This window comes from Epinephelus lanceolatus, chromosome 6 (genome assembly GCF_041903045.1).
Source record: "Epinephelus lanceolatus isolate andai-2023 chromosome 6, ASM4190304v1, whole genome shotgun sequence".
In the NCBI taxonomy this organism is placed as follows: Eukaryota; Metazoa; Chordata; class Actinopteri; order Perciformes; family Serranidae; genus Epinephelus; species Epinephelus lanceolatus.
The window spans coordinates 36220021-36364199 of NC_135739.1; the positions used below are offsets into that span (position 1 = coordinate 36220021).

The 144179-nt window shown below is 40.4% G+C and overlaps 2 protein-coding genes across 3 annotated transcripts; both read left to right on the forward strand.

Moving 5' to 3' along the window:
• Positions 1–23389: 23389 nt before the first annotated feature.
• LOC117254495 (BMP/retinoic acid-inducible neural-specific protein 3-like) lies at positions 23390–94619 on the forward strand. Of its 2 annotated transcripts, none has more exons than XM_033622843.2 (8): positions 23390–23983; positions 24293–24603; positions 50182–50372; positions 55924–56108; positions 76750–76855; positions 77292–77528; positions 84038–84260; positions 92668–94619. In XM_033622843.2, the coding sequence occupies exons 2-8, from the start codon at positions 24350–24352 to the stop codon at positions 93782–93784; spliced, it is 2313 nt and encodes a 770-aa protein (XP_033478734.1). In that variant the 5' UTR covers positions 23390–23983; positions 24293–24349; the 3' UTR covers positions 93785–94619. The 2 variants fall into 2 exon arrangements, with proteins under 2 accessions (XP_033478734.1, XP_033478735.1); XM_033622844.2 differs by having other exon boundaries at positions 23391–23983; positions 24296–24603.
• A 31337-nt stretch (positions 94620–125956) lies between these two features.
• On the forward strand, positions 125957–127742 carry LOC144463753 (zinc finger BED domain-containing protein 4-like). The gene is made up of 2 exons (XM_078169152.1): positions 125957–126533; positions 126937–127742. The coding sequence occupies exons 1-2, from the start codon at positions 126430–126432 to the stop codon at positions 127475–127477; spliced, it is 645 nt and encodes a 214-aa protein (XP_078025278.1). The 5' UTR covers positions 125957–126429; the 3' UTR covers positions 127478–127742.
• The last annotated feature ends 16437 nt before the right edge of the window (positions 127743–144179 follow it).

Sequence of the window (144179 nt, forward strand, 5' to 3'; positions counted from 1 at the left end):
CATTGCTGTATTTCCAGTGGGGATTGTGCCACCATAACTGGGTATTTTAATCCCAAACATCAATTTTCTTATCATAAGCACGTTATTTTCTGTACCTTAGCCTAACCACACATTAATCACAGCGTTGTTGAAATGTAAAGCTTCAACATATCAGCTACATAAAAAGAGTATAAATGGAATGTACCCAGGGTTTGTGGTGACATATAATGCCTATATTTTGTATACCGATTGGATTGGTAACGTCACTTTGTCACATTACGTGAAGTACATCATGAGAAGACACCTAACCATGGTTCTTTTCCTTCGTTATCAAACAAACTGTTGTATGGGGTTATGTTGACTGTACTGACAATGCACGGGTTTGATGCAGGACGCTCCAGCAATAATGCAGGGTCATCCAGCCATTCATATATTTTCAATTAATGGTGGAATATTTTGTACATAAACAGTGTAATATATTTCACCTTGCAGTTACAGAGACACGGGGTAAAATGCTCTCTGGACAGTTAAAGGTATATACCTTACCTTTAGGCAGGTATTGTCAGTTACTGTTTGTAAACAGTATCACCAGTGAAAGCTAATCCCAGATTTGCTCTGCTAAGCATTTTGCCTTGCTATATTCATGTTTTTCTGTGTTGGTTCTGAGATTTTTGTTGCTTCCTCTTAGATGTATACTGCTTATGGTCGGGCACCTGGTCGCTACCTTTTTAGTGATGACTGACCTCACTTGCACACTGTGCCCATGACTAAATTCCGCAAAATAAGAAGAAAATGACAAAATTACAGGCAGATGCACCACCGCACAGTTGTAGTGGGTTGTAAGTAATAATTAAGAAGGATTGCAGTGTATGAGTTTATACTTTGTTCGATTGTTTTGTGGTTTTGTTTTGTTTTGTTTTTAGGAAAATCCTGCAAAGTATAGCTATGTTTTGGAAAAATAATAAGCCTATTTCTAACAGTGCCTTGAGCTTTTGCTTTGTGAGTGAATGGAACAGCAACTAACCTTAACTCTAATGGCTGGAACATGCCTCTCTGGACTGGACCTAAGCAAACATTCACGCAGCTTATTTGTAAAGGTTTGCAAGGCTGATTCTTTTATACTTGTATAGATTTTGAGTTTGACATTTCCCTTTCTTTTTCATTTCAAACCCACCCCACAACAGGAGCTGGATGAACACAACATGTTGTTGAGATTTGAGAAGTGCGCGTGTATGTAAGCCCCTCTGCGTGCCTCTGTGACCTACAGTTACCTATAACATCCTCACACACCCACATGCGGACCTGCAGAGACCTGCATCTTCGCAAAACCATAAGTCCAGCCGGAAAAGAAGCAAGTAGCTTGTGAAGTTAAGATATCAGCCTGACTGTGAGCATCAACCTTGCCTGACACAACAGTTTCAAACTGGCACTGTGCTCCCCAGACACCATAGACAGTTTTGTCAGATATTGCTTTCACTATTGTATGACAGAAACCTGTGGCCACATTTGCTTGATGTCATACTTGTCAGAAACAAAAGGAAAACTAGTTATGTTTTTGTTATTAAAGAGATGTTCAGCCTCAATAGATGTAATATTAACATATTAAGTGACTCTGTTTGGGATGGATGGGAACAAATGTGATGCTTTTTTTTCTGTTATTCAGCATTTACAAGCAGTAAAAAACATACAAGCCCCTGGCATGACCCAAAGGCATCAGTCTTGGTAATAAAAGTTGTTATAGTGTCATGGTGGAGCCCTGGAGAGACAAATCAAGCTGGTACATAGCTGATCTTCATGCATTTACAATCAAACAATCCTCAAAATACTTATTTTTAAGGGACTCCTGATTTAAAACAGAAGTTCAGAGAGTTTCAGACTGCAGCAGCCACAAACAGACCTTGAAGGGAAGACATCAGTGCTGAGCTGTTTCCTGCTTCTTTAGGGAGGAGAGCGTAATGCCGGGAGACAGGCTGAGAGTCAGAGATGCACTGAAGGGTGTCAATATAGTACAAAATTGAATTAAAGTGTAATTAGGGAAATCATTACCTGACACTTCTGCAGTTGGGGATTTGGTTAATTTACTGAACAATCCTTCAGCGAATGGACTGTGTCTTAGAAGATTTTTATGTCAAGGGTGACTGAGTGCCTCTGAGTGGTAGAGGATGAATTCATAATGCACTCCTTAATAATGGAACACAGATTCAATCAAATCTGCTTTAAAAGTGTTTATGCAGTGTAAAAGATGGCAAAGTTGGTGCTGACGGAAGCATATCTTATCCTGCGCTTAAGTGTAAACAAAAACTGTGAGAAGCAATGCCTCGCTCTGTATCCTTTAAAACAGCAGTCTAAGTCTCCCAATTCATACTACATTATATTCAAACTTCCTGAGATCTGCTGTAATGGCCCTGAATGACACAACTTATAGTGCATTCACTTTCTGCCTCTAGTTTTTTTTTTTTTTCTATTTTTTTATTTAAGCATATTAAAGTCTCAGTGAGATTAATGAGATTATGAAGTCCTTTCTTAAGAGAGACCTTGCCAAGAGGATAGCATTTAAACACTGTTACAACAAAATACATAAACAGGCTAAAACATTGGACATCTGTAGGAGAAAGCACTGGCCATATTGGTTTTGATTTATACAAATATGTACATCATGTATGACACAGCCCAAGGAAAAATTCATATGTAAAAGTCAACCAATAGGAACAACTGCACATATACAGTAATGCCCAGTGAGCAATAGCATACAAGGTACAGTGGTGTGCAAGACAACCAAGTCCTGTAATAAAATGCAGCACAATGGTATACTGGAGCTAACATGTTTAGACACTTGGCAGGTGTATTCATAAAGAGATCATCCAACAAAGGTGAAAATAAATTCAGTGTTTTTAGTAATAATAATACCTGAATAGTAATAATTTGAGACCATTTCAATTCCAACTTCTTGAGCAGTTGATAGCCTGGAAAGGGTCGGCATGATCTTACTCCCAGGTCCTCATTTACCTACGCTTTGTCAGGCCCCTCAGCGTCCGTATAGGGGCTAGGGATGTAACGATTATGATATTACGGTAAATTTCGGTTAACTTTTACACGGTAAGAATTACCGTTTATGTTTAAATTAATTGCATTATCGCGGTGGATTATCAGGATATGTAATAAAAGCCTCATTCAAGTCTTGCGATGCAGGCGCTGCGTGAATGCGTAGCATGTGTAAACACAAAATGAAAACATGGCGGAAGGTGGTGATAGCGGCACTCAGGACATTTTCCCCCCAACTAAACGCACAAAGTCTGAGGTCTGGGCGTACTTTGGGTTTCTGAAGAATGCCGAGGGACAGCTGGTGGAGGACAACTATCCTGTGTGCAGAACATGCAGAAAGAAAGTTGCTGCGAAGGGTAGCAACACTTCAAATCTGCTGGCTCATCTCCGTGACCATCATCCACAGCTTTACAGCCAATGCAAGTTATGCTATGCAAACGTCGTTATTGTGTGAGGGACTTCGTTTTTACTAAGATTGTCATAATGTGTAACTCTCAACGTATACGGGACATTTGAGCCGTATCTGTCCTCCTAAACGGCGACTAGGTTTTCCGTTTTCGTTTAAGACACTTAGGAGCTAATACTAGCTGAGTAGCTAATAGCCGTATTAGCAGCTATGTTGCTAACGTTAAGTGTTTCAAAACGAATCGGAGCTGAAAACACTGAGCGGAGCCGACAGAATATAAACCGACGTAACGTAATGCTAATTGAGATCAACTATGATTGAATCACTGTGATTATGGTTATTGTATGGCGAGCTAGAATCGATATAGACGGCCAGTTATGCTTTCTTGACATAAGCTCAAGGAAACAACATAAAACGCTGCCATGTTAACCTTTGACTGAGAGCATGCACTCCTTTTCTCATACAGGTAATCCTCTGACTCACATGCACACTTCTAATGTGTGAATTATTCTGTGTAATGATGACCATTGCCCTTAGGGTTTCTATGGTTTCTCCTGCACATTTGTGATATATATTCTATATATTGTCTTTTGTTCTACTCTTGCATTGTTTTGTTTTATATATATTTTTCCTCTCGTGCTAATAAATAATTAATATATAAATTGTTTACATATTTTGCTGACTGTTAAAATGCACCAGACAAATAAGCTTTGTTCCTGTAATGTGTTTACGTATTTTGTTAATTTTGTGCCAATCCCTTGCCCCTTTAATGTGAAAGTTTCATTTTAATATAAGATTTTGGCTGTTAACATTTTGGTATGATAAGGAAGTTACAAGATTTAGTGAAGTTATTTCAATGTATCTATTTTTTTGACATTTTACAGCGTTTTAAAAAATATCGCAATATTATCGTTTACCGTGATAATTTGGTCACTATAATCGAGATATCAAATTTTCCATATCGTTACATCCCTAGTTGGGGCTAGTGGATGGGTCAAACAAAGACAAGACTTTCACCCAGGAGACTGCTGTTCCTGTCCAGTGTAAAACCTTTAGTCAGAGTTGAGTTACTTTAACATTACGTAAGTCACATCTATACATCATGTCACATTACATCTTGCCCTACACCCAGAACAAACGTACTAACTTAAACCCAAACCATGATCCTTTTTCTTAATCTCACAACTTAGTTTTGTTGTCTAAATGTAACCACAACTGTTTCACGTAGGAAACAGCTGTGTGTCTCATACAGATGCTAAAGAGTGCCTTGCATGTCAATATCAGCTGTCAGGGTGTGTGACAAAGCATCGATATTGGACGACCTTGCAATGTGGACAGGTTGGAAGGCTAGCTGGTAACTTTGTAAATGTGTCTGCAACACCAACTTAATTGTGGTTAAAAAAGAGCTGATCTGAAAGGAATATGATAGGCAGACTGCAGGAAATCAAGCGTTGGTAAAGAGCAATAGATAACCGTATCATGAGCATACAAATAGTACAATGCATTTGGTTATCACAATGATTATCTAGAAAATAATAATGGTTGTAGTATAGAACCCTGAGGCATGCCCTCAAGGAGTACGGTCACACATGAGCGAAATTAACACTGGCGAATATATGCCTCCCATTTATTTTGGTTCAGTGTGAGCAGAGATATGAATAAAACATTCACTTCCAATGGCAAAGCAAATTTGCATGATTGCATTACATCGAGCTTTGGTGAACTTTTAAGGGTGAAGTCGCAGCCTTGACCAATAGCAAAGGGGTACGTGTATAGATAACATTAATTGTTGGCCTATCTAACCACTCAATATTGTGTGATTTTGGCCATGAAAAATACAAAGTGTCCCACATGAGAGATACAGAAGGCATGTAACATAAGAAAGTGAAAAATGTGCCAATAACATCATATTTTGCTGTATTTATTTGCAAGCCAGGTAACATTATCACCTCGGCAGGCAATAGTTACCCGCCTGCATCGGCTCATATGTGACCATACCCTAATACAGGGAGAAAGGAAGAGGAAGACTAAACAAACTGACTGAGTTTTAGCTGGCAGAGCATTAGTAAACCAGTTTACAGCTTACCTAGATAAGCCAACACTATGAAGTCTATTAGCCCAGGTGATGTACTCAACAGTATCAATAGCCTTGGCCCTAAACTTGCTTGTAGGTTTTAAAGTAGTAGATGCCTTTGGATATAAATCTGGGAGTGATGACATTGCTGCACATTACACACTGATCATTTTCAGGCTAAACAACGTAGCTACACACAAGTTACATGACCGCAATTAGCTACAGTGGGTCCCTGTGGGGGAGAGATTTATGAGCAGGTGCATGTGTTTGTGTATATTTGTATGCATGCGTGTTTGCGCGTGTGATCTTGAAATTGCTGCACTGGGGCAAAGCAGTGTGGTGTGTGTGTGATGCTATTATTTTCACAGAGGAGCTTCATTTGTTGCTCCTTCTCAAGTAATTAATTTATTCATGCCAGTTAAAAATAAAACCAGGAGAGGACCCTTGTGAGAATATTAAGGCAGGGGAAGGAGCTGGAAGGGTGTCAAAACATCTGCTGGTCGCTCTGCAGAGCCGCATCCACTAACAATCAAAAAAACCCAGGAAATGTTACTTTATGGGCTCTTAGTGGTAGTGATGCATTTTGTACTGTTTATCAGTTTATTTGGCAGCACTATGGCCAAAACATTTTTCATCCTCAGGGAGAATAAATGAGATCTTAAATTCTGAATCTTGATGCTTGCCTGGATTGCTCTTTTGGATTATTACTGTGGATGAAACATGCAGGATTTTCATGTCCAGCTTTTCAGACATTCCCATGAAAGCCAAAGTGAAAAAATGTTTTCAAAATAGTAATAAAAGAGAGATATGGGCACTTAGTAAATAACACCTAATGCTGGGAAGGTGAGTGCGGTTAAAAACAAACTGTTCGAAGTGCACATTTTTATGCATTTTTAAACACGTCTAATCACCCAGTGTAAGGATACAGCCAGTGTGTGCCCTGTGGGTAATGATGCAGCATCAAATAAAAAGGTGGACAAAAAGTGACCTTCAGTCAGTGAATATTATGAGGTAAACAATCTCCAGTAAGAAAAAAAAAATCAATTCTACTTTTAGAGAAGTGTTTGCTTCTCCTCCTAAAATACCCTTTGCAATTATATACATCAACATGATACAATTTGCAATGATGGATAATTTAAATTAACCCTCAAAATTAGATTCTATTGCACAAAATCCCTTAAGATGCAATCACATCACAGTATGTGTAGTCCTGCAAATAGGTTGTTTTAGGTATTAGGCTGTGGCTCAGGAAGTAGAGCAGGTCATCCACTAATCACAAGGTTGGCAGTTTGATCCCTGGCTCCTCCTGTCAAAGTGTCCATGAGCAGGACACCAAACCCCAGGTTGCTCCCAATGAAGCAGGCCAGCACCTTATATGACAGCTCTGCTACCATCTGTGTTTGAATGAGGCAAAATAGTAAAGGGCTTTGTCAGTTAAGGCAGAAAAGCGCTGCATAAATCCAGACCATTTATCTTCTCACACTTCTTATGATTTTCTTTCTCTTTTCTTTTTTTTTTTTACGTCTCCCTGGCTTGAGTTGTGACAGCTCAGGTCTCTGCAGCCTCATCTGGTGTCAGTCATTTTCCAGCAACACCCTCAAATCACCACATTCCATTTATTCGGTAAGTGTTTGTGATCACATGTAATTTGGTTTTCTCTGCACTGTCCCAGTGTTGATGGTAGCTGATGAGGTCTTAGAGAGCCAAGCCTTTTATTCTCCTGAGAGCATGTCCCAAAACAGCATCTGGCCATGCCTCACAGCCAAACACACACACACACACACACACACATACACACACACATACAGACACACAGTCTGTCACACAAACTGCCACACACGCGCTGAATATACTATATTTAACCAGTTCCGTTCGTCTCACTGCTGCATTAGCTCTAACCATTCGTCCATCTGCAGTCATTCCATTAAATCTCACTGCAGTCTGTTGTCTGCTGCTTAAATCTCACTGCTGTGTAATTTCAGTATTGTGGGGACATATGGTCTTTAGTAAAATGATGATATTATGTTGATCCATATGAGAAGCGCAATCAAAATCAATTCATAAACGGTGGAGGAAGGAACTTCTCTTTCTTAACTGATGCATGCGACACGAAAACAACAAAATATGCAAATCTATGAATGATGAGCATTGTATGAGACAAATTGAAGCAGGACACATGAGACGTGATGACATTTTTGCAATATCCACAGCTTAGGATGTAGCAGCATAAGAAAAACTCAATAATTTCATGTCTCCATTCTATTACGATTCTGATACATTTCCAACCTCAGCCACCATATTATCTCAAATATAGCCTGCAGCAAATGACTGAGCAATACCCACAATTTGTTAAGGTAATAGTCTCAGGAATTTTAAAATTATTATTTCATTTATCTGGTATGACTACAGTATGGAATTAGTGAGAGAAGAGAAGAGAAGAGAAGAGAAGAGAAGAGAAGAGAAGAGAAGAGAAGGTTAAACCCAGTGCTATCAAGGACAGCTATTAGTTTACCCAACAATGAAAATTTCCTCTCCACAGATGAAGTTTGCATGTCATTATAACTTAACGAGTTAGCTGCTCCAGCTTCTCCCCCAAAACAGTGGTGACCCATAACGAGGTCATTTCAGATCTAATGTGAGCAAACACTGACCATAAAATTACTGCAAACATCTTGTGCAGCACAATCAGAGTATTCAAAAGTCCAATATTTACCTCATTATCTCCTAGATTCTTCCCACTCACAATGCTCTCATGGCCCTGCTGCACACGTAAGAGTGTTGGTGCTGTCTTCATGCCCACTTTATAAGTGCCATCTTCCAGATTTTAAAGCTATAAATATGACATGCAGTACTTATTAGTCAGATATTATATAATCCTGAGACGAAAGTAGCTGCTTTGGCATTTGTTTTGGTGGCTAGAAAGTAGGGGAAGGCTGCTGCATTGGTAGGATTCAGAGGAAGTGGAAAAATCAGCATTAGTTAATTAATTAGATTTATTTTTGAGGTTAGCATAAATGAATGAATGCAAGCCCAACATTCACTCTCCTTTTAAAGCTATCCTCATACAACAGTTCATATGATATCCTATGAAAATATACCCACAACCACTGGTAATGATATCCTCGCAATTAGTGCCTCACAAATGATGTTACATACTTAACGTAAGGTTAGGTAATTAACGTAATGTTACAGAGGTTAGGTTTAGGCAAGTAAAGTTATATCTAGAAAAATAAACGTGGTGAGGTCATACCTTAAAATCACTTAAAGTTAACACGTTTCCGAACATAGTTCTCCTGGTGGAAAGTCCTCGGGGTAACCCATCATTTGACCCATCCACCACCCCAACCTCCATCCTAACTGGGCCGGTCGGGACTGCTTCCTTCTTTACTTGCATCAGCACATTGGTCAAGTGATCACAGCCTTCTAAAATATGTAGGTTTTGCACATATTACTGGCTCATCTTATGTAAGATATGGAAGAATTCTGGTGCATTCCTTTTTGAAGGAAAATGTAAAAACATTGTATGAGTACAGTCTGTCTTTTTAGCTCTCTTTTGGTTTCCACCACCCACAGGAAAAAATATGTATACTTGGGTCCTTAGCTGCCATGTTCCTCTCTCTTCACAAGCTAGCTTCCTGCTGCAGATGGAAATGAGGATGGTGAGAGCTGTGAGACTTAACCAAAACATTAGCCCGTTTTACACTGCCAGATTTTTGGCGAATGTTGGGCCGTTTTGCCGGCCAGCTGCGAGTGTTTATAGACACAGAGGTGGACTGGCGAGTTGATCCGGCGCCCAGTTTTCCGCCTTGTAGGGTAGACATATTGGTGGAACCCTTTTAGTTTAAACAGACCGAGGCGGCCTTCCACAACGGAGGGGGCTGTTGAAGACTTGTGAGAGGAGCTGTTGATGACGCCGCACATGCGAGCCACTGGCGGTAGATAAACAGGAAACAGCTGATAGCAGGAATTAGCGAGCAGCTAGTAGCAAGAGGGAAACGCAAACCTGACAGACACTGTAAAGATGAGCAACTGGGGAGACAAGGCATTGCGCGCCCTTCTTGCCCTCGCAAACAAAGAGGCCATTAACCGTGAGATGACGGGTATGGTGAAGAAGAGAGAATCTGCACCCCACTATCGCCACCTGACTAGCCGCAGCTTCCCTCCCACATCACTGTTTACGTCACATGCTGAGCCACACATTTTGTTACTTGCTCACGCCCCCCCATTGCCCCCAAAAAGGCGCATTCTGTATAAACAAAAGTAGGTAGGTGGCATTTTGCCGCACTCCCCCATTTTGTTTTTATACTGCCAATGCTGAAAAAAGACTGATTGGGCTTTCCTGCAAATTTGCAAAATTCCTATCTAAAAAGGGCTGCTGAAACTGAGAGATGTACAACAAAAAATAGGCTAGGGTGACCATATTTTGATTTCCAAAAAAGAGGACACTTGGCCGGCCACGATATAGCCTACTTAAATGATACTCGCAGTTTACTCAAAGATGCCTTATCATTTTAATATATTTAAAATGTATATGTATGAATAGAAAATTCAGTTATATTACAAAATAATATCTCTCAAAGACAGAAATTCAGATAGGCCCCAATAGGGGACACATACACACACTAGAGTGTGGCGATCCGAGCCCGACGGTACCTGATGGGTCGGGCTGGGTTTGGTCAAAAATGTAGCTATAAATTGTATTCGAGCTCGGGTTGGATTCGGTCAGCTTTCAGTGAAAATGTAGTGTAAAAATAAATAAAATCCTATTGTCTGTCCTGTTTATTGCTTGGGCACTGTTATTTACGTGACAACACCTGAACATAACACACACAGACACACATTGGCTGTTTGTTTCTACCTCTCCCCTCTCTGGAAGTCTCGGACCTCCAGCCGCCCGCCTCCGCCTTGATTAAACGCTGAAAATAAAAGAGGGAGACAGGTTTTTCCTATTTTATCTTATTTTGTTTTATTTCTCCCTCTCCTCTCCCTGGAAGCATCGGACCTCCCGCCTCCCGCTCCCGTCTCAAACACGGAGGTCTCCCTCTCCGCTGAGCACGCCCCGCCTGTTAAATACCCTGTAACCGTAACAACTGTGTGACACAAACTCAATGCTTTGGTCATTAAATAATGTCGGGCTCGGTTCAGGTTCGGACAGAAATATGCGGCCCGTGCCACACTCTAACACACACACACAAACACACGGAAAATCTTCAGTTTATAAAAACCCCCTGGACGCCCCGGACGGGACGTGAAAAGTGGACATGTCCGGAAAAAAGAGGACGTTTGGTCAGCCTAAAATAGGCTAAAGAGCAGAGCTAAAGGGAAGAGTTGGTGATCATTTTCTCTGGATTCATCAAGATCCCTTATACTGTGTGTAGTCCTTTGATCCATTGTTAACAAAAATATTATAGTGCAGCTTTGATATTTTTTATTGCGTTATTGTAGCACTGAAATGATTTACTGACAGAAAGTTTTTTGACAAAAACGTTGATATCCAATTGTTAATTTAAGTCATTTAGAGGAATGCTTCACCCAAACAATGGCCATTTATATATCAGTCACTCAATTTGTGTTACATTGAAATTGTAAAGAAAACTTTTATTTATTCAATTATTTTTCCACATGCCTCCAGGCTGAACAAAGAATCTGACAATAGAGAAAATTCTTCATGTTGGAGTAAAAGGGACCACTTTTAACAACAGCTAAACTAACATATCATAACGTCTGTTTATAAACTCTCACACAACTCATGCAGAATAATCCTAAATCTCATTTATCCAGTCATATGCTCACTACTTTCCAAACATGAGCATTTTCACTAAAACATTATGATTTAAAATTGCATAAACAATCTCATGCATGGACGAGTAGCACGCCTGGGCAAGTCAAAGAAACGCATGAGCAATGTTCTTTATGCATGTGTTTGGGTAGTACTGAGCACACAACTGGATAAATGTAGTTTGTAAATGGATGTTTTGATATTGTTTTGCTGTGGTTGAACCTCCTTACTTCAGGTCATCGAAAATGTCTGCTGTTTTTGGATTTTTCGTTCACCATGGAGGCATTTGAGATAAACAGTTTCTTCACAAATTCCAGGTAACACAGTCTCAGACACAGACACTGATATACAGATGGTCACTTTGTGGGTGACATTTTCTGTTAACAAGCAAAATTGCACTTGTGTTTCCCAACAGACTCTGGTCTCAGCCTCTGAAATTGAAGAATAGCTTCTTTTATGAGTTTAATTGACTCTGTAGGTTTTTTTTTTTTTTTACAAAGCAGCACCTTGGAGAATTGTGATATTGACATTTTACTATTTTCTGAAATTTGGAGACTAAACAACTTATTGATTCGTATAACAAATCAGATGTATCAATAACACAATACTAGTTAGTTGCAGCTTTATTTCAATGGCAAACAGCTGCAAAATATGAATCATGCAGTGGTGAAAATATAGAAAATAATGAAATAAATAGTAAACTTTTAACACCCAAAGCCCCATTGTTTGGATTAACAGAACTTTGTGTATGCTGTAGGAGTATTAGTAATTACCAGAAAATGACTCTAATTATATGGAGATACAACATTATTCAGTGTTCACACGAACATAAATCTGATTAAAAAGTAGATTTGTCTTTTTGGCGTGTACTCCCTCAACAAAAAAGAAAGGGAACAAAGCGTGTCTTACATGCAGTGTCGACTGTCACAGGAGTGCATAACAGACTGAATGTACTAAGCCATTTTGGGCCATTTGCATACTCTGATGACAGTTACACTCACAATGGGTGAGCAATTGCAATCCAATCAGGCTTGTATACAATATGTGCGCCGCATGGAGAGGATTGGAGCAGAGCTCTTGGGCATTTCAGCTGGACACTGCACAAGACTGGAGGCTGTTGGCTGAGGTCATTTATCAGCAGCCAGCCGCCACAGGCAGAGGCTGGGCACATTCTATCCCTGACCTATGTTCTCTATAAACCCAGACAATGTCCTACTAAGACTGGGTTTTTTTTCTGGGAAAAGTCTCTCTATCACCGGTGAATTGTTTGCTTTTCTTTCCCTAGGGGGAATGAATCGTCCTTGGCCCCCACTGCAAATGCAGACCAGCATCAAGAGGGAATAACTCTGAAAAGGTAAAAACAGAGGAGGGAGGAAAACATAACACTAACAAGGTTTATACAATGGGTAGTGCCAGCAAAGCATTCTGCTTGGTCAGATAAGCATTCTTACCATGTTTTATGAGACCCTTAACAACATTCAGCCGGGCTGGACAAAAATGAAAATGGCTGCTAAGCTAAAAAAAAGTGAGCTATTGTATTACTCGGGGAGATAAGTAGCCATTTGTGTTGTTCTCTTTTATTTACCTATATACACACCACATTAAATGAATCATTCAGCCAATAACCATATACACAATCGTGAATCAGGATTAAATCAGGTGAGCAAATTGGATAAGTCGACATTATCTTGATGATTTTTGAACCATTATGCGCTTATATAAGCTTTATTCAAACATGTATGTCATAAGCTTTCTTTTTTGTTTTATTTCTGAATGATGATCATTTGAATTCCCAAATTAAATGATCACCAAATTAAATGTCTGTTAAAATCCTCCACAATCAGTCACCAGCAGGACTATGTCATGATAAAATCCAGAGCTCCATCATGTGCAAATGTTGTTAAAAGCACAGCTGCACCTCACACTTTGAAAATCAAACATAACAATTTGATACAGGGGAATTAACAGCCAACACATTACATAACACAGCCTTATGAGTCAGCGTACAGAACTCATTGCTAACTAATGCTGCAGTCCATGGCAGGAGAAAGACTGTGTACAAGAGAGATGTCAGACTTTTCGACATCCCTGCAAAGCTGCATTAGCAATCAGATACACGTCTTACTTCTCTGTGGGGTTTTATGTAATATGTTTTCCCTGACTCATTCTATTAGGTGATGCTTGTTGGTGTTTTACTTTATGTATTTTATATGTTTTTGCTTATAATTTACCATGGTTATAATGCCCATGTTCTGTTTATGCACATTGTGGAGAAGCAGAGAGAAACACCTCTGGAAAGCCAGACATGGCAGAGTTTGCTGTCTGTGTGTTAGTCCCCAGTTTTTCCACTCAATAAAAATACAATAATGTTTACTCTTTACTATGCAACATGGTATATATTTCAATCTCTGAAGTTAATGGTTTTTCAACTGGAGTGGCTACATTTGCAGATAAACAATTTTGCTCCTGCAAATGAACTAAACTCCCTGATGAGGTGAAAAGTCTACCAGCCTTAACAGCGGGGAATGATTTCGCACGGCCTGCTTATCATATCATGTACACAGACGCATGCAGGCAGGCACGCATGCACGAGCGCGCACAAACACACCGGCTGTCAGTGCACTCTTGACTGAATATGCGAATGTCAGAATCATTCAATAAGAGAGGCAACAACAGGGAGAGGCTGAGCATCTGGGGAGGCTGTAAGGAGAGGTATGAGCCTCTTCCTCTGTGGGTAGACTGACACATTTTATTATTCCTCTCTCTCACTCTTTCTTTCTCTCTCACATGCTCTCTCGCTTCCAGTACACGCAATTTGCATGAATGGGTAATGGCAACTGTGATGCAAGCATATGATATAAAACAACATGTAAATGAGAACAACAATGAAGGATAAGGAATCTATGGAGCATAAATGAAATTCGTACATGGCAGAAATAGGTCCATGTGAAAATCTATCATACATAAAACTTTAAATGCAAAGGTTGTAATATACATACATACAAACACATGTATGTACTGTACAGAGGCAGATTATTCTTACATGCTTTATATATTTCACAGGGCTAACATTAAATGGCAAATGAACTTCACTTGTATAGCGCTATACTTGTTTTTCAACCACTCAAAGCATTACCTGTCACATTCATCCATTCACACACACAGTCACTCACTACTGGACGAGGCTACCATACATGGTGCCACCTGCTACTCAGTAACCATTCACACGCACTCACACACCAATGGAACAGCCATTGGGAGCAATTTGGGGTTCAGTGTCTTACCCATGGATACTGCTGGGGTTTTTTTTATCCGCCAATCTTCCAATTATTGGACGACCTGCTGTACCTCTGAGCCACAGCTGCCCAATGCTATGTCTGAAATTGGATATTTTAGTTAGCACTCTTATATGTGGTACACTGCATACACTTGTTAGGCTACTTATTTGCTTAGCTTGCTAATTTTAACAGGTTAATGTCTTAAATCAAACATGTCTGTCGCTTGCTTACATGGAAATGACAACCGCAGCATTGCCAGCCTGCAATCAAACATTCATAAACACCAAACATAACTTACACTACAACACATGTAATGTCAATGCCTGATGATAAAATGTGCTGTTGTTAGCTAGCTAGCCAGCTAGCAAGGTAACTTTAGTATTCTTGTTATTGTTCGTGGAACCAAATTATTACAGAATTAATCCAATAAACAAACACATACATGTGCATTAACTTACATTTTTACATTTCTTCAGTGTTAACCGTGGTAGTCTCCTCCTCAGCTGCCATTTCTCTAGCTTTAAAGGTCCCACCTCTTCTGCTACGTAGGCAACATGGCGACTAGTAAGGGTGACAAGTGTTGTTCCACACTCAACTGTCTGACTGTTTTAAGTGCGCCATGCAGGTAAAAACTGTCAGTGTTGGGCTCATAATCCCCAGAAAAATGTAATGACTAATTTCTCATTTCTCTTTTTTTAAAGTAATATCATTAGCCTACTTGTTACTCCCTGCCAGCAGTACATTGTCATACTACTCATTACTTTTCCGTTACACCCCAAAAATTTGGTTACTGTGTCCTTTCTCAAAATTCAGACTTTGCTTGTGCACCTCTGTGTGAATGTCAGGGTAGTCAGTTGGCTGTAAGTGCAGCTAAGGCTAGATAGATTCACATTCAGTGAATGCAGAGTCTGTAGGCAAACACCGGAGATCTTGCCTCCGGAAGAAAAGCGGAAGAGCCCTGGTTTCCGGGTGTAGGCTGTTTATAGTCCGCGTGATATTAGCCCATCATGTTTGAGCCGGCTGCAGTTGTTGCCAGGTTAAACGCTCCGTGCAGTGAACTAACGAGGCGGAACATAATTGGCGTCACTGCAAACTCTGAATCCATCGCAATGTTTCAGCATATTTACTTATATATAAACGGAAGTCGGAAACGGAAATTCGCCTCCTCCGCCCAAATCAAACCGGAATGCCAAAAAATCGGGGGTCTGCCCCCAGAGGCTGTATCGCCGTCTGCCGGAAGTCAGACGCCGAATACAGCCGATGGGTTCCGAGAATGGATTTTTTTTAAACCTGGGGTTCTTCTGTTGCCTGTGACCGGTATTTAGGTATTTTCCCAAGAATCAGTTTGAAAGAGTCAATCATGGAGACAGGCAATGTTTCATCGTCCACACATCCAGCCACAAGCTTTATAAGTTACTTGTTCTTGTAGCCTGCAGTTGTCTATGATTTAAATCCAGTTTTGGCTGTTTAACCATAGTTAGGCTACAGCTGACTTCTACAACCGCAGAAGGGTGTATTTCCAAAAGCCTTATGTTTTTGTGCTGTCGGTTGTAGTAGGTGTTCCAGAGTCCTAGTACCACTACCTGGAGCATCTTTCCTCCCAACAAATTCAAAATAATGGGGATATTTCCAGCTTCTAAAGGTAAGTGCTTCCATCTTCTGAGCTAGCTTGCTGCTTTATGCCTTGCATGCGAAACATTACTAAAATGAATCCCAGGATGTGATTGATTATGTGATTTCAATCAGTAGAGGGGTGACAACAAAGATAAGGTTGTAATGAGTTATTTGTTTCGGGGGTAATTGTAATATTAATAACCAAATTAAATTAGTTATTCATTACACTACTTGTTTCTGGGAAAAGTGATACACAACACAGCTAATTCTTATTTTGCCATACTTGTCAATGTGAACACACTGATGCACTCAAAATATCATGTATAAGTACATCGGTATCAGATTTGAGACACAGCAATGTTTTGTCTCTGAGCAACTCTGTCTCCTGCATGCAGCTAAGTTACATTAGAAATTATCTTTTGTACAAGTAACACTGCCTGAAAGATAAAAGCAAACATTATCTAGACGGCAATTACTCTTTCTCCAAAGTATATTAGGTATTTTGTCGGAGACAGGGCTGAAAACAAGTTTGACAATGTGAAACAATACCATAAATTTAAAAAAAAAACAAAAAAAACAACAACAACAAGTTAACTAGCCTAATTATAACAATACAAAACAACAGAGATTCAATCTTACTGCAGCATGCTGGATCACACTAGATGCCAGAAGATAGCATATTGTGAATACAGTCACGTTCACACATATTGTATATATTTATACACTGTATAATGGGTTTACAGGGCCTCATCAAACATCTGTTTTCTCTCTGAGCTGATGGCAGGTGAGAATGGAATCTGCAGATATTTCCGTTATGTATTTTCACACAGCAGACTTTCTCCTTGCAACACAACTCACAGATCTAAAGAATAAATAATTAGTGGAGAAGGTGCATACACTAACCTGACTGTATTGTGTGTACAGACAGGGAGAATACACTTCTGAATATAATAAAAGTAGAAAAATGATCGTTTAAAGGTCAAAGTCAAATAAAAATGATCACAGAATTTGGCGCTGATAACACTAAATCTTTAACCACTCCAGAAAACAAAAGGGCATGAATGATATGAAAGAGAAAAATCATGCACTGAGGCCATGACCATCTACTGTTAAGCCCTGAAGCAGCCTTGCAGCACTGATCTCTTTCTTATTGACTCTCCTCTATGTGTGCTATACAAAGATGTGTCTCACACGGAGAACAACACAAGACGTCGCAGTGAACCAGACAGTTAATTAGCAACAGGATATTTGTTGTGCAAAAAAAAAAAAAAAACCTTGAATACTTGTGCAGTCCTGCTCGAGAATTAAAGAAGCTCAGCGTTTTCTTTAGTTGATTAATGGCGACTCTGGTGACCCAGATGAGCTATAAGTAAAGCAGATTCTGATTAAAGCGTTGTCAGGCTATTGGCTCTTTTAATCACCACATTATGTATGCTTTTGACCATGCTGAGATATGTACTGTGGACAACATTAACTGAGGATGATTTTTATTTCACAATTGACTGGTAGCAATTTATCATTTACAGAGACACAGAAGCAGTTACCAGGCATCCTGCGCCACTTAGCGCTACTTATACAAACAAAGAAGACGCAGAGTCTTATCCCTCGAAGCTCACAGGCGGAGATAACTTTGAAGATTTATTTTTGAGCATAAAGACATCTGCATTGAGTACAGTGCAGTAAGTGAGGCCCGCATTTCATCTAGCATCTAGAAATGTCAAGTAAACACATGATTCTTTTTTCTTCGTCCCGTAGCTCACGAGGAGAAAACAAGTAAAGACAACACTACTGTGACAAAGCACTGACAAAGGCTGTCAGGTTTTCAGGCTAATTAAAACCTCAGCTTCACTCTGTTCCCTGATCACTCCTCACAAAGACCCTTGAGTGGCATCAATGAGCACGCTCAGGCTTAAGTGAATGTTTACCTCCCCTAATGACTATCTGTCTCGGTGCTGAGTAAATGCAACTGCCTGGGTCCTCTCCGCCACTCGTTAAGGTTACACACATTCACGCAGAGAGGAGACCTCAGCCCGAGGTCTGCGCACCAGCTGTTTGTCGACACAAGACCATTTGCAGCTTGTTATTATTTTGCTGTGCGTGATGATTGCTGGACAGCACGGTGGCTCAGTGGTGCACAGTGTTGCTTAACACTAAGGAGTTTGATTCCACGGCTCTGCTCTGCATACTTGGAGCTGCATGCCAGGTCTTTCTGCTTCTTTGAAAAATGAAAGTCAGGTGGCTGGAAGAATGAGAACTGTTGGCAAGTGTGAATATGAATGTGAATGTCTCTTTATATGTGCTCCCCCTGTGATGGAATAATGACCTGCTCATAGTTTTACGTTGCTTGCTGCCCCTGTGCATGCTGGGATGGGCTATACAGACCCAAACATTGCGAGCTTTTGTTAATGAATATAGATAAAGCAAATTTGGTAGGTGGATGAACTCCAGGTTTGATGTTATGTTGTATTGTATTCTATGTGAAGACATATTCCCTTACTTTTAACTAAAAGTAGCAATGCTACAGTTAAAAAAATTACAAGAAAACAACAACTTGCAATTAAAAGTCCTGCAGACAAAATTATAGTTATACAGAAGATAAAGATCACTTAATACTGTAGCTGTTCAAGCTAATATCTATTATATACAATGTAATTTAAGTAAAAACAATGCATTATATTTTATATGCTGTTATAATTTTGTACGTAAAACCATAATTTGCAGTGTAATAGGACCTCAACATGACAGTGAAGATTAAATGTGGTGTAGTAAAAGATATATTTCCGTCTGAAAGTAAATGTAAAGTAGATAAAAATGGAAAACCTCCAATACCTCCAAATTAAAGGTCTTGTGTGCACCATTCAGAGCAGAGAATGGTATCACGCTACTGTGTGTGTCGTAATCAGAAACTGTATCAAATAATGGATGTAGCTGTCTCCCACTGGTTTGTGGTCTCCTTTTGGAGTCAGCAGTGACTTTATTTGGATGGAAGGGTGGATACGTAGACGCAGCCAGTCACTGAAGCGGCCCTGCTCTTAATTTTGCATAACTTTAAATCTTGACAAAAAGTCAGTTATATAAAAATGTACCCTCCATACAGTTGTCATGAATGTTGTAAATGCTGTAAACATGTATATTTCTACTGAAAAGTTGTTCATTTCAGCATGGGGGACTATGGGGATTGACTCGCCTCTAGAGCCGGCCCCAAGTGGCCATTCAAGGAAGTACAGTGTTTGGCACTTCCATGTTGGCTTAATTTTCAGCCATGAAGGTTGCCGCTTGGTTGTAACCCGTGCTTTTCTGCGGTCCATGTTAGTGTGTGTGTGTCTCACTGGCTACCGCATCACACAGCGGTCGTACACCAGTTACTGCAGATATTGGGATGGCATCATTACAGAGGAATAGCGCCTACCCCCCAGTCCACCCTTGGTCAACACTGTTAGCTCTGTCAGCACTGTTGCTGCTGTTTAGTGCTGTTTATGGAGTTAGCACCATTAACAGCTAACTGTCGCCACAGCCACCTTCATGTTGAGAACTGTGTCCAGACAACTCATACACTCAGAATTTGACACTGAGCCCCTTTAAACCTGGATTTTCTTTCTTGTTTGGCAACTTTGGAGCAGTGTAACAAGCTGTAATAAACAACACTGACATATTACTATTTTAAGTATATGTTATGACAGTGTTAGTAAGTGGTTGCCTATTTAAATATCCAGCACACACATGAACATTTGGAACATTTGGAATTCAGTTTCAGGTCACCTGGCAAACATAACTCCAGTATTCACTTTACTTGTATCTTTGTTTTTGGTCTCCACCAACTCCTGAGGGAAACATCTGGCTCTTTAGCTGCTAAATGCTCCACTATGTTCACCAGCTAAGTTTGTCTATCAGCCTATAGTGCTGAGAGTAAAGTTGCAGGACAATTGAGCCAAAAAACGTACAAAAAAAAAGCTCAATAGAGAGGACGGAGAGTGCAAAAATGGGTAACAATTGTGCAGTGGTTATTCTTGGTGCTGTATAACCACTATGGTGGCTGAGAAGAAATACGTCTGACTCAACACATCCAAAAAATCCAATGTCCATGAAAACACTTTGAAAAAAATGAATCTGTGTTTATTAAAAACAAAAAATAATAATACAACGCATAGAAAGTGTAAATTTAAGTCTGAATAAGGATTTTAAAAATAAACAAAGCATCCACAGCCACTAGATGGAGTCAACTCAGAAAACAGAAATGGGTTAGAGTTTGCAACCAATAATTTTGGCTCCCACAAATTGTCTGTGAGTTTGTCACAACAAGTGACCCCTCTCACATTACACACAGTCATTTGATGTGTCGTTCATGTGAAAATAGGCCTATCCATTAGTGCATCTTTAAGTAAAGTACTTGTGCAAATATAGTGCCAAAGGAATGTAAGTGGCAGGTTGCAGCACATATTTGATACAATCACATTACCTGTTGAAGGTATTCTAGTATGCTTTATGTAATTTATGGCTTAAAGTGGCTATAATCATTATTTTTATATAACAATGTGACAAGGTGTGGCTGCTAGTGATAAAACTACAGACAATTAAAACCAGAATCTACAGCTCCCCTCGGGCTCACAGAGCTTTTTAGTGAGGTTCAACTCATTATTTAGCTCTCCGGCCCACAACATATTGTTTTATTTTTTCATTGTTCAGGCTGCTGTTTTCAGCAAAAAAAAAAAAAGCTCTTAAAAACCCTCTATACATTATCTGCTCAGTGCTAAACAGCAGACGGATCAAGTTAGTAAGTAGCTGGTGACTATGGTGGAGTGTTTCGTAGCCAAAGAGCCAGATATTTCCCTCAGGATTGGATAATGAAGAGTACTGGACTTATATTCAACTTGGTGATGATATTGTCACCAAAGGTTCTATCAGACAATTTTCTAAATTGAGTTGTTCAGGTACTCATACTTTTTCTTAAGTTGTATGCATTTTTAGACTTTTTTATTTGGAAACAAAAGGTTGATATCACTTTTGCTATTTGGAACACAAAACTTTGAAGCTCAATATCTCTAAACCATTTAGAACGCAGATAGAACCTTATAATTTGAAAGTGGTGATATATCAGTAATGTTCATGACTTGTTTCTGCTGCCCCCAAGTGGCCAAAAAAAAGGTTATTGAAGGTTTAAGTTTGTGTGCATTTTATGTATTTTATGTGCACTATTTCTGGCTGCAAAACAAAACAAAACAAAAAAAAAAATCTTTTTGCGGAAAATACAGTTAAAACTGAATTAAAAATAAATCCTGGATATGATAGGAGCAATCATGAATAGGAGCAAAATGATAAGAATGAACACATGCTGCATTCCTGGATAGTACAAGTAGCAACACTGCAGAATTCCACCTAACATTTCTTCAAGGTTTACAAATTTCAGAGCCTCTGTTGAATGTGGTTGCCAAGGTTCCGCTTCTATAATCTTTGGTTACTGCGGCCTCAAAGAGCACACGGGTGACTCCTTGTTATAGGTCACCGCTCAGCCACTGTGACCTACACATTTCCTGTACCTTTCTGGAGCCATAATGAGCCCTTTGCTGTGACATTCTCTTTGATTTTTATTCTCTGTGCTGTGTCGGTTTACATCTGGTTTTGCATGGACATCCTTATGTTCCAATTGGCAATCAATACTGTTGCCTTGACTGGCTTTCCTAAAAAGAAATAAACAAGCACACTTGCTTGTGAGCACATCACAGTACACATGTAAACATCTTTCATCTGGTACACACAAATGCACAGGAATGGATGAATGATTTATTTTGAATTGTAACTATGAGCTGCAGGGACTTGTTTCCACTCTGCTCGTGTGAGTTTGGGGGCTCTGAAACCTGAAAACAGTGCTCTAAAAACTGCCTCAAATGCAATGTGAATCCATGAAAGTAATGAGCCGTGACACGCTCTCCACCAAGAATCATCTTTTATTCAAAACTTCGAGAAAAAACTTGAACCTGTGCTTGCAGACAAACTTTAAATGGTCAGCTTCAGTGCAACTTAAAAGCAGGCAAGTAGAAAAATCCTTATCCAGAAACAACACTAGAGACCAAAGACTGTCTGTTCCTATTAGGTAGTTGTCCTTCACAAGTCATCATGGCTGCGAGGCAGGGTCACAAAAAAAGTCACCCAATCCCGGGACATGATGATGAAACCGTGACAAATCAACTCATTCTTTCACTCCAGAATCTGCAAGTCGCTATGCCACGGGATTTTCACTTTCTCTTTGAGTTTGGGAGCCAGTGAATCTCGCGACTCAATGGTGTTCATTTCTCTAATCCAATCCCTGTATAAAACCTCCCTTTGAACGTCTGCTGAAAAAGCTGAAAGGCAGCACATATATCCCTCCCCTCGTTCGGCTGCTCTCTGCCTCTCTGATCCACGCTCAGTGTCCGACGCACAGGCGCTCGCATGGAGCGGGGATAGAGAGGCAGATCTAATTAAGTTTGCTGATGGTGAAAGTGATGATTATTCTGCAGGAAGAAAGGAGAAGGAGGAAGAGGGCAAAGAAGATAACGAGAATAACTGCAGGGGGCTGAATACACCCTTCCCTCCTCCTCATGATCGTCATCATCATCACCACCACTGCCATCATTAAAGTCATTATTCAAATGATTCAAACTTTTGTTAAGAGTAATTTACACTAAGATAATATCCATTTTAACAATCTACAATTATTAAACTGGAATAGCTCCGCGCAGTAGACTCTTTGAATATTAATGTATGAAATTCAAATTCTGCTGATGACTGTTTCTCTGGTTCTTTGAATAATTCAACTTTATCCAAATATATTTTGTTAATTTTCTTGATAATGATTGTTTATTTTGCCTTATTTTGTTATTAGAAAATTGATCGTGCCATTTTAATTCTATTAGCAAAATTAAAGAAAAATAAAACTAAATATTAAGGCGGCAGACTTGTTAAAGTTAATGTGTGCTGCTCTTTAATTCTGTTTTCCTACTGTTTCCTCTTCTCTCTCCATCCTGCTTTTAATCTCTGCCAATCCCAACAGCAGGCAACTTCTGTCGAGTCTCTAGAATGAGGCTGATCTGACTCAAGCACATCGGCATCCTCTGACCATCGCCTCATCCAACCTGCACCCCTCCCCTGAACACCTCCTACTCTCACTTCCTCCAGTTACGTCTCAGCCAACCGGGAGTGTGCTCGCTGCTGGAATAAATTAAATTGCGGCGGTACGGTAAAGGGGGAGGGAGAGAGAGAGCGCCGCGAACGCCATTCACACATTCAGTGCGCTGGGAGTCCAGGCACCGTCAGCAGCATCGGCGGCTCTCCGTGCGCCCTGCATGCGCCCCGAGCGCGTCTCTCCAATAAAGAGCAGAAATGAGTTAGAGGGCAGCAGCTACAGCGACGCTTCCCACACGCAGGTGGTCATTTGGTCCAGAACCCAGAAAATATTGGTGTGTTGAAATAATTAGTCTACCCTGGAAGGTTTGACCCCTGTGCGCTCTAGAGGCATCGTGTCCGCTGCGACTCATTCCGTTGGATTGGACCTACTGCGCATCGTCTGAAGGCTCTCCGCTGGAAATATGCCACTGTGAAAAGGAGGAGAAGAGCGCGCTCTGAGGAGGTTGGATGTCATCTTCTGTTTCACTCAAGTTCCGCTGCCCCTAATTGTGCGTCTGTTTGTATTTGTGGCGATAATCCACCCCGTAAAAAGTCCTTTGCCAATGTCGCCGCGTCTGTGCGCCCAGCCGAACCCAACTTCACGGTCCTATCAGGGGATTTTGCGGAGACTAATTCCGACCAGTCACGGACCAGAATACTTCCAGAATAAGGTAAAAATCATCATAATAAATAATAACAGAGTTTATGCATTGGGGCTTTTCTAACATTCAATTTAAATTTAATATATATTTTTAAAAAATTATTTGCTATATTATGTATATTAAACCTAATGTAGATACTCTAACCTCTAAAATTAGTGACCCTTTGTCACCATTTCTGACCCAGCAATACTGGAGAAATGCAGCTCTCTTAGTTCATCTCTATCACACTCACGCCCAAACCACACTTACAATCTTACTGTTCTCTGTGTGTGAACTGCTTCAATTCCTCACTCTCTTCCTCTCCTTCCTCACCCCCAGCAGGACTCATCCAGAGTGCAGGGAGAATGAGGAGTCACCGGGGCCGGGGGAAGCAGCATGAGTGGCCCGTGCATCTCAATTAGACTGACGGCCCTCATGTTTCTATGGAAGTGGTTAACACTAAGCCTGCTCCAGAGCTGGGTGTCAGTAGGGGCCGGGGCGGCGGACCCTGCCGGGGCTGGCTTCAGCGGCTCCAGCGGGCCACTGGGCTGGCTCCTGTCGGACAAGGGTCCTTTTCACCACTCCCAGGAGTTTGTTGATTTCACAGAACGCTACCAGCAAGGATTCACCACCAAGTACAAGATATACAGGTGAGAGAACGCGGACGGCAGCAGGGTCAGGGATGACTGCCTGCACAGTCTGCAAAGCTGATGCCTGCGAGGGAGGTTGTTTGTGAAATGAACCAAATGCTGGGGTGTTGTGTAATTACTTAAAGCCTTCCTGTGGCCTTGCTTAGAAGAAAAGAGGCATATTTTTTGCAGGATCTTTAGAAAAGTATAGGCAAGAGACCACATACTTTTCTTTAGACTACAAAAGATGCAGATTTAGTAGGTGGCAAACTGTGGGATGAAGCACTGAGACGATTACTTAGTGGAGTTTTGCATACAAATGAAAGCTCTGCATGTGTTCTGCACAGATGCAAGCCTCTTTGGGGTGTGACTGGCTGCTTCCTCTCTTTTTTTGTGGGCAGCAGAGGCATATGGTTCGAGTACGATACAAACCCCCTGAATGCTGCATATCAGTGGAAACTCAAAGTGGAGATACCGCAGGAGGGTTTGGGCAAAGCAGCGGGACGTAACAGATATCTGACTGAGCCAGTTGATGTGTGACAGTGGGTAGACAGGATGGCTTCAGAAGTGTGTGATGTGAAGTATAGTGGGTGTGTGCTTAGAAGCAGCAGGGTATCGTTTGAAAGCTTGTGACAAGGACATTTTTGCAGTTGTTTTTTTTTTTTTTTTTTGAGACAACAGGGTGGAATCATGGGATTACAGGACAGAATTCCATGATGCAAACTCCCACGTATGAGATCACAGGATACTAGGTAGCTGTCTAGTTTGTTGTCAATCAGATATAAGACATGAGAAAGTGTGTATGCAGTTTTAAAAGCAGTGTTTTTCTAATAAAATTTAAGATGCAGCTCTGAATCTTGCATCTCAAAAGACAGAATGACGATTGTCAGTTTACACATTCCACCAAAGTTCACCAGTCATGTCAAGTGAATGATTTAAGCTACGCACGCTAGTAAACCAGAGTGTAACAGCTGTAAACCTCAACTGTATACCCAGCGGGCTTTCTTCATTTGTAAGTCATCTGTGTGTATGCAAGCGTGGGTGTGTATTTGTGCTGGTATTTCCCCCTGAGTTTTATTCTCTTCAGGATAGAAACGCCTCTGAAGCATTTAAAACTCTACATCGACACTCAGACTGATACTGAACCACCGCCTAAAAGAATTTTATCAGTCTGAGGCAGCATGACCCACACATGGTGTATAACTGTAGGGGTAACATTGTGTGTGGGTGTTTATGTAATGGATATATGATAGTATTTATACATGTTTATTTTAAAAATTGCCATAATAAGTGGATTTTGCATACTGTTTTGACTTCAGGGTGTCACGGTCCTCTAGAGGTGAAGAAATTTCATGGATTATAAAATCATCTCAAAATGCATTTTTCATCCAGAGTCGCCAAAAAAACAATGTTAGTTTTCTAATTTCATGAAACCTTGACGTGCTGTTTTCAGCCGACAACAACAATAAGCTGACCGTGAGTGGGCGTGCATACTCAAGTGTCTGTGTTTGTGGCTGCGTGTCGTGCCAGGTAAGTGTTGTGATACCCCGCTGATGAGAGCGATGCTGGCGGAGCATCCACAGCCGTGAAGTGGAGGGGCTGATGCCAGCTGAACAGAGGTTTGACTGACACTGGCATTTAGCAGCTGACAGGGGTGACAATGCCAGGCAAAGATAGAGAATGTAGCGCTGTTGGCTTTCTCACATCCATCACTTCCTCCCTTGCCGCCTCTCTGCTGGCCTCTTCTTTCTGTCTCCCAGGATGTCTCTATACCTCCCTTTCTTCCTTCTTGTGTTTTTGTCTTCCTACCCCACCCATGGCATGAATATCCAACAGATATTTGCATACATAAAAACCACAGTATTACTAAAACTCCCACGGACAATCTTCTGACCACTTTTCGTTTCCAAAACTAAACACTCTTTAGCATTCTCTAACCTACAGAATGACTCCACTTGACCTCTATCAGCAAATATCCAGAAATGCAAACTTGACAAGTCTATAACCCTCCTTTCCCCTTGAGCTACAGTGGCCTTTTCGGTTTCCTCCAAAGAGAACGAAGCTGACTAATTAGAGCAAAAATCCAATAGAAACCCAATGAAGAGGAAGAATAGCACCATGTTAAAAAGTGGAATAATGTTTCTGCGTTGTCATTTGCTTTCCTTGCCTTTAAAAACAAGTCTTTTTAGGCTTTAAATATCTTGCACCCGAAGCACCGACCGTCATCCATCGCCGAGCAGTCGAGGATGCCAGTTAACTGAGAACTGAAGAGATCACAAGTGCCTTCAAAATGCAACGGGCTCTGCCATTTTATTTGTTCCAAAACAGACTCATGACTTTTGAAAGCCAGAAAATCCTAGGCACAGTAATCCTTGAGTCATTCGTATTGATCAGCAACACAGCTCTGCTTCTTGTAGACACATTATGGCCATTTATGGGTTTGTAAAAGTCTTGTTATTGGCTCTTGAATTGTCACCGGGACATGTTGTAATCCAAAACCCAAACTGGCCTCTTGTGGAACTGAGGAACAGCCAAAATGTCCTCAGTTTGGACAGTCATCCTCAGTGCGTATGCAGATTTTTGGTCCTTGTAGCTGTAGAAAAGGCTCATTATAACTGCGTGTGTGCAACCACACATGAATACTGAGATGAAGACTGAGAAATTGTAATGAGTAATTACTTTCGGTTAACCACTGGGTTAAAAGACGTTTAAATAAAAAAAAAATAATAATAATGAAAAGCAGCCTCTGTTTCTGCCTTTATCTCCATGTCTATCTCGATTTTCTCCTTTTTTTCTCTCCCTCCCTCTCGCCATCCCCCATTCTCCCTCCCTTGTCGAATGATCTCAAACCAATTGCTCTCCCTCGCTCATAAATATTCTCCAGAGCTCGGTTGGCCTTTCCCGTCAGGGGGCAGGGGAGAGGGAGTCGGGATGAGGGGGAGGACTGGAGGAGTATCGCTACAGAAGAGGGGACGTGAGAGGAACCGGAGCTTTATCCCCCCCTGCTGGCTGGTCACTGCACCGGAACAGCTTGTAGCCATTTCTAATTATAATTAAAAAAAAATGGAAATTTTAATGGAGTATCATTCAGTGTAGAAGTTAGTGTTAGTGTGAGTGTTTAATTTTTTACACTAACAACCTTTCATCTTCCGTCTGGTCCACATTAAAAGGACAGATTTAAAAGCTCAGAGAATTACAGCTTTCTGTCACAGCAGTGTAATATGAAGCTTTGTAAAAAAAAAAAAAAAAAGTGATTTTCAAACTGCAAACCCTCTAAGTGAAAGAGGTTTTCTCTTCTCAAGGTCTGATCAAATGCAATAATTCAAGCAATGAATTAATGGATTCAGCGGGTTCAAAAGAAAGCGAGAAACAGGCACTTTACAATATTACTCCTACTGTGACTGCAGAAAAATGCACCTGTAATGCCAGTCATAATGGCAGGTTTTAAAACATCCATTCATTCCATCATTTTTTGTCTTCTTCTGTTAAGGGTCGCAAATTTCCTAAAAGCTTTTTGGCATTATTTCACACTGACAGCAGTTGCATGCCTCCTCGTCCACCAGATATACTTGGGTGTGTTCACAAAAGACAAGCAGTTAACAGCATTTCAGTATTGACTGCTCCTCTTGTTCACGCTGATAGCATGAGTTCACATTAGAGATATTTCTGTGACGCTCCTGCTGTTAGGCGCGCATCACAGGTGGAAATGGGTGTAAAATGAACAAAAGCATGTTTCATTTAATAATTTAGAAGCTTGTGGTGTTGTGAAATCACTCCTGCGAACGCGAGTAGCTCTCGCTCCATGATTTCTGTAGTCGAGCTGTAGCCACAGACAGTAGCATATTAGTCAAAATGTCAGCTCCTCCTTTCTTCTTCTTCATGGGCCATAACTTTTATATCACGCCTCATCTCCCATGTTTTCTCCTCTCCTTTGTCCCGTCAGCCCACTGGCTATTGCGTTGACTCCATGTGATGTAAGGAGTCATCTCTTGTAATTATGGAGTGATTAGTGTTTCATGATTATGCAAACATGTTTGTAGAAAGAATAGGATGCAGAGGCATGGTGTTGAAATGCCTGTGCTGCACCGTGGAATCATGTCATTTAGATCCGGTGGAAGTATTGTAATTCATCTGTCTTGTGTATATGATTTTGTTGTTGTCTTTTAAATGCGTTAGCTGAGATAGCACATTTAAAAGAGATTCTAAATTCTATGGAATAAAGGGGTATACAACAGCATGGAGTACATGAAGCAATGATGAGAAGAAAAAAGATTAGAAAATAGCATTAAAGAATATAATACCAGAATGTGCTGCGGCGAAACACAATACTGCAGTAAGCCATATCATAGATTAGAGTAGGTGTACAGGGAATGAATATTTAATACTGAAATACAAAACTCTTAAAGTCTTAAAGGATAAACATCTGGCGTTTTTAATATGAATGTGTAATTCATGAAATCAAAGGGACCTTTCGATGTCTTTGACGAATTTTTCTAGAGCGGGGTGACTTCATGGATACACTTTGATATCTCTGCATTCAGTGCAAATGGTTTGCTGTCAGTGGCGGTAGCAATGTAAACATGATTGTAGGCAATGCAGGATTCAAACATATTCCAAAATAGTGCCTATCTGTTGCTATTTACTTAAAGTGTTAGACTGTGCTCTGCTCCAGTTAGCAATCAAGAGGCTTCCCTTTACCAAAAGAAATCACTGGTTGCTTGTTCAAATGCCAAAATGTTGCCTTTGGTTCCATGTGAATAATGACTTTTGTCTCTCAGATGAAGGGCTTGATTCTGTTATAGCAACATAAGTCCTCTCATTAAGGATGTCAGGGAGGAGTCGGCAAAGTGGGTGACTTTTACATGCTCAGACTGTTCACTTTCCTTTATCCTTAAGTTAACATTGTTTCCTTGCACCATCACAATAATCCTCCCCTAACCTAAATTAATTAAGGTCTGTGCCTAGACAAAGCAATTTCATATCAGTCATTTTGTAATGGTTTTAGAATGCACTGACAAAGTCCTAGGGATGCTGGATCAATATAACACTTTGAGAGCCAATGATAAACCTGTTAATTTGTTTAGGACTTGTTGGGAGGATTGCCTGAATGGTTTGTGATGTGAGGGAAAGAGACATAAACTATGGTCTCTGGGTTCAACGTCATAAAATTTTACACAAAACCATCCAGAATGTCTTCTTAAAAGATTGAAGGGTGGTATAACAACACTGCACCACTTCCACCTTCTTTAAATTTGTGTTAATTTATGCCAATATATGCTCTTACGTCTGTTTTACAAATCCAGGGCTTGGAGCCAAAGAGGCGTCATATCAGATTAAACAGAGGAGCCAAAGCAAATTTTGATCAAACTTGAATCAGCTGCTATTGCCATACACGGAATACAGTGTTTGTTCTTTTTGTGTTATCAGATTGAGCATCGTTTTAAAAACAATATTGTTTCAGTTTAAGTTGAAAAATGGGGGCATGTCAGTAAATCACATTAATTTCAGTTAAATTGTATCAATACTAGACATTCTCCTCCCAATTTATCACACTTTGTCAGTGGCCTTTCTACATATTACATGCTAGATGTCCTCCTGCATCTGCTGTTGACGTTCTGGGACCACCACCAATACCTGGATGTAAACAAAAGCACTTGGTTGCGTTAAAGCAACAAAAGCCCATAGTTAGGGAAATCTTACGGGAAACGAACTCCAGGCTTGCAAGTGAAAGTGCAGGGTTTGTTGGACCCATCCACAAACAATCCGGCCCACCCTGCAGGGGCTTTGCAACTCTTTATGTTGCGTCGTTACCGGCATTGTTTCAACCTGTTGCCGTCTAGTGGCATATCATACCACCTTGACAGGAGCCGTACAGCTGCATAAAATGGCACTACCCAGCGGTGTATCGTACATCGCAAAAGGTGCTTTTTGCGTCAGGTGTCTGACGTGGAAATTACTGACAAAGCAGCTGTATTTGACTTCAAAATGAGAAGGGGCTGAGCAGCTACACTTTATGTTTTCAATACATGGTCAATGATTAAGTCTTTTTGACTGATTAAATCTCCCATTTTTAACCCTGGGGAATTTTCATCGCATTTGTAGCGATATGAAGCACAGTTTTTATCCAGACAGACATTAAACGTGGCAACATAACTTTGGCCTTAACTTCTCTGTCTTTTTGCTTAGTTTTTTTCAGTTCTCAGTAACTCTTTTCCTCTTCAATTTACCCTCTGGCTCTAAGTCGATATCGAGACCATCTATTTCATCTGGTTCATCTTCCATCAAATTCATTAAAATCTCCTCTGCTGTGGTGAGCTTACACCCTTTTGGCACTGAACAAAGCTCTACCCATTGTGCTTTGTTCAGTGCCAAAAGGGTGTAAGCTCACTTGTGCCCTTTTGGCACAGACCAAAACCTCACTTTTCTAGTTATGCCTTTAAGTTTTCTTTTAATGACAACCTATCAGCCATCATTTCAGCTGTGTCCATTTGGCACTGAAAAGATCTCATTTAGATCTTTCATTTATTGCTTGCACTTTTTGTGATTTGTGATGGCATATGGCCACAACTCTGCTACCTGGCTGGTTGAGGTTTTCAAACATAAACAGATGATCACCGGCTGCAATCCTGATCACATGGACATCTTTGCGTCCATCTCTGCATCCATATCTACATCAGTGGAGGCACTGTGGCAAGCATGGAGGAATTAAACACTGACTGCAATCCTGACCGCATGGATCATCTCTGCCAAGCACACTGCTAGCCACTGTACAGGCGTTGGACAATAAACTGAACAACCTTTGACCCTGTGTCAGTTTCCAATGGGATATTAGGAAGTGTGATGTCCTTTTTTTCACCAAAACTTGCTAAATCTGCTAAATCCTGGAATACCAGACAGCATTCAATTAGGTGACTCTAGTTTTCTATGAGCATCTGGAAGAACAGAGGACTCTGGCAAGAAAAAAGGAAGAGGCATGTGATTTATGAGGAATGAGGATTGGTGTGACAGTAAGAATATTGAAATGGTGTCCCATTGCTGCTCGCCCTGCACCACAAGGGGAATAGACACTCTGGATCTCTGTTTCTCTGATTCAGAGGTGGCTGTAGTGCGATTTGTTGAGTTGTTGCCCACGTCTGGTATGATCATGCGAGCATCTTGCTGAGGTCAAGATATATTAAAATAACCATTGTGCGTTCCAACACCCATACTACCATACTACTATATAGTATGCCAAAGCAATATTTAGTATGTCCCAATACATAGTATGTCAAATGCAGTATGCCAGAAATACCAGGGTGTTCTACAACACACGGCCTAATTTTGCAGTACGCAAGCCAGCATGCTCTTCTGGCTATTCTGACCCACAGTCCTCTGAGCAGCAGACAATATGTCACATTGACTGAGCCACAAACAGATGACAGCTTGACAGCTCATTGACAGCTGTTTGACAGTAATGTTATGAGAAAGTAGTATGTCCTGATTGTGTGCATACTGCGTGCAATAGTTTATATTTTTTAAGGGCAGCTGCAGTACCTAGTGAAAGTGAAAAAGAAAAAGTACTCGGAACGCACCCCCAGTGATGCCTGAGGTGACAAAATGGTCAGACCAATCAGAGGCCACTGTACAGTCTGCACTACATATCGCAGTCTGGAACACATTCCAGTACATCAGTGAATTTAAGGAGTAAAATGAGAATCATTTATACCTAAACGACAGTCAAATAATTTCTTAACGAGAGACCATGAATTACCATAAACATGCACTGCAGCCTTTAATTTAAGGCTGACAATACACTGACAATTAGGAAGCAGCAGCCTATAATTTAAGAATAGAAAAGGAAACAGGGTTTACAATGCAATGCATAAGTTGAAGGAAATGATAGGATTGTAAGGACTGTAAGATGTTCCTCGTCATGAAATCACAAACAGGTAGTTTTAGGCAATTTGAGGATAATGAGATACTGTATCTGGACGAGGAAAAAAGGTCAATAAAATAAAACTCTTTGACTATTCTGCCTCGGTAAAGTTACAATAAACAGCCGATGGATGCAGTTGGTTCATTTCACACTTCATTTAGTGTTGGTGCTATGTTTCTTTAAATGCAAAACACATTCCAGCACTTCCCCTCTGCTCCTCCACTTTCCTGGCCTACGTAACCAAATCAAATCTGACCTTGCACACAATGCAGGATGCTGTTGCAGTGGAGGCTGTTGATCCTCGGTGCAATAGTCTTGTTTGTTTACAATCAATATATTAGTGTCTGGAAGTTATTATGGTAAAGATTTTTTTGTAAACACACAACGCAGAACAGACCCCGACAGAGCTACGGAGATACTGTTTTCATCGAACTGCAGTTTTCTCTCACGCATGAATGCTTTGTTCAATGACAGAGTTGTGGTTGAGACAAGTCTATTGTCCTTCACTCTGAGGTTGAATGTTTCTCCAGGACAGAAGCAGAGCAGCCTCCTCCTCTTGATCACCAGCAGTGATGGCAGTGACGAGGACTTCATCCAGCACAGAGCTTATGGTTTCTGACAAGTGTGTGATGGGGGAGTTATCAGGGCCAGAGGTCCACGGAAGCAGCTTTTATGAAAGAGACTCTACTTCAGTGTTTGATAGGAATGTCACGATTCTCCAAATCCACAATACGATTAGATTTTCATTTTTTTCAGGTCACGATTGAATTCAGTTTTTGAATTTTGATTTGTGGAGATGATAGGCAGTGTATAAAGATGGACTGCATGACAGGAGTGCAGCCAAGAAATCTTAAGTGCCTCTGGGTGGCTGGATGCAATATAGGTCATGAACCCTGCCCCCTCTGTGTTAGCGGATGGAGCATTGGCAAATAAAAACATCAGAGCACACAGCAAATCATTGCTTCCTAAAGATTTTTGTCATTTTGTTTGGACTAAGACAAGTTCAGTTTTAATTTGACTAGTTATTAAATGCTATAAAAAAGGGGTTGTAACATCATGATTGACAGCTCTTTGTTAATAGGTGACCTTGCCATCAATGGCTCTGCTTGCAGTTGGGTCGGACAGGTGAATGGGCAGGAACTGAATACCATGGCTCCCCTTCGCAATTGCTACTGCGCAGACTCTGGCTCCAAATGACTTCACCAGTACAAGATGGCTTTGCCTGGATCCAGGACATATTAGCTTCTTTTTTGTATGGTGGGAGGGTGTGGAGATGTGTTGTCCATCTTAATTTACAGTCAAAGATCAACAGATCATGGGTTTTCTGCCCTGAAAATCTCAGAGCCCACTGGCTATTGGTCTGACAATGATGAGCATCTGGCAACGGCCAATATTTTGGTGGTTCCAGTGTAGCAGGCAGACATCCAGGCCAAGACTGCCTCTTCTGTGTGCCATTGTGTCATTGTATGTGTCATTTTGGTTAATCTCAATGAACAGATATCTGCATGTGAATGCAGATAAATTAAAAATACAGCTAATAAAAACCTATAAATTAGATTGAATTTTGATTTAGAATCAAAATTGTGACAGCCCCAGTTTGACTATATTTTATATGGATGTCCTGATCTATGGTTACTGGGGTAGGCTGTGCATGCTAGCTTCAGTAGATTGTTTTGTCCCCTAAGGTTCAATATTTTTTTCCCAAAAATGCATCTGCAATATCATCTTTCATTGTAGACTGAGCCTGAAACAGAAAAACATGCCGCCCACTCCCAAATGACAAGGAGAATTCTCAAGTGTAAACCAGGTGTTAGGAGTGGTAGATGGCAGAAAAACTCCTCGGTGCACAGGAAGTCGTGAATCAATAATGTAAGACTGAATTATCACTAGTTACAGCTCTTCACAGTATGTCTTCACACAGGTATGAAGATGGAGACATGTCATGATGTCTTGGCAGTAAAGTCCTATAAACCTTCAAGAATTCACACAATGATTTACTATCACTGTTTTGAGCCACTGCAGTGGGAAGTTGTCTTGTGTAGTGTCAAAGGAATTTGAAGCAGTTGTAATGATTCTGTCCATCCCCTCTGTGTGTTAAGATTACATTTTACAATTTTCTACAATTTTAAAGATCATAAATACTATGGCTGTAACTGACTCAGAATTCTATCAGTTGATTCAGATTTGGCAGTCCAATATGAATATTCAAAAATGTGTTTTTTTTATTCGATATAAAGTGTTGAAGTTTGAACAGGGTTCAGCGGGACTTTCAGTGTGACACCAGCATTCATATAGTGAACAAGCTAACTGCGCTCACAACAGATCAGAAGTATGCAACAATGCTTTTGGCTGGCACTAGATATCAAACAAAAGCCGCAGACTGTATTGTATTAAGTTACTGAGTGCCCACAGCCTTTTGTTCCAAGGTGTAGAGTGAAAGCTAAGAGCGCTCACTCTGCAGCAAAAAAAAAGACCGCTCAACTTGAAGCAGTCTCAGTCGACTTAGGAGTCTCCCACTGATGATTTGAGTGTCCACCTGTCCACTGTACTCATGTCACTAAATACAGAGATGTTGGTTACATGGCTTATCAGTAACAACACTGCAAAATGTGATCATAACTGAGAGGAATGAAGACCTCAAAAAATCCATATCAGAGCATACAACCGTTAAAGTGTTAAACAACAAAGTGTGTAATAAAAAATGGAGCTGATGCACGTATGTGGTGACACAGCATGCAGCTATAGTGATTAAAATTTAAAAAGCCCACGCAGGCATGTCATTGACAGAAAGCCACTGTGTCATGAGGTGCAGGCTTTAGCGTAGCTGGTGGCTCTTCTATCTTCTGTTCCATTTGTTTGTGTGCGTGAGTGTGTGTTTGAGGTTGGGGTGTGTGTGCACAGCGTGTATTAACAGTATGTGCATGCCTCATTATGTACACAATGTGATTCCAGGCATTCCTTGTTTTCTGTGTGAAGAGGAGTCTCTTGTCAACAGTGTTATGACAAATAGCAATACAAAAGGGATCAGCAGTCTTCATGTCAGCAAACCCTCCTGCAAATCAAGCTCTCTCACTCTCTGACTTGCCCTTGCTTTGTGTTACCAGGGGTGTAGTGATATTCAGGGGAGCTACAAATCAATAACGCAATTGCCTTTTAACAAAACTCACCCCCCTGCAACATTTTAGCTGTCTTTTATTCACACTGCGCTGTATTTGAGTTCAGATCCACAAAACTGGCCTGAGTTTGAATTGCCGCAGTAAACCATGGTAAAATGGTGAAAATGCATGTTTGCTGTTTTCTCTTTATTCTAAGAAAAATACAGAAAAAGCTTTGCTAAAATAACTAAACGTCAAAAACCTTGCTAACCTTTCTGGTTTGGAGATGTAAGCTGGTAACCAGTTCAGTCGGACACATTTACGTCAAGGAAGTGACCATTTATAGCAAATATTTGTTCCATTTGGCAGAAAAGGCTCTGCTTGTTTAGGGAGTTCTCAAAGAATCAGGGCACCAAGGATGACTTCTCTCAACACACACACACACACACACACACACACACACACACTGAGACATTATATTAGTAAAGTCAACAATACCAAAAGCATATTCTATACAGAAGAGGCTGAGGTGGTGGAGGGGGCTGCAGCAGGGAACAGATTTAGCATGAGTGTATCAGCAGAGTAATTAGTTAGAAGTGTCAGGTTATTAAGGCCACTGAGTACCCCTTGTACAGATATGATTGGATGCTACTAGTCATCTGGTAGCTAGGCAGCTGATGAATGAGCCACTGATGATAAATGAAGCAGCTGATGCCAATCAAGGCATGGCAAGTCCCACCATTACCCACTTTTGACTGAAAAATGCTTCCACAACATAAAATTAGAAAACACATGACATGATGTTGCCGGAGGTTTTTATCTAAATGTGCATGTTCATTTCCATTGTTATTGGTCTCAAAACACATCATGGCTCTGTCCAGCTGCTGCATATTTCTCAACTCAAGCCCCTGTTTGGTAAAAAAGCTAAGACATAATAAGTTACCAAACTGGGGAGGTCCAATCTATTATCAGATAACACACATAAGTAATAACAATAAATTAGGGTAAAAAGGCTGTAACATTTGGTATCATTCACCACCACCACAGATACCTGACTGGAAAATTAAGAAAGAGGATTATTTCTTACCATAGATTTCTTACCATCTGCCCCATGGCTCCACTCACCTCTCCACACCACTGTGACAGCTGTATCCACAAAACCCAGAAGATCGCAGAGCTGGAGCAGCGCATTTCAAACCTCTACTGGATTAGGGATGAAGAGGCGCGGCTTGACTCCGTTGTCGCTCCAGGTCCTGGTCCCCCTGGCAATCCTGCGGATCTGGACTCAACCATCCCAGAATTTGGTCCCGGCTTCATGGATACAGCAGATCCCAACCCCACTGGCTTGGCCCCAGCTGAGCGGTCAGCCTCGGCTCCTCAGCTCCGAGCTGATGATCCAGCCGCCACAGTGACATCCAGGCCGGCCTCCTCAGCTGCAGCCCCACATCCTCCGGCGGAGGACCCGTGGCTGCTAACTTCATTAGACCGCCTCCAGCCGGTCCAGAATGCTGCCGCCAGGCTTCTGTCCAGATCTCATAAGTTCACTCACATCACTCTAGTCCTGGCATCCTTGCACTGGCTCCCTGTTAATTTCAGGATCCAGCACAAGATTCTAACCATCACTTACAGAGCCCTCCATGGTCAAGCACCTGCATACTTGACAGATCTGGTGTCCTTTCACTGTCCTGTCAGGTCACTGCGGTCCGCTGAAGGCCACCTACTTACTGTCCCTCACACAAGATTAAAGACAAAAGGTGATAGAGCCTTTAAGGCTGTTGCACCGAAATGGTGGAATGCACTACCTCATGAGCTGAGAGCGGCCTCCTCCGTGGACATTTTTAAAACACATCTGTTTAGGCATGCGTTCCATTAATTGTCCATTGTATCATCTCTGTATTTCGCTGCACTTTACTTTTTATTTGTTTTTGTGTATTTTGCATTGTTTCTGTTATTGTATTTTTTGTATTTTATCTTGTGAAGCACTTTGTGAGTCCTCTCTGTGAGAAGTGCTATATAAATAAATTTACTTACTACTTACTTACTTATTGTTTGAAATATTACATGTAGCTACTGTGATGTCACCAATTGGTTTGTCGACTGCCGTTTTAAAGCCTTGAGTTCGGCATTTTTTTATTTGGACCAGAGGGTGGAACTGTGGAGGTGCAAGGGGTGGAGCCTACTCCTAGACAGTGCTGCTGCCTCACACACAGCCTGTCATTCAAAGTGGCCACATCTGTAATTGCGCGTAACTTTAAGCCTTAATAAAATGTGGTGAGTTAGGCCTGCATTAAAATTCACCCCTAACAGATGTCATGAATCAGGACAGGAGATTAGCTATAGAGACCAGGCTGTAAACATGTTTGTTTCTGCTGTACGTTTTTTTATCATGGGGATCAATGGGAATTGACTCGCTGTTGGAGCCAGCCTCAAGTGGCCATTAGAGGAACTGCAGTTTTTGGCACTTCCACGTTGGCTTTATTTTTCAGCCTTGGAGGTTGCCACTTGTTTATAACAAATGTTAATGGATTATATTCAAATAAATGTAGGGCATGTCAGCAGAGATACTAGCTAATGCTAGCTAAACAATTTGCAAATATTAATTTAGGTTATAGAGTGCCCCAGGAATGAGCTAGCGTTTTTGCACTCCTGGTCCTCTTGTCTTAAATTCAATGGGTTTTTGGCCTGAAATAATGTTCTTGGTTCACATAAGCATAAGAGGCTCTCATGTTTTGTTCGACGACATAAAATACGTCTGTACATATTTCACTTGTAAATTTTAAAGATTTCATGCATCTTAAAAAAGGCGATTGATAACAAGTGGCTAAATGAGACTACAGAATTTCATCACACTGAACATGGCTTTACAGCCTTGTTGTGGTGGGAATGTCCCGATCACATTTTATTGCATCCGATCCGATACGAGTCCTTTATTTTGAAATCGAGTCTGATACCGAGTCCAAATTGTCCCATAAGGTTTGTTTTTTATTTAAATAGTATCCAAAAAGCTTAGCTGTGGTTCAGCATCTTCTTCGTGTCTTCAACAAACAAAATAGGCCGATATCTTTTGTAGCAGTTTGACACATGAAACAGATATTTTTCTTTTACTCAGTCAAACTCCACAGAGAAACCATAAAACCCATAAAACAGGTCCCTTAACACCAAAATTAAATGGTTTTTACCTGGTTTCTGTAGAACAAAAGAATTATGCTATACTATACAAAAATACAAATACAACTGTAATATAGTAATAAAGTATATATTTTTTCCACCAAAGAAAAGAAATGTTCTGTTCCGTTCAGTCAGTTCAATCCAGTTCAAACACATCACAGTTCAGTTCAGTTCAATCCACACAGTTCACTAAACAAAAGAAAACTCCATCCCAGGTTTTCCCGCAAACAAGGAGGTAAAGAAAATCCACTGTTCACTCTGACTCAGTTCAGTTTCAAAACAACAAATCAACCTGGCCCGAAGGTTCCAAATAAGGAATAATGAAACGGAAAGTAACCCCCGGCTTTTGCCAACTTACGGGAACGTGTGTGAATGCCGTAACGCTCTGGCGTTGTTTCGGGCGTGGAGGCTCTGTAGGATCCCTTGATATCCATGGTGGAATCTCTGAGGTGAGGCCGGTGGCCGGATGGATGATATTCCACAGGGAAGCGCACCTATTTCGCGGACTTTGAGCGGTGTAAAATGCCGTGGTAGGCCGAATGCACAGAGGACTTCTGGCTCATTGCTCACTCACCGGCGTCTCTCGTCATACTGCCAGGAGCGGCATAATGTAGGGGCCGGTCTACCTGGGCTCAGCTGATCAAGCCATCCCACTGGCCGATAGCACCGGTGGGTGTGTCTGGAGGTACCTCAGTGTCTGGAGGTGAACAAGCCATCAGCTGACTGTCTTATAAAGAAATATATATATTTATAAAATATACAGGATCGCCACACTTTATACATTGGAAAGCGGAGTAAACAGTGAACAACATAGATGAAAAACCTGGCCATTGTTGTTGTTTTGATTCCTCCTATCGGCTATTACCAATTACGATTTTGTAAAAATAACTGATCGGTGCAGATATGGATCGGGACATCCCTAGGTGGGGTGTTAATTTAAGCGACCATAGTGTGGTGAGTTTATATCCTAACATTAGCTTTATACTTCTGGTGATCGCATTTAGGCTTCAAAACCCATAAAAGTGATGTTTTGTGGAAATAATCTATCAAAACATGTAATTATCATAAATGTTTCTAACAGATGTAACTTTTTGCAATAATCCAAAATCCAATGGAAATATTCGGTGGGCTGTTTGACGAGGGAACTAGGGTGACGCTAACTTCTATGTCAGCCTACAGAAAAAAGTAATCCCTGGAGCAGTTTGTTGATGAACAAAATAACAGGTATTGGTAAGTGATAAAGTTCCAAATTATGGTGCATATAGAATTTGGCAATTAACGCTTTATGACAATAATATAGGAAACAGTATTGAGAGAGCAGGCTAACATTAACCCTCCAGAATATTACTGAATATTATCAATTGTTTGAAGGTTGGTTAAAGTAACCAAGTGATTGGTTTCTCCAGTTAGATGAGAAGAAAACTGTCGGGACCAATGGCCAATGAAAAAGTCTGTGCTCACTTTAAAAGTCTGTCCACGCAATGTAAAGAAACTTGGGAAACATGTTCAGGCTTTTATCTCTAACAGTCTGGACTACTGCAATGGTGTGTTCACAGGTCTGTCTGAGACAGCAATCAGACAGCCTCAGCTGATCCAGAATGCAGCTGCCATGGTTGTAACAAGGACCAGAAAGGTTCAGCATATAACTCCGGTGCTCAGATCACCAAACACGCTCAGTTTCTTACAGAGTCATATTCTATTGCTTGTCCATAAATCACTATATGGTTTAGGTCCAAGATACTTGTCAGATCTCCTGACCCAGTATGAACCTTGCAGACCTCTGAAGTTGGCTGTTTCTGGATCAATGGTTATTCCCAAACTAAACCGTAAACATGGCGAAGCTGCTTTTAGCTTCTATCCTGCTCAAATGTGGAGCAACTTGCCAGAAAAGCAAAGGCTCGAGACAATGCTGAGCACTTTCAGATCAAAGCTAAAGACCTATGTTTTCACCATTGCTTTTAATTAATTCTCTTTTAAGTCATTGTTATGTGTTTGTTTTATTGTTTTATTTATTCTTTGCGCTTTTGATTGTTTGTTCCATTGCTTTTTTATTGCTTTACTCTGTGTGCTTTTGTCTGTTCTCCTTTGTTTTTATCTTTTGATTGCTTCTTTTTATTGTTTTTATCATTTGTTTCTTGTGCTTTTACTTGCGAATCTGTGAAGCACTTTGGGTTGCCTTGGGGTCTGAAATGCGCTATGTAAATATATTTGCCTTGCCTAACAGTAGTTATTGATTATCAAACATGTAATATTACCTGCTTCAGGAGAAAATGAGATTGGTCACATGCTTCACAGTGACATAATGACTTTCGTTTATAGTTTCCTTTCCCAACAAGGGGAGTTTCCTGAATAATAACTAGTAATAAGTAATTTTAGTCTCCTCTTTAGTCCATCTGTTGAGTATAATTTTAGAACAAACAGTAAAATCTAGAGTGTGTCTATTTCAGTGAAGAAGGAAAAAAGGAAAATGCTTGGTTGCTTTTGTTTTTTCCTGATTTTACATCCCCAACATAATTAATCCTAATCCTCTACAGGAGAACGTCCGTGGCAATGGTCACAGTCTGAGGTAGTAATCGAGTGTTTGAAATGCGTACTTGAGTAACACTTAGTAGCATCAAAGGCATGAAGACACAAAAAGAGCAAGAAACAGTGTGCTGTTTTGTTTATAGGGCCTCTCGGCTGGTTTAATAGGATTTTCACAAACTAATGGTCCGATGTTTGTTTGATGTTGTTGGAAAAACTGTTGGTGGCAATTCCGTGAAGCGTTCACAACCAGCAGCTATTAACTAACTCATTACACTCTCTTCTCACGTCTTCATCTCACTTTCGTTCCCCGTTTGTCTTCACGGTGGGTGGATTACCAAAAGACACGAGCGTCTCCATCTTCTCTCCCCATATCTTGCCTCCACTCTGGTTTGACTCTGCAGCTGTCCTCTTGTTAAGACTGGATCATCAGAAGCTCAATTAACAAAGCTGATCTACGACTCTCTGAAGGTGCCTTTCAGGAAAATGCTCAATATGCAACTGGCATTTGTAGAATGTCTTTTGATGTCACTCAAATGAAAAGCCTCTTTGTTTGTGATTCTCAATTTCTAAAATCATTTTTCTGTTGCTAATGGCATGTGCATATTGAAAAGGATCAATGTCACATCAGATTAAACCAGCAGAAGAAAAACCGTTGGGAAAAAAAATGCAATATTGAACAGCAGAGCAGTTGCAGTTTGCATGCAAGGTCTTTCAAATAATCGTAATTTGGTTTATCTTCCTGAATGAAGCATGAAGGACTTTTCTCCCATTTTGCACAATTCTCTTTGGGGAGGTCCTTGAAATAACATTGAGTCTACATCAACCAACTCTTTTGCACAACGGGTTATTTTGGTATCTAGGGTAACCCAGCTACAAACACACACATATGTTTTCACACAGGCCTTTTTGATGATAAGCAAATGTTTGTCTCTCATCATGGTAAGGTAAATGTTGGGTAGCTTGAGTAGTTTTTTTCATTATTGTTGTTTTCCCTTCCACAGTCATTTTGGATCCACTTAGAAAAACGCAATAATTTCCAAAAAAAACCCTATTATTTTCTTTCACTCAGTGCCATTTTTTTTTTTTTTTTTTTTTGCTTTTTGTCTCTTGCCCTGATTCATTTATTGAATGCAGTCCTCCCAAAGCTTTGACTATTTAAAGCATGTATCTGTCTAAATGTGGAAAATGGCAAACCAATTTTGTAGCGGCCAGATCAACCCTGACTCCTATTTATAAACCACTGCTACAACTACTACTACTATAGCTACCGCTGTAATTACTACTTCACTTTAAAAGAATCAGAATGCTGCCTGGTTTATGTTTTTTTGGAAACACTGGCAATAAATTAGTTTATGGCGCTAGAACAGTAACAGTAAGTTTTGGCATTGAAAATAAAATTTGGGGTTGAAAAAGGAAATATTGGCAGTGGAAACATTCCACTGAAAAATAAAACACAGGCATTAAAAATTGTTTTATTTTGATATTATTTCTGCAATCTGATGTGTTTTTAATGAAAATCTTAAGATGTCACTCCCTCTCAGTGTCACCTCTTTAATGCTGATGGCAGCAATGCAAAATTTTATTCTGATGCCAAAACTTGCTGTCACTGTTCTAGCTTTATACAAAGTGTTGATACTAAACTTATTTGATCATTGTTTGTCAGCAACATATTTATATTCATAGTTATGTTTGGGCACCCACCAACCCAAGCGCTAGAGAAAAATATTGGCATTGTACGTTTCTGCAAACCATGGATACTTTACATCAGTATGATTGTGGATACGTTTAAACTTTATGATTTAACAGTGCTATTGTTAATGTGTGGTCAGGTTGTAGGAACAAAAAACACTTGGTTGTGGTTAGGAAAAGATCATGCTCTGGCTTAAAACACCTGGTTTAGGGGGCAGGATTCTACCCAGAAATGCAACAATGTCTCAGTGAAAAAAAAAAAAAACACTTTTCATGGCACTATCCTGAGTAGACAAACAAGAATGGGTTGCTCAAAAACCACCCTTGTTTAGTGTCTAAAAAGCCCCTGGAAAAACAGCAAAGGGCTGTTAAAAGACATCTGGTTTTGTTGTTTGTTGGTCTCAAACAGCAGTCTGCTGTGGTCTGCAGCTTGGTAGGCATCCTACCTAACCCATCCACAATCCACCATCCTCTCCAACTCCTGCTGACAAAGTCAGCTCTTATACTCTGTCACAAAAACATTGATATGATATGTGTGAATATGCAAATATAATTTGTGGTTTGCTGAAACGCACAATGCCAACATTTTGTTCTGGCAACTGGCCTGCACCCACAGCACTTGGTTAAAATTAGAGAAAGACTGTGGTCTGTGTTAAATATTTAAAAAGTCAACAGGAACATAGTATGAGACTGGATGAGTTTTCCTCTTCTACATGTAACCAAACCCCCAACCTTAACTTTGCCTTATCTTAACATCATTAGAAACCCAGTCTCGTAGCACTTTATTCACGAGGATAAGAAGTTGCCAGTGAGCATCTGACCCGCAATTATGTTGCCTATCAAAAACTAACTAGTAAAATGAGAAGTATAATTTCCAAGGGACAGGGTTGTCTGTTTTTAGAGCTCCTTATGTGTCACAAAATTCATATGTGAAATGAAAGACAAAAATGGAATTTAAACAAAGGCTCAATACTGCTTAAAGTCAGAGGTGAAATTAGACTTTTCTAAGTCACTTAAGTAATTTAATTAGCTTCCTTCCCTTTGTACCACCGATATGGTTTGAAATAAATGTGCATTTATTACATAAGAATATAAGGGGGAAAAATAGGTTGTATTGCAATCCCCAGTTTCTCCAGTGTGTAAATATTGTGCATTTGCTTCATAAATCACAGTTTGAATCCAGAGTTTTGATATGCAGAGCACTGATCTGGACCTAACTGCTGTAAACTCATTATACAGTGTCTGAGTAAAACTGCCAGGAGATGAGAGATAGAAGAAAACTGTGTTTAGAAGAAATGGGCTCACTGTCGGAAACCGTGTATACATGCAAATATCCTGAACACCTGCAAAGACAATTCCATTTCTTTCTCTTTTTTTCCCTTGTTTTTCTTTCCCTGTGTCATTCAAATGTTCTTATGATGAGTTCAAATGAGAATGCTTTGTGGCTCACCACATTAACATTAACATGATTGAGACAGCGGCAACAGAAGAATCGTAGAGCTCATTCATGCTAGACTAATTAGCTTACAGCTGAAGAAGGATTTTGACCATAAATTATATTTCAAAAAAACTTATACAAAAGGAATCTGCTGGCTGTTTGGAAAAATGTGTGCAGAGAGGACACATTTCAGTGGATGTCATTATTCTGTGCAAATTCATTTTATGTAACAGAGGTTTGGGTCATGCATCAATTACACGAGGTGCACACATGTTGCCAGTCACATGTCACTTTGTAGCCTATCTATGATCTGTACACACTGAGTTGTTCAGGCTAATAGGAACAAACAACTGAATTCATGCGCAAATCCCTGTGAAAGGCCTCAAACTGACCATGCATTACTGTAACCTAATTTAGCATGGTTTTTGCCTGAAGATTGAAAGATGTGGTGCGGCCCCATGTGTGATTTGCAATCATTTAAAAGAATCGTAAAGCAGTCTTAGCATAGCTTGTGGGCTTTTTATTAACCAGCGGGTCAAGCTTTTACCCTGCAGAGGGCCTTTAAATAGACACTCCCCGAGGTATCCTTCACAAAGAATAATGACGTAGAGGCAGATCTAAACAATAGTGTATGTGGGCCAATGCCACTGTGATTGTTCAAGTGATAAACAACACAGAGGTGTGGACTCGAGTCACATGTCTTCAGAATCGATTCAGAATCGAGTCACAAATTCAATCACTTTAGACTTGGGAAAATCAAAAAGGACTTACAGCTTGACTTGGACTTTAATACCAATGACTTGTGGCTCCTGGACTTGAGCCTTTTGACTTGCTCTGCTCTACTTCAGCACCACTGCTGGAAAAAAATCCCAGTGGAACACTGTCCTGAATCTACTAATGTTAATATTAATCTTTTTATTTCATTTAGACACAAACCATGCAACAATATACAGTATTACTTCTTACAGAACATGTCCTACAAATCATGAGAGAGAAAGTTACAGACATTATTCCAATTAAAGCAGTGTTTACAGAATGACAGGACAGAGACACATAAAATTCATTCTGTTGCAGTAAAGGCTAAAAGTACTTTATGCTATGAATGTACAATGTCAGCACTACTGTTTATGCCTCCATGCTGGCAACAGCTGTGGCAGGAGGCATGGTGTTTCATGATGTCCGTCTGTCTCATTCTCATCAACATGATATTTCAAGAATGCCTTAAGGGAATTTTTGAAATTGTGGTGCAAACATCCACTTTGACTCAAGGATGAACTGATTTGATTTTGGTGGTCAAAGGTCAAGGTCACTGTGACCTTGCATCCGTCTCATTCTTGTGTAAGCAATATTTCCAGAACGCCTTGAGGGAATTTCCTCAAATTTGGCACAGATGTACACTTTCGGTCGAGGATGAACTGATTCGAATTTGGTGGTTAAAGATCACTGTGACTTCTTTCAGTCTGGCATTGCCGTCGAAATCTCAAGAAAACCTTGAGAAAATTTCTTCAAATTCTGCACACATGTCACCTTGGACTCTAAAATGAACTGATTACAATTTGTTGCAGAAAGGTCGAGGTCACTGTGACCTTGCATCTGTCTTATTCTTGTGAATGAGATATTTCCAGAACACCTTTAGGGAATTTCTTCATATTTGGACTCACGGATGAACTTGAAGCACCCATGTTTTCACAGACATGTATAAGCTACTGTAACTGCTACGGTTCGTGGCGGCATACAACCGCGAGGCAGTAATTCTAGTTTATGATTAAGGTCAGTCACTCTTGAGACTTACTCGTGACTTAAAAGATGATGCCTTGGTTCCACCTATGACACAAGATCACATTTAATATAGGTACAATATGAACAGTGATGGAACTTTACTTGGTGTTTGAAATTTATCAGGGAAAAAAGATGAGGAATAAAAAATAAATTAATTAATTAATTAATGTATTAGCCACTTTGTTTATTAGAATAGTGAAATAATGATTTTGAACTAACTTTCAAATGGCTCCTTGGAGCTCAGGTTTTAGATTGCTGCTGTAAAATTGATTCCGTGAGTGCCTTGTTGTTATCACAATGCGGTGATGTGTAATGTGTGTGCCATTTAATTTCCTTACAATAATTTCCCACATTAATGTGCCTCAGGAGATAGCATTAGTAGCAGACACTCACCTATCTTCCTCAGTCACATACTGTACTGAACTGAGACAATCTGCATTGCTCTGCTCAGTGGCGTGTTTTGACTGCATCAGCAGGTTATACGCTGGGTTGATTCCCTGATTTGTTATGTTGGGCACCGAGCTGTGCCCTCAGGCTGCCTGTACGCCATGATAGATCTGAGACACCTGGGCTGTGATGGACAGATAGCAGGGTACGACTCCATCGTGGCCCCCGTAGCTCCTGCCGCTCCTCACCTCCTGGTGCACAGTGCTTCGGCTCTCCGCGGGGGGGGCTGACAGATAGATGTGCATCGAGCCCCCTGCTGCACAGAGCTGCAGGTGAAAGAAACCCGCCGCCCGTATGTGTGTGTGTGTGTGTGTGTGTGTGTGTGTGTGTGTGTGTGTGTGTGTGTCTGTGATAGGCTATTTCAGTCACTCAGCATCTCGGTGAGAGGAGTTAAGGTGAAATAAACCTGCAGTCTTCCATGAAGCGCGAGATCATTTTGTGTGTGTATGTGCGTGGCATGCAGAAAGTGAGGTTGAAGTGAAGTCTTCGACAACAGATCTGTGTGTGTGTGTGTGTGTGTGTGTGTGCTGTATCCTCCAGCCTAGCTGTGGCACCATTCATAAGCGTCCGTCAGCGAGCAGCAAAGCGAGGCATTGTGTCGATCACAGTTAAGTTCTCCCTCTTTCTCTCCCCGCTGCTCCCTTCTTCAGCCGGCCCCAGTGGACGGAGGGAAGCACTAATGGCCGCTCGTTATAGAGAAACAGAGACATGAAACAGGCCTTAATGAGCTGTTTTCTGTTTTGTGTTTTTCTCAGGGGGTCATTGTTATTGGTGAGAAATTGATTGGCAGCTGCTCTGCACCCATAGGGGTTCTGCGATATTCTGGGCGATAGCAAAGTTTTTGCAGCAAGGGCAGCTTTGTTTAGATGTTTGCAGCTGCGGGGTGTGTGAATGCATGTGTCTCAGCAAGTGTCTTTGCATGAGGGAGTTGGTGTGTGTGTCTGTTGGGTGTTGGGGTTTTTATGTTGGGGTTTTTATGTATGTAAGAGAGAGAAAGACATCAGGAAACCCAAAGATCCCATTTGCTTTTCTGCAATTGAGGAGGAGCAAACAGTTTTCAGAGAAAACTGTTCACATTTTTGAAGATTTGAGGATTTTCACTTCCTAGAAATAATATGAGCTGGCATTTTATGCATGCAGTGGTTGTTAATATGCTATAAACCAGTGTAGAAGCTACAGTATCACTTTGTGCACCTGTGCTCTTGCATTCAGAATAGATTGTGTCTGTCTGCCTGTCACAAAAGCAAATTGTTTGCATGGGATGTTACAAAGGGTTGGCGATATAAATAAAGTAAAGTAACCAACTCCAACATAACCAACTCTTTTTAGCTCATTTTAGTCTAGTTTTGCTATTTAACTGCACATTTACTGTATGGTTCAGTCTCAGTGCCCTCATCAATCCTGTATCCAGCAGCAGCAGAAAGCTATTTTCAGCAAACAAGCTGTGATAAATCCACTGTACACTACCTGTCCATCACCACACAGCAAACAAAGTTAACAACTAGCTGGTGAAAGAAACCTCTAGCAGCTAATAAGCCAGGTATTTTTCTCAGGGGTTGGTGGTGACCAGAACAGAGCCCAAAGGCACTTTTTCTCCTACAGGACATGAAACACATCTCCAAATGATTACTGCTGTTGCTCCATGTCTGCAGCGTTGGGTTTGCTATGTTGGTGAAGATTCTCAGTCTTTCAGACCATGGTAACTCTAAGTGCTATATTGTAGGCAACTGGACTTGCTTGAGTTTCATGACGGTGTTTGACCTTTCATCCAAGAGGCTTCTTCAGTTGCAGCCAGCGACTTTCCTCCAGTGATAGCATTAGGTTGGGCTTATATTAGCTTAACATGTCAGAGATCTTTTTATCAACAATGTAAAAGAAAAATAAAATAATGCAGTTTAGATGGAGTGTAAATTGTAGGTTGATGTTACCCATTGGTGTGTGAACTGCCGTTTGGAGTTTGGCATTTCAGCTGTTGCCGTCTTAGTTTTTGTAGCCATTGACTTTGTCTTAGTTTGTAGGTCATTGTCATACTGACAAATAAACTGTAATAATGAAAATTTAGATTGGAGGTGGTGGCCATTCTGTTTTGTTACAGCGTCTCCCAAGCATTGACTGCATCTTAGCGTGATCAAATTGAGATAATAACAAATGGTTGAATGGTTGGCTGTGGAATCAATTCTTTGTTGATTCTCTCCAAAATAACTGCAATCAAGTCAAAACAATTTTGTGTTGCAGCCACTTTTTGATACGTGTTGTATTTTCACATGTAAATCTCACCTATTGCAGCTTTACAAAGCAAAAACATTCAAACTCAAATGCATGTCAGATTGTATCTGTGGTCCTTTCTTCAACACAAAAGTACCTCACCACCCAACAGTGACAGAAAGGTCTTCAATTTCTCCCCTGCTTGGTGGGGGTAGAACCATGTTTATTACCAGCTGCATTTGAATAGTGTTAATCTATGCATCAAGCAGCAGCACTCAGTCTGCAATTGGTAGATAAAGGCAGCTGGCATGCTCCGAGGCCAGGCTGAATATCAAACAACTTCAGGTGAAGCCTGTTTCCCTCCAAAAGAGGCCCTGAAAGCAGCAAGACTCCTTCCATGATTATAGCCCGTCCAACCACAGTGCCTTCAATACTGACTTGAGATGAGTAAAGATTGCGCTATTATTCAAAATCGATGGCGAAACACAATGTTTTTCACTATGCTGCAAAGCAATTCGCAGAGCTGGAGGTAGAAATTGCATGAAACCATTCAGTCCCCATATTTGGCATTCAGAGACAGTATACAAACTTTCATAATGTAATATTTTAACACAGTATAATGTAGTTGTGAGCAGCTGTTAAGACATACGTTACAGTATCTATCAGCAATTATACCCTCTCATATTAAGACACATTTTATACTATTTCAACTGTGTTTTTTTGTCATTTATGATCTGTTTACACACGGCACCACTTATGTGTGCCCACAGGAATTATATTTTGACTTACCACTACATTATGTGGTTTTGTAAACCATTTCTTTTATGTTTAAATGTTTAGAAATAGCGTTACTAGTGAGTGGTCTGATGCTATTTCTACCTCCAGCTGAGAGAATTGCTTTGCACCATGCGAGAAACATTGTGTTTCTCTAGCGATTTTAAATAACAGTGCAATCTTTTTTCATCTCGTGTCACTTTTTGAGGCGCTGTGGTTGGACAGTTACCCATTCATGTTCAACAGAGTGGCACACAAGATTCACTTAGAGGTCATGCAGACATCATATTTTAAGCCCGGCAAGAAACAGATCTGAAATGAGCCTCCTTGTGAGGGACACAAGCTGTGTCCTGTCCACTTTAAAATCAAAACAATTTCCCTCCTATTCAAGAAGCAGTAAAAAAAACAACAGTTTAGAACGGCTCGGTGCATTTACTTTTTGTATTGTCCGCATAATGTGTGGCTTCTGTTGGACCCGTGTCCTTTATCTCACCTGCATGCAGCATTCATGTGTGTTGTGTGTCCTCTGCTTACTCTTAGCATGTGTTTCTGTGACATTGCAGGGAGTTTGGCCGCTGGAAGGTGAACAGCTTGGCCCTGGAGAGACAAGAGAACAATGGCTTTTCCTTGCCGCTGGACCCCGAGTTCCTCCAGACCATTAGGCAACTGGGCAGGAGGCCCAGTCTCAACGCCATCACTGACAACATTATCAGGAAATACGGAACCCACTTCCTGCTCTCCGCTACACTGGGAGGTAAGTAAAGTAGACGGGCTGTGATTTTATTTGATTTTATTGACCTATCTTTACACCAGGGAGAAAGGAAGCGTTAAAAGGTGAGGTTTGGGGCATCGAGCATCGGTGGCCCAAGTCCAGGACAAACATGTGGCCCTTTTCTACAGCAGAAAACCTTTTAGGTAGAGCTGGGTCATATGGAGGAAATCAAATATTATAATAATTTTGACCAAATATCTCTGTGGATGTTGTAATAGTATTGTGTGGTTAACTTTTGGTGCTTTCACTAAATATTTACACAATTTTTTGATAAATAATAATCAGTTATGTGGATATAACGGCTGGTTTTGGGTTCACACTGGACGTAGAAGCACTATGGAGCATGCTGACTTTCCATAGAGCACTGCCCGCCACCTTTCAGCACCCATATTAGGTCACTGAGTTGTTTACACTGGATGCTCTGCAGCGCCAAGCTCCGCTGCCGTCTTGCATTCTGCAGCGATAGTTTCAGTGGTCTATTTTTTCAGCAAGCTAATATGGCAAGAAAACAATCTGATAATCAATTATGAGCAACATTAAAGATAAATTATGTATGATATAAATTATTTGATTCTTATGCATGATAAAATATGCATCCCATGCTTACTTATTCCACAGATTTGTCAGCTGTGTCTAAATAGAGAGCAAGAGCATTAAGCACACACACACACACACACACACACACACACACACACACACATACACACACATACACAAGCAGACAGAGTGCGTGTGATCAGAGAAGAGCAGAGGAGAGGATGCGCTTGCTGATCAGCATGGAGAAATGCACTTCTAATGTGAACGACCAGGCCATGACTTGAGCGATAACTGTCATACTGCAGCACTTCTGCGTCCAGTGTGAACGTGGCATAGGTGGGTAGAGGCAGATGATAAAACAGCAAGACTTTTCTGGTAAGATCAGAAAATAACATCACTTTACTGTAATGCAGCCTTTAAAACCTGGAAAAGACAACACTTATGATAACCAAAATCGAAGGCAATATCTTGCTCCTATTACAATAACGCTATAAGAGCACAATTACACGTGAGGAAAATTAAAATTTGCCGTTCACTTATAAAAAAAATAAAATAAAATAAAACATTTGCCTCCACTGCATAATCACATTGCGTGGAGTTCAACTTTGCTGAACTCTGACAGGCGAAGTCACAGCCTCAACCAACAGGAAAAAGTATGTGTGGAAGAGACATTTTCTGTTGTCGTGCATATTATATGATACTGGGTGTGAAAAATACAAACCGCCGCACATGAGCAATGTCGCCTGGCTAGCAGTGGGTCGGGAGACAAGCGTGGAACGTAAGAAAATGGAAAATGTACCTATAACATTATATTTCACAGTAGTTATCAGCAAGATAGCTAATGATAGCTAGCATGCTAGCTTCTTTGTGCGTCACAATCAGCAGTGCCCACATTATCACTTTGGCAGGCGATGGTCACTCACCTGCATTCACTCATGTGTGACCATACCCTTATATACATATATTGCCTAGCCCTAGTTGTGAGTGAAACAAATTGTAATTATTCTGCATTTCTTAATTGTTTCAAACACATGCTAGAACTTAACTGCTTTGAACACCTGTGAACATCACCTTTACAACAGCCATTCAAATGTTGAATAATGCAGCAGTAAATTGCAAAGAACTATGTGATGGATACGCATCAAGAAAGCTGATGCTTCCCCTAATCAGCATTTCTACACATGTGGTGGAATGGAAACCCAAAATAGGAAATGGCCAAAGGGACTATAATTTCCCGTTCTAAATGTAGTTCCTGCAGCTTCTGTTCCTTTGGGCCAGTAGCCTAATTACACAATCACTGTGTCCTAAGCTGGGACCTTGCCATCCACATCTTTTTTTCACTTGTGTTGCTATAGACCATCAGCTGTCAAATAAAATGGGTAATTACCATAAAAGAGTAATCTTCGACACCACATTTGAAGCTCTAAAGCTTCTTGCATGCTCAAACAACCAAATATTTAACTATTGTCTCAGCTGTGACTGTGGGATTGTCTGTGGTTGTTTGAGCTCATATTCTTTGATTCAACATGTAAAACCTCTGTTTAGAGTTGTTTGACAAAAGTGTCAGCGGATCCTGTCAGTGTTTCCATAACAATAGAGGAAAGTTAGCCAGAGTACTGTAATGCGCAGCAAAGCTCCCATGGCTATCTGCTGCACAATCTCCTCCATCTCCTCTGCTAGCTCTTTTCATCTCTTGTCTCTTGTGCATAAACTCTCAAAGTCATGTCGAATACCAACAACAGTATTTTAAATAGGTTGGAATGAATCCTGTACATCATGTTCTGCCAACAACAGCAAAGCATGGCCCAGTATTACCTACAGTATTACCTTTAGCCAGTGTGAGGGAATATATGGGTAGGTTTTATCAAAGCAATGTGCAAGTTTATGCAGTATATCTTGAAAAACACTGTGATTCCTGGTTAAAATTCATAATGATAACAACATAAACAGGCTTGAATTTGTAACATCTCCCATTTGCGTGCCCGTTTTGGAGCCTTGTGTTTGGCATTTTGGCCATCTTGTTTTTTTAAAGCCAGAAGTGACCATACTTGGAAGACAGGCGAGGGGTGGATCTGACTGAGAACCCAAGGACACTGACTGCCGACAGCCTGTCACTCAAGAGGCCACACCCTTTATTATGCATAACTTTAAGCCTAAATAAAATGTAAATAGTTGAGTTATATAAAAACTCATCCCCTGCACAATTTTCATGAACAAGAAAATTTGCTACAGACACCAAAACCGCTTTTGTACCAGTCTGTAAACATGTGTATTTCTGCTGTAAAGTTGGATATTTTAAATTGGGTGTCTATGCTTTTGGAGCCAGACTCAAGGGGCCATTTGAGGATTGCAGTTTTTGGCACTTCAACATTGGCTTCATTTTTCAGCCTCAGAGGTTGATGCTTGATCCATACATTGCCCCTTTCTGAACAGTTAATCAGCTGCCCTCAGGCATCATCAATGTTTTTACAAAGCCCTGGGCAAGTCTGTGAATCCATTGGGAAGTTATATGCCTTTTTGTGAAAGGCAACTCCCATTACCATCCCCCCACCCAACACTTTTAGCCAGTTGGCATGAACACAAACACATGCCATGCCAAATTTCAGCCACTTAAGGCAAAAAATATATAGATTTTTTTTTCTTGTAACCAGCTGACCATCCAACGGACAGTGTGAGCTATTGAGCTGCTGGTTGCAGCTAAAAAAAGGAAAACATCTTTCATATTTTACAAGATAATCTGTTTTTCCAAAGGATTTCCCTCTTTTAATGATTAGCTCTATAAAATGTGTCTATATCTTCAAACAAAAGAAAGACGCTTGTTGCAACACAATTAAGATTATAGCTACTGCGCAGCGATGGGTCGGGTCCGTGCATGTTTAGGCAATTCTGAGCAACAAGCAGAAGAATTGGAAGACATTTAGCAACACAATCTGCCTTTTGCATCAGCTGAGGCTTGAACTCACAACTTCTGAGACTTCTATCTCACTGAGCTAATTAGTCAGTGATTTGTAGCTTCACAAATTGACTAAGCCAGACGTGCAGGTTTAGCAGCCATCCATGCATGGAAAAGCAGATTTCAAACCGCTGTAAAAAATTCAGTTATCGAAACAAAAATCTGAAAATACACATATTGCATCTAGACAGCATGGAGATGTTGGTAATTTATTTTAACAATGATTGATTTGCTTCATAAGTGAAAAACTGATGTTTAACTAGTTGAGCTTTGTGCAAAGTGAGACGCCTCAGATGGCTTCACACTGGAGTATTGACACTGGATCTGTGTGCAAAGTTTGGTTTATTTTCAAGCATTTTCTAGCAGAAAAAGACTTGAAGATGCTGCACAGTGATCAGTCATGCTCAGGCAATTTTAAGCAATAAGCTGGAGCACAAGAAGATGATTACATTACAATGTGGATTCCGCACCTGTTGAGGCTTGAACCCGCAACCTCTGGAACCTAAGACAGTCATCTACCGCTCGGAGCTAATTGGCAAGTAGCAACTCAACAGTGGCTTCACAGATTGAGTAAGCCATTCACTGTTGTGTAGGAAAGCAGCCATCCGTGCATGGAATAAACCACTGTAAAAAATTCAGTTATTCTGAAAATCTTAAAATACACATATTGCATGTAGACAGCATGGAGATGTTGGTAATTTGTTTGTAACAATGATTGATTTGCTCCATAAGTGAAAAACTGATGTTTAAAATTTTTACATTGACTCCAGTTGTACACATTAGAGCAAAATTCAAAATGCTGTCAAAAATTCAGTTTTTGAGATAAAATTCTGAAATTTGCAACACATCATTCTACCATGACTCTAGAATTTTGTCTTTTTTTCATGAACATTGAAGATTTATTTAGCAAGAATTTGCATGCATATGTGTACAGTACAGTTTACAGTCAAACATTTTGATGCACTGTAGGCTCAATTTTTGATAAATCAAAAAATTTGTAGGACAGTCTGAAGATGCTCTGTAGCAAGTTTGGTGTCAATTGAGTAAAAATTGTGGGAGGAGATAGATAAGAAGTTTTACAGTTTTTGAAAAAAAAAAACAGAGTGATGAACTTCATAATTTTTAATAGGTTTAAATGTACAAAAGTTTTTTCAGTATTGGGGCTACACTTTGATGAAAGTTGTGAAGTTGTAGCACGTATGGTTGATTTGTTATGAATTTTCAAAATTTTGAAATCTAGACGCTTGCTGTAGCGCCACCATCAGGACTATTGACTTGAGTTTACAGCTGGGGATATCTGACATGAGACTGGACCTTTGTGCAAAGTTTGGTGAGTTTTCACCCATGGGAAGTATGATTTCCTCGGAAGAAGAAGAAGAAAGAAGAAGAATACCTAGGATTACAGTAGTGTCCTGGCAGCTTAGCTGCCCAGACCCTAATAATTAGGCTGTAGTATTCCTGTAACTTCATTTGTATTTAAAAAACATGGTTCTTAACAAGGTTTCAGAACTCAGTGAGTTATTAAAACTGATTTTTCTTCTCACACTGCGTTGGAGACAAGTGCTAACCTTTCTCTATCCCCGGTGGTAATGTACTATATATTAGTTCTAATGCCTCTCCAAATTAAAACCACATTCCACATAAAACTTAATGCCGTTAGAAAGGATTTTTCCATCGATCTTTCACTCTTTCCATCGTTCGTCAATACACCATCCTCTGAAAGCTTTGGCTCTGTTTTTATTGAAAGATTTGTTCCATAAGGCATCTCAATTTGTGCACGGTATAGCTGCAGACTTATCACCCAATTGACACAATGTAGACCACAGTGCAAAATTACCAGAGGCAGATAAATTTCTCATTAGCTGTCCACCTTCAGAAGTACTGTTTATCAGCCTACTGAATGTGACTCTGTAATGAGCACTGGCAGGTGTTAATGGGTTAATATTTACCACTACACCACTGAGAACATTATGCCTGTGTATGTGTACAGGGGATGATTCATTAATGGAGTGTGCGTACGTGCCTGTGTGCGTGTGTTCACAGGGGAAGAGTCATTAATGATCTTTGTGGACAAGCGGAAGTTGAGTCGGACGTCTGAAGTGAGTGAATCCAACGGCACAGCTGTGACTCTGGAGACCCTGCACCAGCTGGCTGCCTCCTACTTCATCGACAGGGAGAGCACCCTGCACAAGCTGCACCACATCCAGATTGCCTCCACTGCCATCAAGGTAAAAAGCTTGCTGCTCTGAGTCAAACACAAAACCGATTAAAAAACAACAACAAAAAAAACAGGTGCTCATTTGCCACAGCTTTAGATTGCTCCTATTGTAGGATTTTTTCCACTGCCATTTCATTGGGACATTATTCAAATTACATTTTGTTTCAGTGGCTAAACATAATTATTGTATTTTTCAAAAACATGGCAAGTGGTCTTGATTAGCTCAATCACTAAAGAATTAATGAAATCAGGGCCAGTATGGAGCATTTGAATGGAAACCCTACAATCAGCAGGTTTAGCTCATTTTAATGAAAACAGCTCTTACTGCTAACCAATCAAGGTCCACCTTTTTCCTGTCTCTGTGGATTTAGTCTCCAAATTCATTCACTACACATCCTTTCAATCACCACATATTTACTACAAACATTACAAATATTGAGTTATTGAGTTACTGGCCTAAATGTCAATGGTTCTCAACCTTGTTTGTGTCAAGACCCCTAAACTGATAAGCATTAGGTCACGGGCACCCATTAATTAGGTCAGGGACCTCGGTCTGAATTTTTTTTTATTGTAAAATATGATTAAAGGTTACATATCGACACTTGGTTATGGAGTTTCCATGTCAACATATGACGTGCAAAGAACCCTGGGGGTATTAGTTGTTGACATTCTGGGACACCTTCAGCCTGTTACATGCATCGTCTGTTTTTAAATTACACTTTTGTTTTCTCAGGAAATGTACAGACTGCATACAGTCTCTTAAAACATAAACGCACTACGTCGTTGCAACACCACGAATTGACGTTTTTTCGTTTAGAGGAATATTGGCAAAAGTGGTGGTATGTTTTCTTTAGTGCATAATCACTTGAATATAAAAATCTTGGGGCTTTAACTACCTTAGAAAGAGCAGTCAGTTTTTACAAAGTGAGCGGGTCCTGATCTGGAGAGATTGCCATGTTGCACCAGAATGTTTCTACAGTAGCCTACAATAGACAAACCAAACACTGTCTCTAAGGCCGTTTACTTCTTTGTGTGAGCCACTGTAGTTTGTGCCCCCTCTGCCATGAGAGTATTGAAAAAACAATGATTTTTTTTAAAAATGTGAAGCTGCTTTATTCAGTGCTTTTACCGGTTTGAATCACTAGGTTCATTTATTGTGGAGAGGAAGAGACCTCCGCGGATAAATCAGCTCCTGGAAAAAAAAACCCCGCTCCTGAACACTTGGATCTTAAGTTACCAGAGAAATTAGGTGAGCACACGTTAGCAGGTGCTAGGCTGGCAGCCCGTCTCCAACATGCCAAACAGCATCAGAGAAATGCTGATTTGTTACATGAAACTGCTTTATTAAGTGCTGTTATTGGTTTTAATCACCAAAGGTCTCATTTATAAACATTGCATACGCACAAAAAAGGCCTGAGAGAGGGGTTCGCCACTTCCCACGCAAAAGATGCTATCTACAAAAACAGACCTGATGAGAGAAACTTTGACCCATGCTTACACACCTTTTGCAGATGGGAGATTGGCAACACAGATGGTGAGGTGGAAGCCTGGTAGCAGAAACTGTGTAATTTCTTTTTTTTTTTTTTTTTTTTTTTTTTTGGTGCATGCCATTTTTGGCTTTTGGCAGTGAAGACCCCCTGACCAATGAACACTAAAGGAATTCTAACCAGGAGAAGTTTCAGCTGGCTACAATTGGCAATTCTCACCATTAGATGCCACTAAATCATCTCAAATCTTAAACCCTTGACCTTTAGGATCAAAACACTAAAGCTGTGAACTACAGTACAGTTGAGGAGATAACCATGGAGGAAGTAAAATTACAATAGTTACTCATATGACTCTTAGGCACATTGAGTTTGATTCTATAGTGAATTGAATAGTGGAAATAAGCTATTCCCATTTTGCTGGTGACCCGGGAGCTATATATGACACTGAAGTTTAAATAAAAACACTTTGATGATAACATGGGATAGACGATGGGATATTTACATTGTTTGACTGTGCATGAAACCAGCAGCCTTAAAGGGATAGTGCACCCAAAAATGAAAATTCAGCCATTATCTCACTCACCCTCTCTATCTACTCGCCTGAGGGAGGCTCAGGTGAAGTTTTAGAGTCCTCACAACACTTGCGGAGATCCAAAGGGAGAGGGGGTAGCAACACAACTCCACCTAATAGAGGCTTATGGTAACGTCCAAAAACACATAATTGAAACCATAAAATATCTCCATACTGCTTGTCCGTAGTGAAGTGTCCTGAAGCCCCGACATAAAAAGTTGTACAGAAAAACGTCATTTGAACTCTGTTTTTAGCCTCATTGTAGCCTGTAGCTCTAACTGCTTCTCTGTGAACCATGCTCACATGTGCACACTTGCGCGCAACTCCAGCGAAAGCACGTGAACACACATGAAGGCGGTGCCCATTTCTCATGGTCACGCGCAAGCGCGTGTGTTGTGAGGACTCTAAAACTTCACCTGAGCCTCCCTCTGCATTTGAGTGAGTAGATAATGGCTGAATTTTCATTTTTGGGTGCACTTTCCCTTTAATGGATGCTACAACATCCACACAGTTAGTTTGCAGTTTAAAGGCTTTATTAATTGTTCTGAGAGAAGCTCATGATGTGTCTTGGACAAGACACAAATATATTTTTTTCCAGTACAGTAGGTGGCACAATCTTTTGTACAGTAAAAACAAAATATATCCTCTTGCTGTTTATGTGCTCATGATTTCAGATAATAATGACGCTTATGCTCTCCTCTGGGCATAAGTATTGGAGCAAATTAAGAAAATCACCCTCTACAGTGGTAAGTACTTGCCAAGTACTTACCACTTACTACCAATTACTGTATGCAGTTGGCGACCCATCAATAGGCCCTTGGTGGGCTGCTCTGGCCTGCTTCATATGCAGAATACCATCATGCTGCAGATTATTAAAACATAATTTTAACGACGTATAGCAGACCGAACCCTCTATATGGAATGATGAACTTGAGCTACTTCTCTTACCATTTTTAATTAATGAACCCTTCATAGTGAATGCACTTTAAGACCTCACCTAATGTTCTAGCCAAAAACCCAGGGGCAGTCATTTCATAGGTTACCTCAGGGTACTTCAGAGGCACACTCTTCCACATACAGTAAATATTTCCAAGTGCCATAAGGGAAAATAAACCAAAGAGAATGCCATTCATGAGGAAACCCTTTTTTATTATTAAATAGATTTACTTCACAAAAACGTGTCCCACAGCAGCAGTTCACAATCTTTCTTTCATTCTTTAACTCCTTTCCCCTGTTTTCTGTCTGTGTGCTAAGCTTGGCTAAGCAGCTGCTGTTAGCTTCATATTTACCACACAGACAGTATGCTAACTAGATAAAAAGCATTAAATATTTCTTTATTTCACTTCAAATGTTAAAGAATATGACATCATGCACTGTTTCTGTATTTCATTTCTCTCTCTCAGTTGCCTGAAGCACTCATTGTCTTTGTTGGCTACAGATGGTTTTGTCTCAAGATGTCTCTTGAGCTTACTTGGTACCATTGCTGCATTTGACAGTTTTTCCCTGCCAGCAAGTCCTCATTAAACAACAAAATATGTTGCTTCTCTGTGCCCTAAAGAAAGACACATTTTCTTTCTCATTACTATTGACAGGACAGCATTACTGTTACAAATAACTGTTTCCAAAATCCAATCGTTTTTTTTTTTTCATCTGACCCTATGGTTAAGGTTTGGTTGGGTTTAGGAACAAATCTACTTGGTTAGGCTTCTGGAATGATCATGATTTGGGTAAAAATCACCTCATCAAAGTTATCATACTTTCATCATTCTGCTTACACATTGCCACTTGTTAAAGGTATTGAATGAATGCCATTATGGCTTGAAGAAACCCAAGCTGACTGCAAACAAACAGGAGTCTCCTGTATTAACGTCCAATGTTTCGATGACCCATCCATCCACCTCCCTCAGCGGACTACTTCATCCTTTGTTCTGGACAGACGAGCCATAATTCACATGACTGATAGAGGGCTTTGTCACTTGAACATAAACACATGTTGTTTTGGGGCATCTCTTCCCTGCAGATAGCTTTCCCTATCAAAGAAAACCAAGCAGCTTCCACTCTTCGGTCTGATTTTAGTTGCTTTGGTCAGCTCAGACTATGTTGAGTACTGAGGTGTATCAGCATTTCTTTGAGCTATATTTACAGTGACAAATCTTTCCATTGCATGCTCTGAAAGTTGCTTTTTTGACTGCTGTGCAGGTGGAACAGTGTATTTAATATTTTAGTGTGATCTGAATCTTTCCTTAAGGCACCAGGCTACTACGTCACACACTTTGGAAATCTCTGTCCTGCATTTGGCGTCCCATGCACTGTTATGACGGAACAGCTTTAATCTGGAAAAATATATACTTTATGAGCCACAGATGTAGCTGTTAGACCTGAAGAAACTGAAGTCAAATATTGTTTTTAATTAAAAAAAACATACAATATAAAACACACTTACTGCATGATCTACTTGGCATTCAGCTGGTTGATTAAAAAATATACATTTTTTCCCATGCTAATCTTGCATTGTATGCATTTTTTAGTGCTTTGATGTGACATTGCATGCTCAATGAGCAACACCGCTTACTTCCCCCCTCACTCTTTCATGTGTGTACAAGCTCATATATGGAACAGCATGCTATGCATATCAAGATATGCTTATGATGTAAATATCACCCTGCATCTTTTACTGCTTAATACCTTCAGGGTGTGTTCATTCATCACTCTGTCAGTTGTTATCAAGCAGAATGAATTGAATCGGCTGAGTTTGCCCTTCGCACCGCAGACTGAATTCTCTTTGCTTTCTGTTCCCTCACGTGGCTTTAATGTGTTTACACTTGCTTGTGGTAAACAACAGATTAACGTCACAGAATGTAGGTAATATCAGCAAGCTGCAAAAACACCCATCTGAGACACTGTCAGCTTTTTCAGTCTGTTTGTGCTGTATACTGTGATTTCAGCTGCCTCTGCTGTGGTAGTTTTGTGACTGGATAGACAACAGCCAAACACAGCTGACCTGTCTAATAGATTGCCATTTATTGTTTCAGTATGAGCTTTTGTTTGTATTTACTGCTGTGTCATTTGGTAAAACTGATGTTTGGTTTGAAAGACTGCTTACCTATCTTTGAGTATGTACGTATTTATTAACTGCATTCACAACATGTAGTACTGAAATTATATGACATGACATAGAATATTACAGAGTACAACCACATTTACCATAAAATACCTTTTAAACATGAAAGTTCTACCTCGATGTTGACATGTATGAAATAATCTCAACTCAAAGTTCCATGCTTTTTTTTTTAGTTTTCATCTGCATCTCAATCCCTTTTAAAACAGAGATTTGCAAAACTGCCAAAAAGAAACACTGAAACACTGCAGACATAATGCTGCCCTCAGTGTGTGATTTTATAAAGCATGCCAGCATTCCCAAAGCAGAAGTGGATTGCCATGTAGATCTAGATTAATGGCTCCGCCATTTTACACTGATGTCAACTTGGCTCTATTACCACCTCCACCACCAGCTTAATGGTGGAACAGTGATGTCCCCACTGTGCTTTTTATACAGAATGGTGAGGTGGAAGCTTTCAGCTTAATTTTTTGGGAAAATCAAATAAGGTTTCAAGTGGTTTGTTAACCTTAAGAAAAAGAATAATTTTCTCAGCCCTTGCATACGCTTACTGCAGATTTTTTTAAAAAAGAAAACATGCCTTGAAGGCACCAAAATTACACCATTCATCATAGCCAGAGACTGTAAAAACAGCAATTATCATCATATTTTTAAATTTCTGACAGTGCTTGGACACATTATGTTCGACAAACGCTTCCATCAAAATCACCATATTTTATATCTCATTTAGAATTTGACTAAAAATAAACCATTTGCAAACACTAACCAGCACGAACAAGAGTGAAAGGATGAGGCTTTTTCAACTCCAGGATTTCATCTTCAACTTTTAACCTTTAATTGTTAAACACCAAAGGATAAGAGTTTTAAAAATCTAATAACTCATTCATGGTAGAGGGAGGGTTCGTTTTTCACCAGTCATTCAGGGAGGCTCTTAGAGGGTCAAAAAAAAAAATACAAAAAAACAAAGTCACACCCCAGCCACTCCCTCCTCTGAAAAAAAACAGTCCCAATATAGTTTTCTCTATTAACCATTTGGTCTATCATATGCCAGATACCAGTGAAAACACCTATAATTTTCAAAAGCTAATTGTGATATATTCAAGTTGCTTGGTTTCTCAGACCTCCATACCACATTACAAAATAATCAAAATCATTTACTGAATGATTTTGTCAAAAACAAATCAATTTGTAAACTAATTGTTTTTGTGCTATTATGATATTATTTGTTTTAAAAACAAATACTAAAGAAATCTTGATAATATATAGTGAGTACAAGTGTTGGACAGTGTGTCAATGGTCAAATAAAAATTGCAGTTTTTGGTCCGACACACGTGTTGCTGAAACATGTGATGCGAAAGACCTTAAGAGTTGTGAATACTGCCTATGGGCTAATGCATCAGCAACGTTTGGTCAGGTTATTAATTGGGTAGCTTTGATTCTATATCATAAATAAAATGTGAAATCGAAAGAAAAACTGGCCATACATATTAAAACACATTCTCTTTCCCAACTTGTGAATATCGACGGTTGGTCATGCCTGACAACGATGCACAACGCACCTTTTATCATATGTATGAGACACAGGTAAATATATTGATGGCAATATTAGACGCTCAGAACAACTGACGTAGTATAAAGAGCAAGAAAGTTCAGCTGGAAAGGAGGTCGGGTGGATGGATGGGTCAAACAAACACAGGACTTCGGCCTAGAAGATAGCTGTTTGTGTCCTTTGTAAAACCAAAAGTCTACGTCAGTTTACCCAAACCATGATCTTTTCCTAATCTTAACCAAGCAGTTTTGGTTTAGAAACCTATGTTAAAGTTTACAAAAGTTTATTTTGAATGGAAACTGTACATTACTTGTGAACCAAAAATTATTTATTTTGAAAATAAGCAGAGACTGACATGTCTGATGCTGGAGGGGTATCTAGATTGTCATAGTTTGAAGCGTAGGGCCACTGACCAAGCTGCTGTATTTGGCTGGTTTGGAGTGAGAGTGTGTTGGTCTTTCACCAATATGTGCAGTATAATATTCTGTAATGACCTGTGATACAAGCTCACAATTTTCTATTCATTTACAGGCCAAGATTGTGCCTACATAGTACATTAAGCAGTCATCAATGAGGAGCAGGCTCTGAAACAGAACTCCATTGAAAAAGCAGAAATCTGGGGTCCATTTCCGTCATTCTGACCGTGTAGCTGCAGCTCAAACACTAAATTGCTTTCCTTCTTCTGTGCTGCAGCCCATTTTTCATTGACTTGTCCTTAGTGATGCCCCGCTATAGAGTCCATCAGAGATAAAACTGTACATTCTCTAAAGTGAATTGGCAAGAAGACGTCGAGCTGATTTGGCAGCCGCCACTGAACCAAAGTGCTGCTAAAAACCTCTCTGATTGAGATGAATAGAGAAAGGGCCCTCTGGGGTACATTTGTTTGTGAGGCATTTTCAGGTGACTGATGTAAAATATTCACAACGTCAGCAGCCTCTAATTCAGAACATGGGTTTTTACCTCACTCAGATGAAGACGGATGCCAAAACAAAGCTGCCTTTAAGAAGAGCACTGGTCCCCTGGTTTTAGGAGATAACATATTTTAAATGGTACAAATGCCTGGCCTTAAGGCCTGGAGGACTGAGTGGAGCAGAACTGGAAAATAATCACAGACGGGAAAAAATGAGATAGGAGTGTGAGGGAAAAAAGTCTCTGCTGTTACATGGTGTGATAAATCAGCCCCCTCCATTTCAGTAATTTCCTTCGAGAGGCTCCATCATTTGTCAAACATTTTGTGGTATGAGTTAAGGTGTCATATGCGACTGAACAGAAGAGATGAGACGAGGACAGACAGGCCTTATTTAGCAGGCCTTTTAGTCCGGGATCGAGGTGCAGCCGTCGCACAGGAAATGCTGCATCAATCAACGCGCTTACCTTTGATTTGCAGCCCAGGCTCTCTGTATTGAAGATTCATTAAACTAAAGTTGGGAGGAGAATATCATTGACGGGGAGGAGAAGTGATAAGGAATGTTTGACCCAATTCGCCGTGCGAGCCTCGAGTGTTCAGTCAGTCATGCGGCGTCACGCTTCATTTGTTGGCACAGATGAGAACACAAGTAAGAGTGGAGTCTCAGAAATCAGATAATGGCTGCTGAGGAGCGGTTGCAGAGAACACAGCTCCCTGAGTTTGGGGCAGTTTTGATGGCGGGATAAACAAAGCCAAATAAAAAAAAAAACAAAGCACTCCGTTATCACAAGCGTGGATGAATAATTCATTATGGGGACTCTTTTTTTGGCATCTTTATTATTCAGAAAGGAACATAAATGTCCTTCTTTTTGTCTTCTCACCGTGTCTTAAACCCTTTTAACCTTTAACCACATCCATAGGTTTCCTGCCTTGATGTGTGAAGGGTGAGAAAGCCTTGATTATTGTATGGTATAAATAGAGGGATGATAGCTCCTGGCTTTAGTCTCATATCTGACTTTCCGATGTCAAGATTTTTAAGAATTTCACTTCTTCCAGCTATTTTTCTTTAATCTGCAGCCTGTTCAAAGAAGTGAAGCCTGGAGAGCAAAAATAAATACACAGTCACATTTGCTCTCTTGGCCCCTTTTCAAGTTAGTGGTACTTCCTGTAAAACAGCATAGCTTAGCTTCCCTCAGAGAGTCTCAGTGAACATAACACCACATACAGTATTAAATTTCACTTTCTTCTACCAAAGGTTCCCCTCTGCTCCCCTGTGGCTTCGAGTGGCTTTTTTTTCCCTCACACAATAACCATTCTGATGCTATTTTCCTCCTCTTCCCCCTATTTCTTGCTTATAGTTTATAAGCTTATCCCTCGCTGGTTGACATTAGAGTGTAAGCCAGTGCAACAAAGTGGTCTTAAAACATGCATTGAAATCCTCAAAGACTGAATAAACAGGCGGAAACCTATCTCAGATGCAAATGTGGATTTGCACATTGACTGTGCCGTGGTGATTAAGCCAAAGACAGTTCTTGAAGGTGCGGTGGAATGAGGCGATTTTGAAATGAACGATGATTTTCATGAAACATTAATGCTATCTTGTACTTTTTCTCCCCCTCCTAGCAAGCAGAAAGTGGAGTCATTTAATGCCCATTGTTGCTCAATCTGACAACACAAGCTCATTAAGTGACATTTTATGCTGTTTTGCAGCAGTGATGAATCTTCATCAGTAAAATGCTCTCACCTAGCTGGTCTTGCAATAATATTAAAGCCTTAGATTTTTAAATAATGGATGAGCCTCAGAGCCATGTGCATCAGTGGACCATGTTAACGGGGCTAAGCGCCGTGTTGCCCTGCAGAGGCCCCACACCAATAACACAGAGGCCATCATCCATCTATATACAGTGCAAAACAAACCGTAATCTGATTTAGATAATACTGGTTTTAATTGCCAACTTGTAGCATCATTTCCTTTTATCATGTTCATGTTATTCAATTTAGTTCCAGCTTCTCAATATAATCAGATATTGTATAGTGGTGACTTCCTCTTTAGTCAAAAACGAGAGAGAAGATAATTCACTTTATTATTTTATGTTATGTTATTGATTAATGAACATTTTTATGTGTTCTTTTTTTCATTATCCTGCTTTCTTTACTTGCTGTGTTGTTTACTTGCTTTTTTGCAATAACACTGTTATTCCCCATTCTTGTAGCAAATAAAGCATATTTGAACTTGATAGTGTTGTAGTGGGAACAATGGAGCCAACAATATCTCTCCCTTTGCTGTAGAAACTGAGTAAAACTAGCAGCTGAGCAGTTTGCAATCCAGTTACAATGCCAATTCCTGGCTCTAGCTCTCACCTGCTCCAAAAGTTGAAACGACACGTCCCGAGCCACCGCACTTGTGCGCTGGGTCGCTGTTGTGTCTGAGAGTGGAACTATGTCAACTTTCCAAGCAGCAGTGTTTCACTGAACAATGTGTCTGGCAGCAGGCAGAGCTCAATTTTCACCAGCAGAGTGTAACATGAAGCTAAAAAGGATGCCTTCAGGGCTCACTTGGGAATGTTTGCTTGCTGCTTGAATATACAGACTGGTAACAAATTAAAGGAAAAACCTGAATATATGAGCGGAGACACATAACAAATGCTGATGCTTCCATAGAGGGCACGAGAGCTCAGTGAATGGCTTTATATGCTACTACATTTGCAGTCACTGGATCTCACCTCAGTTGAGCATCTATGGGAGAATTTAGATGCATATATAATTTATTTATTTATTTCTATGGCTCTGCAGCGAGGATAGCTGTGGCTGGAGGCATTGTATTTTTGAGTTGTCTGTTCCTCCCATTCTCTTGACAACGATATCTCAAGAATGCCGTTAGGGAATTCCTTTAAATTTGGCACAAATTTCCACTTGGATGTAATGATTAACTGATAAGATTTTGTTTGTCATAGGTCAAAGGTCAAGGTCATTGTGACCTCATCAGTCTCATTCATGTAAACACCTTGAGGGATTTATTTTTTTATTTATTTTTTTATTTTTTTTTTCAGATTAGGCACAAATGTCCACAGGGTCAACTGAGTGGGTGGTCAAAGATCAAGTTCACTGTGGCCCTGTATGTTGCATTATTGTGAACACTGTATCTCAATAACACCTTGAGGGCATTTCTTAAAATTGGCACAAATGTCCACTTGGACTCAAAGATGAACTGATTAGAATTTGGTGATCAAAGGTCAAGGTCATTGTGACCTCACAAAACTTGTTTTTGGCCACAACTCCAGAATTCATATGCTAATTATGACAAAATTTTACACAAATATCCAATAGGGATATTTATCCCAAGGGAAGACATTTGGTCAGATACTGAATTGGAAACACTAATCTTGGGTGTCTGACTTGGAACTGTTATGATTGTATCGATTTTCTGTGCTGACGGGGGGAAGATGTGTGTGAAGTATACAGACATGGACGTAAACTGTAACTGCAACTTGACAGGTTTGTGGAGGTATACAACCGCAAGACAGTAATTCTAGTTTTTATTCATTTTACCCTTATTTAACCAGTTGAGTAAATTGAGAACCAATTCTCATTTACAATGACATCCCGACCAAAAGGCAGCAACAGGAGGCAAGTCGATACAAGAATTAAAACATAGATACAGCTGGTGCAACACAACAACCTTGGGCAAAATGAAAAAATCCCAATATATACAGCACAGACAACAACAGTATGCGTAGTGTTCCAGAAAAGCAAATTCAAAAATGGGTAGAGTGATCAAAAGCTATCAATTTGAGGTATAAAAGGAGGGTAAAGGAATGAAGGTGTGGTGTTTTAGCATCTTTTGCAACTTGTTCTAGTCACTAGGAATGGCAAACTAAAATAAGTGACGGCCAAAGGAGGTGCAGACTTTAGGAATGACCATGTTAATGAATTTACTTAAGGGTAAATTGGTCTCGCGGTGAGACAGAACCGTTTTAGAACATTGCAGGGGAAAGTTTCAGCGGTTTGAACTGTCTTGTCTCAGATAGACTCAAGCCGGCTGATGGTGTTGACTTTGACTCCTCTTGTCAAGTTGCCAGTGGCTGGGTTTAGAACAAATGGCAATTCACCTGTTTCAACAGCCAATTGTCTTGTAGCTAAGTCAGCTGGCTAAGTTCTGTCAGTAGAGGGTGTGATAGCTTGCTGTAGCATTCTCTGACAACAGAGCCCGACTGTCTAATATACATGACCGCGGCTGTTGACACACAAGGTTGTCTCCGTCTTCACGCTGTGTCAGAGGAGTCAGAAGTTGGAATGGAAGTACAAAGAGTCATTGCTATGGGGACGATACACTGTCTCAGCTAGTGTCATTGGTGTAAACTGGCAGGTTTCACAATGTTGCAGAGCAGCACAGAGCATTGCAAGTAGCTGCAGGTTTCAATTTGTCTCGTCACTAATCTTTAGTCTGAACTAGGTGTTAAACAACACTCTCCAACAAAGCAGGATGGTATTCATCCATCTTATAGAGTTCTAGAGACTCTGAGAATCTAAACCAAGGAGGACTGAACATGTTACAACAGCTTGTGGTAATCAAACACCGTACTTATGGCTCATTTCCACTGCGCGTTATGATACAGCTTGATTTGCCTCACTTAGAACCATTCATTTTGTTTTTTTATCGGCTAAAGTTTGGGTAGTCCCTGGTGCTTTTTATGTTATCACCTTAGTTGAGCTGCCACTTACAGCTAGAGTACCACTGATTGGTTAAAGAGAATCATTAGAACCATTACCAACGCGATGAAAAGATTGCGTTGGAGATAATGTCATGGCAGTTTTGCACAGCATCACTATGATGATCAGCTAAGAATCCCACTTACATCTACAGAGTACTATGTGCAGTGGAAAAGAAAATTATGAAAAGCTTCTGGTACCGAGAGGGAGTGGAGGTGAGTCGAGTTGAGCCGAACCATGCGGTGGAAATGAGGCATAAGATACTTTGTGATTCTTAAAGTCATTTGTCACCCATCAGTAGTTGACTTGCTGACCGTTACCTTTCCCTTTTCCTTGCTGTAGGGCAATATTTTAGAGGCCTATATGCAGATTGTAAAGCTTACAGCACTGATCTGATGGGAACTGAGCTTTTTTCCTTAAAAGCTTGCTGGTTTAAAGATTCTGTGAACAGTGGTAATTGGCAGAAGACAGACAGATACAATGCAGGAGGGAAATTACTTTAATAAAGGACAAAAAATTGCAGCTTAATAGAAAACTGAAATTGGCATTAGCTTTTGGGTGATGGAAAGCCAATCATGATCATTTGCTTTTTTAGAAACAATTTCTTGTTTTGCAGCCATGCCACCATGGTGGCTCCAGCACTGCTGCAGAATAGCCCACAAAGTTTCTCTAATATAATGCATAAGTAGAATGCAGCACTCAGTGACCCATGGTTTTGAATTGTCACAGCTTCTCTGGTATATTAATTTTCAGCCAAATCAGTCAGCCCTAAAGACATTCTAAAAAGCTAAAGACTACAGGTAGGTTACACAAGGTCTATTTTCAGGATGAATTAATTCTACAGCAGCATTTAGGCAGCGAGAAGACATCAAAAGGCAAGCCTAGAGGGCAAAGTGAAATTCATCGAGATAAAATAAACAAGTCACGTCCACAGCATGTGTAAGCATCACAAACTGCTTATTCTAGGAAAGCCTTTAAGTGCAATTAAATTTTCCATTAAATGCAGCTGTTAGTTATTCCAACACAGTCAGCACAATTATCTTGTACTCATTTATGGCACATTAATAATTCCCCCACCAACTGATCCATGTCATTTGCATATCGCATTTTTGGAATCACTTGTATGTTTTCTCGCTTTTAGCAAAAAAAGGAAGAAAAAAAGCCTCATGGGGTCTTGAAAGTAGTGAAATATACAAAAAGGATTTTTCTCTATTGGGGTCGATTTCTAATAGAGGAGGCTGACTGTGCACACATGCTCTACTCCGCTGGGTTCTTTTTGCAGATGGTCTCATTGCTATGCATAGAAAAGCCATCTTTAGATTTGCATTTGGTCAATTTTCCCGTTTAAGTTGGACATCTGTCTGTGTTAGAAATTAATCTGCAGATCCCCACGGAGGCTGCTCAGATTTTAATTAATTGTGTTAACGCGTCAATAATAAAGAAGACACAGCTCTGTCTGCCTGTCCTGCCTAAAATGATGATATCTCTGTATTAAAAAGGCAGTGTACACACAGTTATGAATTTAAAAACAATAGCTCTGCAAAGTGTTTTGTAGTTGGAGACTGAAAGAGACAGAGTGTATATATAGTACATAAAGAGCTCCCAGCTTTTATTCATCCTCATGTCTCTCCGTATTTAGTTTCCTCATTGACCTTGTAGCTGTCAGAAGTAGATGTCAAAAGAGAGACAACTTTTCTGCCCACAGCGGCAAAAGTCTTCCTTTTCCTCCTGGCTGGATACTGCAGTTGCTGTCATTAATCTAGGAAGGAGATGTTGCTACTTTTATTGGACCTTTGGGAAAATATTAAAAGAAGACACCGTCATGGTGTTTGGCAATAATTCGCAAGTGACAGTGAAGGAGATGGATTTCCCTTCAGGTTGGCAGTTTATCTTTGCTGCCCGTGGAGCCTGGATATATACGCGTGCTCCAGATCAGGCTTTTGTCAAGGATGATTGAGCTGAGATTGTGAACAATCTAGCCATGAGCTTAAAAGCAGAGGAACGATTCTACAGTCTTTTTAATGTGTGTGCATCTGTGTTTTGTCAGCACAAATCTGGCGTTACGTCTCTGAGCCTCGGATATGGTTGCATCTTGTGAGACTTGCGGCAAAAGTTGTGAGATTTTTTTATGCCTGTCCCAGAAGGTATTCTGTTTTGACATAACTTTTGTTTCTCACTTCTTTTTACCAATTATTTTTCATTGTATTCATGCAGTATGTCTCTGACCTTTATTTTAAGACAGCCTGTTTTCAGTTTAAATTAACTGCCTGTCCACATGAAGTGCAATTATTGGAGTCCGTGCCTGAGTGTTTTTACAGATTTTTTTCACTCGCAATTTTGCTTTGCTTGTGTGAATGTAAGCCTCTCCTCTCATTATTACTTTTTTTTGAAATTTTGCCATGAATAGTAGCAGATATTTTCTGCTCTGAGTTCTGTTTTTATCAATTTATGTCACCATTGTTAACAAAAATTCAATTTGTTACACCTGGGTGTATATACAGCTACAGCAGCAACTTTAAAAGAGGTGTTTCTCCAAATGTTTTCATGCCCTTATTTGAAATTGTATGATCTTAAGTGCACTCATGCTCAATAAGCCCGTTGTCATTCATAGGTTGTCAAATACTGATGCTTTGTCAAGTCTCTCGGCATGTGATATTAATGCCAAAGGCACCCTTTGGCATTTCTATGAAGTAGAGGAGACTGCTGTTCATGTCCCGTGTGAAACCAAAAGTCAGTACTGTTAATGTAAAGTAACTCATGTGCATCTTTCACTCACATAACGTGATGTGAGTGACACGTTTATGTCACGTAATGTACTTTATTTAACCCAAAACATGATCTTCCTCCTAAACCTAACCAAGTAGTTTTGTTGCTTAATCCTGACCATGATCGTTTCACAACATTATAACCAGGTCTTACATGTATCACTCAGGAGACAGCTGTGCATCTCATAAAGACGCCAAAGGGTGCCTTGTTACTTAACAAAAAAAATTGTCGCTATTTGACAACCTGAGATGAAAACATGTTGGCTCAATTGTGAGGGGGCTGCCTGCATGAAAACCACCACACACACAACTCATTATAGTGAGACATAAGCCCCTAAAATGTATTACTGTCCAACCATGGAGTGCTGTGTTTGCATGAAATGGACCCCAGAAACTTATTTTTAAGCACATCTCAGACCATTTTGACGATGCACTGGAGAGTTTTTAAACTACTATGTCCAGGCAAGACCCTTCAAATGAACATGGTTTAAAAAATATCCTGCCTTTTTCTCCAGAAAAACACCTCTAGTGACTGTATTTTAAAAGACAACAGAGTCTGGCCTCATGGTCAGCTTTTTCAGTGTTCAAGAGGATCACTATCAGTATAATCTGTCTGCTACACATGCTTGCTCACACTTACTGTGTGTTAAAACCCCTTTGTCTACAATGTATCTTAATGCATCAGCCTCTTGACAGCAGAGTGTGGCCTAATGGCCGTAGAAAATTGATGCAGTCTCCATAAAAATAGTTGGCTTTCTGGCTTCTATTCTTTGCATTACTGTATCTAGTCAACCCCCTTACTGAATCATAACATTTTAATTTAGAATAAAATGTAAATATAGAATTTGTTTTGGAGTCAAGCCAGCATGGAATGAGCCGTGAGCTTTAATAGATCGCCCAACTGGTAATAGAAATAAACACATTCAGCTTGAGTGGAGCTGCGGATCAGTTATCTGCCTGAACAGCTTCAAAAGCTTCATTTGTCCCAGAGAATTATTTCCTCCTGGCACACAGGAGGTACTTTTATTAAAAAACAGGAAAGGGACAGGTTTGTTCGGCTTGTTCATAAGTAAATACAAGCAAGCAACAGATGCTGTACAAGTAACATTATCTGGTGTTCTACACTCCGTTAGTTTTGCTGTCATTTTTGTTGTTACATTAGCATTTGACACTTGGTGCTTGTAAAAACTGCTTTGCTCTCACTTTTCACCACACTGGTGTTCACAGTTACGGTGCTGTTAGCCTCTGTCACAGGCCAGGTGAAAAGCTCAGGTGCTATTTGACAAATTTACCAAGCAAATTGCAAATTTATTTCACACAGCTCCTCGGCACAGATACAAGGACACAGTGATGTTTACTGTGACTGTTTGTTCAGACAAACAATGGCATTTTGACAATCCGGACAACCCATGCACACACAACTCACTGCAACTGTCCACAGGCTTCTGTATGTACACATCATTCCACAAATAAACACTCCCAAATATGAGCTGGGAAAAGGCTGGACATACTGTACTGTAGTTGTCTACGTGTGCTCCAATTGATGTTTTTTTTTTTTCTTCTGTTACTCCTACATGCTTGAACCCGCTCTGAGGTAATTAACCTGACTCAGAATAGGTGTGTAAAACCAAGTCCCCTCTCCGCCTCCAGCTGGTGCTTCCAAAACACCCACTCGTGACAGAGCACTCGTGAAGACTATCTTTCCGGTGCAGTTTGTGGATTTAAGCGGCCTTATGTGATATAAATCCTGATTAATAAATGTACACATAGCTGTTGTGTGACAGATTGTCAGATGTACTGAGACGCCATAATGACGCATGAAGTGTGGATAAATAAGGTGGCCATATCCTCTATAGACTGGCTGGTAGATAACCCTCTCTCAGCGCCAAACCAACAACTGCTGCCAACTTGTTTGGCGCCTCACTTCATGTCACTGAACCGTTTCCTACATTCATACAAGAGTCCTCCGGGGACATGAGAAACTCATGCTAACCAAATGTGGTTTCCCCCTCAAGCTGCAGTAATTTGATATCCTCCAGCCCTCAGTAGCTTACTTTGGGTGTCACTTATTCTCACATGGAGACTTTACACCTCCCACGCAGTCCCATCAGTTTCCTCTGGGACGACGCTGTTCTCTCCGTCATCACATTGTCAGCAGCCATTGTGCAAGCTGCACTATTATGAGGAGAATGAAAAAAAGGTGACATGATTGAAGTAATCACACCTACTGACAATAATAATCCTTTTGTAGTGCTGTTTTCAACTCCGCCACAGGCGCACCAAAATTGCCAAAAATCACTTGTTACACAATGTGAGCTCCCATCATACACCTCTAACAGAGCTTTGTGATGTGTGCCTCTGATTTAGAAAATAAAGGGAGACAATTGTTAGAAATGATCTTGAAGGTTCCATAATCATGATCTGGCAGCCACCGGCAACACTTTTTTAACCTAATCCAGCCAGTTTTAGTTCAGTTTAAAGTGAAGAAGTTAGAACCACAATAAACCTCAAATGTAGCAAAAGCAACTGATAATGAGAGATAGCAGCAAGGGATGTTTGTGAAAGGATATTCCAATTCTTCTACCACTAAAGAGTAAAGATATTTGACAATGCTGTATCAACTTAGATTTTTTTTCAAACGTTTTTGTTTGTTGCTGTGTTTCTGCAGGAGATTTTCATAAATAACAATTGTAGTTACGACGAACAAAGCTAACATTTCAGCACACAGTAGGTTTGATTAGATTGTTGTAGAGGTCCTCAAAGTTGGCCTAACATTAAACAGAGATGTCAGGAAAAAAGATATTTTACCTCAAACGTTATTCACACTTATTTTTATTCCAAGTTAGAATAAGTGTGGGGTTTTTTAGCCATCCTAGTAACAAGGATGGCAACAGACTATAATATTATAACAACTCTGGGATGGATCCACATGAAATGTTGTGCAGAAATTCATGGTCCCCAGAGGATGATTCATATTGACTTTGGTGATACCTTGACATTTCCTTCAGTGCCACCATGAGGTCCACATTTGTAGTTTTGAGTGAAATTTCTCAAAAGCTATTGGACCATATCTCTTGCTGGATGAACTGTAACCATTTAGCTTCTATAAGGCAATGAATATTCAGAGGGCGTGGCTCATCACATAAAGGTGTATAACATCTCAAGGGTTTCACCGATCACCACGCAACTTTGTAGGCATATGACCACACATAATCTGAGGGGACCCCTCCATTATTGACCCCATCAAACAAAATGGGGGCGCTAGAGAGCTAATTTCTTATCTAGGCCTAACCGCCATATCGATTTTTACTAAACTTGGTAGATATGTAGAACAGGGCGCCTCAAGGTGACTGGAGAAATTTAACTCTAATTGACAACTGGGTGGCGCTATAACAACAGAAAAATGCTTAAAAATGGCTAAAATGTGACCAATCGCTGTGGCTCCCCCTGTGGCCCAATGTTGGTTTTTTTTGTTTTGTTTTTTTTTTTTGGTATGACTAAGTCATGGTATGGTATGCTGTACATAATCACAGAAACTGTCAGTGTGTCATTCTGTCAGTCAGTCAGTCAGTCAGTGTGTCATTCTACCAGTGCGCCCCACTTTTAAGTCAATACAACATATAAACACTTTAACTATCTGCCTTTCAACGTGCTACCTCAACTACTAATGTACAGTTTTAGCCCACTAACTATCCCACTATTGGCAATGGCACTACTGTACTTTCAATAAAGCCATCGTACTATCAAATTCACAAAAACTCTGTCTGAATACATTGCTCTTCTTAATGGGTTCAGTTGACTATTTAATCTGCAATTTCCTATGACCTGTATCCCAAACACACACCATGTGAAACTGTGTGTGGGCAACTGTGCACTCAATGGGTATGGACTAGTTTAAGACAAAATACATCCAAAATTTCCATCAGCTTCATCATGCTAACACGCTAAACTAGTTATGAACATGGTAAGCATTATGCTTGCTAGCATGTTAGCATTGCCACTGTGAGCATGTTAGCATGCTGGCGTTTGCATTTCGCTCAATGCACTGCTGTACATAAGTACAGTCTCACAGCCTTGCTAGCATGGCTTTAGACTTTTTGTTTTGTTTAAATCATAGAGCACTTTTATTCAAGATAACCTCATTAGGGAATAACAACTCAATCCTACAACTGCAGGGGACTTAAAATACTATATAAATAAAAATGCAGTCCTTTGCAGGGCAGGACATGAAGAGAGCCATGTTAGCTTGATGCCAGTAAATTATCTGGCTATCGTGTATTACATGCAGCCTGGATTGTTTAAAGAGAAAGTCTGCCAATGACACATCAAAGTCTGTTAACTGGTCTTGAGGTGTACGACTACATATGTGAGCAATATTGTATAAAGCTTTTTGTTGCTCCAGGGTGAGCTGCATGAAATTTGCCAAATTCCCTTACGTGATATTACCTGTATTGTGGGTAATGTAGTATCCCCAAGAGAAGCTCAGTTCAGACCAGTGATTTGCAATGAGATGGCACCATTTTAGAAAGTTGCAGAGACAAGTTGCAGCGATGTGAACTGGTCAGTCTGAGCCTGACTCAAGCTGACTGATGGTGACACCTGCAACTTTGCTGGTCAAATTGCCTGGCAACTGGTTTTAGAACGTAAAGCTTGTCAACTGTTTCTACAGCCAATCGGCTGCTGCCGCTGTATGTGCCTAAGCTCTCCACAAACACACACACACACACATTCTCATTAACTGATTAATTGGTGCTAGTTATTTGTATTATTGTGGCATATTTTTATGAATACAGTTCTGATGCTTTTGTTTCTGTTTTTCACTGTTTCATCACCACTATAAATGCAACTGTATCTCACCATCACTATCCTCAATTATATTTTAAGAAGCTACAAATTATACTCAGACACAAAATAAGCCATTGTGGATCTAGCAGTGTTAAAGGCGAGAGCAGTCCTTAATGTGTGAACTACTCAGTTGAGACAAGGTTGAAGAATGATGCCCACAACTGACAGATGGTTTTGTTGTCAATCCTCTCATCACATTTCAGCCTGTGTAGTCCTGTAACAATATTGCATAGCCTACCTGGTGCAAAAGTTTGCACCGAGCAATTACATGAATCCTCAGGTGTGTATATAATTGAATAGGACATGCTTACAATAGCATCACAATATAGATTTTAACATGTTATGGATGTCAAGGGGCATTGTAATGGGGAAACACATTGTAGAGATGAATTTGACAGATGACATCATAACTTCCTCATTATGCCTTACTCCAGGGTTCCTTATCGCAACTCAATTTCCAGCCCACTAGCTCACAAAGTCATTCACCTAGATATAATTTGCACAATGGAGGTCTAAATAATGTGTAATATAATTTTTTATTTCTTAGAGGAGGAGGTTGTAAGGGGAAAGGTTGTTGTTAATCGTATTCTGCATGACAATAACTTGTGTGTTCTCTCTTACTCTTCCTTTCTTTTCTTTTATCTCTCCTGGACTCCTCTGGATTATTATTATTATGTGTCTCTCTTTTCCTCCCTTTAGGTGACCGAAACAAGGACGGGCCCTCTCGGATGCAGTAACTATGACAACCTTGACTCTGTCAGCTCCGTTTTGGTTCAGAGCCCTGAAAACAAGATTCATTTGCAAGGTTGGCCATCCATAATTGAACTCCCCCAATTTCTGATGGAATTGTCACAGTGTCTGTTCTCTGGCAAGCTTATAACTGCAGCGTGAGAATGTCAGAACGAATTTAGCTTCAATCACTCTTTCGCTTTTCTTGCCATGCATGCTTGCAGAGTTCTGAAGTGAATCCCAGACAGTAATGATTCAGAACAAAAGTAGCAGAACTGTGCAGTAAAAATAAAACTTTAAGTGAATCTCAGCATATTGCATGTGACGCCAAGCATATGTCAAGCGTGGCAAAGAAACAGAGGAAATGAGTGCTGGCCTTCAGTGATTTACAGATCTAGCGCACAACGGCCATCTAAACACATTTTCTGCAAAACCGAAAGCACTTACAGCTTCCTCTTCATTCATCCATGTGACATTTCCATGTTTTTGTCCTGTTTTTGTCCTTGCCTCAGGCCTTCAGGCCATACTGCCAGAGTACCTAAGGGCCAGGTTTGTGCAGGCGGCTCTAAGCTACATTGGGTGTAATGAGGAGGGCCAGTTTGTGTGCCGGGACAATGACTGCTGGTGCCAGTGTGCTGTGGACTACCCACAGTGTAATTGCCCCGAGGTGGATCTCAAGGCTATGGAAGCCAGTTTGCTGAAAATCCGAGATTCCTGGAACATGGCCAATCAAGACTTTGAGGAGTCAGGTCAGTATTTTTCTTTTCAGTGGCTGCGACCCTCCCACTGACAGCAAATTAGAACCTATTGTTAGAAGAGCCGATAGGCAAAGAAAACAAAGACCGAAAGGCCATGAAAACAAGGAGCAATTACATCCAATCCATGTGATGAATTTTCAACAGCACACAGAGGAGCAATTTTTAAAGCAGTATCTCACAAAATTATCTGAAAACAACAGCGAAGAGAATCTCATGCCTATTAACCAGAATGACTTAGATATGATGGCTTTTCCAAAGTCCCTCTGTGATGATAGCCATAATTTTTTTTACAAAAAAAGAAGACAACAAAATGTTAAAGCACCTTTACATATTTTAAACCTCTCTTTGGTAGGTTGTGAGTGAAACACTGTTGCAAAACAATTATTAGTTATGACTGTGTTGCAGCTGATGTTACACAACATAGTAATATATTTATCCTCCAGCAACTCTGCATCCTCCTATGAGGACATTTCATTTTGGGTTTTGTGCACCTTATATTTAATTTTGCATAACTTAGCCCCATTGTCTTCATCCGTGGACAATTCTTGTGCCATTTAGTGGTAGCAAAAGCACAACACACTAATCCATGTAAAAACAAGATGGCAGGCAACTCTGCCAAGTCGGTCTACAGCTGATCCTGTCACAAAAGTGGACAAGGTACAGAACCGGATCAAACTGTATGGTTGAAACTTTCTAATTTATGCTTAGTAAAATTTGTGGTTTGATATGGCACACAAACCAATTTTGATTATTCTTACAAGCTAAGACGCTGTTAATTAGGGAGCACTCATCTGAGGACACTGGGACTTTATTATTATCTTGTACACTGGGAATTTATAATAGTGTTTTCGCAACATTTCACACAGGTCAATTAAGTGTGACAGACAAAAAGGACATTCCTAGTTGGAAACAAAAAAATCACAAGGCTTTTAAATATGTTGCATCGTTTGCAATTTTGCTTTGCACAGCCATGTTCAGGCATTGGAATAAACTGTTTTATATTTTTTTTACACATCTGTGACTATTACAAATAAACCCATTGTTCACATCAAAGACAACTCTTTGTTTTTATATACTTATCAGGTCCTACTAATCTCAAATAGCTAGGAGAAATTAAAAACACATACAGAAAATGCAGGTCTCAAGAGGATAAATAATGCGATAATGTAACATTTCTGCAGTTTCACTTGAGTAACTGTTTGTAGATAAAATGTTTGATGGACAATCTGCTAAATTAAATGTTGATGATGATGTGCAAATTAAGATACTTCATCACATTGATGAACAGATCCTGTAAATCCAATACTGCCATAAAGCAGTCCTTCCTATTGATTGGCAACATTCCCCTCAGTGGCCTGATACAGCCAGAGATATTAAAGGCATAGCTGACTCAGTAGGAACAGCGTTGAAAAATCTCTACCAGTTGACAAATCTGTCATCTCACAGTGTACACTGTCAACATACCTAACCCTCCTTTCTGGCATTCAGACAACTACCTTTTGCTGCCTTTTGAGGCGGTCTGTGTTCACAAATTGCATGGTGCAAATCTAAATGTCCAGAAAATGAAAGGGTAGCATTTACAGTAATGTGTCGAGGTCAGTGGGGATTCAGTCAAATGAAGGTTTTGCAGTACCGTAGGGGAAGCTGTCAGTCCCCAGAAACAAACTACAGTTGATGTAAAGTGTTAGCGGCCTGTGATGTAACCTGTGATGTAATACTTCACAGCTCAGTTGTGGCCATTTAATTGGTTTACCTTATGTAATGTCAGCTTGGTGTCATGGTAAAAACAGGCAGTGAACCATTGTGATCGCAGCCTTCTCTTAAATGGGTGTGAAAAAAAGCATTCGTGCAAGCTCCTCACAGGCTGATTTTCTTAATGAATATGCATGCTGTCTGGTGCATGCTTTAAGTGTTGCACCCTCCCAGTGTATCATGTATTTTACTCCACCATAGCTCTGTTTCTGTGTTCCCGTCATGATTGAAACCGTGAGCTGCATCCACAGGCCCTGAGGGCATCTAGCTGTTTCAGTCATTCCCAACCCTGCCTTAAGCTGTTCTTTGTGCACCTTGCTGGCTGAATGTGTTATTACCAGCTACATGCTTCTGTACTAAAGGCAACTTGATTAGCACACAGCTGGCAATAACTTTAGCAGCAAGGTGCCCTGAGAACTGCTCTTACAGCATTGTATTAAATAATGAAAAATAAGTAAGTTCCCTTGAAACCCCCAGGGATCCACTTGTATATTTGATATAATGGAGAACAACTAACATCAGTGGCGGGGAGATTAATAATCATGACTTGGACTGTTAAATGAAGTTTCTACAGTCAGCTGATTGCAGACATGACTTGTTTCGACTTTCCACTGAGTGATGCTTTAATTAGGAAACTAAATATTCTGAGGCTGGATCAGTATTTTAATTCTTAAAGGATGCAGTAAGTTTATTCACTGCTTTAAACAGTTGCTTGAGGATGCTGAGTTTCAGTGAGACAAATAATAGATTCATATGCATAATAGTATATTGAAACAGACAAAGGACTATGATCCATTAACTGCAGGCTGCAATAAAGCCAGGGGGGTTCAATAGGTAGGGGAGAATGGGGTTGGTTGTCACATGGGTTGGTTGTCACAATCATTACAGCTCACTCCCTAAAGGGTACCGTTAAAAATGTCAATATTGAAATTTTCATAATTGGGGTCAGAGGTCACCTACAGGGTTATTTCACGAGTAAGACACAAAATGTAAATATCCAACTCCTTTGTGTATGTCTTCTAAACACTTATACAATGGGTTTATAATAAAACAATTATTACCATTAAGAAGTATGAAGGGAGAGGTGTAGCGTAGATGTTTTTTCCTTAGCTAGGCTACAATGTATGGCTGTTAGCTTAGTTGCTAGCAAAAAAATCACAGTTGCAGATGCTTGTCACTCTGAGCCTAACCCTGAACTCTGAGATTTTGGTTCCAGAACAGCTGATCAATCAACTCTGAGTTCAGTCTGAATTAAGCTTGTGTGTGGTAAATGGAGCTCTGATACTATGATTCACCATGGCAACAGTTACATAAAAGGCACAGCCTCCATTTTGAACCAGCAGACGTAGAGATATTAATAACTGGAATCACGAGCTCTGCTGGTGTTACGATAAATTTGTTGGCCAATATGCGGACTGTGCACAGTTACAGTCAGAGCAGTAAGAAGTGTCAATAAATTGGCACAATAAGGTGTCATATGGTGTTCTCAGTTCATTCATCATTTCGGTCGCAGTCTACATTTCAATTTAAAAATCTGTATTTTAAAAAATATAATTCAAGGACATAAGCCTAGAGACATAGCTGTAATTGGATTGGATAATGTGGTTAGTGATTTACACTTGAGCACGGTAATAGGCAGCAGTAGAGCATTCAGTGTATTTAAGCTACATGGCAACAAAGGTATTAAATTTAAACATGTTAAATTAGACAGACCAGGTTCAGAATTTATACACAGTCTGTTACTAAAAAAAAGCCCCACATTCTGCAGTGGCACCATGATCCTGCTCACTCAGAAATATTAACAAATAATCTCAAATATTACCTGAATAATGTTCCATTTGTGCAAACGATCGTATCATAAATTATGGGGATAGTTATTGATTGATCCTACGTGTCTAAAGCTTCATACTGATTTTAACAGTTTAAACTATAGGGACACATTATGTGTAATAAACATTTTAATGATACTGCTTTAACAAACTGACAGCTGACCTCAGTGTAAGAAAAAAGGACATGCAGAGGTTTGATTCTGAGCTGAGGGTGACTTGATGCTGCGTAATATTTGAATGAGGCCAAGAATCGCTGTCCAAAAGAAAATGTCCAACCAGGATTTAGATCGTGACACACAGTAAACCTCCGCCAATTAATGTGCTTCGTTACACAGTTTGATAGAGACTGAATCAATGAGGAAATGAAACAGTGTGTCGGGCTTTATCAGAAGGAGGAGACAGAGAGAAAGTCATGGTTTGATGAAGAAAACCCGCCAGTGAGCTGGTTAGGTTCACAGAGTCAGTTACCACAGTAACCCTCATCTCAGAGTTATCACAAAACAGGCTGTCTGGAATACACCCCTGGTTAGGTTGTTGCATCTCGATTAAAACTTTTAAGATTGCCTCCACTTTTTATTTTCCCCCATTAAAATAGAGACAACAAACCCCATTGTGTGTGACAACCAAACCATGATGGGAATGGATGTAACAAGTACACAAGACAAATTTGATAGTCCGTATCTTTTGAACAGAATGCGCCTAGGAGAGGAAGGTCACCCCATTCCTCTCTGACATTTTAGGCTTCCATTACACACTGAAAGAGAATCTATTTTAATGGTTCAAATGAAGGTAAAAAAGTGTGACTACCAAGCCCGTTCTGCCCTAAGGATCCAAGAGGTCTTTGTTGAAATATATTTCAATATTTTGCATTTGTTGAAACATGAATTTGCTTAAAATTAATCTAGCAACTACAACACACCATTTCCTAATTGTAACCTCATAATTTAGCAATTTAAAAAGAATCTGCCAGATAATTTTCTTGATACACATCATTACCCTCCAACCCCAATTTATTTGTAATACTGCCTGGAATGTGTCTGTAATCATGCGCCTCACAATCTGACAGCGTCTTCTATTTTTAAAATCATACAAAGGGAGGAGCACTGCTACCTTCCTGGGTTCAGTGGCTGACAAGATAATAATGATGGGCAGAGAGTGGGTTTCCAGGGATGAGCTATCGTTGTCTTGGTGATAAAATAATGGTTTGGCTCAGCAGTAACTTGCAGTTTCCAGCTTCCCTGTGAAACTCAACACTGTGAACAGGTTTAGTTACTGTTTCCTGCACTGTACTTAATGAATCAATATTTTTGCCTCAGCATAATGTGCACATACAGCAAGTCAATTTGCGATTATCACATATTTAACACCTTCATTTAACGTTAGTCTTATCTATTCAAAATAATTATCTTCCTGATGAGGCACTTTGTGAAAGCAATATTTAGACAAATCTTTAATTTTTTAACACCATGATTCCTGAATGTCTGGTGACACACTACTCACAAGTAATTAGCTTTTCTGTTATCTTTCTTTTGTTTTAAATTGTATTTACTCTTTTCATTGATTTAACGTATTATACAGCTGATGATGTTTCAACTGTGCAAACAAAAAGATAACGAAATATAAATGTTGTCAGTGCGGCTTTCAATTTAAGAGGTGGTGTTAATTTTTGCAATGTATGATCAATGATTTTTCAGAGAGGCTATTTTAGGTATTTAGCAAAAAACACACACTGCTGTCTTTTTTTTTTTGCAAGAAACCATTTGATTTATATATATTTTAAAAAAAAAAAAAAAAAAGGTTTTATGGAGCACAGAATAAATGGGGTTTGTGATGTGCCATGACTTGGCATTGCACCCCAATGCCCCCCCTTGGCGACGGCCCTGTTATGGAAGCTTATTTAAATAGAAGTCAACACACATACATACATCACATATTCATTTTTTTAAAATGATTTACATCTGTAGTAGAAACTAATGGGCTTGGGAGGCTGAGTGCAACAGACAGTGGATGAAACATTTCCAGAGAAGTGCCAGTGCATTTTTGGTTTGGGTCTTTTGGGGGGGATGTGTTGACAATAGGAAAAATATTATCCATTAAACTCCCTATATAAATGTAATACAAATGCATATGTCAAAATGCAACGTCTTAACTGAGCACTTGGAAACAAATGAACAAACATTCAAGCTGCACCGTTTGGTTTCTTTCCTCCTCAGGAGAATGTCTCTCATTTTAAAATGTAGGCCATGGAAAGCAGCCCCCAAATACCCTTTTAATATATTTTATTACAAGCTGTTTAATCAACTTATTAATTTCACAGGAACATGTAATACACCTTGCATAATCACCAGGGAAGCCATTGACACTTAATTGGTTTTCTAATCAGATGCTGTATTATCAAGATAACGGTAACTAATTACAAACAGTGAAGTCATTTTCTCATCAGTGTTGTGCTCTGCATCAATTTTCCATACAACCAATCATGATTACAATGAGGATGATATTGGTATTGAATGCCTAGTAAATGTAATGTGTTTGCTGTGTACTGTGTGTGCAGCAGACAGCAGCTCAGAGGGGCTGACATCATAAATTATCATCTGTGCTCCCTGTCCATATAATTTTTTCACAGACAGACTTGCAGTGTTGGCCCTGGAAAAGCTGTTGGCTGTTCATTAATGGGATAAAAAAAAACTATCCCAACCTTGTATTTAGCTCTGTCTTTTTCCATTAGCATATGCGTCAAACAATATCACTTCCAGTCTGCCCTGCAGCTCTATAGAGTCTGTGTGGCCTCTGCAAAGTGATTCTCTCGTTTGGTCTGACTAAATTAGTCAAACATAGTTGGAAGGAAGTGAGAGAGTTAGTTTGGCCTGTGTTAGAAAAGTGTTCAACTGTCGTCTTGCCTCTCTCCATGCCCTCCAGATGAGTTTCAGAACTTCGTTCGAAGGCTTCCCACGTTCTACGCCCTGAACACGTCGGCCATCCAATACTTCTGGAAGATGGAGCCAAGCGTTCACCAGCGCTACAAACAGCTGGAGCTCAGCACCCAACAGCTCCTGAGCAAAGCACAGCGCATCGTCAACAAGCTCTTCACCCTCAGCAAGAGGTGTCGAAGTCAGCCCAAAATTATTATGCTGAGGGAGAGGTGAGAAGCTGATAAGTATTCCTGCTGACTTTTCTGTTAATACGGATGTGGATGCGTGTGTGTGTGTGTGTGTGTGTGTGTGTGTGTGTGTGTGCGCGCACACGCGCATGCATGTGTGTGGCTGTGCATGTGTGAAAATAAGCAAAAATGCCAAAGCCTGCAGCCACATCACAAGTCCTTTCAAGCAAGCTGTGAACAGCAGTGCTCATTTATTTTCTGCAGCCCATTCCGTGCGCAGCGCTTTGTTATCCCCTCAACTAGGCATTATGCTAATCATACACACAACATATTAGCACTTTGATATTCAACTGAGGTCCTACTGAAGTGAGCTATAGTGTTACACCTGATGACTTGGCTGTACTCCCAGCCAAGGTCTCCTTTACATCCAGGAAATCAAAGTCATCCTCCTGTGAAATTAAAGTTTGCAGTGTTTTAAAGGAATATGCTAACTTTAGGAGATTTTCCTTTTGGTTAACTAGCCTGTGAAGAAATCATAGACAAAAAAGTTTTCTGTGTCTCCTCAGTAGATCATCCGATCTATATTTGTTTTTTTTTTTATCCAAAAGAAAAAAAATAACATATAGTCCACAGACTCAAGGCTTATGAGAAAGAAATGTGATTTAGTCAGTATAGCTAATGCAGCCAGGTTTATTTCAGGAGCTATTTCAGGTGAGAGACGAAATAATCATCCCCTGCAATGTGATTTTTAGCAGCAGCTATACAGTCTCTCATCGCCCACCACCTTCAGCTGCTGTTAACTAAGGGAACATGATCCATTTTCAACATTTTACTGATTACAAAATCTTATCAGACCGTACACACATGCCGAAGATGTATTACTGCCTCAGAACTGCTACGTTGTCTCATTTCCTGCTTTTGCATTGCCTTTATAGCAGATGCTAAAGTTTTAACATAGAGCACAAAAGCCAGTGAACCACAGAGTTGCTCCACAATTTTATGGGATTTTTAAAGCCCCTTTTTAGGTTCTAAAGAGCCAAATTATATTTGTTCTTATTTACTAATAGACTGCACCAAGGTTTTTTACCACCACTAAAAACACAGAAAGCAGCAGAGTTTAAAATTGTGAGTTTGGTGTCATGCAATATGTATTTAAAGGTGCAAATAGGATACAGGAATGGTAATACACATAGCTGTTGCACCTGATTTATCATCGTAGCCTGACCACTGCTACAGATGAAACTGCAGCTGAAATTTAATGTCTGGGAAAAGCAGGTGTAAAATCTGTGGCACTGTTGTATCGGACACACACGGTGTGAGAATGTAACCAGGCGCAGTGAGAGACAGAGAGAGAAATGCAAATGAAAAGAGGCATTACAGCGTTACTTTAGTCGAGCTCTCCTCTCAGCATTGCAACACGAGGCTTCTTATGCAGCAGTGCAACACCCTGTTATCTTTCACACAGCTTTACCTTTTGGTTTCCTGCAGGTGCCCCCTGCCTTTTTCTCCCGACTCTTAATGGCTCTCAGCAGCTCCAGTCCAGCACAATATGATCGAATGAGCCAGTAATAGTCATTTAGTAGGCTGTGATATTGTCTGTTTACAGAATGAATCTAGTCAAATGGGTGTTAAAAGATTTATTAATCTCCCAGATATTCATAACTCAACTCAGTCGCAGATCTCTTTGTTGAGCTTACATCAGGCCATTTAACTGATATTTCCCAACACATTTTTTCCCAACTTAGTTCAACCAGTTTCACCACAGTCATTAGCTCAAGGTCCACACAGTTTAATATCTTCAGCATCATACTTGTATTTGGCCATGTCGTCGAATTAATTTGCTGTATCTATCAAGTAGCTGTCTGTTAGTCATTCACTCTACAGCTCTCTGGTGCAATGGTGCTTTGAAATAAAAGCTTTGCCCCAAAAATTCACTGTACTTCAAAATAAAGTGTATTTTTTTTTTTTTTTTTTTAACAAACTTGACACATTCTCAAATTAGTTGCGGTCCATTCAGAACTGACCTGTGACCACTGTCCTAACATATCGTAAGTGACTTTTGGTATGGTTCGGCATACTTTAATAATCTGTTGTGTTCCTTATTTGTTGAGAAAAGTATTTTCTTAAGGCTGTGTTATTATTTGTCCCACTTATACTAAGCCCCTTTTACACTGCCAGATTTTCCGCGAATGTTGGGCCGATTTGCTGGCCAGCTGCGAGCGTTTATACACACAGAGGTGGAAAGGTGAGTTGATCCGAGGCGCCCAATTTTCCGCCTCGTAGGGTAGTCATATTGGCGGAACCCTTTAAGTTGGTTTCCGCAACGGGAGGGTCTGTTGAAGACTTGTGGGAGGAGCTGGCAGTGGATAAACAGGCAACAGCTGATAGCAGGAATGAGCGAGCAGCTAGTAGCAAGTGGGAAACGCAAACCTGACAGACACTGTAAAGATGAGCAACTGAGGAGATGAGGAATTGCGTGCCTTCCTTGCCCTCGCAAATGAAGAGGCCATTAACCAGCAGATGACAGGAACTGTGAAGAACGGGCCGACTTAGGAGAGAATCGCCGAAGGACTGACCAGCCGCGGCTTCCCTCCCACGTCACTGGTTACGTCACACGCTGTGGTACACGTTTTGTTACTTGCTCACGCCCCCCATTGCCCTGAAAAAGGCGTATTCTGTATAAACAAAAGTAGGTAGGGGGCATTTTGCCACCCTCCCCGATTGTGTTTTCATACTGCCAATGCTGAAAAAGACTGATTGGGCTTTCCTGCAAATTTGCACAATTCCTATCTAAAAAGGGCTTTATAAAGGCTAGTGCTTTTATTTCGAAGGATTTATGCCAGTAGGAGGCAAAAAGACACATGGCAGAATGGCAGGAGCGTCAGCACGTATACTTAATTCAGCCCAGTTGCCAAAGGAAGAAGTTGGCTTAGTAGGCTAGATTTCTGCAATGCACCAATATGTTCCAATTGTATGTTTCATACGTATAATGTAGTTCAGATTACATGAACATACGAGCTGAGTTTCTTATCAGGACGAGGAGATGATGGATGATGTGGCACCTCGGCCAGACGGCTGCTGTGTTCGTAGCAACAAAAGCGGGTATTTTTCATATACTCCAGGACACGTTGTGACCAAAAACTTGAAAATTGAAATGTAAAAAGATATAAAGCCTCAGCATATCCATTACATATAAAATACATTAATTTAATATATCCATGGTTTGAAGAAATGTACAATGCCAACATTTGTTCTGGTGTTTGGGTTGCTTGCCTACAGACTAACTGATGATGATGAAATCAGAGGATGAAGTAGTTAGTGACTTGTAGGACATATGGAGATGAGTCCATAAATAAGTCTCTTCCACATGTGCAGCACCATCTGCACTGAATCTAATATTCAGTATTTCTCAACACTTCAGCTGGACAGTATCTGGGGCAAATTTTTGGAGAGCAGTAAATGCAGTAATGAGATATAGCATGTGAGTGTTAAAAGTAAATACTTAAACTGGATATTTTGGACCCTGCTGTGATTTAACCTGGTGCTCTTAAAAGATCTAAGGAAGTCTGGCATTTCATATTAACGGAGTTCAAAGCCAAGCAGTTAGTGGGAAAAAGATGCAGTACCCTCCTCAATTGAAATGTCACATTTTCCTCTATATTAAAGTCTTTTAATTGTGGGATATATTTTGTAAATGAGCATGAAAGATATGCAAAAAAAAAAGACAGTAAATACACGTCATACTTTGTTAAGCTGCATAAAAATGCATAATTTTCCAAAAAATACAATGATTTCCTCTATTCCACAGCTGCTCTTCATATTGCTTTGTGTGTAATGACCTAGTTCATGGAGGATTTGTTTTTTCCTTTTTATAAAAGATATATTAATCTATCTCTGCAGCCATTATTCATGTACTAACGCATCATGGTCTTTGTCAGATGGAGAAAAAGCAAACATAAAAATATGATATGCTTTGTAACTTACGTCACAAATCCATTTTAGAGTTCCTATTGCAGCTCTCTAGTACAGTCTTTGAAGATAAGGACAGTATGCTTTTTTTTGGTTTTGAGCTGTGAATACAAGGTGTCAGAATATCAGCGACAGAGCTGCACAAAACAACTGTTGTTTTTTGTGGTTCGCCAGGTAAATAAATATCACTTTTAATGGAAAAAATGTAGTGCATCTTCTGTGGAGGAAAAGTTTTGTGCACGAATGAAAAGTGAATCTGTGGCAGAAGGAGAAAGTTTGTGTGTGGCATTGATCAGTGTGAAATGAGCTGACAGACAGTGAACAGATTGCAGAGTGAACACCCAGCTTCTCTTTGGCCCGCGCTGCACACTGCGTCTCCATGACAGTTTACATGTCCTGCTGACACAATGCGCTTTATGATGGCGGGACAGCTTCCTCTCTCTTGCTGTGCACAGCCTCCGCTCTGGAGGTGAGATATGCACAACTGACTCTAACTGATGAGTCTCAGAGAAGCTTGATACTGTAAAGACTGTTAACACGTTGTATCAGCTGTCTTCTGAAAACATGTCGTCAGATTTTAAATTGATGATTTGGGAAAATGTCTTTTGCTCCTTCCATTTTTCCTGCGCATCACACTCTGCTACACACAATGACTACACTGACTGTGATGCTGGAATATTGTATTAAAGTAGCCTGCTGGTTCAAAGCGCCTGTGTTTCTACAGACTTTGGCTCCACATGATGCTCATCATAAAAGAAAACCCCAAAATAAACCTGTCATAGTTTTGGCTCTATTTCTTCATCACATTTGGATAGTGTAATTAGCCCTGTACTTGTACTTGCCACACACACACACACACACACACAAATATATGTATACTCAATTATGTGTAACATAAATATATCTAGCATTTTCTTCTATTTTCACACAGCTTTATACATGCAGCATACATTCCTGACAATAAAGACAATACTTTATTATTTAAGAACATGCAACTGCATTGAAAATGGAAATTTGCCTCCCCCAGTGAAGGACACCAGAGGTTGTATGTAATTATGATGGGAGATAAATAGAAGTCGTGTGACATAGTTTGACGGAGGGCAAAGTCCATGTAGGGAAGAGGTTTTGGCGTACAAATTGGTCAAACAAATGCAGAACTTTGAACTGTATGTGTCCTGTGTAAAAAGACTCAGCATTAAGTTGGTTTAACTTAAGTATGTAATGTGAAGTATAAAACATGAAGTACTTATGTAATGTGACGTACATCACATGACATACGTCATGTGATGTAATGTAACGTGAAGTATATAAGGTGAAGTACTTAAGTAATGTGACGTATGCAACACAACATACCTAACATAATGTATGTAACGTGAAACATGAAGTACTTAAGTAATGTGACGTACACAACATGACATTCATAACGTGATGTACGTAACGTGAAGTACTTAACGTGAATAACTTGAGTAATGTGACATACACAACATGACATACATAACGTGATGTAATTAACGTGAAGTATATAACGTGAAGTACTTAAGTAATGTGACATACACAACATGACATACATAATGTGATGTACAAAACATGATGCACGTGATGTGGCATGATGTGACGTATGTGACACACTTGTGGAATGTGACATACTTGCATAACATGGGGTACTTATATATAGTAATGTATTTAAGTTATGTGATGTCATTAAGTAATGTGATGTATGTAACATGATGTACATAATGTGACTTACGTATGTCAACCCCCAAACAAATACACTTTATTATCTTATCATCATCTTTTCCTAAACCTACCCAAGTAGTTTTGGTGGCTAAACCGATACAAAACCAAGACAGTTTCACAAATTGTTTAATCCTTACATTTAGGCATGGGGTTATTCTCCTGCCACCTGCCACCGGTAAGGGTGCTAATATGAAATGCTCCTGTGGGTAGTACTAGAGCTTCTTTGTCTGTCATGGCCACCTTCAGAAGCTGAAAATAGTTCATCACCCCCAACCCCACAATTTGAATTAATGTTTAACAATAATTGGGGGATAAACCAATAAAAAATGATCATGAATTGTTTATTTTTAGTGAAATAAAGGTCAGCATGATAGCATCAGCAAACTCTTGTTTGTTTTGCCCAAATAAATTATATTTATTTACCTTTATTTCACCAGAGGGGTCTCACAGTCTGAGAACCACTGTATTAAAGAGTAGAAACAAACAACCTATGTTGTTGGTTGGGGGACTTGTTGAGGATGAAAATGGTACCTGGATGTTCACAATTTTACCTTCATCATCATATAGCATACAGTACTATGACATTATCATGCTAATTTTGCCATTTCCGTGCAATTCTCCCAGGAGCTTCACTTAGACTCTAAAACTATGTAAGTTTACAATGTTTCGTCAAACCAAATTGCATTTTAATATGTTAAGTCTGACATACTTCTATTAGGTGACATTCTCAAAAATATCTATCCTGTACTTAATATGAAGCAGTTTTCAAATAAGACAGCTCCATGTCCAAAGTATCAGTAATATATTAATAAAGTTGGAGAGAGGGCTTTGTTTTAAAATTAGTTCTACTTTGGTAACAGTGCTGTGTGTGCCCACATGCATTCAACATTTATCATCATCATTTGTCTCATCAAACATTGGGTAAGGAAAAGTCAGCACCAAACACTGCTATTTGCAGCTGTGTAGAAATGAGAAATGTTTCTCCAGGGAATGAACAGAGGTCGACCTTTACTTTGAAATGCTGAAATACACCTCATATATTTGCTCTAAACTTGGTCGGTAAAGTTGTGGATGACATTGATCAGATGTTCGTCCTTAAAGTTAAAATTCACAGTGCAGCACACACTTTGCAGCCCAGCTATTATTTAGTCAAAACACTGTTGGGACAAGTGTTGAATTTTGCCTCCAAGATATGTTTTTGGAATGTAAATGACTTATACATGCACCACTGTTTGGTCATAAATTAATTTAGAAGCTGCACATGATGACAATAACAAAACTGCTAACTCTGCTAGAGAATGAAAAGGGATTCAGAAATGTGACAGATGTGGAACAAAGAAAGTGAAAGACTGATTTAGGACATTATATTCTTGTTGTGCGTCCATCTGCTCCTTTTTTTCATAAACAATCTCAGGACTTACCATTACAGCTTGTGTCTTAGAGATAGAGTAATGCTGATTGTTACTCATATAGTCCTAGTCGCTGACTCTAAAACATTACTTTAGAGTGAATTGTCTATCAAAAATACATACATACCCTAAATCAGATGTCTGTGCAGGTATTCATGATGTTAAACTTCATCAGCAGGTGTTTTACATAAAACACTACATTATATTCTGCCAATGTGGGAGTTATTTCCGACTAAAACCAAATACAGTGTATGGATAGTATCATTTCTAGAAATATTTTACCAATAGGATTTGAATGCAACACTTAAACGTAGGCCTTGCTCAGAGGGCATGAGTCTCTTGAGAATATGAAGCAATACAGAACACCGAAGGACTGTTGACCTTCACCTATCCCTCCCTCGCCCACGTTGTTAGATTAGAAAGCTGACAATGGAGATGTTAGACCTCAGCCATGTTTTTTTTGCCGTTAACATCGAAACATGCACCACAAACCCATGATATTACTTTGCAAGTCGTTACAAGCCACAAGCTAACAATCAAGTGTGGTTTAATATAATGGGAGGGTTTAGTTGGTCAACTGAGGGCAGGAAGTGTCATTAACAACACTGCATGTTCATATCATACAGGAGAAAAGAGAAATAGTGACAGGAATACTCAAAAATGTTTTTCTATTATTATAACACAACACTTTATTTCATTGGAAATTTAACTTCATCTTTAAAGACCAGATAAAACTACTGCACTATATTTGTTATTTTGTTCCCGAATATACAAATGTTTTTTGTCTACAATTTTCAGGCACCTGCAGACTTTGTCACATAACTCAAAATAACTTTAGTGCGGTCATTCCCTTCATGCATGGATGGTATCCTGAACGGGCCCACCAGGCACAGGCCCAGGGACCCAAAGTGTCAGGGCACCCCTGGCCTTCACCTGCAAAATGTCACTTACATTAAGATGTACCAACTAGGAAGAGACTCAAAATAACCATGAAAGGACAAAAAAAAGACCCATAAAGAGATGCAAAATTACCACAAGGAGAAACAAAATTATCACAGAGACACTAACCTCAAAAAGATGTAATTGCACAAAGATGCAGCAAAGAGATGCAAAACCTCAAAGTCTGTGTCTTGCGCCTCTGAAGGAAAGGTGGTGGAGCCATTTGCATATCTGTTCCCAGGGGCCCACTGTCTCATAATCCGCCCATGCCCACATGACAGTCATTTCTTTAGCTTACAGGTTTCTGAGGAAGACGGATTCTTTTTTTCATAAATACTTAAATTTATTATTCATATCTATAGTAAATCTTACATGCTGCTCTGTTTCTGTTGCAGGCCCCTCAGCTACTGGCTGAACTACATCCTCTCCATCATGTACTGCAGTGAGAACAACCACATCGGCTCCTACCTGGAGGAGACCAAGAGCTGCTCGTGTCCCTACGAGCACCCCCCTTGCCAGGGCGTGATCCCCTGCACGGTGGGCGAGGGCACCTCCTGCGCCTCCTGCTCTTACGAGAACCGCTCCCGCTGTGCCACCTGTAACCAGGGTTACATGCTGAGCCAGGGTGTGTGCCGCAACGAAGTGCCGGACTCCACTGACCACTATATTGGCTTCGAGACAGACCTGCAGGACCTGGAGCTGCGCTACCTCCTGCAGAAACGTGACAACCGCATCAGCATCCATGGGATCTTTGTCAGCAACGACGTCAGGCTGAATAATTGGTTCGACCCGTCGTGGAGGAAGAGGATGCTGCTGACGCTGAAAAGTAATAAATACAAGTCAAACCATGTCCACATGCTCCTGGGGATGTCTCTACAGATCTGCCTTACCAAGAACAGCACTCTGGACCCCCTGCTATCTGTCTATATCAATCCATTTGGGGGCAGTCACTCAGAGAGCTGGATCATGCCCATTGATCAGAACAACTACCCAGACTGGGAGAGGACTAAATTAGACCTTCCTTATGATTGTTATAACTGGACTTTAACTTTGGGCAACAAGTGGAAAACATTTTTTGAGACAGTCCACTTTTACCTAAGGAGCCGAATCAGAGGGCCCTCAACTAATGGGAATGGAACTGTATATTATGAACCCTTGGAGTACCTGGAACCGGGGCGAAACCTAGGCTACATGAAGATAAACAGCATCCAGGTGTATGGCTACAGTATGCACTTTGACCCGGAAGCGATCCAGGACTTGATTTTACAGCTTGACTACCCATATACTCAGGGATCGCAGGACTCTGCCCTGCTGCAGCTGCTGGAGATCCGGGATCGGGTCAACAGGCTCTCCCCACCTGGAGCTCAGCCTCTGGACCTCTTCTCCTGTCTGCTGCGGCACCGGCTCAAACTGTCCACCACGGACGTTGCCAGGATCCAGGCAGCGCTGCAGACTTTCAGTGCCAAGCAGCCCAACTCGATGGAATATGAAACAACCAAATTATGTAGCTAATAAGTGGGCGGGCGGCCAGGTGCACAGATGGCACAGCAGTTATCACACAGGCCTGATGATGGTTAAGAGCAATTCTGGAGCCGAGCAAGGGACATTTGGGGGACATTTCCATTGTCGTCATGGATCTCAAGAGTGCATTTGAGATTCTCATGTCAGCTTTTCGTATAAATTTGTACAACATTGTAGAATTAAGGAGGATTTCACCAAACTTGCCTCATAGCTCTTTTTTTCTCTCCTGATGAAAATAATAACTTTGACAGTTAATAATATAAATTTAAAACTCTACCACCACTGATATGTTGCCAGTGTGCTGACATTTGTAGGTTGCACAAATCTGAAATCGCTCACATACGTAAACAATAGCTTTTGCTGATGAAGTATTACCCAAGCAATGTAATCATCTCACAGATATAACCATTTCAACACCAGCATGACTTTTCGTTTGTATTTTTCTCATCACATTTATTTCATGGGTGCAAAAATAAACACTTGTTTTATAATCATGGCCTTCCTTTTTAACCTGGCACATGATGGGCACTTCATTGTTTTTAGCTCTCCATTGAACAGTAAGCTCACTCCTTTTCTTAAACTGTACTACACATTTTTGTAGGAAAAGAACAAAAAAACTGAATAAACAAATTGAGTAAATAGACGCTGTATTACTTCAGATTTGCCGAGAAAAAATGACACCATGATCACAATATATGTTATATGTGCTTTTATTTTTATAATGCTGTTGTTTGTGAAACAAAAGTAAAGAAAAAAAACACTGTCTATAAAATGTATAATACAATTTGTTAATACACTAAATAAAAACATTTTTATGTGTGGTCTATTAGACGGTGTATTTTTCATGCAGGAGATACTTATGACACACAGAATTTTCACAGCAGGTGTAGCTAATGCCATTAATAAAGAGAGTCCATTACATTTGGGCGTTACAGTGAGACAGCATGCAGAATACAGAGAGGCCCTGGAACTTGATTGCTGCCCTTTATTAGGGTTATTAATAACACCTGCGCTCTTCTTGCTGTGGCATGTCAAATGTCTGCCGTGAAAAATCCCTGGGGCCTGTTCGTGGATAACAGGATTTGACACAAGCCTGGAATTTTCAGTTATTCAAAGCTGGTTTCAGATTTATCTGGATCTGTTGTCAGAGCACTAACTCCACGAGGATACACCTGCAACAGCACAGGCTGATTCACTGTTAGCTGCGAGCTTAACACAGTTTCAAGGTAAATCCTATGAAGTCATTGTCCAGTACAAATGACTGCCTTTCCAGAATTATGATGATATATGTTAATGTAATAATAGTTTTGATGTTTTTATTTCCCTCACAATAAAGAATCAAACACCTGCGTATGATAAAGTGTACAAGAAAAGGAAATAATTCAACTTTAAAAACGTACTTCATATTGGCAAAATGAATTAGTAATGACTTGCCAATCCAACACATTCTCACTCCAACCTTGTCGCATCTTGACGTTTGGTCATGGACTTTGCACGTCGACATTCGACATGCAAGGTACCCTGGGTGCGTTGGTTGTTGATGTTCTGCGACACCGGGTCAAGTTCTGCCATGGTACATGCATTGTTTTCTTTCAAAATACACTTCCGTTTTCACAGGAAAACATTTACATACAGTCTCTTCCAAAATAAACACATTACATTGGCAACAACAAACACACATGGTTGCGTTTAGGCAACAAAAGCACATGGTTAGGTTTAGGAAAAAAGAACAAGGTTTGGCTTTAGAACATCGCTCTCTCAGGTGAAAATGTGTTTGTTGGACATCCGCCACCCCTTGCGCCCACCTCAGTTGGACTTTCGCTGCCTTAACATTCATCCTTGTCCCGTTGCATTTCCCCCGACACAGCTGAGTGTCGTTAAACTATAACAGCAACCAGCTGCCTATCATGCCGACGTTAAAGGACACCTTCTTATCTGTTTCTGACCAGATTTCGACAACTTCAGGGTGAGACTGGGCTCCCCAATCAAGTTTTTTTTGGTTCTGATCCCAATCTGAGTACTTTAATATCACGTATTAATATAATAATATTAAGATGCTGTATCTGATACTTAAAGGGAAATTTTGGTTTATTTCAATCTGTCTCCTATCGTCCTAAATTTGTTTCAAGTGACTAGTGACGAAAAGTCCACTAAACACGCGTTTTTTCCACAAAGACCGCCTCATATCGTTAGGAGAAATGTCAGAGAACATATAGAAAACGACATGTAAACGTGTTGTCTTACCTTACCAGTGTGCTGCCATGTTTGTTTATCCCTCTCGCTATGCTTTCCAAAGCGCAGCCGAAATATATCTCGTCAGCTCTAGATAAAGCCTAGCTAGATACTAACGTTACTCCAGGTGGAGGTGTCTCGTCCTCGGTCACATCCAGACCTTGAAAATAAGGCTGCAACCGCTCCCATTCCTTGCAACAGAGGCATTCCTCTTCTGTGGGCACTGGGGCACAGCATTCACAGGTACACCACCAATCTCCAGAGCTACGCAGCCTCACAGCAGCCATTCGTCCTCTACCTGTTGCGCCTCTCTCTCTCTCCTCCTCTTCAATTTCAGGAAGCTCTTCATCAGTGTATCCTTCCAGCTGTTGCTGCTTGTTCAGGCACGCTATGAGATCGCTGCTTGTTCTCGCGATATTTCGGCCGCGCTTTGGAAAGCAGAGCTAGAGGGATAAACAAACATGGCAGCACACTGGTAAGGTAAGACAACACATTTACATGTCGTTTTCTACATGTTCTCTGACATTTATCCTAACAATATGAGGCAGTCTTTGTGGAAAAAAAGCTTGTTTAGTGGACTAACTTTGCACTTGAACGTTGCCCGTTCACTTACGTTTTAACAGGTCTGACGCTGCTAATGCGCCCCCGGCTGTATCTAGGCTAACGGCTAACATGCTAACTATTATTTTTCGTCACTAGTCACTTGAAACAAATTTAGGACGATAGGAGACAGGTTGAAATAAACCGAAATTTCGCTTTAAGTACTCAGACACCATCACTTTTTGCACATTTTAATATATTACAGCCTTATACTAAAATTGATTAAATTCATATTTTCCCCTCATCAATCTACACTCAGTATCAGTGTTGGGCAGTAACATTACTTTCTCCAGTAACGAGAAGTACAACTAATCACAATAAAATTTCAGTAATGATATTACTGGTACTCAAAACCTTACAACTCATTCCAACATTAATTTTGTCATCACCCCACTACTGACTTGAAATACAACAATCACATCAGTGGATTCATGTTCGTAATCCTTGTGTTGTGCACATCACAAAGCAGCAAGCTAAGTTAGTTTGGAGGACAGAAACACTTACCTTGAGCAGCTGGAGATATTCCTATTACTTTGATTTTATTGAGAGGAAAGATGACAAGAACACTCTTGCTCCAGGTGGTGGTACTTAACTCTTTCCAAATAAAACATGTCCTCAAACATCCGGTCTGAAACACCTACAACAACAGCTCCAGGAAATACACCCCTCCTCGGCTGCAGAGGTTGGCTGTAGCCTTACACTGGCTAAACAGCCAAAACTGGATTTTAATGGTGGACAGCTGCAGGCTACAAAGAACAAATGAAGCTTGTGGCTGGATATGTGAAAGGTGAAATGTTGCTGCATGAGTGATTATCCGTGTTTCAGGCAGAGCCTTGTGAAAATACTGGTCACAGACAACAGGGGACCCCAGGTTAAAGAAAAAAATAAAATAAAATAAAAAAAATGCACAAGCTATCTAGCCTAGCTACACTTACTGTCCATCATCCTGACATAAAGAGGTGCACATGATAAGTCTGAATTTTGAGGAGCTATGTAATTACCAATTTTGCGGTGTGTAATGGAACAGCAATAACGAGTACTGTGGCTAATTACTGTCAGCACAGAGTAACAAGGAAAGTTCCCCAAAATGACAAAGTCAAAACAGGAGTTTAGACATTTCTGCAAATTTATTGAAAAGGAAATAATTGAAGTATCAAATATAAGCATCAGATTCTTTCCCATGATAATTAGCTCTGGTGTCCCCCATTTCTCATGATCACCTCTGAGATGTAACTCAACCTTGACTGGAGTCCACCCATGGTAAACTTAACTGATAGGACATTAAAATTAGAAAGGGCACAGTCTATGTGGGGTCTCACAGCTGACGCATACATGCATATCAGAGCAAAAACGAAGCCATGAGGTCAAACAAAAGACCCACAGAGCTCAGAGACAGGATTTTGTCGAGGCACAGATCTGTGAAAAGTTCTGCTGCTGTAAAAGTTTCCAAAAGCGCAGTGGCCTCCTGATTCTTATATGGAAGGAGTTTGGAAGAACAACCCGGGTGAGCTTGCCCACCAGCCAAACTGAGCCATTGCGGGGGAAGTTGTTATAAGAGAGTTGCCCAAGAAAACGATGGTCACTGTGGCAGAGCTCCAGAGATCCTGTGTGGAGAAACTTCCAGAGGGACAACCATCATTGCAACACTCCAACTGATCTGGGCTTTATGACAGAGCGGCCAGACAGAAGTCTCTCCTCAGTGAAAGACACAGGAAAACACCCAAAGGACTCTCAGATTGTGAGAAACAAGAGCTCTGATCAAACCCTGGTCTGATGAAACCAAGATTGAACTGTTTGGCTCAGTTCCAAGCATGATGTCTGGAAGAGACAAGGCACCACTTATCACTTGCACAATACTATCCAAATGATAAAGCGTGGTGGCAGTGTCAAGCTGTAGGTTTTTTTTTCAGTAGCAGGGACTGGTCAGGGTTGAGGTAAAGCTGAATGAAGCTCAGATGGTACCAGAGCATGAGAATGGGCACATTAGTAATGATACGAAAATATATCTGCTAAGATCCTGATTATGTAAATGAATACAAATTACATTTCTTCTAGATTGTTTTTTTTTTTTTGGGTGAACCCCCAACCTTGAAGTTACCATAGTCAACTGTAATCAAATAAAACCTCATTTCTAGGCTAGTAAAAGTGTTTAGTGGCTTGTAACTGTGGAAAACCAATAGCCACAGTGGCTGGTGAGCAAAAAATTTAATGTCAAGCCCTGACCAGGCATGCTTCAAACTCATGGTGTGCGCAGTACCAGTGAAATTACAGTGGGATGGAGCAAAAGATAAGGCGACACTCTGGCTTTTAAAAAAATCCGCTCTGCGCTCCATTTTAAATCCTTCCGCAAGTGCTCCCAGCTTGCTTGTGCTCTGCTCACATGGTCTGTGAAGCACTGAGGTATTCTCAATGAAAATCTGGTCCAGAAAGCTCAGGGCTTCAGCCTTGGCCAAAGGTTCACCTTCCAACAGGACAATGGTCCGAAGCACACAGCCAACATAACACTGGAGTGGCTTGGCAATGACTTTGTTAATGTCCTCTAGCAGAACAGCCAGAGGCCACACTTGGACCCAATCAAACCTGTGTGAAGAGCACTGAACATGTCTGCCCACTGATCTGCAGAGAAGAGAGGCAGAAAATCCCCAAATCCAGTACATGAGACAGATAATCCGTGAAAAAAATCCAAACATTTAATTTCCATATTTGGTAAGCACTTCCTAGTTTGATAGTTTGACCGCCGTTCATGAACAGTGATCAACATGATTGACAGCTGTTTTAAAGACTCCTTGGCTCTGACTGGTTGTTTTCGTTCAGCTGCAGTACATTCTTGGAAATGCCATTAGAAGCTTAGGGTGTAAGTCACTGGTTTGATCATAATATGATATTATATCGATTCTTTGGACAACAATATGATATTCCAAAGTCTGCCATGATACATTTTGATGCAATGCGATTTACTGGCCTGCGATCGATATAAAACGATATTATATGCTCATGTAACACATTGGTTACAAAAGAGGCTGTCATCCATTTTCTTTCTGCTTTTGACCATAAAAGATAAAGACAACACATAAATAATGTGAATAACTGTAACTGCTTAAGCGCATTAGTTTACTTTAAACTGACTCTACTAACACACATAAAGCAACACATGGTAGGCTATAACCTTCAAGGCTTTCTGACAGAAAGACCTTTCTAGAAGAAATCTTTTCATTTTAACCCAAACCATCATCTGTTTCCTATAACGTCAGGGCTACCTGGCTTAAAGCACTGAAGGTAAACTTTTTCCAACAGCCATAAAACATGAATTAACAACAAAGATTCATGGACAAAACAACTGTTCTTTGTTCGTGACCCATTATTAGCATAAACATGTTTACATTAGGGCTGCAGTCAACCAAAGAAAATCTTGGTTGACTAAAGTCACACATAATCTTCAACAAATCGATTAGTCGTGGGGGGGGGGGGGGGGGGGGATCTACACGTTATTTCCCAAATAGCATACATACATCTGGCCGACGTCGGCCTGAGGACGACACATCGGCCCTGAATTTATAACGTCTGACAAGCGTCGGCCGCATGGGCGGATATCTTTAAATTTAATACTCTTTTGTCCCAGCTCATCAAACGTCTCTGTTACGTCGGCTGTCGGATGTTTGTTCGGAACTGAGTTCGCAGCACACAGCATCTCATCGCAGTTGGTTTCAGGTAAGCTAACTGGAATAAATTGGCAGAAAATAGCTTTGTTGTTTCTTCTGTGACCGTTAAAAGAGGTTCCTGGTGAGTGGCGAGGCACGACTGGGTGTATATAGCTTAGCACATGTCCCCACCAACTAACGTTATCTTTCGTTAGCTGTTAGCTAGTTTAGCGGTTTAGCTCATGTTATGCTAACAGGCTACAACTGTGGTGTTTTCATTTTATTTTCCCTAGTTGACGTTATCTGCTCATCTGGTTATCGTGAGCACTAGTTTTGGGTTAAAGTGGAAGTGCCCGGAGCTGCCACCCGTGGTCCCGCGGCCCCCCGGCCTGACCTCCAGGGCCCCAGATGTGTGCTCAAGTGTCTGGGAGAGGAGCGGAGAGGAGCACGGAGGTCAGGCGGGGCGGGCCGACACTGTGTATCCCAGAACGGGTGCTGAAGTGTCAGTGAGACCAGCAGAGAGGAGCGCGGAGGTGAAATAGTGAAGTTTAAGGATGCCTTCAGTATGTTGTTAATGTGATTTTATGGGCAATATATCAGTCGAGGTCTCCTCCTCTGCAAAGCAAACTGACCCGGTGGCTACAGGTAATAGCGCAGTTTTGAAACCACTGGTTTTCCGAGATGAAGGACCGACCGTTGAGCTGCTGTTAACAGTTAACGGAGTTAACGGATCCCGTTATTTAACCGTTTCAACACTAAATTAAGCAGAGTGACGGACCCAAAGCCTTCAATCTGGTTAAAAGACAGCTGAAATGTTAAAAAAAAATACAGTGGTGAAGTTGGGATTTGTTTCTTGAAGTTATGTGCTCATTGTCTTTTCTGTGTCTTGCAGGCTGCCAGGAGAAGCGGACTGGCCGTCAGATATTGTTTGTGGAAATTTGAAAATAAAGTTTGTCAAATTGACTTTTGTCTCTTCATTGTGCACACTTACACACGAAATAGGGTAACCGTCAGCTATTTTTGAATGTTAGCACTGATTTCTCACATTGAATGGTGAAATATTTGTAGTTTGAAAGGTCCGACCTAAATGAATAAAGGTCGTAGTTAACGAAGCATATGAATATTAATGAAGGAACGCCTACTGAGCGCAGCTTATTTTATTGATCGTTTGAACGTCGCGTGGTGGTCATTTTCGATTAAAGGCCAACGTCTCAGCGACGTCTTGGCAATGAGCAAACGCTCTCCCTGCTACGTCTTAACGATCTAAACTTGATACATCGGGCCGACGTCAGCCAGATGTATGTGTGCTATCTGGGTTTAACTTCTGTGGTGGTGTGTCTGTCACTCTGCAGTTACACTCCAAAACACTAGTCGGCGGTGAATGACTGTGTTAAGTGCTGTAAAGTTTAGTTCAAATCAAACTTTATTTATAGACTGTTTCACTGATGCTCTGTTGCTAGGGCAACAGCTTTGGTCCCTGTGCACTTCCTGTCAGCTACTGTATTAACAAACATTCTAGTAGGAAGTACCAAGGGACTCATTAGAATGTTTATGTTGTCAATTTTGAAATGGACTATATAGGCCTAGTTGGTTCAAAACACACATTAAATATGGCTTAATAGGGACAATTTCAAACACAAGGACAAAATTTGGCTTCACTATAAATCACAGAACTGACAGACAAACACTTGTCTTTATCTGGACACATTTCCCCCACCAATACAACATGCTAACATTATTAGCACAAGTCTATGGCATTTTACATTGTATAAATTAGCCTAGCATCTAGCGATCTTTTCCTCTTGTCATATAAAACCAGGGACAACAGCAACATGTAAAGGGGCCAGTAAAACAATTGTTTTGCTATGACACGGCGCGTCTGACCGGTGTTCAAGCGTCTTTTTAGACTGGCGTTTTTTCGGCGTCTATTTAGACGCGCATTTTTGTAAATGCTTCTTTTTAGACGTGCATAGACGCTGAAAAGTTAAAATATTTTCAACTTTTTGAGCGTCAGACGCCAGTAGCACCATTCGTCATTGTTGTCATTGGCCCAGGCAGCCAATCAAATCCTCCTTCCTGTTTTTTTGTGGCAGTTAGGTTAGTTACGGCAGTTTACGGCAGTTACGAGCGTCAGACAACACAACGCAATCCCAAGACGAGAAATTTATCCTGACAATATTTGATTTTTAAGAGCTGAGCTGTGCGAGCAGCGCAACGAATTTGTCTGGTGAGTACAATGTAATTGACGAAGACGATATCGTCATAGCAGCTAGTTAACTTTCAGACAGTGGGATATGTGAGAGGACTGGTGACCTTATTTCGTAGTTTACAGTTTTTGTGCTGCATTTTTATGTATGAAAAGTGCTATATAAACAAAGTTGGATTTGATTTGATCGCTTGTGATAGTTTCATGTAAGCTAGTACTGTCTCTGCTGTCTTTGAGGGAAACACTATATTCAAGGGGAGACAAAGGGAGATATCAGGAGGTGAGTGTGTGTGTGTTGCGCACGCACCCCCGCTCCACAGGTGCTCCTTGCTGGGGTTTTTTGTCTAGCGCGCATTGAATAAGCGCTTCCAGCATTTCAAGCATCTTTGAAGCGTCCGTGTCTCTAGCATCTCATTTCTGTGTGATCGCCCCCTAACAAAGGTAACGGTAGCCTACATAATTTGGCTCCATTACAGATATACTAAACACGTTTTCCAAATAAACACAACATGCTAATGTTATTAGCACCAGCCTATGGCATTTTACATTGTATACATTAGCCTAGCGATGAGCGGAGACGTCTTCTGCTCATATGAAGCAAGGATAAATCCCGAAGTATAAATCCCTGAAGGATAAATCACACACATGACTTAAAATGTTATTTTAGTGGAGGCTTTACTGTCTCCACAATTTATTGTTTCTTATCTGTGAAATACAAGTAAATACAAGCTTTGTTTCCACTGAGGGAAATGGTGTCAGCTTACAGAAACAGACAGGTGATCTGCGTCACCACGATGCTGAGCATGAGGGTGGGCGAGTCCAACTTTCTGTCAACAACGTTTTCACAGGTAACTTAGCCTGTCCCCCCGCCGCAGGAAATAATGGATTAATCCTGGAAAGCTGTTAATGTAGCACTTTCCTCCTTATGAAAGTAACACAGTGATGATTTGGCCAATAAGAATTTGGTCAGACGAGAGCATAGCGACCAAATAATCGACTAGTAGGCCAGGAGACTACAGCCCTAGTTTACATTGCATAAATTAGCCTAACTGCTAGCGGATTTCTTTCGCTACTCATAGCTTAAAAAATTACACATGGCATTATTTTTGTTCTTGCTCACTGTTGGTTTAACTCACTGCATCTCCCGACAGAACAGCACAGTTAAATTTCAGCCTGTGTGTACGTTTATTCAGCCAAACATTGTTGAAACAGGGCAGCTAATGTTTCTGTAGTGAGATGCCCGACCAGGCAGGAAACGTTAAGTTCTGTTTTATCTCGTAATGGCATTGTTTCCATGCACGATGTGCCCTGTCTGTTGACCTGTGTCCAACAAAAGGACACAGGGGGGTGATTTTTGTGGGATAAAAATGCATTACAGGGTCCAATAATGGATTTTCATGCTGAAAGTTGGGATTTTGAAATTTCACCCAGAATGACACCCCCATGCAAAAAAAAATCACCCCCCTGTGACCTTTTGTTGGACACTTTCTAGAAAATGGACATTTTTGTCCACTTGAAGGGTCATGGATGGGATAAAAATGCATTACAGGGTCAAATAATGGATTTTCGTGCTGAAAGTTGAGATTTTGAAATTTCACCCAGAATGACACCCCCATGCAAAAAATCACCCCCCTGTGACCTTTTAATTTGTCTGTGAGGGAGTTTTGAATTTTGGAAATGGACAAAAATGTCCAGGGGTCACACAAGGGTTAAGATGATGATGTAGATCAATGTTTTCACGTTGCATTAATGATACTGGATTGTTGATCATTGAACCAGTATATAAATCCAGATCGATGGATCATTACACCCCTATTAGAAGCACTACGAGGAGGCAGAGGAGTCTGTCTGAAGATTTTTTGTTTCATGCAATACTGTGTGGATATAGTGACAATTTCACCTAATATGTCTAACTGTTTTTTATAAAAGTTACCAAGTACAGCTTTATGGAAATGAGCCATTGTTAATGTAAATCAGTTTCACCTGTGCTCTTTATGCAAAGACAATTTAAAAATGTCTGCTGTGGAAAGGTCTGTTGAACAGTGGTGTTCCAAAATAGGAGTTTTTTTCCTCACAAATTATCTTTGGCTGAGAACAGAAATTGGCTTTCAGAGAACACTTTAATCAGATTTTGGCCAGTTATCAAGTTACTCATGGAGTTAATATCTCAGCAGGTCATAGTTCTGATAACACAACATTTCTAGAGTATCTCGCTTCAGTATTGTGACAGGACTTCCAAATGACACAGGATGGGCAGGCGGGTCATTTAATTCCATGGGATATATTGTTGGGAGGAATTTGATTTGATCATTAAAAAGTGGGTAGCAGTGTTTGTCAGGGAGAAAGAGATGAAGCTCGTTGTAGTTGCTGAGGCAGTCCACTGTGTAATGTCTTGTGCATAATCTAGAGCTGTCACAGATACTACTTTCCTCAAAGTGAATACATTCCAGCCAGGAGGTCCATAACAACAGGAGTTAGGCAAGCAGAATGTTAAGTTTGAGGTGGCATACACCTGTTGAAACACCAGCGTACCATACTGATTCTATCTAGCTATACCTGACAAATCTTAGCTGTGTGCAACTATAACTTGCTGATTGACTGATTAGCGTCATAATATTATTGGTTGAAACTGGTTGAGACAAATGTAAGTACACCTCATATTTTGTTTTATAGGATAAATACACGATTATATTTTGATAAAAGAATATGAAGTAATTGATTCTTTGCATTTTTTTTGGCATATGTTGTTAAATAGGTTCACAATAAGATTGCGGATGTGATCTAAAAGGGTTAAAAATGCATTTCATTCATCTCAGCTTTAACTGTTTTGAATACAACTCTTAATTGCTGATGCAACCCAGTCTCACCCTTAAGTCCTCGAAGGCCGTGACTTGCAGTGCCAGACACAGATAAACCAAGCTGTCCTTTTATGTCGGCATGATAGGTGGCCAGTCGCAGTTATAGTTTAACAGCACTCTGCGGTGTCAGGGGGGAAACGTGGTGAGACAAGATCGAAAGTTAAGGTGGCAAAAGACCAAGTGGTGTGAGTGGGAGAGGTGGAGAATGGCTCCAACGTGTGGTGTTTGCGTCCTGTAAGATTATAAAGCCAAACCCTGTTCTTTTTTCTTACACCCAACCACATGCTTTGATTGCCTAAACCCAACCACGTTCACTAGTTATTGAAGGAAAAAAATGTCAATTTGCGATGTTGTATGAATTTAGTGTGATTTTTTTTTAAAGAAACTGTATGTAATCTGTAAATTTCTTGTGAAAACAGAAGTGTATTTTGAAAGAAGACAATGTACGTAGCAGGCAGAAGTTGACACACTTTCCCAGAACATCAACAATCAATGCACCCAGGGTGCCTTGCACATTGTATCTGGACATGGAAAGTCCATGACTAAACGTCGATATGTGACAAGGTCGGAGTGAGAATGTGTTGGTTGATAGTAACTGTCAGAGCTCAGCGAATCATGTATTTGTCTTACCTCAGTGTCAGAACAAGGTCACTCACTGCCCAAATACGTTTTCACACGCACATGTATTTTTCCTAACAATGCCCATGCTGTTAAGTCCAGCTGCTGTGAAGGAGAGCAGAGCTACAATAAGACTGAGGTGGATGAAACACAATGCAGTGGAGAAAAGATCCGTTTTTGAGTGGCTTCAATTTAGACGATATTATCTATTAAACCACTGGCCCCAATTAATTTGGTATTGTCAGAAGACCTATTTAGACCTATATTTATCATTTAAATAGATAAACCAAGTATTAGGGTGGGAAAATGATTCCCAGAAGTTGTTTTAAAGTTTTTAAAATAAAAAAAGGAAAATCTGAGAGATGGTAGATGGTAGATGGTAGATGGTGCTTTAGATGTAGGTTATCAGCTTTGTCTGGATCTTTTAAATCAAATGTATTCCTCTGAAAATCCATTCAGGATATGAGACCTCTAAAGGACAGAAATTGCTCTCTCTTTTAATGTGATAACACTTTACAGAGCATTAAATATGCATTTTTCTGTGTTTTTATGTGTAATTGCTGCAACTGATGACATTTGGCTGATATTTAAGGCATGTAGCATCACATACGCACATGTTTTGTAGTAACAGGAGAGAATTTCTGGGCTTTAGATCTCTTTTGGAACCGTGTTGATGGATGGCTGCTGGAGGACACAGCATCAAAGCTCAGGTGGGTCTCCCACCGGTTTGTAGTCTGCTGTAATTTTTCAAGAGTTTATGTCTTACTCCAAGCCGTGAAATAAAAGCAGCACACTCCCCCAAGTGCTTTGTGCTGTTCATGTATAGCATGCAGCCCGTCTGATCCACGTGCAACCATTCTCTTACTCCTCTCTGATCTTTAACCATTTCATATGATGAAAGCAGTCAGTGTGGAAATGCAGGTTCAGAGACTCAAATCGCCCAGAGTGTTCCCCATCACGTTATGGCGGCAATGATGCTTCCTGCCAGAGATGTCAGAAAAATGCAAATTGCTCTTTCCTGCTAGCATATTGGAATGAAAGTAGAGATCAAATTGAAATTACAGGTAGAATTTGAAAGATTTCTCAACCACAAGTTTCTTAAGACTGTTTTAACTGACATGACATGAGCAATACTAAAAAAAAAGAAAGAAAAACAAACAAACTCTGCACTGCATTACTTTTGACAAAAAATGCACTTTGATTTGAAGTATTTTCTGTAAAATTAAATAACTGACATTCAGAGAGGTGCAGGAATGAACCCTAGAACCCAGAAATGGGTTAGTATTTTAGCACTTACGGTTGCCTCATCATATGATGAGGCAACCGTAAATTGCCTCATCATATGATATAAAATATGCCAGTAAATACCACACTTGTAAACTCTGAAGCTGTTACATGTCTAAAAAAAAGTTGCGAACAAGTGGCTAAATGAGACTATGGTTAGCTTTTCACTTCTGGCGACTGCATTTAAGCTGAAATCATAAAAGTGGTGTTCAATTGGGGAAATTATCTCGCAGAATAAAACAAGTAAGTATTATAAACTTTGGTTTGCCACAGAGTTTATTTTCTGCAATAATCCAAAATCCAATGGAAAAATCCCACTGTTTTTTCGCCGAAGGAACCAGGGTGAAACTTTAATGTTGACTTACAAATAAACATCATCCCTACAGCACTTAACAAGGACATTGTCACTCATGAGTGAATCAGTTGGGTAACCATTGCCTGCCGAGGCGATAATTGTGCTTAATGTGCAGTGGCAGATGTGAAGCACATGGAAAGCTAGCTTGCTAGGCAAATGTTCATTAGCTGGCTTATGAATACCACGAAACATGATGTTATTGTTACATTTTTCACTGTCTTACATTCCATGCCTGTCTCCTGATTCATTGCCACCCAGGCAGCATCTCTAATGTGGGGCAGTTTGTATTGTGGATGGCCAATATCATATAAAATACTGTGGTAGTTGTTTTTGGAGTCACGGAGGATTGATTAAAAGTCAAGACTCAGCTCACCAAGCCAGAAAATTTGGTGAATTCATGGACTCAGACTAGAATTTCAATAGCCACATCAAAACAATTACAAAGTCAGCCTACTATCACCTTAAGGATATTTCATGAATAAAATGATTTCAGTCTCAGCAGGATTTGGAAAAATTTGTTCATGCATTTATCTTCAGTAGACTTGACTCCAGTCATGTCTTAGCAGGTCTCCCTAAAAATCTAACACCAAGAAAATAGACCACATCACTCCAGTTCTGAGATCTTTACATTGGCGTACTGTCAGTCAGAGAATTAATTTCAAAATACAACTGTTGGTTTATAAAGCACTGCATGGTTTAAGGCCCAAACACATTTCTGGCCTTCTGCTAAAATATGAACCACTGAGACCTCTCAGGTCTTCTTGGACAGGAATACTTTGTGTCCCCTGAGTCAAGACTAAACATAGAGGAGCAGCACTTATTTTTTATGCACCACATATCTATCTATCTGTTGTATCAAATGCAAGACTGCTTCAGCTCTCAGTTCTTTCAGATCAAGGCTGAAGACTTTTCTCTTTGCTGCTGCCTTTTTAGTTTCTCACACAGCACAGTAACTTTCAATCTTGTATTTTATACCCATCTTAGATTTTTTTAGCTTTTTTTTTTTTAATTGCATTTAAATCTGTTTTTTATTATGTGTTTCTTTTGCTGTTGATGTTTTATGAATTGTCTTATTGTCTTGTTAAATAGACTTGCCTTGGTTAGACAAGGCAACAATCAGTGACCCCTCCACACAGCAGTCAAAGTTCACCAAAGTTGAAATCCACCCGATGCAAAGATGTGGATTTGCTTTGCCAGCAGAAGTGAATGTTTTCCTCACCCCTCTGCTCACACTGAATGGAAGGTAACAGGAGATGAATATTTGCCAACGTAACATGTGAAATGCTCAGTAATGCAGCCCAGTGCATGCTGGGATATGTTTCACCAACCTGTGCCCCTGAGCAAAGAGAATGGACTGATGGAGGGGTGAATGGAGGTTGCATTTTGGAAAAAAAAAAAACAGTGTTATGTGGCTTGCACTGACATACTGTAACATTAGCAGTTTCAGAAAACATACATTTTTACTGGTTGAATCAAATCTCACAAGCATCAAGGCCTCTTTCATTTCTTTTCTCTCATCTGTACAAAACCCCTGTAGCATGCTAATATTGTAATTACACACTACCAGCAGGGAATTTCCCCCTTCCAATATTAAATGGAACAGAGCATTCGCCCCATCATGCACCAGAGTGGTGGGTGTTTTGCTTTTGTCATTATTTTTCTACATAGTGATTTGGTTTGAAATTATCCATGCATTACGACAATCAAAAGAAAGGTCTGTGCACATGTTTTGCTCTTTGACTTCATGTATCTTAGAGCGAGCCAACACTTGGATTCACACCAGAAATGTGATATTTTTATTGAACCGCAGGTGGGAACAATGAGGAAGACTTGAATCGAATTTCTTCATGCTCAGGCAGCCATCTCAATCCATCCAGCCAAACAAAGAATAGAAATAAAGAAGTCGAAGTGCAAGACCAGTGTCGACAACATATTTTAAAAATGGGACATTCTGCAAGTGTTAATGGGACATTAACCTCAGCGCAGGTGGTAACTAAAGCAAAGGAATTCCCATTAGAGAGTCTTAAGACTCATTTATTCTGATGACAAATGTGTTTGGGCCACAAAGAGTTTAAAAGATAAGATTTTTTTTTTAAAATTTTTGCTGCTTTGCTGATAAGGACCATCTCCAACATTTCATTCAAATCACTCAGACAGGAGCTCACTGATGGCAGCTCCTTGATATTTGGGACATGGCTGAATGATGTGGTGTTATTGTCTGCACTTATAGGAGTCCAGTCTTGGCCTTGAGATTAAAAGGCCAAGATTGATTAAAACAGGGATTAAAACAGAAATTAGAACCATTTAGCTGTACAGCCAATACACAGTCATCTCTTTTATTGAAATTAACAGAAATTTTAATTCTAATCAACGGATGATTAAGGGAGCTTTAATGTGTGAACGAATTTTCATTAACTGACCAGTTATTACCCAGGATGAGGAACATTTATTTTTTGTAAGTCAGTTTCCTATTTTCTGAAAATGATGTAACTGTGACACACACAAGGCAGAAAAAAATTAACAATGTCACTAATATTACCATATTAATATTACCATTCATTAATTAAGTTCCAACACATTAATAACACATGTCAATGCTCAATAAAAGTGAAGAAAAAATGATGCTATAAATAGGGTCAAACTAATCCTAAAACTACACGACGTTCCCATGTGGGGAATTCCCATGTGCAACTCCACTTCAGGCCAGGGAGCAATCAAAACTGATGTCCCACAACAGCTCAACTCTGACAAGCATAGCAGAGCTGTGGTGGCATTTACTGAGAAAAGTTCAAGTGTTTCAGGCTGTGGTTAGAGCATGCAGCATGTTCCAAGGGTTTTGGTCTTCAGAATTTGTCAGTTTAAATCTGCCCAATAGCTCAGGAGCATTGAAAGCTACTTTTTAAAAAATCCTCAAAAATAAATAAAATTAAATAAAATAAGATAAAATAAATAAATAAAAACAGTTTTATCAATTCATGTCTTGAATAGATAAAACAACAAAATTAGATGAATGCAAGATTCTTTTGGTTAAAATTATTAAGTTTTATAGTGTCTAAACATTCATGTCATTTAGCTCCGTTTACCCACATCTGCATGAAGATGTGTAAATTGGGATGTAGGCACGTGTTACACCACCCTGCCTATGGTTTCATACTATTCCACTAATCTATGTGTCTACAGATAATGCACCAGGGTATGCAATAATGTGCCAGTAAAGAAAGAGCAGAAGATGACTACAAGCTAGTAGGCTAAACATAGCTGTAAACAAGGCTGACTTTAGAATTCTTAAAAAGTTTGCTGACAAGAAAATCCCACAGGATTTCTGGCCATCTGGGGGCAGATACAAAGTAACATTAGCAATCATTCCGAATTGTGCTTCTGGCCAATTGGCAAAGATAAGGTCAATGTTCAATCTCCTTTTAGCTTTGTTTTTGGTCCACACTATGACCTGAGCAAAATATATTTAGCTTCTTAATGCTCCACTAATCTTACAAGATATTTACTAGCTTTATCTGCCTGACATTTGGTGCTGGGCAGGCAGTGTACAGTGAATTTTTTTGTTACATGCCCCCGTGCCAGCGATAGGTGTGGCTGGCTGTCTGTCCATCCCATTCATGTGAACATGATGTTTCAAGAACACCTTGAGGGAATTTATTTACATTTGGCACAAACGTCCATTTGGACTCAATGATGAACTGATTAGGTTTGGTGGTCAAAGGTCAAGGTCACTGTGTTCCCTTGCATCTGTCTCATCTAGTGATCACAATATTTCAAGAAGGCCTTGATGGAATTTCTTCAAATCTGGCAAAAACGTCCTCTTGGACTAAAGGATGAACTGATTAGATTTTGGTGGTCAAAGATCACTTTGACCCCATGAAACATGTCTTTGGCCATAACTAAAGGATTCATATGTTAATTTTGACAGCATATCACACAAATGTCTAATAGGATAAAATAATTAACTTTTGACATGTCATATGCTAGAGGTCCTGCAAGAACACTTCTCTGGCCATTATTCAACATCATAACTCAGGAGCAAAAGGGGAGACATTTGGTTGAAAACTGAATCAGTGACACTAATCTTTGGTGCCTGCCTAGAAACTGTGGTGATGGATTTTCTATGCCGCCACGATGAAGATGTGCATGAAGCATCCATGTTTTAAAATATGTAGGTTCTTGGCAGCAACCTCCATATTTGAAACATTGTCAGCTGTCATGGGTACATATAAGTGTGGATGGACATGTCACATCTGTAGCTGTGACTTGACTGGTTGACCATGGCATACAGTAAAATTGTGGCAGCTGTGACAGCTAAACAATGAGCGAAAGATGCCCAAACAGTCAGTAAAGCTGAGGAACTTTAGAGCTGGGTGATAATTCTCTTCGGGTTAAAGAGCCACAGTTTTCTCACAGAAGTTGTGTGAGCCATGATAGTTAGTTTCAAAATAGCATAACAACTTTAACTCTCCTTTAGAATGATAAATTGGGAAGGCATGCGATGTTCTTCTTGTATTCTTCTTTCTGAAGCATACACTATCATTGAACACCAGGCAAACAAGAGGCAAACAAAAGGTTCATGCCCTTCCGAATATAACTGTATGCATGAATTAGATAATGTGTGCTTCTCACAACAAATCAATAAAATTTGGAGATACAGGGCTCTCCCAGTTCATCCATCCCACAGCTGTTGGGCCAAAGTACTGCTGAACATTAAGTTTCACACTCTAAAGTAACACCTTGCACAGTACATTTGATATCACACTCAAAGGGAAGCATTAACCTCAGCACAGTAACTGATGCCAGAAACACTGAGCAAACACTATATAATATCTGTATCTCTATAACAACTGCATGTATATAGCTTGGTATAAAATAGAAATGTGATAATAAATTCATTCTAAAATTGAAAACAGGTAATTTAATTCCAAAGTGTGATATGCATGTTGTGTAATGAAAACAAATATTATTTGGCCTTATGGTACTCTGAACATAACTGGCATTATTTGTTACACGTATCAACAAGTTAGAGAATCTCACCATCTTTTGTTTTCAAGATGTTTATTTTATAGCCACTTTATCATGCAAGAAAATGCTCATGTCTACGTCTTCTATTTCTTTTTTAAATGATAGTGCCTACAACTTTCAAGTAGCAGTATTTACCTCCTCAAGAGACAGGCGCTCTGTGATTTTGAGAGTCAAAATATTTCCGCAATCAGCGTCTGCTGCTGTGCTTTTATTGTTCAGCATTGTGTTGTTTCTCCTCAGCGTAGTCCTAGCTGCAGTTCCCCACAGAGCAATCTGTACGGCTCTTTGAAAATGTACTTCATAGTTCACCACACAAGCCGCAATCAGACACAATTCCCAAAGTGACCCCGAGAGTCGCAGCCCTTTCTCCAACAGAAAGAAAACACTCATGCAAACTCATAATGCCTTAATAGTGGCACTAAAACATAATGTTAAAGGATGAAAGTGAAAGAGTGCCGTCTGCACAGAACGTGGTGGGTGAAGGTGACAATATTATCATCATCTCAATGCCAGATCCTCAGAGAAAACTTTCCCTCAGAAACTTAAAGTAGGTGGTGAGACATGGTGTCCTAGCCTAGAAGAGGGAGCCGGTGACTTATAGAAGAACTCAAATGAAAACACAAGAGAGTGATTCAGTTCCTATCACAATAAATTTCTGAAACATGAAGGAGTTTTGAAGGTTATTGACATTCATGTGGCCTACCTACAGTGTACTTGAGCTGAATATTTTGAGAACAAATGTTTAGGGGTATAAGTTATTTTTATGCACATTATGCTTCTTTGCCAGAGGGGGTAAGTGAATCTAATTTAGCGGCAATAAAACTAAATTAATGGACTACAAGCATTGGAGCACATAAAGAACTAATTCCATCCGAAAGTAACATTAACACAGAATATGTAATTGCGAAAGGGGTCTATAAAAAAAGTGATTTGGTCGGCCAAATGCAAATTTGTCCCTCAATCAACTGCCAAGCTCTGTTTAAGTGTAACATACAAACTGGATCTAAGTCAAGCATTTTTTTTCTTAAATCATCAGATTTCAGAATAACCTTGAAGTGAATTAAATATTTTGGAGAAGGACATAGCTCGATTAGAAAACCTGCAGACTTTGGAGACTCCTTCAAGAAATACATAGCCCACTGAAAACTTCCCTTTAGTTAGGCTATAGGTTGTTTATCCCTTTCTGTTGCTTATCTTTAAAGCTGCACTTAAAGGATAACTTTGGTATTTTTCAACCTGGGCCCTATTTCCCCATGTGTATGTGTGCGTATGATTCATAGGTACAACTCATTTTAAAACTGGTTCAGTATTGAGGGAGGCGGATGCAGCCGGCAGCCGCGAAACGAGCTAAAACGGTAACGGGGGCAAATGCGTCCCGTATAAGTTTGTGCATTAAAAGTGCTTTTTTTCGCTACTGACCGGTTCAGATCACCAGTGCTATCTCTGTAAATAGCATACTAAGCGTTTCCCTTACCTCTGGGCTGTGTGACGTCATCTCACGAGAGCTTTGCTTGTTGCCGGAGGAAAACAGAGGAGCCATGCTGAGCGCCGCTCAGAGTGGCGCTGGTTGTCCTGGAGTACAGTTGAGAGTTTTACTGCATTGAATGAAAACAATGGTTCGTGTTTGTGCTTATCCGAATTGCAAGAACAGGATGTCACACAACACCCCATACAGCTTTCATAGGCTGCCTTTGTCGGACGGCGAGATGCTGAAGTTGTGGCTAGTTGTGCTACAAATGGATGCTAACACTCCTGTCCAGACACTGCGCCTTGCAGACCATCAGGTCTGCAGTGCTCACTTCTCCCAAGATGACTACTGCCAGCCGAAGAAGAGAAGACATCCAATCCCGAAACACCTCTTCCTCAAGAAAACGGCTGTCCCACGAGTAGAGAGAGCTACAGACACAGTGGAGCAAAGCTCTCGCGAGATGACGTCACACAGCCCAGAGGTAAGGGAAACGCTTAATATGCTATTTACAGATCTGAACCGGTCAGTGCTCCCGGTTGCATCCGCCTCCCTCAATACTGAACCAATTTTAAAACGAGTTGAGATAGCTGTTTTTAGCTAATAAGCTTTTATAAGCTTTACATGCTTAGCAATAAATGGCAGGACAGTTAGCACAAGTTAGCGACTAGGCTAGGTAGTTTCCTTGGGATAATGAAAGGAAAGTTGCCTAAATGTTAGACTTAGTCTTTCAGCTAACTGTTTTGGTACACTCTCAGCGCTTCCGTCAGCAAAGGCTCTGATAATGTTTATAGTGCCTAGTGACCACAGTGGAACACTTGCTGATTTGTGTTTAAAGAACCAGGTCTCACTCAAGTGCTTGGTCAGTGACAGTGACTTCCAGCGTTGCATACAGACGAAAAAGCCATCCTTTCACATCGTCATGATACATAGCCACTGTTAAACAATTGACCTATGACTAAGCCACGCCCCCCTCCACTCACTCGGACAAAATATCAACATTCAGTGACCAGCGCTATGGCAGGTGTCACAGTACACGGCATTTCACAGGAGGGAATTAATGATTTTTGGGAACATAAAAATCAGATGTCATTGAGAAGTAACCAAAAGGGCCTAAACTTGGGGGGGGATATATTCATCATTTTATTGTTGAGAAGGTCGATGCTTAAATTTCAAGCCAAAATTTACAGGTCACAGTGTACGCTTGTGAACCGCATCTCATTGCCATCACCGTCAAAGACAACAAGATAAAGTGCCACTGAAGTTAAGGTTTTTGGCTCAGAATATGAGAAAAGGATAACAGCCTTTTTACCATCTTTACCAAGAGTGTCTCTCCGTTAGTTTGGTGCTACAACATTGAATCATTCAGCATAACGTTTGCCAACCTTTGTTATCTCTGCGATTATTACAGATAAGTTAATGAAGCTAAGCTCCAGAAGTTAACATTAGCTTAACTAGAGCCCTTTGGACAACAGCTAACAATGATGTACGATCACCAAAGTACAAAACTATAACAAAATAGACTAATGAACTCCCAGCAAACAAGGTGACATGATGAACAACGCAGCTAGGAGCTAACGTTAGGCTAACTTTAGCTAACGTTAGCTAGAGATGTTAAAGATAAATATTTCTTTCAAGCAAGGTGACAATAAATTGCCTCAAACACGATGTTGACTTACCTTAGAACAAATGTAGACATCATTGTTAATCTTATTCACATTGAGTTGATGTTGTGGTCTAACGTTACCGCACAACTTTATGCAAAGGAGACACTTTTCTTGGTTGAGATGTGGTTTAGGAAAGGGTAAAAAATACACCTCGTCGCCCAGCCTCTCAGGATACCTTGTGTCAGAGTTGCATGTACCCCATGCAGACCATTTGACCATTTATAAACTTCAAATCTCCGAAAAAGCTCATAAAACCGAACAAAACTGACTTTCTGTAATGCATTTCAATGAACGTCCAGGCAGAGAATGTTCGAGTGTATGGGAATGGCTATATGTACTGTGATTGGCTCATCGCGTTTGAGGGCGGAACTTAGCCATAGGTCAATTGTTAAGCAATAACGGCAACCGACGGCATCAGAGGGAAATGCAGCAGGACAACAATGAAAGTAGGGCAGATGGGAAGGTTGGAGCATGGGTCCAACAATCACCGACTTTCACCCGGGAGGCCGGTGTTTGCTTCCTGTAAAATTGTAAAGCCAAACCCTGTTCTTTTTTCCTACAGCCAACCACCTGCTTCTGTTGCATAAACCCAACCACGTGTGTGTTGGCAAAATGTAACCATGTGCATTTGTTGCTGAAGGAAAAAATATGCCAATTTGCAGTGTTGTACCAACGTAGTAGTCTATTTAGAAAGAGACTGTATGCAAACTGTACATTTCTTGTGAAAATGGAAGTGCATTTTGAAAACAGACAATGCATGTCACATGCAGAACTTGACACGGCATCTCTGAACGTAAACAACCAACGTAACCAGGGTACCTTGCATGTCGCATCTCAATGTGGAAAGTCCATGACCAAATGTCAACGTGTGACAGGATCAGAATGAAAATGTGTTAACATTACCAGGTTAAATACAGTGAGTTGTGCTTAGTCATGTTTGAGATGGACCATCTCCGGAGTCTGGCAATAGAGTGTCCAACCAAACAGGTTGGGGTAAAGTCAGTTGTGCTTCATCAAATCAGCATCAAGATTTTGTGACAATTCGGAGACATATTTAAATAACCTCTGCTGCTATTCCCAGACAAAGCACATAATTACTTTTAACTGTGTCTGAGAAAAAAGCAGAGAGAAAAGAGAATGGCAAGTGCTTGGTCTGCAGATGAAACACAAGCCCTGCTTTGGAATGAGAAGACCGTGCTGGTAGGAGATGAACATCGGGCATACATTTGTGCAGTGCCGAGAGAAAATTAAAAAAATTCAGATAACAGTACATAAAAGACATCGACCACAATAACACCAGCAGGGCGGACAAAAAAAGGTTTAACTGGTTCACAAGCATAAGGATGTCATCAGTTAAAGACACACCTTCAAGAGGGTAACCCTGCTGTGTGGTGATGCAAATCCCTGCAACAATGGGCAGACGTGCCAAATCACTTTTGTCACGCCACACCAGTGCATGTATTTGGAGGAGGGCTGCTAGTCACTAAAGAACTAGATATTTCCCCCAGGAGTTGGTGGAGACCAAAACTTTTCCAAAGGCCAAGTGAATAATGTGTAGTGACTTACTTTTGCCTAGTGAAAACAAACACAAACACAAACACATAAATTCAATCAAATATCAGCCAACAAACTTCTCCCAGTAGGAGCTGTAGTAGCTTGTGAAGTGTTATCATGGGGTGGTATTGTGTGTCTGGATATCAGTTAGCAGAAACTTTTTACAGCTTTTTTTTTCTTTTCCAAGTGTTGAGGTTGCATTCTGGGTGTTTGTAATTATTTCTCTCTTTTTTTCCCACCTACTTTCTCAGTGCCACTGAGCCAGGTGTGGGTGAAAGTGTCTTCTCCAGAGACTCCAGGCTCACTGTCACACTTTCAAAAAATTAAATAAAATCTTTGAACAATTTGATGAAAAGCCCACCTGAAATTGTATTTACATTTTCTGTCTGCAGTTTGTCATATTAGACAAGCTGAGGAGTGAAGTCCCACCTCACTGCACCTTTGAGTAATAATCTGCTTATGCGAATGGGAAAACAATGCAGACCATTGTGTTTAGTTGCTTTGGGTTAAAGCAGCGACAAGAAGTTTTTAACTGGATATAAAATAGTCTGAATTTAATACCAATGCCTTCACCCACACAGGCAAAAAGACCATCAGCAAGAAGACTGGCTGTTTTCTATCAGTGTTGCAATACTCAAGATCACTTTTGGTCTCAAGACCACTCTAAAGAACACTATTTGAAGGCCTGAACAGGCTGCATTTGTACTCTAATGTTGGGTACACACAACACGATATCAGCCCAATTTCAGCCTGACTCCGCGTCATACAGTGTCAGCACGGATCCCGAACGACAACAAGCGTTGTAGGCGATAATTCATTGTTTTATCTCGCGTAGTGTGCCATAGTAGACAACAACTGATGCCATGTCTGGGATGCCTCATGACGTCCTGACAGTCTAGCATGTTTGATTTTCTTTTAGTCGTTCACGACTACTCCCATCACAGCCGTCCCTTTGCTTTGACCAACAGAAACACAGAGCCATCTGCTGCAGTAGACAACTGTACAGCAATGACACCCCAGCCTTTTTGATATTTCCTATAGGGACTACCACACAGAGTAAAAAAGGAAAAATGATGGTGTCAAACAGCAGAGGCACTTTAGCTAACATATTCTCACTCTGACCTCTTCACAGCTTAATGTTTGGTCATGGACTTGTCATGGACTTTCCAAGGTACCCTGGGTATGATGGTTGTTGACATTCTGGACGTGTGAAGTTCTGCCTATTACATGCATTGTCTTCTTTCAAGATACACTTCTGTTTTCACAGGAAATTTAAGGTTTACATAAAGGAAACGCACTATGCAGGTACAGCACCGCAAATTGACATTTTTTTTCCTTAACAACAGACACACATGCTTGGGTTTGGATGAAAAGAACAGGTTTTGGGTTTAGAATCTTATGAGACGCGAACTCGGGTGAAAGTTAGTGTTTGTTGGACCCATCCACCACCCCTCCCGCCTGTCCCACTTGGACTTTCGCCACCTTGACTTTCGTCCACTGCATTTCCCCCTGTTGCCACCAGGTATTGTTGAGCTATAATGACAACTGGCCGCATATCATGCCGACATTAAAAGGATACCTTTTTTCTTTGGTTTCTAACACCACTAGTCACTGCTCTAACGCCGGATTTCAATGACTTCTGAGTGAAACGGCTCATTTAGCAACACGGTGAGTACTGCCATTAGCATCAGGCTAGCAAACGATGTTATTTCTTCATAATGGAAGATATAAAGGAATAAAATTAGAAAATAGCACTGCAGAGGGTCACAGCTTCATTTGAAACAGTCTACAATATAAACAAACTGCTAAACAGGTTATTTATTATTCCCCATGTATTTTTATATTTTTACTTTTGATCCGCTCCCATTCGCCTTGATAAAGTTAATGCATCATGCCATTATTTCAAACTCAGCACTTCCTGTAGCTGTTTAAAATTAAAAGCCCGTTATAATTTTGAGTGAGAGAATTCCTTAATTTTTTTAGATTCCTACAATAACATTTCAGCTGGCTCATGAACAGCCAAAGTGACTGAAATAATGTAATAATACATTACTCTACTCTGACATAGTGACAGTTGGAACACAGACAATTGTTGTGTAGTGTGATCCCGGCATTAATTTCTCCAAAACTGTTCCTGAATTGTCCTTCTTTCTCCGAGACTGGTATGTAATAAGTCTATTTTATTTATGAAATACATTGCGAAACTTGTACTCAACCAAAGAAATTCTTGGATCGACTAAAATCGTACATAATCTTCAACTAATCGATTAGTCGTGGGGGGAAAAAAATCTGCACGTTATTTTTACTTCTGCGGTGGTGTGTCTGTGTCACTCTGCAGTTACACCTCCAAAACACTAGTCAGCGGTGGAGGACTGTGTTAAGTGCTGTAAAGTTTAGTTGATTCAAAACACACATTATATATGGCTTAGAGCCAATTTCAAACACAAGTACACAAACTGACTTTACTATAAATCGCAGAACTGACAGACAAACACTTGTCTTTATCTGGACACATTTCCCCCACCAATACAACATGCTAATGTTATTAGCACAAGTCTATGGCATTTTACATTGTATAAATTAACCTAGTGTCTAGCGATCTTTTCCTCTTCTCATATAAAACCAGGAACAACAGCAACATGTAACAAAGGTAACGTCACACAATTTAGTTCCATTACAGCTCACAAGATTCACCAACAAAACAACTGTTTTCCAAGCAAAGACAAGATGCTAACGTTATTAGCGCCAGCCTATGGCATTTTACGTTGTATAAATTAATCTAGCAACTAATGCTCTTTCCCTTGTCTTATATGAAGCCAGGATAAATCCCTGAAGGAGAAATCACACACAAGACTTAAAATGCTATTTTAGTGGAGGCTTTACTGTCTTCACAATTTATTGTTTCATATCTGTGAAATACAAGTAAATACAAGCTTTGATTCCACTGATGGAAACTGTGTCAGTATCCCCTCTCTTCACACTTGTCTGTCCTGTCCATTAAAGGCAAAAATAATCAACTAGTCTACCAGGATACTACAGCCCTAGAAACTTGGTTTTACACCAATATATCAATCTATGTCTGTTCTTAAAACAAAGTTCTTTCACTGTCATGTTACAGTTATTAATCCAATCTATAACTGCTAATTGATGCATTATCTAATTGGTATGCATCCTGCAAACAACTGTGTTTAAAAAAAGGAAAAATGGGATAAAAAAAAGTTATAGTTTTTATTTTACTCACTTCCAAAACAAATGTGTATGCTAGCCAGATCAAGATCTTTACAACATGAAGTGGTGGTGCACTTGGAAACGCCAACACTTTTGTCCACAATGGCTACCAAAATCAACACTAAAAATAATAAAAGTTCTTTGTAGTTGCTTTAAAGAAAGCTGATGATACACTTGTATAGAGTAGCATTTATCAAACTTTCAAAGAGGTTTAGAACCTCTGATGTTAAAATTGAGCTATTTCTGCTGCAGGCTTTCAAAGCTCCGTCAGTGGGAGCAGGACACACCACACAGCCCTTACAGTTCTTATTAGGACTCAAAGCCCATTTCTCTGATCTCTTTTCATTCTTTTAAGAACAGGAAAAGGAAATGTGAGACTTAAAAGAAAAACTACAGTAACAAAAATACACTAACCTCATTTCTTTAGAAAAAACATGTCTCTTTTTGTTCCTACTCTCTTATCAGCCACTCTTTGAACATCACAGCTTGCCCTCTTGCCCAACCTACTTATGCATGCCAGAAAAAAATGTATTTTGTGTCCATTTCTTTTCCAATTGCTTATGATAGCAGGAGCGCCGTGGTTTCCTCTGGGGCCGAGAAATGCTCATTTGAAAAATCGCCCAGACGTGTATGGAGGTTGCCAACCTCAATTTTTGATGCAGTAGCTCATTTTGTGTGTCTTCCTCAGGAGTCACAGCCCAGCCCCACCGGAGGCCTGGCCACACTAGCCAGCCAATTATCAGGGCCTTTTCCTGCACCTGCCCACTGCCACCCTGTGTGGGTCTGCAGCTCCCCTCCAGGCCAGGGAGCAATCAAAGCTGATGCCCCACTACAGCTCAACCCTGAGAGGCTAACAGTGCTGTGGTGGCATTTAATGAGAAAAGTTCAAGTGTTTTAGGCTGTGGTGAAAGCATGCGGCGTGTTCTGAGGTTTTGTTCCTCAGGATTTGTCAGTTTCAATCAACTCGGTAGCTTAAAAGCACTGAATGCAGCTTTTTAAAAATGCTCAAAGAAAATAATTTAAATTCTTCCACTGTCTTGGCTGGAAGATTAGAGGATGAAAAAGAGAATTAGCAAAATGCAAGATTTTTTGGGGGGAAAATATCAAGCTTCATAGACATTCAAAACCCTTTTTGCTTGTATGGAGAGTCTGAATTGTCATTTCAATTGACTCTGTTGATGTGAAGGATATACTTTCTTCCTATTAAATCCAAGGTATTAACAAACCTTGTGCTAACTTTATGTATATGTATATATATATGTATACGTTTTGAAAGCTAAATCATCAATTCAACAATCCACCTTAACACATGGGTGTTTCAGGCTCTACCTTTCTTCAGTAAAAATACATTTTGGGTTAGCACGTATAGAAAAACTTCATTAAAAAACAAAACAGACAGGTGTATATTCATAGTAAATCTGTAAGCACACCAATCAGCCACAACATTAAAACCTCTCACAGGTATAATGAATAACATTCATTCATAGTCTGTGAAAATAGTCTGTGAAAATAACGGATGTAGCTACCATGATGCCACCCATTGGTTTGTGAACTCCTGTTTTGAGGTCTTGAGCTCAGCATGTTGGCCGTCGCCATCCTGGTTTTTCCCAACCAGAAGTGACTACATTGACTGCGCCGTTCAACATGCAGCTGTCGGCTCAAAGAGTGCTACCACAGTAAGAACACACACACACACACACACACACCTGACCTGTCCAGAGTGTACCATGCCTCTTGCCCAGTGTCAGCTGGGATAGGCTCCAGCTCCCCCGTGACCTATAACAGAATAAGCAGTTACAGAAAATGAATGAATGAATGCTCATTTGCTCTTCTTGGTGAGAATTACATGAAGACATAAATATCAGTCTCATATCTGAGTATGGAGCTGGTGTCAGGACATAGCTAGCCTAGGCTGGCATAAACACTAGATGCAGGGGGAGCAACTAGCCTTGAAAGTAAAAACACCTACAGGAAACCACAAAATGCTGTTTTTACATTTCTGTTCATATACAGATTAAACAAACATGATGCAATGTGTTAATTAGTGAGTTTTAAAGGTGCATTTCTAAACAATGGACAGAGCTAGGCTAGTGGCTGGAATTGGGGGGGTTATATCACCACATGATTCCCAAGCGCAGCACCGCTGCTACTCACCGCTCCCTCAGGGGTTGAGTCAAATGCGGAGAACAAATTTCACACACTCAGGTGTGTGACAATCAGTGGGACTTTATTTAGGCAAGAGGCTGGCGCTGTGGAGGAGCAAGGGTGGATCTGACTAAGAGGCTGAAGACACTATCAGCAGACAGTCTGTCACTCAAAGCCACCCACTCTTAATTATGTGTAACTTTAAGGCTTAATAAAATGTGAACAGGTGAGTTATATAAACATTAACCCCCTATACAGTTTGTATGAAGGGGGAAATTAGCTACAGGGACCAAAACTGTTTTTTGCACCAGGCTGTAAGCATGTTTAGTTCCACTGTAAAGTTGGGCATTTTAACATGGGAGTCTATGGGGATTGATTCCTTTCTGGAGCCAAAGTGATCAGAGCCAAGTCCAATCCATGGCTGGGCCTCCTTGGGTGTCCGGGGGTGTCTGGCACCAGGGTGTTGGCAGCAGATCGCAGGAGTCCTGTGGGTTGTGATGTGGGGCCTCCATGGATCGACTTGTTCTGGCACATCCCACTGATGCTTGATCAGATTGGGATATGGGGAATTTGGAAGACAGATTGACGCCTTAAGCCCTTTGCTGAGCAGTTTTTGGTGTGTGGCATGGCACTTGTCCTGCTGGGGAGGTCATTGCCATCGGGGAGTGTCGTTGCCATAAGGAGGGGAACTTGATCTGCAACAGTGTTAGGTTGGATGGTTAATTTTAAGTGGCATCCACATGAATGTTAGGGCCCAAAGATTACTAGCAGAACATTGTATTATAATGAGATGATCCATGTCAATCATTTCACCTGTCAGTGGTTTTAATGTTGTAGCTGATCGGTGTATATTCTAACCATGGATAATCGGGTTTAAATATCTGATCTTCTGGCTTTTAAAAAAAGTTACATGAAAATATGAAAATCCTTCCATTTTTGGATTTTACCATCTGCACAAACCAGAACACGAAAATATAGCAGAAGCTATTTCCGCTCCCAGCTAGCCCTAATCAGTAATTACCTCTCGCCCAAAACTCCTGCTTCCTCTCCGCCTCCACACTCTCTCCTTCACCATCTCCATCATTTATTGTTACTGAACACTTGTATTTTGTCGATAAAACTTCCATGTGTTCAGTCTGACTGCAGCTAATGGAGTGAGTAATGTGGCGGATGCTGCCTGACTTGCAATTGCATTATGGGGCATCTGTCCGTGGGATGGAGCGATCTTGGAGCAAGGGAGAGCGCAGGCACTGTGACTTTCCAAAAATCTGTTCATTGCTCCAGGTAAAATCACACAAGTGCACTCTGCTCGTGTACGCATACTCACACAGTGTCAGTGAAACACATAGGCTTCACTTCATGTGAGTGTATATAAGCAATTCTGAAATGTCTCTAAAGCCAAAAAACTCTTATCTTTTACCATTTTACTAGAAGCCATTTTAGGGATGCATTTCCTCTGCAAATCACAATCATCTGGCATAGTGATCAAAACAAGCCAAGTGATGAGCGCTGTCCTGGATGTAAATTAGTGCAAGTCTTTTTTGCTCCAGCCACACAAGACACAGGAGATTGAGCGTTGAAGAGATAAGAGGAACTAGTTGTCAGTGTGAGGAGATAAACTGATTGGAGTCTAGATTGGGTGTAAAAATGGTCTGCACAAGTAGCTGCTGTCATTCACAATCAGTTCGACTGCATGAGCAGAAATCCCAACATGCAGTACTTTGTTTGTGCACACTCCAGTCTCCTTACCACATCCTTTGTGTGTGATGTGACAGTTTTTACCAAGTACCTTGGATACAAGGCCTTTAAGATGCCATCCATTTCTGACAGTCGTAATGGAGGACCACTGGTCTTGGTCAGTAAAGGGTAAATGATATCATCACAATTATTTTTGTCTAGAAGATTCAAATAAAATCTTGTCTCAAAGCCTGTTAGTTTTCTAATCACCAGATGCCTTCGCAGAGATTTTGAAACAGGCATTAATTTCTGATCCAATAAGACCAGACTAGGGTTGTGCCGATGGGGAGGGGAATCAACGCCTCCGCCCGCTTGACACTAAAGGCCCGAACATAGTGTTGCACCGATACCGATACTAGTATCGGGAGGGGCCCCGATACGGCACTAAAACGCTGGCATCGGTGTCGGCGAGTACTAACAAATAACGCGCCGATGCCATTTACCAACACTAGTATAGCACTTCGAACGCAGCGCCTTGTGTCTCTCTCTCGCCCGACACTCACTGCTGTGTGATCACGTGTTAAGTGCATGCCGAGCCAAGCTAACGCTATTGGCCCGGAGCGGGCGCTCTTAACCAATGGCGGGGCAGCTTTTTCATGTTGCGGAAAAACAAACCAGCGTGCCACAGGAGAGAAAATGTCGGCAATTTGGAAATATTTCAACATAGAAACTCCAGCGAGTACAACAGCTACATGCAAGATTTGCGGTGTGAAAGTTGTGAGAGGTGGAACTAAAACGGCCAGTTTCAATACCTCAAACCTGATAAAACATTTGAGAACGAAACATATGAACGAACACCAAGAGTTTGAGGCGGCGGCAACTGCGAGCAAGAGAAAGGGGGATGGACCGCAGCAACAAACTCTGGTCAGTTCACTTCAGAGGAAGGACCAGTGGGACGAGAAGAGTGAAGCAGCAAGAAAGATGTCCGAGAAAATTACCGAAATGACTGTACCCTGTAACCTGCCCCTCTCCTTTGTTGATAACGTGGGATTCCGGCTTTTTATGGCTCACGCAGTACCAAAATACAAGGTCCCAAGCCGCAAATATATCACAGAGACTGCTGTCCCTGCACTCAAAAACAAGGTAACGGAGCATGTTTCAAGGAAGCTAGAAAAGGTGCAGGCCATAAGCTTCACTACTGATATCTGGAACAGCGACGTCTCCCCACTTTCCCTGCTTAGTTTAACTGCTCACTGGGTGGACACTGAATCGTTCAATCTGGAAAGCGCGGTGCTGCATGCAAACGAGTTCAAGGGATCCCACACTGGTGAAGCAATTGCAGGAGCAATAGAGAATATGCTGCTTAACTGGAACATCCCCAAGTCAAAGGTAACGTTAGCCTACTCTTGTCTAGAATTTGCTATTTTCTCTTGTTTTTTCACTTATCTTTTACTGAAAAAAATACTGCAGTAATTTGAGATCTATTTCAAAAGCGCTGTACAACATACAAATTTTATAATGTATTATTATTATTATTATTATTGAAGGTCCATGCCATTCTTCGTGACAACGCCAGCAATATCAAGAAGGCAATGAGGGACCTGGGGATGTCGAGCTTGGGATGCTTTTCCCACTTGATCCAGCTAATGGTGCATGATGGCTTGCTGTCACAGCGGAGTGTAGGTGACGCGCTGGCGAATGGGAGAAAGATCATCGGGCACTTTAAGCATTCACCACTGGCCACATCACGGCTGGAAACCGTCCAGATGGGCCTGGGAATGCCAGTCAAACGACTAATACAAGACGTGCCCACCCGCTGGAATAGCACGTTCTATATGACTGCAAGCCTGCTGGAGCAAAAGTCTGCTATCTCAGTGTACGCGGCTAACCACCAGCTGCCAGCGACCCTGACTGCAAACGACTGGACCTTGCTGGAGAAAGTCAACACACTCCTGGCTCCATTCGAGGAGATCACAAAGCAGATCAGCTTCGCCACCTCCACCGCCTCAGAGGTAATCCCCTCGGTCGTAGTACTGAAGTGACTGTTGGCCAAAGAGACCCCGGAGGACAGCGGGATAAAAACAATGAAGGAGACGCTTCTAGCAGCTGTGGACACAAGATTCCAGACCGTTGAGGCGGAGCCCCTGTACGCAGTTGCAACCCTCTTAGACCCGCGTTACAAAGACAGGTATGTCTAATTGTGTGCTGTTTAGTGTAAAGTTAAACATTTTATGTTAGTGTGGTAGTAAATGCAGCACTAAATACAATAGCATATGAGCTAACGGCTAGGTTATGCTAGCCTCTGTAGCCTGTGGACTGTACTGTAACTCAGGTTAATGGCGTCACTGTGTGTGCGACACAATCACAACAACCGATTAGAGTAGGCAAATTCTTCTTGAATTATATGAATTAGAATCACAGAATATAATAATTTAGATGTCCAAATGTTGCACCTTGCCTTAATACAAATGCACATATTATTATTAATGCACATTCATGTGAATATCTAGCCCGTGTCTCACTCTCACCAGCATGAAAAACTATGGAAATAGGCTGTTTATTCAACACATGTATTTACTATGTTACTGCAGATACTTCACAAGTGCAGAAAGCAGCAAGCTTGCAAAGAGTGCACTGACCCAAGAGGTGGAGAAGAATGAGGAGTCTAGATCACTGCAGACAACCACCACTGAGGCAGCAGACCCAGCCAGTAAGGCCCCACGGATGGAAGCAGAGCCCAACACAAGTAGCAAGAGCTGCTTTAAGGGGCTGTATGAGGAAGTCCTGCAAGAGTATGATGCAGAACAAGGTGGGGCCAGCAGCACAGCCACACAGGTACAGATAGAGACATATCTGGCTGAGAAAACAGTCCACCGCATGGAGAGCCCATTCGAGTACTGGGGAAAGAATAAAGAACGGTTCCCCTCCCTGGCTGCTACTGCTGCCAAGTTTCTCTGCGCTCCCTCTACTAGTGTAGATAGCGAGAGACTGTTCAGCACAGCTTCCAACATACTTGATGACAAGAGGAATAGGCTGTTAGGAGAGAAAGTAGAAACACTCATCTTCTTAAAGAAAAACCTGCCAATGTACTTGAACTTGAACCCCAGGGACATGAATCCTCAGGAGGACTGAGTAAACATTACTAGGTGTTGCTACTATGTGACATGTCTGTCACTAATGTGAACTTTATTTTGTTACTGCTCGTTTTAGTTTTTTGAAAGTGGATTTTAGAGTTGGAACTTGTTGTGATAGGACACTAACATTTAAAATGGCCTTTTATTTGTTTTACCAAATTCTGGCTGCACTTAGAGGAGCGCACATCAGCCTAGACCTAGGTTTACAGGAGGAAATAATGTCTTATGGCAGTTCTGATTAATCTGAGATGTTCTTACCTTAGATAGGCCTTAATGCCGTGATCTCTCTCAAAGATACCTCATATGTATGTTATTTCTTATTTTAATTTAATTTTACTTCTTGTTGCACTACTGTTATACATGTTGTAATTTCATGGATATTGCACTATTTTGGCCTTTGAGAGCCAAAACTCTCAGGTTTTAGAAGAGTTTATTCACTTATTGTCACCCATACCAGGTAGGCAATAAAAAAAAGTTCTACTGGATTCACTCTGTATTAGTCTTTTTTCCTGTTTCACAAAGGTTTTTAAGCAGTGCCTGACCAAGCCATGATAGCAATGATTTTACATCCAAGTGAGTATGCAGTTCTTTAGAATTAGAAGAAAAAATGCTCTTATATTTTGGTTTTTCAAACGGCATGGTATCGGTACGGTATCGGCATCGGCCGATACTGCACAGCCGGGTATCGGAATCGGTATCGGGGGCCAAAAAATGGTATCGGAACAACACTGCCCGAACATACTCGGGCGGAACGTACGCGGAGTGGACTCCGCGGAGGTCCGCCCAGACCAAAAGCGGACGTCCACAAGCCCTGTGCGTGCAAAGCTCGGATTTTATGACCGCGCGGACTCCGCTCCGTGCACCAGTGACTGCTCGGCATGTATTTTTCACATCGACGTGCAAGAATTGTGGGTAATGTAGTGTGTTTCACGGACATTTTTACAGGAAACTACAACGCGGAAGTGCGCTCGACTATGGAAGCCCAAATGACTGTGGACATTCCTTGCGGAGTCTGCTCCGCTTATAGTATGCCCAAGTATGTTCGGGCCTTAACGCGCATGTCGCGGAGCGGTGAACAACAACACAATGTCAGGAGAAATTGAAAAGATATGCCGTCTATGTAAAGTCAACTTGGTAGTTAAGGAGCCATTACATGTTCAAGAGTTTTATAAAGCTTCTTCGACACCAGCGCCATCTTCTTCTCCTTGCCACGGCAACGCGTCCCCCCCCAGCGTTCTTTGGCAATTTCACTCGATGGCGATAGGACGATAGGATATGGATAAGATTGCCCAAGTCTAGATCAGACATAAGACATTTAACAATAGAAAAAATATCCAAACAAATTTCCAAGCATTATGTAGGTTTGAGGTATCTAGTCACACTATAGAATTATCACCAAACTAGTGCCAAATAAATCACTTTTGGAAAGTGTTCTCATGCACATCTGGGCAGCACTCCAATTTCCCCACCCAAGTTGAGAATTATGAAAATTGTAGAGCACAGGCAGCTATATAACACCATCTTGCATTAGTGGATAATTCTAAAATTATTAGATTAGATTAGATTAGATTAGATTGGTTTTATTGTCCACCTCATTGGAAATCTGTGCTTCCCCCAAGTAAAAGGAACATTCAGTGTACATAACACAACACAACAAACAATAAATATACAGTATACAATGTACATCGGTGCAAATGGGCAGGTGGAAGCATTAATAATTAATATAAACCATATAAATAATAAAAGACAGTGAATCTTATGACAAATGTTCCCTGATGCAGTCATGCTGTGTTCAGTGCCTGCATGGCATAGAAAACAAAAGACTTATTATATATGTGCCATCTTGCCCTTTGGAACCTGACGCAATGGCCAGATGGGAGCTTCTTAAACTCAGAGTATAGTGGACGTGAGGTATCTGGAGTCGTATGTTTAGTCTTCCCGTGTACAACACTGTAAAATAGATTGCAAGGTTGCTTCTGTGACTTGTCAATCACCTTCCCTGCAGTACTAACAGACTTGGAGAGCTTGTTTTTGCTGTTTGCACTCAAGTTGGTATAGTAATAATAATATGCTTTCAACCAGGTGTCTCTGTGCTGTTTCAAGTATATCTTTGCTAGCGCTAAAGCTCCCAAGCTTTCTGATTGAAAACAGTGGCTGGCTGGCTCTCTTAAGAAAAAGTACTATACCTACCCATATCATCATTCAAAATGTGAAGTGAGTTTTAAAGGAGCCGCATCACCATACAAAGTCAATGAATTTGCTGAGAGTGGCACAAATTGAGGCAAAGACTTGTCCACATAAGTTAAAGTGAAAAGTTTGTGCTTATCCTGGGGCTTTATGAATCTACATATAGCTGGAGTGTGGAACCTTTGCATATAAATGAATGACCATTACATTCAAGCCCTTTGCCAAACAAGTTCACATAATGTTGATTAAAGCTATCGCCACCATGAAAAGCTCTGTTGTTGGCAATTAAACAGACTTGATGATTAAAACCAGTAAAATCACTGAATAAAACAGTTTCACATTAAAATCCAGTGTTTCTCCAATGCTGTTTGGCATATACATATAACACATATAACAGGCAGCTCACCCATCTGATGCTACTGTAAAATGTACACACCTTTTTTCTCTGATAACTTAAGATCCTCACGTTCAGGAGGTTATCGCAAGGAGCCGAATAATCCACAAATATCCCTTCCTCTCCAAAACAAACGGACCCAGTGATTTAAACCAGTAAAATGCTGTATAAAGCAGTCTCTGACTACACATCAGTGTTTTTCTTAAACTGCTTGTCACAGATGGCTTCTAACAATGTTGGCTGATGTGAAAATGTGAATGGCCCTATCTAGAGCCAGTGTTTGGTTAGCTTAACACGGACACAGTCGGTGGTTGCATTTGAAATCAAACATAGTTTTCATACTTGGTATGACATAATATTGAGTATTTAGTGTGTTAACACTGCATGGTATGTGGACTTTGGGTATACAAGAAATCTGTGGAGGTATACTACATTAGCAAGAATGTTTGAGTATCAGATGCAAGCTTACTGGACATACTCTGATTTTGAGCCAGGCTGTTAATATGTCACTTCAGTAAGTTTTAATATTTTTTCAGGCAATAAAGTTACTATTAAGAAATCGCAATGTGCTCAGTTAATCCAAATACCGGCTCTCTGGAAATTTCCACAGCCTCCTGGGGGAAAGTCCTGTGTTGTTTAACCAATTCATTACCCCAACTGCCTCCCTATGCAGACTTTTGGTCTTGATACTACTTCTGTCTTTACTCTGCTCTGAGCATTGGTTACATGATTGCAGTCTTCCTGATTACATGGGATATACACAAATGTATGGGTTATATACAAATTGTTGTGCATTAGTTTTCATAGGTATAGCATACATACAAACAGTGTATGAGAACAGCCTGAGTATGCAGCACATACACACTGGTTATGTAGAAGGCAGTATGTTAGTATGTGATTCCAAACACAGCTAGTGTGTCTGTTGCTAGCTAGCTTACAGCTAACGTCTGTACAGTCAGTTGTTTGAGGGGAATAAATATACTGTTGGTCAGATTCATGCAAATGACACAATGTGAAAATTTGCTTTACTTTTTGTCTGAACACACCTTGAGATTTAGTTTATAATGCATATACATCAACTATTATGTTAATTTTGCTTTTAAAAAACAGATCAATGTTCTACTGTCAGCAATGGCTTGATATTCTGTAATCTAAATTTTTCCTCAAGGCATGCAAGTAATAACTTTCTATGTCACAGTGGCAATTTTCTTTTCTTTTTTTAATTTGATTTCCTAAACTTCAAAGTAATAAAGGCACATAGTGTAGCTGAGTTTCACTCCTTTGCCAGAGGGAAGAACATGTAACTCTGCTATATTGACGTGGGCGAAACTTTAATTCATATACAATTCGGTTTGGTCAAAATGGGATTTGAAAGTCCTCTGAAAGTTGACACTGTCTGTTTAAATCCATAGTACAATTTGGACGGATGGACCCCGGTCATTTGGCTTCTATATCTCTGAAAAGATGAGCAGCGTGACATATTATCTTGACAGATAAGTGTGGAGAAGTGTAATGAGCTGCAATATATGGTGATGCTCTGATATGGAAAACAATATTCAGTCAATAACTGCACGGTAATGCTTTGGCAAGATTTCATATTGATATAATCTCATCTCTTGATGGATGGATGCATAATAAGAATCTGTTTGTGCAGCTGATGACACTTAGAAGTTCTGAGATAATTATTCATGATGTAAAGGTGTTAAATGCCTTCACATAGATTTATAGTTGAACTAGCTGGCCAGAGATTCTGTGTGAATCTCATTAATAAAGCAGATTCATTCTCCAGAATGATAAAAAGAGCAAAAAAATTCCTGACTTACTTACATATGATTCATTTTTCAAAAATGCCTGTGTCTTCAGTGTAAAGATTGATTGGAGCTGTCTATAATTAAACTTTAACAAAACAAAACAGATTGGCCTGAGGCCCAAAGTGATTAGGACTTATCATGATCTCTGTTTTTTGGAACATAAATGATCAAATGAATGTGAATTTTACAAAACCTGAACATATTTGACACTCCCACTTTCTGTAAAAGCTCAGTGGATGTTACCATCTTGGCCTTTCTGCCTCTAGTTGTGCCTCAATCATGCGCAGGTATTCACCCAAATTTGCACAAATAAAGCCGGCCAATCAGGATGTGCCTACTTAAATACATGTGGACCCCACACTATATATTGCAGCACACCCTCTGTCTGCTATCCTACACCGTCTTTGGCAAGCAGCACTTGCCCTCTGCCCAGGATAGAGGACTGTGCCTTTGCAAGTAGAAGTAGGGTTACAATACTGTAACATTCAATGTCAGACAGCAAACACATTCTGACTCTGACTTCGTCACATACTGATGTTTGCTCATTCCACGTCCACACACAATGTGCAAGATACCCTGGGTGTGTTGGTTGTTAACGTTCTGGGACACCGTGTCAAGTTCTGCCTGTTACATTTATTGTGTTCTTTCAAGATACACTTCAGTTTTCACAGAGAATTGAACGTTTGCATACAGTCTCTTTCAAAATAAATGCACTACATTGGTACAACACAAGTTGACGTTTTGTTTTTTGTTTTTTTTTTCCTTCAACAACAAAAACACATGGTTGGGTTTAGGCAACAAGAGCATGTGGTTATGTATGGGGTGCCATTTGTAAAGTGGCTCATGCTGAAATAACATCAACATTTTGCCACATTTAGCTTCAAACAATGTTTAAAAAAGTGTTGTGAATTTTTTAACTTCACCTTTTACCACATTTACAGCAATATTTGTTAACTTAGAAATATATTAAATAGTTAAATCTAAATATTAAATGAGGCACCTAAATGTTAAATGTTAAATATAATTAAGACGTCCGCTGGGAAAAATTTTTTTTTTCACAGACCGTTTAGAGTTAATGAGTCATTACAGACACCGCTAACGGGGCTAACAGCTAACGGTTAGCCCAGCTAATCTACAATAACCATGTTATTTACAAAACGTGCACACAGAAATAGTAATGTTTGTTCAATCATTGTGTTTATAGACTTTACAAACACTAGATTAATCTAAACGATGATATAGTGACGTGGAAAAAATGTGAGATATGCATATGTAGCTAAACTCTGCTGGTTTTCTACCCAGAAGTATTTGTAAACAACAAGGTGATTCCAAGTACACGTCAAATAAAATTTCTCCAAACATGTTTTTTGTTATTTTAGATAGTTATTTTCACACAAATGTATGTTCAAGTGTTCATTTCCCCCGATAAGTTGGTTTTAATTCGTTATTTGATTCTATAAACACAGTCTGACCATCTCAAGCTTTTAATTTGGTACTTCCGGTGACCGGCAGTGTGAATTTGCATATTAGCTAAATATTTAGTTTCACCCAGAACATTTAGATTTAACATTTAACATTTAGATTTAGATTTAGATTTAGATTTAATATTTAGATTTAGATTTAACATTTAGATTTAGATTTAATATTTAGGTGCCACATTTAATATTTAGATTTAACTATTTAATATATTTCTAAGTTAACAAATATTGCTGTAAATGTGGTAAAAGGTGAAGTTAAAAAATTCACAACACTTTTTTAAACACTGTTTGAAGCTAAATGTGGCAAAATGTTGATGGTATTTTCAGTGTGAGCCACTTTACAAATGGCACCCCATAGTTATGTATAGGCAACAAAAGCACTTGGTTACATTTAGGCAACAAAAGCAAGTGGTTAGGTTTAGGAAAGAAGAACAGGGTTTGGCCTAGAATCATACAGGACACAAACACCACTCTCTGGGGTTAAAGTCAGTGTTTGTTGGACCCATCCACCACCCCCTCCCAACCACCCCACCCAGACTTTTGCTGCCTCAACTTTTGACCTTGTCCCACCAAGTCTCCCCCTGATGCCGCCAGGCACTGTTAAACTATAACGGCAACTGGCCGATCGTGCCAATGTTAAAAGACGCCTTTTTCGTTGGTTTCTGACTAGTGAGACCAGGCTCCACACAGAATCTGCCCTCAACTGGACTCTATGGGTAGAGTAGGCGGCTATCTACGTTTATGCAAATTTCAGTGGGCTTATGCCTGCTTGTGATTGGAGGAGAGTATTATCCATAGAGTCCAATAAAGGGTGGAGCCTGTGTGAGATATAACTTTGCACAGGTGAAGTTGGAACTTAATATAGCAAATATAGTAATCACAAATTAGCAGAAAGCAGCACTCATCCAACAGGAGGCTATGAGAATTGTGTACACAGTGCCACATGAAAATATAGTGAGGCAAAATGGCAAGTGACCACAGTTCATTCCAACATGAGAGTGAATCTGGGTTTGGCTTTCATTATTGACTCTCCTGGCAAGCACTGAGGGAGAGGACGGGGATGAAGAGCATCGTAAAGTTGGCCTATTTTTTGCTGGAAAAGTAGGTGCCACCATTTAGCTTAGTTAACTTACTAGTTAGTAAGTATCAGCTTTTCAATAGTAGCTTCCAATGTATGTTCAGGCAATGTAGGGTGGTGGGACTAAGTTTTAATGTTGTGTTTACAAACAGCAATGGACAAAAAATATTTAAAAAAGGTATATATTAAAAATAGTACAGAAATATTTATGATTAGTCAAATTATGGCTTGAAGGAATAGCCTATATCCAACGTTAGTCCTTACTAATTTGTCATTATTTGGAATAGGAGGGCTTAATCTTTCACTTTGGTAATGTGTACTGAAAACTGTATTCCACTATTTTCATGAGTGAGGCTCCTCTACTGTGGGGTCAAAAATATATAAATGCATTTGCTACCAGAAGTACTGCTAGAACAACTCTTTCTACTGTATATTCAGTCCTACTGAATTTTAATACACAGCACCAATCTTAATAATATACCAGAATATGCTCAAAAATACATTTTTATGCATTTTTTATTTCTTTTTTTCTGTAAAACAACTGCATGAAACTCTGGAGCATCTACAGCTGAATGTTACTAACATTCTCTACAAACACTTGCTTTGTATGAAAGCAGTCTTTATTATACATTTTGTTAGACTACACATGAGTTGTACATTCTTATGATTATGTTTCTGGCACTAGAAGAAGAAGCTGTCACTGCCTCTAAACAATATGAATGCAAGCTGTTTGTCATCGAAGCCGGGGCCATTTCTCCAGGGTATTTTCCCATTTATGACAGGATTTATTCTCTACCTCTCCATCTCTCCCTCTCCCTCTCTCCTTTTCTGTCTTGCTCTCTCTCACTCTTTCTGTTTCTTTAATATATGTCCTGACTTGCGGGCACTTTCTCATTATTCCTATCTTGATATCTGCCACTGTTAATGAGTGGAGGGACTCAAGTTGCAGAGTTTGAGCATTTGGATTAATGTGGGCGCTGCAGCAGGGAAGTTTGGGAATAGTGCAGGCTCTCACAGTTCATTACTGTGGATATATGACATTTTAAGGCTGTGAGACGCCAGGCTAATGATGCTCCTCGGTAAACACTGGAGACTGCCAGCCACTGCACCTGAGAATGTTCCTCTAATAGCAGGGATGTCAACATGGCGACAGGTCCACCTCCTCTGTACCCACTGTACTGCTGCATTTTATGTAAAGGAGAAAATTCTGTTAATTGATAATGGACACATTTTTAGAGTGCATGGGGTGGACACAATAACACAAACACTTGTGCAGCATAACAGCATCCAAGCTTGTAATGTCAACAGTGACAGTGTCCAAAAATGTTCAAATCTGTGGTCAGTTTTTTTTAGATTAGTTCATAGTTTTATTTGGTTTGTCTAGCGAGGCAAGTAACTTCTGCTGAGCAGCACCCCATATGGCCATACGTGACAATGACTGACTAATACCACATGGACATTCTCTTTGTCTACCAAGTTTCTCTTGAGTCAGCTGCTTTTAAGATGTCATCATTAGGTCACCTGACTGACAGTGCGTGGAAAGGGGGATCCACAAGGGGACTGAGTTTCTCAGTGAAGGAGCTCTTCAGGCATCAGTGCTTTTGGGCCCATAGAGCATGAACATAAGATTTCTCTGACTGACTCTGCACACACATGCATTGCACAAAAATAATATACTGATATCACTCCTTTTTTTTTTATTTGTTCCAAACAGATCTATGACATTGTGTCTGTATGTTATGTTCCCCCTTTGCCTTTTTTGTGACTTTGTGACATTGGATCTAGAAAGGTGCTTTAAATACTTCCTTACTTAATAAAGACTAAGATAACACAAGGTCATTTCTAGTCTCGCCACCAGACAATCAGAGATCTCCGCCTTCTGATCTGGGGACACTCCTTTCTAAAGTGTGTTTAACACACCGGCGAAAACGGCTGGCAACAAAGCAACGCCTCTTGCATTTCTGAAAAAGACACGCCTTCTCGGAAATGTGCGCTCCCCCTTTTCTCGTCCGCAAGAAAACAAACACACAGAGAGCTTGAAAATGGATGCCAAGAGATTTAACTCCGTTTTATCAAACATGTGCTCATCCGTGAAGAAAATATTTTTTCCAGCGGATGTCTTAGTTACAACATGATTGAGCTAACTGGAGTAGTTTCATGTCGTATCAGACAACGGGAGGCTTCTAACAGATGACGTACTAATGTTAGCTTTGTTGCTGCTGTTAGCTGTCCCTGTCAGTGTGCAGCCACTGATGCTTTCTAGACATCGTGATTTCCTAAAACTGAATAAATAACGTTACCACACATAGCAACACAAAACTGCTTTGCTAGCTCAATCATGTTGTAACTAAGATATCCGCTGGAAAAGATATTTTTTCACGGACCGTTTAATGAGTTATTACCTATTACAGACACCGCTAACGGCTAAGAAATAGTAATGTTTCTTCAGTCATTGTGTTTATAGACTTTACAAACATCGGATTAGTCTAAACGGTGATACAGTGATGTGAAAAATGTGATATATATATATATATATATAGATATATACAGTACAGGCCAAAAGTTTGGACACACCTTCTCATTCAATGCGTTTTCTTTATTTTCATGACTATTTACATTGTAGATTCTCACTGAAGGCATCAAAACTATGAATGAACACATGTGGAGTTATGTTATTAACAAAAAAAGGTGAAATAACTGAAAACATGTTTTATATTCTAGTTTCTTCAAAATAGCCACCCTTTGCTCTGATTACTGCTTTGCACACTCTTGGCATTCTCTCGATGAGCTTCAAGAGGTAGTCACCTGAAATGGTTTTCCAACAGTCTTGAAGGAGTTCCCAGAGGTGTTTAGCACTTGTTGGCCCCTTTGCCTTCACTCTGCGGTCCAGCTCACCCCAAACCATCTCGATTGGGTTCAGGTCCGGTGACTGTGGAGGCCAGGTCATCTGCTGCAGCACTCCATCACTCTCCTTCTTGGTCAAATAGCCCTTACACAGCCTGGAGGTGTGTTTGGGGTCATTGTCCTGTTGAAAAATAAATGATCGTCCAACTAAACGCAAACCGGATGGGATGGCATGTCGCTGCAGGATGCTGTGGTAGCCATGCTGGTTCAGTGTGCCTTCAATTTTGAATAAATCCCCAACAGTGTCACCAGCAAAACACCCCCACACCATCACACCTCCTCCTCCATGCTTCACAGTGGGAACCAGGCATGTGGAATCCATCCGTTCACCTTTTCTGCGTCTCACAAAGACACGGCGGTTGGAACCAAAGATCTCAAATTTGGACTCATCAGACCAAAGCACAGATTTCCACTGGTCTAATGTCCATTCCTTGTGTTTCTTGGCCCAAACAAATCTCTTCTGCTTGTTGCCTCTCCTTAGCAGTGGTTTCCTAGCAGCTATTTGACCATGAAGGCCTGATTAGCGCAGTTTGCTCTTAACAGTTGTTCTAGAGATGGGTCTGCTGCTAGAACTCTGTGTGGCATTCATCTGGTCTCTGATCTGAGCTGCTGTTAACTTGCCATTTCTGAGGCTGGTGACTCGGTTGAACTTATCCTCAGAAGCAGAGGTGACTCTTGGTTTTCCTTTCCTGGGTCGGTCCTCATGTGTGCCAGTTTCGTTGTAGCGCTTGATGGTTTTTGCGACTCCACTTGGGGACACATTTAAAGTTTTTGCAATTTTCCAGACTGACTGACCTTCATTTCTTAAAGTAATGATGGCCACTCGTTTTTCTTTAGTTAGCTGATTGGTTCTTGCCATAATATGAGTTTTAACAGTTGTTCAATAGGGCTGTCGGCTGTGTATTAACCTGACTTCTGCACAACACAACTGATGGTCCCAACCCCATTGATAAAGCAAGAAATTCCACTAATTAACCCTGATAAGGCACACCTGTGAAGTGGAAACCATTTCAGGTGACTACCTCTTGAAGCTCATGGAGAGAATGCCAAGAGTGTGCAAAGCAGTAATCAGAGCAAAGGGTGGCTATTTTGAAGAAACTAGAATATAAAACATGTTTTCAGTTATTTCACCTTTTTTTGTTAAGTACATAACTCCACATGTGTTCATTCATAGTTTTGATGCCTTCAGTGAGAATCTACAATGTAAATAGTCATGAAAATAAAGAAAACGCATTGAATGAGAAGGTGTGTCCAAACTTTTGGCCTGTACTGTATATATATAGCTCTGCTGGTTTTCTACCCGGAAGTATTTCTAAACAACAAGGCGATTGCCTCTATAGTCCGGCCGGACGGATGAGTCATGACCTTGTAAAAGATTATGTTTGTTTCTTTTAGTTGGCGAGAATGTGTCGCCGCAAACGTGACAAACATCCACTAACTTTGACGGCGTTTTCTGCAAGCGCGGCTGAGCCATTTTATACCGCTACACGTGTTTCTAGTCGGACTATGTTTACAAACACAAGAGTTCAGTGAGCCACCGAAGGACCGCCCTGCAGATTTACTATTGGTTCTGCAACGTAGGGAGTTTTTTTAAACTCTGACATTGTATCCGCCCATCTAAACACAAAATCAGGGAGAAAGTCATCAGTCTTTAGTTAAGCAAAGCGTCTAAAGACTGACTTGTGAGTCTAGGTCATTTCAGAGAGTTGGTGATTCTTTGTACTGATTATGAAAAGGGAATTTTATTCTAATTCTGCTTGCAGCCAGTACACCAAAATAACTGCACAATGAGAACATGGTACCTTATGTTTACCAGTACTAGTATATTTTACTTTTGTAATTAAACAGCCATCAAAATTGACGCATTCATATCAGTTACACACACAGACTGAATAAAAATAATAGGTTTAGCCACCATGACGTCAACTATTGGTTTGTGGACTCATGTTGTGAAGCTAGAGTTTGGTATTTTGGCCAATGCCATCTTGGATTTTTGGTGCAAGAAGTGACCATTTTTGGATGAGAGGTAGGAGCTGTTGAAGGGTGAGGGTTGGATCCATGGATGTATAAAGAGAACTGGATATAGTGTTAGAGGCAAGCCTGCGTCCATTCCTATGAAAGTTGTTTAGTGGCGCATGAAGGCAAAAAGGCTCTGTTTCTGTGGTGTTGCCTGGATCTTTCCTAATGTGGGGCCCATAGAGCAAGCACACTAGAGACTCGCCAGCCAAGCAGCTAATTTCCGGTTTAGCCCTCTGCCAACTTGAATGGGGATAAAACTGATTTAATCATGGCTTTTCGAATGTTATTGAACTGTATGGATCCAGATAATGAAACAAGTCATTTTTCGGAGATGGATGCTCAAAAAATGTGCCCACTTATTTACAGATGTCTTTTTCATAGTGCAAGTCTATGGGAAAAAATCTTTTTGGGACTTGTGTAATGTCACGTTTAGCCACTATGTAAAATTGGCTTCAAAGCCCAGTGCTGTTCCTGGGGGCTTGCGTGGATCAGACCCATAAGGTGGGTTTCCATCCACCTATTTTTATTCACATTTTCAACAATTGCAAAAAGAAACTTGAATGGAAACGTCAGAAATTCGGAAAAGGGCCGAAATATCGCAAAAAAGTTTTTACACTTGGAGGGGGTGGAAAAGTCAGCGTATCGATATTAGGAAAATGCAACTTTTGGCAATGGAAACAGATTTTGCAAATAAACAATGACGTAGGCTACCGAAACCTACTTCTACTTCACACACACACCTGTGTGAACTTAGAGAGAGGTAATTACTCCAGTGTCAGGTGAGTGTAGGCTATTTCACAACTTACCTGAATAGACTGGATGTGTTGAATAACTTTCCCCTGCATCATGTGCGCTGCCTGGTGTACCAACACAGACATCACGGCATTATGTAGGCTACGCTGACAACGCTGATATGAGTGTGATGAGAGCTCTCGCAATAGCCAAGAAGTTCCTAACGAATCTCTCTATCTCGTCGTAGTCATGGATGTGCCGGTAATTGTTTACATCAGTTGTGGACATGAGACGCTCTCAATGATGTCATCTCACGGCGCCCTCTTCTTCTACGGGTGTTCTTTTGCATTATATTTTTCATGAGAAGCGCCACCTTCTGCTCGACCTGTTGACTCCCAATACTCGCAAAACAATAATGAATGGAAACGTGCATAAATTCGCAATTTCTTTTGCACATTTTCACAAAATTCGCACAAAATTTGCGTTACATTTGGATGGAAACCCAGCTATAGACTGGAGTGACGCATTGCAGATAGCCTGCCACTCTAAGCAGCCCCACCCTTAATTATGCGTAACTTCAAGCCTTAATTACTTTTAAGCGGGTAAGTTATATAAAAATTCACCCCCGTAGAGTTGTCACCGTAAAGTTGAGCATGGGTGTCCTTTGGGAGCCAGCTTCAAGTGGCCATTCGAGGAACTGCAGCTTTTAGCACTTCTGTTGGCTTCATATTTCAGCCCCAGAGGTTGCTGCTTGGTTACACAACAACTTAAGTTTGCTAACATTAGCCACGATAAATCACATCATGTTTCAGTCTGACAAAAGTTGAGAAAGGTTGCCTGGGGACTGCCTTGGCACTACTATTGGGTTGATGAACTGGCCTCATTCAAATGAATGAGGGAGGTGAGTTTTTCATGCAGGGCTAATGTTGGTCTGCATTTTATTACCTACGATTTAGCTTTTCATTTAAAAGAAGACGCTGTGTTGTTTTTCCTTCAAAGAGTATGTAGTCTCACATAACTTCATTCAATATAACCTGTTCAGGTTCACTCCTTGAACATTAAAGAATGCATCCATAAACAGTAAGACAAGAAGTTGTCATGTGGACTGTGTCTTATCGGATAAGAAGTATTGTCACTCTCCTTAGTTTCATTTGCCTGTTGGCTATGAATCTCTTATTCGCACTAGTATTGATTGGGCCATGCAAACACAAAATGGGCAATGAGGTATTTGTTGAAAGGCATTGATCACCTCAGAGGCCTGACAGCAAGCTTTTTTTTATTTGAAGTAATGTCATTGTGCAAATGGAGGTCATATTTCAACTTTATCGAGTCTTGCCCCATCGGCACGGCAGCAACACGGAGTCAGCATAAAAAACGCCTTCGGGTAGCAAGCCCAACCTCTCTTTTGGGGATAAAATATGCCATCCAAACACAGGAAGTATTTATCAAGCCTCAAATTGATAATGTCAACAGCTTGGCCCTGGCATAGCCAGCAGCACAACCCAACCACTTCACATTTGCAGCTGACCTAATACAACTCCAGCGTCTCTCACAGAAAGCCTTTACTTGAGCAGGAGACAAATTATCTTTTGATTTGAAATGGACCATTTCCTTAAATACCTGTATTCCTAATGAGTCCACCCCGCCCCCCCCTCCCTGCTCTCGCTCTCTGCTTGTCTTGCTATTAGTGTCCAGGGAGCTAGCAGCGAGCTGCCCGACTGCCTGGCTGCCTGAGTGATTAACTAAGGCTTGGGGCTGACAGGCTAGCTACCCCTGATAGAAGCAGGAGGGGGATAATGTGGGGCTCTGTTTAGCAAGGCGGAGAGGACAGGAGAAAATAGTGGATGGGTTCGAAAGGAGCGGGGAGGAGGTGGGAACAGGGGAGGCATAGATGATAGAGAGGAGAACAAATGGACAGACTGACTGCAGGGTGAGAAGAGGAGAAGGACTGAGCAGAGGAGGGGAAAGGTGGTGGAGAAATGAGGATAAAAATATGTGAAAACAAAGCTGTGCGTGAGGAAACTAAAGAGTTTATAACCAAAGAAGACAGGATATAGGGTGGAGATGAAGAGAAAGGCTGCAGCAGTGAAGTAAAGGATGATGGGGCATCATAGGGAGAAGGATTGTGAAAAGCGGAGGAGGCACACAAGGGGAGAAGCAATGCACAGGACTGCAGGTGGGAGTCCCTTGTGAGATAACAGTTAAGTCTATGTAGTGATAGGGGCTCAAGCAAAACTAATGATCTCATCCAATTGAGAATAGGCCACCTGAGACTAGCTTATGTCTAATGGATGGTGCAGTAGGCTTTGCAGGTGTTTCGGATTGCCTTTAGAGAAGTTCTCCCTTAAGCCCTCCTATGTATAGCCCATATATTGGTATCGAGTTCCTCTGAATCATACATTTATGGACAACGTTTATGTTTTCTATGCCAAGCTAGTGACTGTTGTGAATCAAACTGACAGCTGCAGGTTGCAAGTCCATGAAGCGCTGATGAGGCGCTGCACTTTTAGAAATGATTCTCCTGTGCATGCGACGCTGAGAGTAAAAATAGGTTCATTAGCACAATGGACCGGTTCATGACAAAGAGACAAAAAAGAGATTTGCAACTTCTATCCGTTGGCCCCACATGTGTCATTTCTGTTTCGATGAACACATTTCAAAACAACTGAGTCCCTCGGGGCTTTTTAATTGACATTAACTATCAAGATGCAGCAATTAAAAAGTTCCATTTATAACTTTAGTTTTAAGATTGGCTGGGAGAGTTTAGACTTTAAAGCAACACTCATGTTTCTCAAGGTATGTTTGTATGTACGTATAAGTAGCATATGAATATAATTTTTATTCACAATGGGTTTCTGGGATTTTTTTTTTTATGTATACAATTTCTGAGCAGTCAGTAGTTTTCTGTATAGCTGAGCCTCCTAATTTTCCATCTCTTTCCTGAAATAAACCAATGGAAAAAGCCATTTGTCATGAAAAGATGAATATTACTGTGCCAGCATTTTTCTGAATCATTATGCATTAGCCACAAATAAAAGAGCATATCACACCGACTTCGTTTCCCCTTCTAAAAAGCCTGGAGAAATCCAACAATTTTGGTGGCAATAACTATTGAAAAATTCTGAGGGTACAGATAAGATTCAGGATTGGAGTAGCGCGGCACATTAATTTTCTTTTCCATATGAAATCACGGTGGCAGCATTCTCCCCCTAGAAAATGCTGGGCTCTGTATTTTGTCACCTTATTAGTGTCTTCCTGTCCTGCTGCTGCTGTGGGTATTTTCCATATATGACAATCTGACAAGCTGTGGAAAGCCACTGGGCACTTTCAGGTGAGGAAGTGTCACTGAGGAGCGATGAGAACTGTGTTGAAAAATAATAAATTCTACACTTAGTGAAGCCTATGGGGCCATATCTTCATTTATGCTTCAATACCCCTGGTTATGGTAATTTGTATTATTGATGTGGAGGTGGATATTAAAGGTGTGGTCCACTGAAAATTTGCCAGGAAGAAGGCACCTGGTTAAATTCATATTCCAAGTTGCTGTAATAAGAGACAGGGAAGTTACATTTTTGAAAACTAATTTGTGCTCTACAAGGATTTTTTCCTTTTGTCTCTATTGAGGCAAAACAAGAGCAAATAGTCATACAGAATGTACACATTCATGCACACGCACATGCACTTCCTGTTCTGCATTTATTAAAAATGTTATCAGCCATTCTCCTTCTTTTCTCCCCTAAAGTGAGAACCACCATGGACCCGTGAAGCGACTTCAGAGGAAACCAGTGAGGAAAACTCCGCAAAGGGTGATTCACAATCAACATACTGCAACCTGTCATTTTCGATCTCAGCTACTCTCCTGGCATTGTCCTTTTGAAGTCCTCTCAGAGGCATTAAATCATGGTTGATTACCATAATAGAAACGTAATGGCAGGAGTGCCAATCGCAACATCGAGCAGCCATTAGTAGGCATACATAAACAAGGACAGGCATTGATTAAAAGGAAAAGTTGTTGACTTGCAGCCTGAAAAAGTAGAAGAGTAGCTCTTTGATTGTGGATTTTCATTAATGGATATTTATTGCATATAAACGCAGAT

Bases quoted from the DNA above. Each gene is read 5' to 3' on its own strand.
- LOC117254495 (XM_033622843.2), top strand. From the start codon at position 24,350: ATGAGTGGCCCGTGCATCTCAATTAGACTGACGGCCCTCATGTTTCTA. The intron at 24,604-50,181 runs GTGAGAGAACGC...GTGACATTGCAG, and splicing joins ACCAAGTACAAGATATACAG to GGAGTTTGGCCGCTGGAAGG. The intron at 50,373-55,923 runs GTAAGTAAAGTA...GTGTGTTCACAG, and splicing joins GCTCTCCGCTACACTGGGAG to GGGAAGAGTCATTAATGATC.
- LOC144463753 (XM_078169152.1), top strand. From the start codon at position 126,430: ATGAAGGAGACGCTTCTAGCAGCTGTGGACACAAGATTCCAGACCGTT. The intron at 126,534-126,936 runs GTATGTCTAATT...ATGTTACTGCAG, and splicing joins GACCCGCGTTACAAAGACAG to ATACTTCACAAGTGCAGAAA.